This window comes from Hippoglossus hippoglossus, chromosome 8, assembly GCF_009819705.1.
Source record: "Hippoglossus hippoglossus isolate fHipHip1 chromosome 8, fHipHip1.pri, whole genome shotgun sequence".
NCBI classification, from domain to species: domain Eukaryota; kingdom Metazoa; phylum Chordata; class Actinopteri; order Pleuronectiformes; family Pleuronectidae; genus Hippoglossus; species Hippoglossus hippoglossus.
Window position 1 is genome coordinate 13,139,155 of NC_047158.1, and position 130,275 is coordinate 13,269,429.

Sequence of the window (130,275 nt, forward strand, 5' to 3'; positions counted from 1 at the left end):
TCTCAGTTATTTTAACACGTTTTTTTGAGTGAAGTCCTGCTTAGTCACTTTGCACAGTAATGACGATCAAGTGGTCCCTGAAGGTGCAACAGGTTTGAGGAGGAGTAGACCACATAGTCTGAACTGGAATTGTCCTACAGACTAATTCTCTTTGGAAATGTTCGGAGCAGACTTCTTTAACAATGCACTGAAAGTTCTGAAGACACAGCCAACATACTGCGGCTCAGCTGATCCCAACCCGAGTGTCCATCATGCATGAATATCATTAAGTGTGAGCCATGATGCACGGCAATTTTGCCCCTAATTCCTCCTCATCAAGAGACAAAGACAAATAAAACAAAACAAAACAGTGAGCAGGAGAAAGAATTTGGCCTCGTTGTTTCCCTCCTTTTGTACCGTTGGCTTTGAAGCCTACAGAAGTGGAAGCAAAAGTGATTGAGCTTGCTCACTGAGGCTTGTTGTACAGGACTGAGTCTCGCAAATCACGCCTCATGACCCATTAGTGTGTGTTTATTAACCACATGTACAGTACTTCCACACTTGCTAATGAGCGCCGAGGCCGGGGCATCAGCATCACCTTAGCCCCGGTGGAATGTGCTGACGGGCGGCGTTGGTTTTCAGCCTCTTGAAATGGAAAAGGTCTACGGATCTGTCCGATGGTCATAATGAGATGTATCATCGTGCAAGCGAGTAAAACTTTTAAGGTGTTTGAGGGAAATGGTCTACGACTATCCATCCATCTACTATCTATACCACTTATCCTTTGAGGGTCACAGGGGAAGCTGGAGCCAATCCAGCTGACCTTGCAACCTGGAGAGGTCGCCATGTATCACAGAGACAAACAAACCATTCACTTTCACATTCACACCTATGATCAATTCAGAGTCTCCAATCAAACTTAACCCCAATCTGCACGTCTTTGGACTGTGGGAGGAAGCCGGACTAACCAGAGAAAACGCAAACAGACACTGGGCGAACATGCCAAGCCCCCGGTTGAACCGGAACTCGATCTGGGAACCTTCTGGGACAGTGCTAACCACCGTACCGCCCATAGACTATGACTTCTCTTATGGATATCATTTACTCCTTCTGCAGAGTCCCAGAGGGTGGTCGCTGGCATGGTTTACTTTAAAAGGCGCATGCTTCCATTTGTCATTGTTGTGCTAAACACTGCTGTGGTATAGAGGAAATCGAATTAAGGAGCCGTCCAGCGGCAGTCTTGTCCTTATCATTTCCATCAGCCTGATCTGAAACACATTGCGCTCCCACCAACAGAGGGTCAGAAAGTCACGTAACCTTAGGCGGGCAGCCACTTCCTGAGCCCTCCATCATGGACAGCCTCTGTTGGCGTTCGGCAGTGATGTAACATGTAAATACTGAGCAATTTACCCGTGACATACAGCAGTAACACTGCTGAGAATCTACTGAATAACAACTGTATCCACACCACGATGGGAATTATAAGAAGAAGATTTTTAACTAATTGATTCGAATTTATAGTCGACATAGGAAATGATCCAGTTTGTCTACGACGGCAGCAGAGAGCATTTACAGCACAGCAAAAACACACAGTACACAGGCCCATGCTGATATATCATTTTAACAAATAATCTGATAAATAAATTAGTAATATGCGCTGGTTACAGGAGTATTTATGTATTATCCAATGATACAAAAAAACGCAGCCAAGCACACAAAGTCGACATCAATACTTTATTGTAAGAAATATATATTTTAACATCTTTTTTCAATGGATGCTCATCATTATTAAGTGTCAATGAAATCGAAATGAACAAATATCTGATTTCAACGGTGTTTTTGTTTTTATAATCTTTAAAGTCAGCAAATCTAAAAAGTGGAAGAAAGTGCAACGTTTACATGGCGACACAACATAACACGACAAGACAATGATACAAAGAACAAATGAAAATGACAACACAAAAAAACGTTGAATTAAGGGACGTGAAAAGATCGAGTGATTAAGTTTCCACATTTTGTACCTGAGTAGAATTCTGATTCTTTCCGCCTCATCGTGACAGACAAATTCACAGTACAAGTGTGTAAAGTGCAAGCAAAGACTTTAGGAATGAACAGAGTCTCTGTACATGTAGGAAAAAAAGAAAACAATAGAAAAGGAGAAAGTCCAAAAAGGAACAGTTGAAAGTTTCCTATAAGTGAGCATGTAAAATATACACATGTGGCACCATGAAGTTTAATATTAGTGCTCCTACTGAAAGGCACATCCCTGCATAAATGTGTGTAAGATACTGATTATATCACACAGTCATCTTCAAACCTGTGAGTTTGTCATGATGGTAAACGCTCGTCCGAGGGATTCAATGACAACTCAATTAAGAAGGCAGAAACCAAGTCAACCCACGTCACTGCCTCTGGCCAATCTCCTGCTTGAAGGCGACGATGAACTTCCAGGCTTCCACATAGTGGGAGAGGAGAATCTCGTCTGGGAAGAGCTCCTCCACTTCAGGGGGAATGTCCATGTCTTTCCGCTCCATGTAGGTCACCAGGGTCATCTTTAAGCTTTAACAGACAAACCATGACCTTAAAATCCGTGATCAGATAGTGATAATACAAATTACGATACACAAACACACACTAGTAACAAAATATAACAGCCTCAATGTTTAATGAAGAGACCTCTAGAGACTGAAGTTAAATATTGTACGTTTAAATTAATTAAAACATATATTGATTGAATGCCTGGCACCTTACGTTATTAACCGAGGTATAATGTTTCAACTCTGTGTCTTTATAGGTTCACAGGATAGAAATTATCTTTGTTATAAAGTCTAATCAAACAAAATACATTTGTATAAATTAGTATAATTATAAGTATAAAGTTTTAGCCTAAATTTGGGGGAAAAAAACACATCCATTTTGCAACTAGTTTCTCTAAATCTCAGACCTGAGCATCACTTTATCTGTAACTGAAAACGGGGTCAGTGGATTGCAACTAAATGAATAAGCAACATTTGGTTTTACCCCCAGTCAGGCCTGTAGGTGTCAGGTGCGTCAGGCTTTTTAAGAACCAGCACCAGGAACTCGTGCATCTCCAGCAGGAAAGTGTCAGCGCTGCTCTTAGAGAAGAAGCCAGTCAGAAGCCTGTGCTCGTCCTCGCCCAGAGCCTGTTTGTACTGTTCTGAGACTCCAACAAATGGATCCTGAAGAACACAGGGAAGGAAGAAATAAATAAGTATCCATTAAGCCACCCATATTGGCTAAAATGCATCATTAAGTCATAGATCTCTACTACTGCTACTATAAATATTATTATCATCTGTATCTGTATGTTGGCAGCAGTGTGATGCTTTACCCTCTTCAGCCGCAGCATATTTTCCGATTTGAGTGAAGCCAGCAGCTGCCACAGCGCCACACAGTGCTTCAGACAGCACACACTCAGGGCCTGCAGGCCAAACAGGGAGAGAAGTAAGTTGTTTGTTCAGTGCATAAAAAAGACCCACACAAATTAAGACCTTGTTGATTGACAAATAAAATACTCAGGGAGTAACAAAACTGTCCAGACTGGTTATTGTGTGGAAGCGAGAGGAAGATATGAAAGAGAAAAAAAAATGCCTCCGTTAGGCCGACCTTGAGGATGTGTGGGGCCAACTGGTTTCCCATCTGCAGAACGTCCTCCAGGTAGCAAGACAGCTGCATTTGCGGTTCTCCCCCAGTCATGGCAAGAAAGCCGAGGGCCACCTCCAGCTTGGACAAGGCCTCACACACCTCGCTGTAGGAGTGGAGCTCGCCAGCCACGGCGAACAGGGTGAGAGTCTGAAGAGAATCCTGTCGGCACACAGACACAGATTGTAGACACTCACGAGGGGCTAGCTCCAGCAACATGGGGTCATATGAGAGAAATGGCAGCTCCAGTGGGCTACTGGGAAATCCAGACTTACTTGCTTTACTTTGGTTTTTACATCCTTCAGGATAATCTCATAGTTGCGGTCATGTCTGTTCACCAGTGTTGGGATACCCTGTGGTAAAGGAGAAAAAAAAGGAAAATAGTGTCTTCACAAATTTTGCACGATTTTCGGGGGGGGGGGAAATGACACAGTACTTTACTTCTGCTTGTCATTTGCTCACATTGAGAGTGATGAGAGGTTTTCCCAGCAGGAAGCGGGACACAATCTGCTGCTGGATCTTGGGCAGGTCGTACTCATGAATCGTCTCCTGGCCTCTCTCGATGCTGTACTGGGTGTTGGAGAGAACCAGGGGCATCAGGTCTTTCTCCAGCTCATACCGAATCACATGCAGCTCCGTCAGATCTGCAGGGCTCACTTTGTAGCTGTGGAGGAGATACACACACCGGTCACCCAAGAGACAGTGTCTCCTTATTATAGTAAAGCTGCAAACTGACATGTTCTGTTCTTTCTTTCTTGCTATGCATTTAAAAATCCACAAATTATCTCACCCTCCTTTTAGCAATCTCAGTTAAACCAATACACTAATATTCCATCCAGGGAAGAAGTTCACAAGCTGTATTTCTACAGTCAAACATGTACAAGTGAGATAAATGTGGCATGAGCGCCCCCACCTGGTCTCCTCTCCAGTGTGTTTGTCCACACAGTACACCAGCTCATTGTGGAGGGCGATGAGGTAGCTGACAAGTGCCGTAGAGCACAGCCCCGGGCCCTGTCGCCGTGGTAACAGCACCTTAAAGTCACTGTTGAGGTCCAGGTCCTTCTCGCAGAACTCGGCCGGGATCTTAATCTCACCTGGACATTTTTAATCCAAGTTTCATTAGAGCCCAAAGCAGGACAGAGCAGTGTTTGTTGAACAGGAAGTGGCGTGTTGGTGTTTATATTTACCGTTGGTTGCCAAGGACACTCTGAGCTGATTCCAGGTCGTCAAGAAGATTTTGATGTGTTTGTCATACCAGGTTTTCAGCGCAACTGCACATATGAAGAAACTGTAAATGTCCTTCGAAATGTACACAGGTCAACTGACAGTAAAACATAAAGAAACAAACAAAGAGAAAACACAAGTTGTTCACTCGAGTGGCTCGCACGTGTGGAAGAGATCGCTCCTTCAAGACCACTCAATCACTGTCTCCTCCCAGGTTAAAACAACTCACTCCTTGGCAGGCGGCTCTTTAAGCCGTGTGTTGCCAGCTATTTTACTATGACATTTCCGAGAAAGCGGTAATTAGGAGTTGTGTGGAACTGTGCATCTCTTGTGTAAATGAGTCATACGGTTGAAAACGCTGAGAAGCACTGGTGCAGACAGTTAGTTTCATTACCTGCTTTCTGACTGTGGAGGAAATCGGCAATGGAGCCAAAAGTCAGCTCAGTGATGTTCTGAAACTTCTTGACCAGATCCCTCTGCAGCGTGAGGACGTCAGGAAGGTGTTTCACCAGCCGCAGCTCTGCTTCCTAAAGACAAAATAAAAGATAGTGGCTCGTTTAATGGTTGATCGCAAAAATGTGTTGTGTAACTGTGTTGTGCCGAAATAACTGAAGCCACAGAAATTTAACTGTATGATCCCAGTGGTTAGTTTTTTTATTTGTATTTGTTATTATTTAACACGAATTAAATATGTACGACAGAGGATAAGGGCCATATGGAAGAAAACTAATTATGAATTCATTCGTAATTTAATGGAAAAACTCATAATATTTTGAGAATAAAGTTTTAATTTAACAAGAAAAAGTTGTAATATGTTTCACAAATAAGCAGCAAGAGGAACCTGTGTTTCACCCCTGGATCCAAAATCTTGAACCAATCTCATTGTTTCTTGAGAAACTATGAAACCTCCTTGAGCATCGCGCAGATGGAACCAAACATAATCTCGCAGTCGACCACGACCAAACATTTCCTCCTCCACAAAAGAGGCAATTTCCACTCAGCCTGTGTGGTTCTTTCTTCAGAATAGTCATGTTTCCTCCTTAATCTTTTCAAAGTCCTGATACGGAAAATGTGACACTGCTGTGCCAAAAGATGAAGTATTTTGTGTATTAGTGAAACCTGTACTAAAGAATAACTCAACAAGATAAAATGATGACGATTATTCCTCAAAATCGCTGTATTTCTTTCCCCTTTAAGGGACTGTAATACTCCATTACAATTTACACACAATCTCCATTACTAAGCTAAACAAGTTTTTAGGTTTCTTTTAATAATGTACTAAATAATAATTATTTGAGTATATAATGTTTGACACTAGTCTTTTAATAAATCTTGATTTTACAAATTCTATAGCCATTATGCAATACATTACTATGCATCCTCTTCAAAATAAAGTATTTTATTCAGAATATAAACCACTTTTCTATCAGCAGGACACAGGATTCTTTTGCTGTCTTTTAAAAGTGGACGTGCATTTGGCCACTGTTTTCTTACCTTATGCAGAAATCTCCAGAGCACAGGCAGGGTGTCTTTGCCTTCGTTCTGCTCTACAATATAAGAGAGGGTGAGCAGAGACACTTTCTCCCTGCAGCTCCACACTGCGGAAACATGGATCAGAGAATTTGAGGGAAGTGAGGCCAGGAAGAGACGAGGATCGCCGAACATGAGCTTCATGACTGGATTGGCGGAGACGCGGGAGTCAGCCCGGATGAATTCGTTCACATCATTCAGCCGTTTAGCTAAGTCCTGAGGAGGAGATGACGACAGAGGAAAACAACATGTTATATGCAGATCTCTCACAAACAAGATGAATTATTTACTGATATTATCCTGTTTGCTTTATTTATTCCCTTTTAGAAGAAAAAAAAAAAACATTTCTACCTTCAGTTGAGGTATGATGATGGCATTGCTCACTTCCACCTCCCATCCATTTCTAGCCTCTTTGGTGGTGAGATGATTGTCGTAGGGAACAGGCCCTGAAACAGGAGACCAGCGGATTTTAACAGTGGAAAGTAATACTTTAAATCTGGACGTTACCAGAGTAGTAACATCACCATATCCGCTTGGATTATTTGCAAAACTACAAGTAACATTGCAAAGGACAACTGGGACCTAGAAATTCTACATTTGTTTACATGAATGACTTCAAATGACTTAAACGTTACACACTCTTGACATCTCCTGTTAGACTTGAATTACAAAATGGCCCCGTACAGTTTCTGATCACTAGAGGGCACACTTTCACTTGTCTCCTCTTCTGTCACTGTCCCACATGCAACAGTGAACAGAAGATATAATACACAGCAAGGAAAGGTCAACAGATCTTGGTATTTAGTTGCCTCTAGAGGGACCACATAGATTCAGATATCTTTATCTTGGTATGTTAGTAATAGTTTCATAGTGGTTTTATGATGTTGCAGCTTTCAGTTAAGTTGTTCTTTACATTTTTGCTGATGAGGTTCCAGGAGGCTGTCGATGAGCAGGTGAACAGTGCTGATCGTGTCGTCTGTCCCTTTGCCCAGAGATCTGATAAGATGATCCATGTCCTTCCGCAAGTGGGCGAGTAGAAAAGCTCCCGGGTCAGCGACTGTTGGCTTGATGATGGCAGAGATGGACTAGAAAAGCAAGCACAGTAACTAACTGGTCATACTCCCTCCTCTGAGCAGCATATCAACAACGCAATATGAGTAGAATGATGGGATTTGTATTGAGGACACACAAGTTAAAGTCTCCTACGAGTGTTCCTTTAAAACACTTGAGAAGATGCTGCGAGGTAGAATGATCTGCATTGAAACTGTACTTATTATTTACCTGTGGGTGGTTGCAGGCGCCAAGCAGCATGGCCATGTGAGTTAGCATGCGCACAATGTTGAAGGGAAAAGGGGAAATGCTCTTCGTGTCCAGCATATCTGGATTGTCCCTGCGACTTGGGTCACCAAGGATGTGGCCCGTCTGGGTACGGTCACCCCTGTCAGAAGAAAACGCATAAATAAATCCAAACAACAATAAAACAAGCTATAATCAATTGTCATCTTTATTACATTTTTCCTCTTAAATTGTTAACTTATCGGCCTCTTACTGAATTTGAGCAACTTGAAATCCTGGCGCATTGATGTGGTTGTTTCCTCCAATCACAGCATTGCAGTCCAAACAGCGACTTGTTTGCATGGGCCGGCCACACTAGAGAGGAATAAATAGGAGGAAAGTCAAATCAAAAGAAGAATGACAAATATACTGGGAAAACTCACAGACTTCTGAGTCAGACTGAACAGAACATACCTCTCCGATGGTGGAGGGGTGACCATTTGGACAATCTATGGTGAAAGTAAATAAAAAATGAGTGTTCGGCTGTAATAGCATTTTCAACTGACATATTTCACATGTTCAATGGTGTAATTCTTTTGTTTTTCACTTACAGTACCACTGCAGTGGTTCCGTTTGCAGAGCTTGTCGAGCCACTGCTAACATGTCCTCCGGCATGCTGGGCAAGAAGGCGGCCTGTATCCAACACACAACAAAAAAACATGCAACTCACTTCAGAGAAGGAAAAGTTGGCAACAGCGAAAGCAGCTTACATTATACATACCTGCATGTTGGCAGGTGTTGTGCTAAGTTGCTGGAGAGGGGCTAAGATCCCCTGGTTCCCACAGAGCAAGACAGCAGCCAGGTGAATGGTCAACTCCACCAGCACATACTGGATGCTAGAGGCCCGAGGACGAACAGTCAAGTGCCCGAGTTGGTTGTTCACCAGAGCCAAGGCAAACAGCTTCACCGCTGGGCTGCCAAGGAATTTGGAGGTCTGAATGTAGGACGCTAGGACTTCTAATAGCTGTGGTGACAAAGATGTAATAAAGTAATTGTCAGTTTCAGTAACTTTAAAACAGCATGTGGACATGGCAGCACTGTACAGAATGAGGAAATCAAATCAGTTCACACTTGTCTTTGGTTGGTTTTGGTCTAGTTACTCTCAGGAGAACAAATGTGTTTTGTGTTAAAAACAAACAAAACATGTCGGATCAGAGCCGCTCACTGGGTCTCAGTGTAGGGACCTACCTCAGGCTTCGGGTGGAAGCAAACATTGGCTTCTCCGTAGAGAGCGGTGACTTCTCTGTACAGCGCCAGCAGAAGATAAACTGTTTTCAACTGTGGCAAACATCTGCACCCCTAGGAAGACAACGCAAAAGAGAGTCTTGAGTCCCGAGATATGACTGTGAGTAAGTAATGAGAAAGTGATGCGACATTACCTCACAAGTCTCATCCAGTCCGGCCACTTTGCCCTCCATCAATCCCTTTGCAAGAGCATTTCTGATTGTCTTGTAGTCTTCTCCACACACAAGATACCGGTCTATCGCGGTGGCTTTTTCTCTCTGGTTGAAATGCAACAGTTGTTAATTACTATCGTTACATTTGGAAAATGATTCAGCCTTCAATGGGGCAGTAACACTGATGACTATATTGTGGATATCCAAACCTTTTGCAGAGCTTCCTCGGGGAAGAGCCAGTGCTGTTGATCCATTTGGAGGAGTTTCAGGACAAGCTCCACTCCGTGTTGGCTGCAGATCTTACGGATCAAGTAGATACGATACCAATCGTTTCTACTTCGCTTACACAGGTGCATCACACTGGTCAGGAAGGCTGTGGTGCCACTTTGATCAACGTTCTGGGACTCTGGGAAGTTTAAAATTAACAGAGAAAGAAGAGTAATTTAAACACAAACAAGCAAGTTGACACCTGACACGTTTACGTAGGAAACTACTCCTGACATTTCATCCCAGTGACACACCTTTGGATCTGAGCTTTTCTATGATGAGGCGGGCAGCCATATCCAGGTCCATACGCACTCTGGCCATCTGCTGCAGATACTCCACCGTGGCTGTTTCAGCAGACTGACCGTGTGCTTGCAGGTAGTCAGTCAGAAAGGCACTTTCATTTTGCAGACACACCTGCTGGTCTGCAATTGACCTGAACTGCAACCTCTCTAACATGGAATCCTGTAGAAAGGAAAGGGGTCAAAAGTAAACACAAGCTGTATCACCGTGTAACAAGCTGCAATACCAGAGTCAAATTGGAATTCTTGCATACCTCCAAGCAGTTCATGTACAAGCAGTAAAGTTCTGTTTTGTCCGTCTCCTCTAAGATGTTGCTCTGCTCAATCGCCATCAGATGCTGCTGCAGGTAACCTTTGACTTCATCAAAGCTTGAAAAACAGGGCAGCTCATTAAAAATCTTGAAAGCGCATACCTCCACAGTCCTCTTATGAAACCACATTTAAATTCACAAGAACCAGATCTTTATTTGGTTCCCACCCAAATTGCACAGACTCATAAATACTAGTCCGCAAAACAAAAAAAAGCCTTATTTCATAATGTTAAAGAAAGTGAAAAGAAAAATGACAAGTTCATCAAGTTTAGCATATTCCTGCTAACTAACAGATAAACAAACAAACAAACAACTCATAACCTCTGTGGCGGAGTTAAATATGAAATCTGTGCATAATGTGCAACCACAGCAACTTACCTGTATTTCAGGAGCAGTTTGAGCACCACTGATCGAACCACTGGATTTTTATCCACATAGTCATCAAAAGGAGAGAGCACCTTTGTCAGAATTTGGCGATTATCTGTCGAAAACAACAAACAAAGGATATTTAGGACCGAAGAATATTTAATAGCAGATACATAGTTGTATGTACATAAACATAGTGACCAGGTTTAGAAGAGTGACCTACCTCTGCTGCTTTTGAGAATGGGAACAGTGTTGCCTTCCACCATGAGAAAGGACAGCAAATGACGTATGACAGCAGAACAGGGGGGAGAGTTGTCCTTGAAGCACACAGTAGACACCAGGTCTACGAAGAAGGCGTTGCACTGCTTCCTGAATTGAGCACGTTGGTTGACGAGGATCCTACACAGAACATGAAATTATTTGTTTGAGCATGGAAACCCGATCATGAGTTTTTATGCTGTTTTATGAGGAACAAACCAAACAAGCATTATTTTATCCGTCTCTAATCCACATGCAATTACCAACCTTGTGGCCTCTGAAGGAATCATGGGAAAGTTGTCTTCGACGGGCTGCATGCAGAGGGGACAGTACATCTGACCAGGGCCCAGCCACTGTTTGATACAGGCTACACAATAGATGTGGTCACATGGGAGGCAGAGTGGATCGAGGGGGTGTCCCATACACACCGGGCACATTGGAAGACCAAACCTGAATACAACAGAAATAACAGATTGAAAGAAAGTACAGTAGAGGAGATTCTGATAAAGTGCAAAAGTTAGAAGAGTGAATTTCTACCTGAAGATGCGTTCACTGGCTCCATCTTTGCAGGATTTGAGCAAACCAATAACAGCCTCAAATGACTCCTGAGTTTTGAGGTCTGAATTTTTTTCCAGCATCTTGACAGAAGAGATAGATTTCATGATGGATGGAGGAATAATTGAGGTCATTGAGAAAGCAGTTTTTGGATAATTCACTGAATCAGTAGAGAGAAACAACCAACCTCGCCAAGCCTTCTTGTGTGCTCCAAAACTAGAGGTGTGAGCTTCTTCTCGACATCCTCGCTGCCAAACATGTGCTCCACAAATAGAGAGAGAGAAAATATCCGATTCCATCCGGCTCTGAGAAACACAAATAACCATCCAAGTCATTATAGCTACAAGCGTAACACCTCAACCTCAGCATACACAGCTAAAGCAATTTGGAAAATCTGGGAAGGTGTAGTAAGCATTACTCACTGGACTCTACATGCGATCGCTTTGCTCCTGTCTCCATAATGTCTTACACTCTCCTCGGAGCAGATTAACTCAATGGGAACCTGCCGTTTTTTGACCTGCCTGAGCCAGGCTTGTCTTTGGGCATCTGTGTCCAGGAGTCGAGGGTCCAGGTACTCGACACACGCAAAAGCAACATACACGTCGTGGACCTTGGTGACAAGAGGAATACGATCACTACACATTACAGGCAGCAGATATTTTATAAACATGGCCAAAAATAATTTAAACTCGAATTCATGAAATCATGCACACCAAATTCAAAAGTCTTTGAAAAAGCATAAAGACGAGGAAGACAAAAATATAGATAATAATCCTGATAAGAGGCTCACCAGTTCATCCCCATCTCTGCCATGAAGATTCCTTAGGAGTTCCTGGGTCACCTGGGGCTCGATGCAGATCATTCTCGAGAGGTTCTGCAGCCGGTTTTGGAACTCATGATAAGCAGCATGGACCCATGGAAGAGATGCCACTGTTTCGCTGTCACTGTTCTTTGATCGCAGCTCATTGACACAACAATTTAAGGCACAACACAGAAGCTGTAAAAATAGACAAGTGTGCATTATTAGAAACAGACAAATGCGGTTTTAAAATACGAACATAAATTTACAGAAAAACAACCTCCAGATCTGCCCGACAAGTCACGTTCATTGTCATGGAGATGAAATCTTGAAGGTAGCGTTGAAAAAACTCTGTTTGCATCTCCAAGTCCCCTTTCGCAATGTATCGTCCCAATGGTGTCTTCCAAAAGAACTCATCAAACTCTTTTTGAGTGTGGCCTAACATATGGAAATGATATATGAGCAAAAAGGCACACAAATGACAGTGGTGAAATATGGAAAGCACCTGAGAACAGTCAATTACCTTCGTGTTGAAGCGCATGAACCCAGAGCTCCTCAAGGTAGTCCTTGATCCTCCAGCTGAAGGGCATGCTACAGCTCATGTTCTGGTCTTGGGCAATGTAGTTCTGTACAAGGATGGTTCTCGTCTCAGAGCTGTGAAAAGAAACAATTTAAAGTTTATACATTTTGAGATATAAGAGTTATCCATTATCTTTTACAAGTTACAATATTACCACCACTTACTTGTGTTCTCTTGTTAGGTGTGGGATTTCCAGAAACTTATCATCTTCAAAGATATCTAACCACAGCCTCTTAACAGATTCACCACAGTTTCCATCTAGAAGGATGTCCAAGTTTAGGTCACGGTCAATGACTGAAACGAGTTGCGCCAGGAGAGGGGCGACCACAGCCTGAACACGCTTCCATAAGGTGTGCCTGTCATGACCCCAAAAAGGTTAATGGTGCTGTCCAAAAAGATATGAATATATCAATATCAGCAAATGTTGGCACATTTTGTATTGTATCACTCACCTGAAGGTGCCTCCTTCTTGCAAGGCATCGATGTTTGAGGCCTCCTTGATCACCCAGTTGCTTTTGATGGATGAAAATGTGCTGCCATCATAAACTGCCAGCAACGAGTGAATATGTCTTTTCACACTTTGAAGAAATTCACCTGACAAGAGTTCGATATCATGAAACATCACATCACAAAGAAAATGAATCAACAAAGAAAACCTCATAATGAAGTTATTATTTTTTACCATTTCTTTCGTCATTGTCACTGAGAAGAGTCAGTAGGATCTCAACTCTCCGAGTACTGCGGAGACCGCTCTCCACCTGGTCCCTCAGCATGCCCACTGCACTCTGAACACAACTCCGCAGCAATGCTGTCGTGTCCAGAACATTGTCCCAGCCCTGCAGCAGGAGGACACACAGGTCAACAACTAGCCCCTGACAACTGCTGCATATACTTCATGTCCAATAATATAAATGACTTTCAGTTTTTTTCAGTTTAAGAAAAACATTTATTGGAGATAAGATGCAAAGATTTGCAATTTATATACTCACATTTGTCTCTGCTTCCTCCTGCTCAATACCGCTGTACATATCATCCACTTCCATAGCTGTGCAGAAGAAATTTGTAATTTGAAATCATCAATTATTTTCAATTTGAAGACATTATATGTAGTGGATATTATTCCTATGAAATATTTATCAACCACTTACCCTCAGGCAGACTCAGCTTCGTTTCAAACATTTGGCTGATTGTCATTTTTTGCAAGACTTTGATGTCAGAAACGATGTCTTCTGATCGTCTGAGGTCATCGATGTGAACTGACCTCCAGGGTCCTGTATGTATCAGCATATGTCAGATTATCCTCTACTCACAAAACAATGTGATGAAAAAAACACGGATTTACAAAAAATTATTTTAGTCAGTTTTATTAGCTTTACCTCCATGGAAGCCGACATAGGAAGTCCCGCCTTCCATCCTTGGTAGTCTGGTGATGAAGTAGAAAAAGACCTTGCTTCCTGTGCTCTCCTGAGCTATTTTGTTGATTTCATTTATTGATGAATACCTAAAAATGAACAGGAAAAACTCAATATGGCAAAACCATAAATTGCTGCCTACCCAACAGAGGAGAAACGTTGGGCCTACTTTGCAGATGCAATGAGGTTGGCACTGTGGGAGGCTTCATCGAAATCACACTGGATGATGAGGATCTTGTTGCAGGGTCCAATGTCACTGCCTCCATTTTCAGCAGTGAGGAAGTTCCTGCAAGGAAACAAGGATTTGATCTTTAGACTGAGATCATGCCTTAGCAGACTAACCCCCCCCCCCCCCCCCCCCCCCCCCCCCCCCCCCCCGATAGTTATTGACTGTTGAGAATATTAACAAGTCACGATTAATGGGTCATGACTGCTATGAAGTGTAAAATAATACATTCTCCAATATATCAACAAACCTGATTTTCTTCAGGAAGGAGAGCTCTGTGTCAAACTGCTGAAGTGAGAGAAGCTCGACACTTAGAAACATTTGCTCCAGTGGTTCCAAGTCAGATGACGTCAAAAGTCTGGAGAATGTTGTCACCTATGATTAAAATGGCAATTAGTGAAAACAACTGTAGGATATATTTAACACTGGTATGGTATAATAACTTTAAAAGTTACCTCTGTGAAGCAGGAGCAGCCATGGACTTCCTGTCTTGTGTGAGCAAGTATGTAGTCAGCCAAACAACTGTTATTTTGCTCTTCAAAGTAGACCCCGGCCAGATGTTCACTCTCTACTTTGGGGAGCTCTGTGCAGTCCAACCGCACCACTGAGTCTGGTGTAGCACATTTGAGCAGTACGAGTTTAGCTTCTTCAAGAACTCGCCTCTCTGGATCGGAGATTTCTAAACTTTCCTTCTGCTTCTCCATCACTTGCAGAACCACAGAAGCACACGTGTCTGAGTGGTAGCCGATGAAGACGTCTGGGGGTTTGTACTTGTACGTAGGACCCAGGTTTTGACTGCTGAGGGACACAAAAACTCTCACCCATTTCTCCAATTCATCCACCGTCCTCCTCTGCTCAGCTTTGAGGACAGTGTGGATGTCCAGGTAGTGTTTCTCCAGCCTGTTGATGAGAGGTATCGGGAACTGTTTATACACCACCTCTTTTTCCTCAACGACAATTAGCCGAAAGTCTTTGTGCACCCGGCATTTCACACGGTGGGTTCCCAGTCCAAGGTCGACATACTTCTGTCCTCCCAAGCAGACGTAGTATTGGTTGAGAGCGTCATAGAGACTTTCATAGAGGTTCTGCAAGTTTAGGAGCACAACTATTTGACCTGTTTCCATGCAAATCTTTACTCTGTTGATGTTGCGGCAGATCTGGGTATACTCTTGGTCTTTTGGGAAGCTGGATCCAAAGATTATTTCGGGCTGAGAACTTTCTGAGAAGAAGGTCTGCTGCAGGATCTGTAGGGCTGCATAATTTTTTGTCAGCACCAGCAAGTACCGACACTCTTCTTCCTGTCCAACTGCCTGAATGTTTTCTCTCACAAACTCAATGGCACTGATGTTGTCCAGGCTGGGCGCCATCTGTAGTCTTTTGGTAAAGACAGCAACTGCATCCACATCATCCCTGCCACTGAAATTTCTCAGCACTGCTTTCACGGTTTCCTCTGCTGTTGGCTTCCGCTGAGAGGACTTGGCAGCAGCAAAAATCATCTTAATCAAGCTGTAATAGTCGCGTAGGCCAAAAAACCCTTTGCCTTGTTTGTGGCAGATCTTCAAGTAGGCTCTTGCAAAGGGTTGGAAGAAATCCCTGACCTTTTCCAAAACCATTGCATCAGATGAGCATATGCCTTTCGCACTTTCGATCAGTTCCTTCTCATCAGGGTCACCTCGGGAGACAAAAATGCCTCTGTTCATCTTTGCAGGGTCTAGAGCCCAGTTGGAGATACCGATAAAGCCCACCTTTTTGTGCGGGAGCGGCTCATCGTCAATGCATCCCTCTTCTAGCAGTGGGTGAAGGGTTTTCAGTGGCATCTTTGGAGAGTCCTCGGCCAGGCCAATCTCATCAAGAACCACAACTGAAATGTATTCACTCAGGTTCTTTCCTTCCTGAAAGCGTCCACATTGCTTGAATGTATTGATGATGCCTTCTGGTGTTGAGTGGGGGCTGCACTGGAAGGACACCAAGTGGACCTGTTTCAGCCTTTTGTAGAGGTCAGAGTGAGCAGCTTGACCTTGCATTGCATCGGCCACCAAGGTTTTAGACAGAGATTTTGAACTTCCAGGTTTTCCAACCAAGAAGAGAGGGATTCTTAACTCAATGCAGAGAACCATCATGAAGACGTTCTCTTTGAGAGCACTGTTTCTTGCAATAGTATCCCCCATAGGCACGCCACTTAAAAGTAGATCTTGCATGAGTGAAATTTCCTGCATTAATTTTGCTGGGCTGTATGCTGGTGGCAGGCTTTTACTGACTTTCTGTCTGTATTTATCCTTATGTTCTAGGCAGGCATGGTAGCACACTCCGATTGCCATGACTAGAGACCAGAAAACTGTGTCCCTAACCTCAGGCTGTCTCTGACGCCTTTCATTTTTATCAGAGTTTTGTTTACTCTCAAACGCTTCAAGCTCTGCAAACAACATGGCGTGGTTTTCATAGAACCAAACAAAAGCCTGCATGCAGCGTTCAACATCTCTCAAGCTGACAAAGCTGCATTCGTCGTTTCTTTTCCTCATATACTGCTGTGAGGCTGAAAGAACCTCAGCGATGCACTTGGTGTAACTTTCAGGGATTGTTTTACTTTCAACCACTCTTTGCACAATCTGCTGGATGTATATTTTTTCTGTGAGATCATTTAACTGGCCAAAGTCCCACACCAAAGGGATCATGCTGGGCGGCAATGCTTGCACTCTATACACCAACTGACGGAGAGGGATCGATCCAAGCTTTTCATCTGTCTCTTCAGATCTAACTCTGTAACCAAGACCAGCAGATTCTAGCCTCTGAATCATCTCGTCTGTGTGCTTTCGGTAAGGGTTGCATGCTGCGATTATCTGCAAACCGCTGTGGCGTGTCAACCTTTCTCCCTTGACTGTCCTGTCACAGAGGACCTCCTTAATACTGCTGATGGCCTCAGTAGTGTTGGCCTCATCAAAAAAGAGAACAGAGTCAAATCCATAGTCTTGCTTGTTGATTAAAGCAACGTCTTCGGCTTCTCTGACTTTGTTGTAAATCATCTCTGAAGATGTCCCTCCGTGGACCTTGACCAGCTTCATGTTCTCAGTGGCCACTCCACTCCTCCGCAGCTCACAGAGGAATTTGATGAGTCTCGTCTTGCCACACCCTGTCTCACCCATGATAATGACAGGGATGCCGCACCTGAACCGCATATGGATTGCCAGCATCTTCAGAATGTTGTCAGTTGTGAGCTCGTATGTTTCATCAGGGTCAAGAGGCCACTGGATACCGAGAACGTTGCAGAGTCGCTCTATTTTTTCCCCTCTTGGCAGGCTATCAAAGTTGATGTTGAAAGGGACTCTCTGTAGTTTTAAGCCGTCATACAATACCCTTGTCATGACATTCGACTTTATCACCCTTTTAGAGGTAGGGTCAATGGCATCGACAGAGTTTTGGTCATTGAGCTGAAGATGGAAACCAATGAAGGTCATGGACACATGGTCATCATTAAAGAAGATGTATGGATGTGGTTCTTTTTCCCATCTCTTTCTAATCATAAAAGGAGCCAAGTCTTCATCTCGGAGACCAGTGAGGTCCATCTGCTGTCTGCCAGGACTCTGGTCAGAGATACTGAGTGATGGCGTGGCAAAGTCCTTTGCCATCAGGATCATGAAGTCCACCACAAAGGTTTTGAATCCAGTAAGTGTGTCTCCAGTGATAGCAGCATCACAAAAAACAGATGTTTCACAGTCTTGCAGCTGAAAGTTAAGGAACCATGCAAAATTTCTCAGTTCTGCCCAGGATGGGTCCATAATGCCACAGTACATGAGAAGCATCTGAAGACATTCCACACGTGACCCTTCAACTCCCTGATACTTGAACCCGTCAAGATCAGTGTGGTTATGAAATCGTGTGAGATACTGATATGGCCGCTGAAAGGCTGCACTCCTGAATTCCTTATCATCCATCAATGGGTCATCACTGTTCACAACGTTAGGATAATCTTGCTTGCTCATCTCAATCATCAGCACCTCTTTGGGTGGTCGGCAGAAAATATTTGGGAACACGTCTACGAATGTGCTGTTCACAGTTTGAGCCTAAGCAGTAATAAAAAAAAAGAGATAAAAGCACAACCCAACGTCAGAAACGGTTTAAAGTCAGATAACAAATGTGCTGTTAGTGCCAAAACGCTTTAGAACTTACCGGCCGTGCAGCATTTCTGGTTGACTTAACAGACGGCTCTAAAATCTCCATGACATACAGCTGCTGGTCACTGCATTTCCACATCCTTCCCTCAGAATCCATCAGGTAGCGCAGAATCAAGAGTTTGAAAAGAAACTCATGGAGGCCTTTCTGCACCTTCACAGACAAAATACAGTCCATTAAGATTATATGCGATATGTTGAGGCCTATCTTATTGAAAAGGTTATACTACTCTAAGCTCCAAAATAATGTCAAACTCATTATTACCGATGATGTGATGTCGAAATGGAACATTGTGAGTTCTTTCCTCTTGGGGGTGTCCAACAGAGATTGAAGGACAACATTCTCATCCACCTTAGGTTCAATTAAGCGAATGCATTTCCTCATTGACGGCTTTTCGGTTGAGTGCTTCAGTTTCTCATACAGCCTCTTGATGTAGAGAGATTTACCTGCAATTTAAAGTATAGGTCATTATGGGTGGTATTGATAGTAATCGCAGTGAATAGTCATCATGTGAACAATCAATTCTCAATTTCAATCTGCCTATTTAATACATACGCACCAACGCCAGCCCTTTTGGATGAGACGACACCAACGCACAGTCGGTCTGTGAATGCAGCTGCAGCACTGCATTGATCTGCTGGGACGCTGTAGTGACTGTGGAGGTACCTCTGGATCCTTGCAAATGGCTCCTGGGGAACTATGTGCAATCTGTGCTGGCTGAAGGCTGAGGGAAGGTAGGCATGTTCTCTCTCTGAGCTGCAGATGATGACAAGTCTGTAGTCTTTCCTGCTCTGCATTTTCATTCGCTGAAAGAAGCTCTCAAGTTTAGAGCTCACGTCATAAGTGAGCAGATCTCCATACAGCAGAGAGTATATCTTGTCTCCTCTGTAGCCGGTGCTGAGACAGCGTCTGAGGAATAGCTCCACCTGTTCATATGGTGTTGAGGAGTTGCACAAGAGGACTTCATCATAGGTGGGAAGTGGCTCACATTCGCTACTCATGTAAATGGAGATGCAAGAAGTCAGGACCTCATCCTGTGGGCAAATGATCAAGTTAGGCTTTCCTGTGACCAAGCCTTTAGGTAGCTGCCTCCTGATGAAATTACCCATGTAATCATCAGTAATGTCTTCTTCACCCTCATCTTCTTCACTCTTGTCTTTTCTGTTAGCCAGTATCTCCAACAATTGCCCAAGACTGTTTGTACCAAGAACGTGCGGGAGAAAATTATTCATGTCTTTCATATAAGCATTCCATATCAGATCAAATTTTTGGGAACCATTCGTTTGTTCCAAAAGACTTGGTAGAGGATCCAGTTCGCTGATGAAGTCCGAGTCTCCCAGCTCACTTGGCACCATGACAAACGTCTGAAACTCAATGTCCTCATTTTGCTCTTGTGGTTTTGTGAGGATTTCATACCGGAGTGCATGCCACACATGCCTCAAGTCGAAGGATGTGCAATTTTGCTTGACAAAGGAGAGCATCATGAGAACTTGGTCCTCCACATTGGTCACATTTTGCTGAGTCAGCTTGCTGCACAGGTAGACGATCTGTTCGGCTGTGAAGTAGTTAAGATAGTAATGTTGGGACCTCTGCTTGTCCACAAAATCCCTCCAGTAGTCCAGGCATTTCTCCATTTTCCTGCAAAGTTCAGGGAGCTGCTCCTCGATGCAGCCCTCCACAATGACAGCACCGAGAACACTGCCCAGGTTAAAGTCCATCATTATGCTGGGTTCATTGCTGCTTAAACAGCAGTTGATTTGTGCTTCCCAGTGTCTGAACAGAGGATTCCCAGCAGTGTAGAGGGCAATAAATGCCTCAGCTAGTCTCTGAACACTGGCAAAAACCTGAAAGATAAAGAAGAAACTACAGTCAAATGCAGTTTATACATTTTTGTATGTACTGTATATTCTTTCAGTATATTCTTCAGCATAAGGTGGAAAACAGTTGTACTTATAAAACAACTAATCTTTTAATATAATGTAGCGACCAAATTTGCTAAATCTCTAACAATAGTAATACATGTTATATTCAAACCAGAATTAATATGTTCCATCAAATAAAATCTAGTTTACAGCTTTAAAAATGAATTGTATGCAGACAGATTATACAGTATCACAGTATGTGTGCTGTATCACTATAAACTATATGATAACCTCCATAGATATATACACAAAATATTACTCATGATTATTTCAAAATAAAAGTACAAGTACAAGTATTTCTATTATATATAATAGCATTCAAGCTTCCATGCTAAACAAAACGGCCTTAAATAAAAGTGCAACATTTCAGTTTACCTCTGCAAAGTGATCAACATCGTTCTGTCCTTGATCCGCTTTCCCAGACATCAGCATGAGTTTATTCTGCAGCTCCCTCAGGTCCTCAAGAGAGTACCAGCGCATCTGCTGACCCTCATCATGCTCCTCAGCAATCTGCAGCTTCAAGGCGGTGTCAAGACTCAACTAGATTGAGAAAAAACAGAAATACACTCTGATACATCATTTTGAAGGAACTCTGTTCTCGGAGTTAACATCTGTGCTGTACGACCAAAGGGATGCAATTAACTTTGATTTCGTTACTTACCGTTTTTACATTTTGTGCACTGATCAGGTAGACACCCTTTTTGTTGATTGCTGACGCCAAGGAGAGAGACGACAGCTCCACTGACCCGTGGCTGTCCTTCACAGTCTTCAGCCATTCCAAGTGTCGTGCACTGTCCCGCTACAAGAGATAAAATTCGTAAATACGGTGTTATTTTATATTTATGTTTAATGAGGTTAGCATTAACACAAGTAGCCAGTATGACATTAAAATTCATATGACTGTCAATTATCAATGTGTACTAGATATATTGATTGTAAATCATCTGCGGGATTTGTCCATCACAAAGTGTCTCCAAATGACTGGCATCACCAATAAGTCCTTCTTCAGGGTAGAAGTCATATCCAAGGTTTAATTTTAAAGCCAAAAATTCAAGTCCTGCTCTAGCTTATTAGTACAAATATTAGCAAGGCGTCTTCTTACCAGTTTTTTCGGTAGGTTGCCATCGTTCTCCAAAGCTTTCCAGAGCTTCTTCTGCACCTCCTTGAAGGCGGGAAAACCAGAGTCTGGTTTGAGCTCATAAAGCATCGGGGAGTAGCCAAGGACAGCATCATGGAAGCAAGCAACGCGATCCACGTCCATATCATTCTCTCCCGCAGAGATGGAAGCCAAGTCAACAAACACCTTCAACTCGTTGATATCTGATAAAAAATAACATTTATAAATAATTTGCTTGAATGAGAATTATACACAATTTTATTTTGCAACTAAAATTAAAAAAAAGGACTACTTTTTACCTTCAAGGGCATCCTTGACCCATTTTACAAAGTGTCCTCTGAGTCCCAGCTCCCGGAGGCACTGTCTGCGCGGCTCATCGATGTCCACCAGAACCTTCTTTGCCTGCATCAAGTCGTTGTCGATCCGATTGAGCTGCTCTTTCTGAAAGTCTGCGTGACTCTGAAATTAGGAAGACAAAATTTAAGATTCCTAAAATAGTTCTGAGTAAATCACACTCACTAATCACCTCAACATCATCAGCAGATTATTACCTGCGCCAAGGAGGTTATGTTTTCATTTACGTTTGTAAATTTGAAGGATTATATAAATCCAAATTGACAGATTAACATGAAACTTAACATTGCGAGGGTTATTCCACATTTTCATTGATTTCTCAAAGAATTCATGGATCTTGATAAAAAATATCAGCCATGTTCAGGGGACTGATATTTATGAGTGTGTGTAAATTGGTGCAGATCCAAATAAATATCTGGATCTAGTGAATTTAAATCTGGTTTCAGGGACTGTTGGGCCTCGGCGGAGGTATGCATTCTACTAATTGCTATTTAAATTTGTGTATGCATTATCTCTACACATACATCGTATTACACATGTGGTGTGCAGAAGGAGGTTTGTAGCCGACAAACGTTTTACACAAGAGTTTTGGGTGCAATATACAAAATTCAAATGTGGCCACTTACAACTTCAGTGAGAGTCTCGAGAACCCCGAAGTCCCCCTGCAGATGAAGCGTCTCTTTAACCATCATGATGATTTGAGCTGAAGCCACGGCGAGATGAAGCTCGTGATACTGCTCAATCTGTTGAACCCTGCTGTTGATCCACTTTTTGTCGGTTGATTTATCAACTCTGCACATGATGTCCATGTCCTGCGCAAGCTCTTCATACTTCCCCTTGTACGCTCCAAAGAGCTGGTTGACCTCCTCGAGCATTATGCTGCCTTTCTTCAGAGAAGTGTAGATGCCTTTGTAATTTTCATAGCAAGGCAGGAAAACTTCATCGTGCATCATTTCTGGTGTTGCCATAATGTCTGCTACTTGCTGTTCGTTGGGATCATCCAAAGTAACGTCTTTGGTGACCCAGAGTTTGGCTTGTTGCTCCCAGCACACTTTGAATATATAGCTGTCTCTGAAGGTGTACAGGGTCTCCGCCATTTCTTTGATTTCTTCACCCAGACTGAAGTAGGTGACAACGCCAGCCATCTCAGAGGGCAGTTCATCAAATGGATGAACCTCCATGAAAAGGTTCAGGGGCTTGACGTCAACGTTGACCCGTTGTGTCTCTTCCATGTCGGCAACATCGACTGTCGTGTGATTTGAAAAAGCAGGTGTTAAAGTTGTGGCAACATTAGGATCAAACCAAACTGACTGATTCACTCAATACCTGTCATGTGTTCCTCAAGTTTGTGGCTCATTGTTAAGAACATGTCCACAAGCTTCTTCTCGTGGTACACGGCTTTCACTTCGTTTTCTCTGCATTGCAACAGCCTCCTCATTTTGGCAGTATCTTTATATTGTTCATTCTCAGAGAGGCAATCTGTCAAAATCAAACCACACGCACAAATGTAAATATTTCTATTAGGCCAGTGCACAGGAACATAAGCGTGTTCAGGGGTTACTTTCATCAAATGCAAAACAAATGTCTGGAGAAATCTTTAAAACTTATTTAGACTTTTTACCGATTTTCAGCAGTTCTAGGAAGAAATCTCTCTTCTCCAGAATGATGTTGAGCAGACTGATCCGAATTTTTCCATGGACCAGTTGATCGTTGATGGCTGTGAAGGATGATATGGCAATAGCAAATCTATCCCTGGCATCCTGAGAGAGGGTCTCGATCAGCTTTTCTTCCGCCCCTGCAATGGCAGAAATTCCATGTCAGTGTTTTGTCTAAATCAACAGCAATGTCTTCTTTGCCTGACTGACTTTGAGATCACGACAGGCCATCACTCCCTTAACCATGTCTAAATCTTTTTTTCTTTAACGTGAGGAAATACCGTGTAGTTTGAAAACGTCTTTGGCTGCACTCCAGGAGAGAAGGTGCCTGAGGACCACTTCTTCATCTTCTTCATAGTTTCCTTGACGGTCCCTCGGCCATGATTTCTGGATGATGGCTGAGAGGAGTTTCCCAAACTTCCAGTTTATCTTGAGCCTCTCAAACAGTTTGCCCTCAGACTTGGTCTGCATAAGAAGTAAAACAGCAAAGAGGATTATGTGCATATTTTAGAGAGGTGCAATGGCCTTGTGACTTCCAGAAATTCAAATTCTTGAATACACGATAAAAGTGTTGTTAGGTATGACAAGAGGAAGAATGAGGAGTCTTCATACCTGGCACAAAGATGTAACCGCCTCAAGAGCACACCTCTCAATACTAGCAGAAATATGTGGATGGGAAACACTGAGTTCTTCTATTTTTGTGCAGTAGAATTCAATTTGATCCACAGCTTGTTCCTGAAACCACAAAAACATAAATTATGTTAAATATGTTAAATTGTTAAACTTTTACTGAAATTTACAAAACGTGCATGACGTACCTGTTTGTACTTGCCCTCAAAATCCCTTGTGAACTTCTGTCTCCACTCTTCTTTGCAATCTTCATCTTTGAAGTCGACGGCAATTATGTTGTTCCACATCTGTAAATCACGACCAACAAAAAAGGGACAATTTACCAGTATTCTCTGACAGAAATGCATTGTGAGCATATGTCTATATGTTTGGTTTTATTTTCAAAATATAACAAAACTGCTCACTTCCATCTCCGCTGTGACCTTTACTTGAAACAAGGATGTCACGGACGTGTTGAGCAAACCATATCTGAAGGAGCGATTGATCCAGTCTCTCATAATGGTTATCGCCTGAGAGATGAAGTCTTTTGCATATTGCTGCTCTGTCTCCTGAAAAGGAATTATAATCAGGCCAAGTATATTTGAGATCAGCAAAACTTAATTCTGGTTGAAAAGGTAATGGCTCGTTCACATTGACTTCACATACCTGTTGTTTTTTACAATGAACAAAGTCTGAAACTGATGCAACCAGATTCATGCAGGCTATGGGAATATTAGTGATGTCCGGGCCATATGATGCTGGTTTGACTGCTCTGCAGATCTTCTCTAACAGTTTCACTGCTGTCGCAAGACACTCTCTCCTGTAGGCCTCAGTAAAATAACTATGATGAGGAAAAAGAAGAATGCAAAATTGAAATGATCAACTTGGACAAACATGTCAACCCTTCATAGAGAAATGTACAGAAGAGTGTTAGGGCCAGGCATAAGGAATACAAGTGAGAAGATGAAGATTTAGTTTTTCCATTTTGTATTTCAAGTATTAAGTTTAAATGTTCAAGAAGTAAGTCGATATAAATCTCTTTTTTTTTTAATTTTGCATATGGAGAATAAATTTAAAAGTTCAAGATTAAAGTCGAACTTTTAAGAATATATCAAACTACTAACAACTGCAAAATGCCTTTTGGAGATGAATTGGTGAAATTAAACTTTCAACTGTCAGTTTTGGTGCCATGGAAATTATTAATTTTTTTAGCTCATAAACACAGTGTGGTGATCAGTATTAAAGCTTTGAAGATATTGTGCCTAAAACCATCTGTTCAGAGGGAGAAACCACACAAGTCTTTTTCATTTGCCTGGTCTTAACCCTCCTCTGTTAAATGTCATTTCATGGTCTACATAAAAAGCCATGCAAGAACACTGAACAACAAAATCACTTGTCTTAAAACGTGTGTTTAGACAATGACAGTTTACCGACAAACACAAATAATCAGTGACTTCATGCCTTTACAATTCAATAAAAAATAAATCAGCTAAATTTAGAAGAGCGAGTCACCTGTATTTTTCTTCAATTAGTTGCATTTGAATGTGCGAGAGAATGTCAGTCACTGCCTGTAAAACAGAAGCCCAAGATTAATTGAATTTAATGCACTCTAACCCCGAAATGTATTATTTACAAATGTTTCCACTTCACCTCGGAGGTACTGTAGCCAACATCCTGAGGAGCTTTATTAAAGAAAACAAGAAGTATGTCCAAAAGCTCAATGTCGATGTTGCCGATCCACTCCATCAGTTCATCAACTGGCAGCAGGAACAAGCAGGATCGTGTGAGAAGTGCATCCACCTCCATCAAGTGTCTGTGGCTCTTTATCAGGTTCACAAGTGCCCTAAAAACAGGAGCGGTAAAAAAAAAAGAGCAGAGTAACACCCACTTATCTGCAGATAAATGCACTGTGTAAGCTCAACTTTGGTAAAGTTAGGGGGACTCTTACGTTCTCTCTTCACTGTTCATGTGTGTCCCTGCACTAATTTCAAGGCCTTGCAAACCGGCCCAGGATGAGCCGTACTTCACGTTTCCAGAAGTCGGTATTTCGAAGGGCTTTGTGGTGCCTTTGAGGAGGTGGAGGAGCGGCAGCACCAGAATCCATCGGGGGTTTCCCGCTTTTCTCACCGCATTTATCAGAGACTCCAAATATGCTGGGAGACTATAACAAAAATTGTAAAATATGCAGTGATTTTCAGTTATTTACTGGAGAAGATGAATGACTGGGAAAGATTCTGTACTTACTTTTTGAGAATAATGACATCCTTTGAGAGATCTGCCCAGTACTGAAGGAAATCCTCTTTGCTTTGTTTGGGCAGGCAAAGCACGGTGCAGAGCTTATAAAGCTCAGATTCATTTAGACGGATACCATGCTTCTTACATACACATAGCATGATCACAGCCGCCCTCATGGGGTCGTGAATGTAGAGCATCTTCCCATCTCCATCCTTCAGCCACTGAGGAACCAGGCTCGTCAGCATGAACTCTTTCAGCATCTTCGTCACCTAAGAGGAGAAATCCACAGGTAATCAATCTACCTGGGTGTTTGTAAGCCATGTATAATTTTACTATGCCAAGATTATGAACTTACATCGTCTTTTCCATAATCTAAGGAGTACCACTTCTTATGTGTCTCCTCATAAACAAAGGGGTCCCCGTAAACCTCAAAGAACTGATTCAGTTGAATCAGAAAACTTTTCAGATTGATCTCACTCCAGCTACTGAGAAGATCAAATATGGTGGAAAGCATTATTTTCCCAGCGATCTCTCTGCCTTGAATCAGACTCATCCTTTGTTCCGGCCAAAAGGTTTCTTTAAAGCGTTTGAGAACATTCTTTGTTGGTTCGACACAGATGATGTCATCATACTGATGCCAGTCCCCTTTAACAAAAAAGACAGAAGACAGACATTTGAGGATGAGAATGAAAAATCCTGTATTCAAATCCTCGTTATAAATGGCCTCTGTCAATTATATATTTACCATCATTGAGGAGTCCGGACTTGACAAACAAACATCTGTTGGTCGTCTTCTGCACAGAATCGATTTTGTAAATGAACTCATACTCATATTTTCCCTTTTTTTTGTGGTAGACAACATATTTGTATGGTATCGACTTAGATGCAGCTTTATATTTGCTTGTCGTCAGACTGCCCTCAACAAGAAAACCATGGTCTCCGAGATGCCTGTGTGAGGAGGAGAAGAAAGTAAAATTTACTTGGTGATGAGTGCAGGTTGGGCACTGGACCCGATTCTACAGATGTTCTCCCGAGTTCATGTCTAAAAACGGCTTCAGCTGCAGGTGGCCACCATCTGAACTTCACCGACCATTTTAGAAAACATACCTGGTCACTTGCAGCTCAACTGCATTTTCCTCCCATGACCTCCCAATGGGAGACCCAGCCCTGATAAAGATCTGATCCTCATCCGGATCAAATTTGAAATCCTTCGAGAGAACGGCGTGGAAGTAAATCGTGAGTCTGTCGTGCGCTGCAATGGTCTGGTTCGTGGTCGGCCTAAAAGGCGAGAATAAATGAACACAAAAATACTGCAGTAAATATTACACACATCGGGATTAACCTGGCAAAAAAATTATCATAGTGTGCAGCCATCAAAGACAACGTCATCACCTTTTGGGCGGTGGGCCAGCGGGTGTGTTGGATTCTGTGTTGTCCGCACCGTCGTCCTCTGAGGTTTTGGCTGGAGTCGAGTCCTGCCCACTTCCAGACTGCTGCACCTCCATGGGCTCTACTTTCACCTCTGGGTCAACACTTGAGCCTGTAGTGACCACCTGTACAAGGATCGATAAATATGTATCCTAAATATATACCGTCATAGGGCTGTTGGTATGAACTTCAGGAGTCTGAGATTCTAATTCAAATATTAAAAAATACTATATGATTGCTGTAATTGTATTTTTATATATATATATATATATATATATATATATATATATATATAATATAATATACATAACAATGAATAACATTTTCACTGTGTTTAGTTGTGAGTTGCTTATTAATTGCATTTAAAATGTTCATTCAACATTTGAATTTAATTTGAATATTAAAATAATAAGAAATAAACATTGATTGCCAGCCCTACACCCTAAACACCTGCAAATCATGTAGACAGATTTAAATGTAGATTTCTACTTCTCAATAAGAATAATAACTTTGTTAATACGTTTCACTCAGCGTTACCTTTGATGACGTTCCATTGCCAAAAACCATCTTTTCTTTGGCTGCCACATTCTGCGTCTGTTTCTGGTCCTGCTGACTCTTTCCTTTATGTTTGGTTTGTCCCGTCTGCTTCACACTTGGTTCTACATTGGCGTTCTGGTCCAGTGAAGGCTGCTCAGTGACTACTGCATCTTTCTTTGATTTTTTTCCGTCAGCCTTTTGATCTTTAGGGTTAGCGGCCTTGGTCCTTTTACCAGTACCTGACTGAGGAGTCGTACCCTTGTCCTCTGACGTGGGGTGTTGAGTCGGAGTGTCGGCCACTGCTGTCTTGAGTGTCTGATCCTCATTCGATTTCTGTGCGTTGCTCTCTACCTCATTGGAGTGTGCTTGACTTTCCTCCAACTGCCTCGCTGTCGCAGCAGGATTTTCACTTTGGATGTCTTGTGCGTCTTCAGACAGGGCAGCAGGGCTGTTGGCTACTAAGGAACTGGGCTGGCTCTCCACCGAGGAGGCCTCATCTTGGAGTGAGGCTGGTGTTTCATCCACTGCTTTGTTTGAGCTTTCACTGTCAGAGGAGCCTCTTCTGCTCTGCGTCCCCTGGTTGTCTTCCAGGGAGACATGTGACAGGCTCTGCTCCGGGTCTGACACTATGTTGCCATCTTTCTTCTTTTTATTCTTCTTCTTTTTTTTCTATCATGACAAAAAGGTAGAGGATCAGTTTTAAAATCCACTTTACTGGTAATCCACAGATCATTACTTTCGTTGGCATCAATTAAATATCTAAGCTACTTTTAAAATGTATGTAAAATGATGTGTTGTATTATTAATATTTCACGCGTGAATGTCCTACGAGTAAAGTAGCGTTTCAGTTTACAAATATTTAAAGAGGTACCTTTTCGGTTGTGACTGTCAAACTAAGTAATACAAATTACTTCTATGTCATTCGTACATACAGAGTGTCCAGTTCATTGGGTTTCCAACAATGCAACAGTCCTAAAATGAAGCTTGTAATGTTCAGTTTTACAGAGATGCTAATTCAGCTTTATGGATCTTTTTGGAGGATACAGATTTCAGAAGATGTTTCTGTTGTTCAGCCTTCCCACACTGATTTAAATGGGATGGGCAGAACCTGTCAGTATAAAGCAATATGATTGAAATGCAAATCAGTGACAGTCATAATCACCTTCTTCTTCTGGTTGCCGGTGTTCTCTTCATTTTGTTGTTTGGGGGATTCCTTGGATTCCTTGCTGTCCACAGGTTGGACGTTTTTCTGTGGTACTGATTTCTCAGTTGTACCTTTCAAGTCTGCTTTCAAGGATTGGGGCTCACTTTCTGCAGCTGGAATGTCCTACGAGTAAAGTAGCGTTTCAGTTTACAAATATTTAAAGAGGTACCTTTTCGGTTGTGACTGTCAAACTAAGTAATACAAATTAGTTCTATGTCATTAGTACAGAGTTGCCAGTTCATTGGGTTTCCAACAATGCAACAGTCCTAAAATGAAGCTTGTAATGTTCAGGTTTACAGAGATGCTAATTCAACTTCATGGATCTTTTCGGAGGATACAGATTTCAAAATATGTTTCTGTTGTTCAGCCTTCCCACACTGATTTAAATGGGATGGGCAGAACCTGTCAGTATAAAGCAATATGATCTCTGAGCTTAAAAATTTAAATGCAAATCAGTGACAGTCATAATCACCTTCTTCTTCTGGTTGCCGGTGTTCTCTTCATTTTGTTGTTTGGGGGATTCCTTGGATTCCTTGCTGTCCACAGGTATGACGTTTTTCTGTGGTACAGATTTCTCAGTTGTACCTTCCAAGTCTGCTTTCAAGGATTGGGGCTCACTTTCTGCAGCTGGAATAAAGACACACGTTAAAACTAAATCGGACATCAAGTATTGGGACTTATCTACAGTTATTTACATATTTCTCGTCAGATCATGTTTGTTTTCTTGTTTGTGTGTTTGTTGATTAGCAGGATTATGCAAAACCTATGAGACAGATTACCATGAAACTGGAGGGGTGTGTTACGGGTCAGGGAAGAACAGACTAAATTTTGATGCAGATCCAGATCAGGGGGCTGATCTAGGAATTATTTTTTTCACTTTCTTGCCAGTTAAGTTGTTTTCCAACATTTTCCTTTATGTTAATGAATGAATGAATGAATGAAGGAAGGAAGGAAGGAAGGAATTAATGAACAACATCTAATGTGTGTGTGTATATTTCACACACACACATTAGATTTCTCATTGAGGCCTCTATGGAAAACTGGCAGCATTAATGTAGAGTAGACTCGTGTTCTCCAAATTAATTCTGTAAGGTGTATTAAGAAACATAAAAACAGTCTTTATAGAGACCCTGTGAATTAAATCGTGGAGAAAACTGTAAATCATCAACCACATTTCTACATGAAACTACTCACCCTGTGTGTTTGCAGGTTGGACAGTCAACTTCCAGCCACACTCACTGCAGAACTTGGCTGTCTTCTCCGAAACATTATGGCCACATTGTGGACACTTCATCTTTAGGCTTGAGTTGTTCTCTGCAAAAGGAGGGGAGGACACGTCTTCAATGAAAAGTGCCTTGTATTACACCATGCGGCAAGTTCCTTTCACTTTCCATTCTGCCAGTTTCTGCAAAACAATCATCCTGAACACACCCTTTCAAAGAAACTGACCTAGAAACATTTAGATAAGCGATGGAGGTGAAAATAACAGTGTAACGAGAAAACTGCAACATGATGCACCTACAGACTAGTTAATGATTTCAGCCTAAAGGCAGGGGGGAAACAGAAGGTCTCACTGGGCAATATAATAAAAAAAATAAAAGACTGCACCACCTTAAAGTTTAAGAAATAAAAACAGGTTAGACATCTAAAAGCCTGATAAGACAAATTACTCAGAGACACTCCTGGTTCAGCTGCGGTGGAAAACTAGTCAAACAGCATTCTAAAAAGAGACATCATGTAAATCATCAATGACCTAAAAAAGTCCAGGTAAATATAAGTAAAATAATGAATTATATATCTTTATATTTAGATATATGTTTTAAAGTAATGAATTAACAGTTGAATGTATTACCACTGAATTTTATGCAATTGCTTGAGCATTACTACATGTGCTCATCACTGATGCTGCTGTCTTTGTGGAATCCCTCCGGATTTCTGAATTTTCTGCCCAAAATCTGAGATTACAGTTACATTAAACCTACAGAAGGCAGTGTTGTGAATGAGAATCAATATTTTTAACAATTGTTTTTCTCAAGGAAATGTGTAAAATTATGCTTTCGTGTGTGGAAATCATAACATTGGTGCGCAAGAAACCCGGAAAAGAATAATAAGCAAACTAAAAGTATATAAACAAGACAGGGCAGTTAATTATGTCATATAAATCATATAAATGTGCGGAAGAGAGTAAATAAATAAATAAAAGCTGCAAGAGCTAGAGGGAATCCTCCTGTTCAGTAAAAGATCTTTGGCTCCGAGGCGAAGCCAATCACAGGCTGTGTTGCGGGAAGTCACTTCCTGTTTCGGTTCCTGCCTCTAACGTCATTTGGAAACAGCCAAAACGCTTCAGAAACAAACACAACGATGGCTGCGATCGTTCCTGCAGCTTCATTACACGTTTATTAACTGTATCCACGCAGCAGAGCCACTCTGAACAAGTGCCGTTGCTTCAACTAATAAAGAACCGACTGACTCCCTGCGTAGTGTGGCGACGAGCTACGTAGCTAGCGTTAGCCCTCTCAGTTTGATCCTGACTCACTTCACAGAACCGACAGCGACATTAAGAACATGTGTCAGGTGAAGAACATGTGAAGAACATGTGAAGAACATGTGTCAGGTGTATGCCGTGGTGTTTAAACATGATGGGACTCACCGGTGACACTGGTCCAGTAGCTGCTCCAGTTTGCAGAGGACTAGTTCACTTAGTTTAAAATTCAGATCTGCACGTTGTCGTCTGTAAAGCATTGAAACTGGTTTCCGCCATTAACCGAGTGCCTGCGTCTGACTTCTTTCTATTCTTCTTCCTCTTCTCTGCAAAACCACCAGAGCCACAGCTCATCTCGCCATGTAGAGCTCCGACGCACCGGGCGCAGAGTCACGTCTGGTCGGAGCTGTTGTCCACTCGTTTCCGTAAGTTCTCTAAGGTTTCGTTTTTTGGAAAATGGGCGTAAACAACTAACAGTTAAGTTTCTTTATGATTCAAACCAGTAAGTGTCTGGACAAAAAAGAACAAGAACAATCCCTCTGATCATAATGATTCATCAATTATGTAAATTAAAAGATTATTATTAATCATTGAGTGTCCTTTTAATAAGTTGGCTTCATGCAGAAACTTCCTGTTATCATAAATAATGTTTAATATTTTACTAATAATAAGCGTCATTTATACAGCACTTATTTTTAAATGTTACAAATTGCTTTACAATGAATAAACATAGATGAAAAAACCATAAATCAAGAGCAAAGAAAACAGAACAATAAACTAGATTAATTATATTCAGATTTTTTATATTTTCATTCTTATTCTATGTGACTATCGAAAATGAAGATGTATGATAACTGATTATAATGATTTTAAATAAAAATCAGTCAATAAATATAATCAATAATACTGAAGAGGGCTTGTACCATCCAGGTAAAAAAAAAGATATTTGGGTGCAAGCCATTTAAGGTCTTAAAAGTGACAGGCAGCCAACGTAGGGATACAAGCACAGAGGTGATGAGGTCCTGCTACTTTTTGATTTTAGAACCACATGGTACCTACTATGGCACTATAGAATATCATTCAAATCTGTTGTTATGCAAGCAAGCAGGCATTAAGAAACACAGTTTGGGGCACTAAAAGAAAAGTGATGATGCTTTCAAGAAAGAGTGGCACTTATTCATTGAGGAGAGTTGTGTTTTGCATGTGTCCCAGCAATGGAGGCTCAACACGAACTACACCCACATGAGGAGTGGTTTGCTCCTCAGTTGCCAACAGAGGGCAGAATAACCTGTGATGTGGACAAGTGGAGGTAATACTGTGCAGGAGTGGATACAGGGACTATTCTTTTATCTTCTCAACAAGACAACTGAGCCAAAATATTCTTACCGAGATCGCTTCACACTCCACTTTGGTGTCGTAACAATGGCTGGACTATTAGGTCAGGAGTGTGTCCCATTTGAGATTGTCACAACGAAAGTGTTTAGAACATGATGAGTTAAAAAGTGGCATGAAAGTAAGAGGAGCTGTCTGCATGGTGTGACACTCAGAGAACCACAATGCTTTGCAGAGTTATTTATTGTCTCAAATGCAATGTACAAGATGCAACAGGCTGCTACAAGGGCCTCTACCAAAAGACAGGAGCCTTACATGGTTATTAATGATGCATGTTTGCAGGTTAACAGCACATGTGTATCATTTCATTCACATCCATCTGACAGAGGCCCTGGACAACAAGCAGGCAGATGTGAGAATTACAGTGGGATCACACAGTGTTTTATATATAAAGACAGACCACGGTACCTTGATGAGAGTTGTGAGAAAAGTTGTGTCACATCACTTCACAAAGTAAACGTAAATTAATTTGTATTATGCCACAAAGCGTGAAACAAGAGCATCTTTGCACAAAAAAAAACCCCTTAACAACCAGTTGGTGCATCAACTGACGTTCGACGAGGGACAGAAATAAAAACATCTTTATTAAAATGAACATATCTTTGGCAGAGGCAGAGCTGAGAACGGACATCAAGTGAATATGTGGATTTCCCTCATTGCTGTTGTCAGGTATGGGCCAGTTGAGGTAGACTGTGTTCTAGATACAACCATATATAACACATGGCGTGATTAATGTGGAACAGTGTTCTTCTCATGGATTCGAAAAACGGCTTTTACATTTCTGAGCTTCAGCCACATCCACACCCACACGACAGAAACAACCTCTGCGGTCTCTCTGGGTTTAACTGTTTCTGACAACCTGCTTAACATATACACAGAACAACCTCAGTGCAACTCCTCCGACACCCTTAATGTGCAGGGTTCAGTATAAATGCTCACCGAGCACTTTATCAGGAACACCTCGTACAATTATTCAAACAGCCATTCATGTGGCACCAGTGCAGTGCATGGAATAATGCAGTTAGAGATCAGCAGCTTCAGTTATTGTTCACATTTGCCGTGATTGTTGGCACCAGATTGTTGGTTACGTGTTTCTGAAAGTGTTGATCTCTCAATTTACAAACAGTGTGGACAAAAACCCCAAAAACCATTCTATCGATAGAAACACACTGTTGATGAGAAAGGTCAGAGGAGTATGGTAATTTTGGTTGGAGCTGGCACAAAGGCAACGGTAACACCGATTTTTAAAAAAGCATCTGAGAATGAACCACACGTCGAACAGCAAGGCGCATGGAAACAGCAGCAGACGACCACATCAGGTTCCTCTCCTGTCAGTCATAAACAGGAACCTGTGCTTTGGACGCAAGTTTAACAACACTGAGCAGCTCAAGACTGGAAAAAGCGTATTTGTGCAATGAATCTGGGTTTCTACAGAGGCTGCAGGTGGTCGGGTCAGAATTTGCTGTCAATAGCACAATATAGTCAACAATCCAGGCTGCTGGTGGTGGAGATGTTTCCTTGCTGCACTTTCTGAATCCGATTAAAGCACAAATACCTCCGGGATTTCGTACAATGGTACATCAGCACGAATGTGGAGCTGACATGTGATGCAATTCTGTCAACATGGAGCAGAGAAGAGAGACCCTACTCTGTATTAACATGGTGTTCCTAATAAAGATCTTGATGGGTGTATGTCACTCAGCTCTAAATCAAACACAATAGAACCATAATAAACTTTAAAAAGTCAATATATGGATCGTGCCACCTGCTGGTCCCCCACATGATCAGCCTCTGGTTCCCTTGCCCTTTTTTCATTGAATCTGAAACACAGACTTTGTCACATCATCATGTGATCTTTATATATGCACAATAATGATCTACAGTAGTGACACAGTGTAAACTCACCTTCTGACGGCGATCACAACGGCAGCAACGATCAGAAGGGCAGCAGCAGCACTGGCAATAATACTTATATATGGAAAATGTGCTGCGATGAAAAAGACAGTTTGTAAGAGGACAGGTATTTTTCTTTTACCTCAAATCCAACTCAAAACATGCAACACAATCGAAATCAACTGTTCTTGTGATCATTTAAACTAAAAACTTTCATCAAAGCACATTTAGTGTCCACTTTATTAGGCACACCTAATCGGATAAAACTGTTCTGCAATACATGTTCTACTTTCATGGTTCTTATACAGTTTTTATTTGCTGGTGTCATAATCAAACTATATGTTCAGCACTGAGGTCTGGTGGTAATGAACTGGACTGCATGATATTCGGAGGACATAATGTTTTCCAGTACAACACCACTTTACCTGGGACATCAGTGAAAATAAATTCTGGAGGTGTACCTAATAAAGTGTCAACGATAAAACCTATCATCATGCAACTGTTGCAAGTGAACCCACTTACCTTTAACTTTTAAAGTCACCATTGTAGAGTTTTGACTTCCGTGTTTGTTGGTGGCGCTGCATAAGTACCGGCCACCAGCGGCAAGAGAAAATTCCCTAAAGTGCAGCTCAGACTTGTTTTCAACAATTATAACATCATCCTCATCAACTTTAAACCAAGAGTAATTCTCCACCGGGGGGTTTGCACGGCTGCTGCAGGTGAGAATAACGTTGCTGCCTACATCCACCTCCGTCGATGGTCGGACTGACACCGATGTGTTCTTAGGGCCGTCTGAAAAACAAAAGAGTTATTCAGCTGTCAGAGAACTCAGGGAAAATTTATTATTTTGAGATTTGTTGTGCAAACATCGATACACTTAATGCTTCGCTGAAGAATTCATTTTCATCGTCATACAGTTTTCATTTGTTCTTGTAAAGTCTCGATCTCGTGTCCAGAACTCACATTCAACGTTAATATTTACGACCCTTGATGTCGTCCCATTGTGAGCTTCGAGGGAACAAGTGTAATTTCCAGAGTTTGAGGGGGAAATGTCTCTCCAGTAAAGTGAAGGTCCTTCATGGATGGACACTCCGTTCTTAAGCCAGATGAAAGCAGATGAGACGTCACCGCCATCACAGCTATTTCTACAGGTCACATTCACAGAGTCACCTTCCTTTGTTGCTCCGTGTCCGCTCGTGTTTGTCACCGACGTTTTCAGATCTAGAGGAGCAAAGTGCTGCTTTACTTTCAAACTCAACAGATTCAAGTGCAGAGGATTCACAGTTTTATCATTTCTTGAAACGAAAAAGAACAGGAAACTTACCAACAATCTTTAATGTCGAGCCCCCTGTGCCGGTCCATTGGCCAGTTGGGGATTTGGTTATGAACCTGAATATATATTTATCTGCAATATTGTGCTCTACTGGGTTTATTTTTAAAGAACAATTTTGAAGTTTGTCCCCAATATACTGAAATCTTGAAGATTGATTATTTGAAGCACTATCAAAGATGAAATTCCCCTTGTAAATATCTTTGCTCTCTTGACCCCACTTGACCTCTTGTACTTTCTCTCCTTTGGGATAGTAAAATGAACATGGAATGACGACAGATGAGCCTTTCACTGCACAGACACTTGGTTGATATTCCACTTTCCACTCATTGCTGAGAACACCTGGGACAGATGTAATAAATGCATATTTAATTTAATGATCTTAACATTGCCTCCAATCAGATGTACCAAATGTGGTTCTTACCAGACAGAAGCAGGAGGCTCAGTATCCAGGTCAGGTTTCCGTGCTCAGTGTACATGCTGAAACTCTTCTCAGCGACAGACCAGCAATCCAAAAGCTCTTCATCAAGCTTGTGGTGTTTGCAAAAAGCTCTGCAGGCTGCATGTGCTTTCTACCCTCCTGCGCAGCTTCGTGCAGTAAAGTTTTAGACCATCCCCAAATCAGGTCACAGGCACCTCAGCCACCAGACTGAAATTTAAGTCTGGAATTGATATGAAACCCCCGCTAAGAGGAAATGCGTCACTCATCTATGGTGTGACTTTGTTGTGGTGAAAGAACAGGCAGATGCACGGCAACACAATCAGACAACACTGATGTCAGACAAATAAAAAACAACACAAGATGTATCATATGTATATAAGCAGTATGTAGTAATGTATGTTTTGAATCCATCTGATTGAAAGGTGAAGTTCAGGGTGGTAGATACATTTTAAAAAAGTTAAGGCCCCTAGAGTCGGCCAGAAATCTTCATCACAGAAGAGTGACGTACAGACACAGGGAATCATCATTTAAAGCAGATGCAATATGTGTGAGCCTGTGAACACATTCATCTTCGGATAAATAATTGATCCTGTGTCCAATACTCCCATTCAACATCAGATGAGAGGTCACAGCAGTTAATGGCAGGTCAGATTCGCCTTCCTTCGTTGTTCTGTTTCCAAAACGTTCAAATCTAGAAGAGGAAAGTGCAGCTATATGCCTTCATCCTTATGCTGTACTTGGTGCATTATTATTATTGTCTGTGCAGAAATCTTGTTTTCACTTTTGTTTAAACTTCTGGAAAAAGTAGAGAAAAAACCCTTGAGATGACGAGACTTGTTGATACTCCACTTTCCAGGTATCACAGAACACTCCTGAAAGAGATGGATTCCTTCATATCCCGTGAGATATTATCGTTTTATGGGGGGGGGGGATCAGGCATACTGTATTTAGGGGAGTGATGAGTATGTGCGAATTGGTGTAGCTGAGGGGATTGTTGTACGGCCATTCTTAGGAATAGAGATCTTTAGCGTTAGGGGCCGACGTTCTGAGGAAGGACGCCTTGTTCTTTGTGACAACCAACATTTAATAGCTTGGTGGTTTCCCAGCATAAAATCAAAAAGGCTGCAAAAGTATGCATGATGATACTTGTGGATTTTTAAATGTTTAATTGTCCAACTTTGTCTTAATTATCTAAATAAATAAAAAGTAAAAGTTACAGATTACACAATCATGTGTTCAGTGCAGTAATAGTCATAAACATCAAAAAGTATTCATCACAGGCCCACTGTTTCGATGTGACTCTGAGCAGGGACCAGGGCAGACATGAGACTGGAACCTCCCCCATGATGTGTTTAAGTGTGTGACTCAAGACGTCACTAAAAAGAACTAAGCAGCCAATGAAAAAAGAGTAGAAAATGAACACACAAAGAGGAGTGCTTCATACAGCAAGCGGTAACATGTCCGTAAGCATGTCACTGTGGCAAAAACAGGTTGGATTCAATGTCATTTTAAAGCTGCATGGATTCAATCATTAGAAAAACTGATGATTGTAGCTCTTGCGCGATGCTCTCTCTCTCTAGATCCAGCAAAAAAAAAAGAAAAAGGGATGTAGCCGACAGTATGAGCTATGTCGGTCACTCACAATATCCTGTCCTTTTCCTGTAAGCTCTCAGTAAAGGGCAACACGCACAGCAATGCGGGACGACCTTTCATCCTGTTTTGGTTCTCCACAGCTCTCACTTGACGCCCACTCATCCACTGAGGAGAGTTGTGTTTTGCATGTGTCCCAGCAATGGAGGCTCAACACGAACTACACCCACATGAGGAGTGGTTTGCTCCTCAGTTGCCAACAGAGGGCAGAATAACCTGTGATGTGGACAAGTGGAGGTAATACTGTGCAGGAGTGGATACAGGGACTATTCTTTTATCTTCTCAACAAGACAACTGAGCCAAAATATTCTTACCGAGATCGCTTCACACTCCACTTTGGTGTCATAACAATGGCTGGACTATTAGGTCAGGAGTGTGTCCCATTTGAGATTGTCACAACGAAAGTGTTTAGAACATGATGAGTTAAAAAGTGGCATGAAAGTAAGAGGAGCTGTCTGCATGGTGTGACACTCAGAGAACCACAATGCTTTAGAGTTATTTATTGTCTCAAATGCAATGTACAAGATGCAACAGGCTGCTACAAGGGCCTCTACCAAAAGACAGGAGCCTTACATGGTTATTAATGATGCATGTTTGCAGGTTAACAGCACATGTGTATCATTTCATTCACATCCATCTGACAGAGGCCCTGGACAACAAGCAGGCAGATGTGAGAATTACAGTGGGATCACACAGTGTTTTATATATAAAGACAGACCACGGTACCTTGATGAGAGTTGTGAGAAAAGTTGTGTCACATCACTTCACAAAGTAAACGTAAATTAATTTGTATTATGCCACAAAGCGTGAAACAAGAGCATCTTTGCGCAAAAAAAACCCCTTAACAACCAGTTGGTGCATCAACTGACGTTCGACGAGGGACAGAAATAAAAACATCTTTATTAAAATGAACATATCTTTGGCAGAGGCCGAGCTGAGAACGGACATCATGTGAATATGTGTCAATATTAAAGAGACGGATGCTGTGAATTTCCTCTTTGGATTCTTCTGCTACAACCTTTACGTAACATCCACCTGACTCTTATGTTGGTGACATTTCTCCATCTCTCAAGAATCTGTTGTTGATGGGCAATTTCTTTCCCCGTTTTAATAAAAGAAAATTATATTTTCACACACGGTTGCCTCTTCCTGTAACAGGCATTGTCAGCGTATGAAGGGTTCAAGAGTAGCTCCCTGGAAACTAAGGGAAAGAGAATGAAACTGTAGTTATGACAATCCTTACTTATTCAAAAGTGCAAGTATATGCTAATCTTTACCTGCAACATGCTGTAGATCGCACCTTCATCATTGCTATGAGAGTCCATCTGTTGCTGCCTGCAGTTGATATAGTTGATGAGTTCCTCTAATGTAACATTCATTTTGTGAAAGATAACTGCAGAAATAGCTCACATGTCTGACTTCCTCTTGGTGTTGAAGTCAATGTTTGTGTAGACCGTTTCTATTTGTTCTCCCTCGCATGGATTTCCCTCATTGCTGTTGTCAGGTATGGGCCAGTTGAGGTAGACTGTGTTCTAGATACAATCATATATAACACATGGCGTGATTAATGTGGAACAGTGTTCTTCTCATGGATTCGAAAAACCGCTTTTACATTTCTGAGCTTCAGCCACATCCACACCCACACGACAGAAACAACCTCTGCGGTCTCTCTGGGTTTAACTGTTTCTGACAACCTGCTTAACATATGCACAGAACAACCTCAGTGCAACTCCTCCGACACCCTTAATGTGCAGGGTTCAGTATAAACGCTCACCGAGCACTTTATCAGGAACACCTCGTACAATTATTCAAACAGCCATTCATGTGGCACCAGTGCAGTGCATGGAATAATGCAGTTAGAGATCAGCAGCTTCAGTTATTGTTCACATTTGCCGTGATTGTTGGCACCAGATTGTTGGTTACGTGTTTCTGAAAGTGTTGATCTCTCAATTTACAAACAGTGTGGACACAAAAAAAAAACATTCTATCGATAGAAACACACTGTTGATGAGAAAGGTCAGAGGAGTATAGTAATTTTGGTTGGAGCTGGCACAAAGGCAACGGTAACACCGATTTTTAAAAAAGCATCTGAGAATGAACCACACGTCGAACAGCAAGGCGCATGGAAACAGCAGCAGACGACCACATCAGGTTCCTCTCCTGTCAGTCATAAACAGGAACCTGTGCTTTGGACGCAAGTTTAACAACACTGAGCAGCTCAAGACTGGAAAAAGCGTATTTGTGCAATGAATCTGGGTTTCTACAGAGGCTGCAGGTGGTCGGGTCAGAATTTGCTGTCAATAGCACAATATAGTCAACAATCCAGGCTGCTGGTGGTGGAGATGTTTCCTTGCTGCACTTTCTGAATCCGATTAAAGCACAAATACCTCCGGGATTTCGTACAATGGTACATCAGCACGAATGTGCAGCTGACATGTGATGCAATTCTGTCAACATGGAGCAGAGAAGAGAGACCCTACTCTGTATTAACATGGTGTTCCTAATAAAGATCTTGATGGGTGTATGTCACTCAGCTCTAAATCAAACACAATAGAACCATAATAAACTTTAAAAAGTCAATATATGGATCGTGCCACCTGCTGGTCCCCCACATGATCAGCCTCTGGTTCCCTTGCCCTTTTTTCATTGAATCTGAAACACAGACTTTGTCACATCATCATGTGATCTTTATATATGCACAATAATGATCTACAGTAGTGACACAGTGTAAACTCACCTTCTGACGGCGATCACAACGGCAGCAACGATCAGAAGGGCAGCAGCAGCACTGGCAATAATACTTATATATGGAAAATGTGCTGCGATGAAAAAGACAGTTTGTAAGAGGACAGGTATTTTTCTTTTACCTCAAATCCAACTCAAAACATGCAACACAATCGAAATCAACTGTTCTTGTGATCATTTAAACTAAAAACTTTCATCAAAGCACATTTAGTGTCCACTTTATTAGGCACACCTAATCGGATAAAACTGTTCTGCAATACATGTTCTACTTTCATGGTTCTTATACAGTTTTTATTTGCTGGTGTCATAATCAAACTATATGTTCAGCACTGAGGTCTGGTGGTAATGAACTGGACTGCATGATATTCGGAGGACATAATGTTTTCCAGTACAACACCACTTTACCTGGGACATCAGTGAAAATAAATTCTGGAGGTGTACCTAATAAAGTGTCAACGATAAAACCTATCATCATGCAACTGTTGCAAGTGAACCCACTTACCTTTAACTTTTAAAGTCACCATTGTAGAGTTTTGACTTCCGTGTTTGTTGGTGGCGCTGCATAAGTACCGGCCACCAGCGGCAAGAGAAAATTCCCTAAAGTGCAGCTCAGACTTGTTTTCAACAATTATAACATCATCCTCATCAACTTTAAACCAAGAGTAATTCTCCACCGGGGGGTTTGCACGGCTGCTGCAGGTGAGAATAACGTTGCTGCCTACATCCACCTCCGTCGATGGTCGGACTGACACCGATGTGTTCTTAGGGCCGTCTGAAAAACAAAAGAGTTATTCAGCTGTCAGAGAACTCAGGGAAAATGTATTATTTTGAGATTTGTTGTGCAAACATCGATACACTTAATGCTTCGCTGAAGAATTCATTTTCATCGTCATACAGTTTTCATTTGTTCTTGTAAAGTCTCGATCTCGTGTCCAGAACTCACATTCAACGTTAATATTTACGACCCTTGATGTCGTCCCATTGTGAGCTTCGAGGGAACAAGTGTAATTTCCAGAGTTTGAGGGGGAAATGTCTCTCCAGTAAAGTGAAGGTCCTTTATGGATGGACTCTCCGTTCTTAAGCCAGATGAAAGCAGATGAGACGTCACCGCCATCACAGCTATTTCTACAGGTCACATTCACAGAGTCACCTTCCTTTGTCGCTCCGTGTCCGCTCGTGTTTGTCACCGACGTTTTCAGATCTAGAGGAGCAAAGTGCTGCTTTACTTTCAAACTCAACAGATTCAAGTGCAGAGGATTCACAGTTTTATCATTTCTTGAAACGAAAAAGAACAGGAAACTTACCAACAATCTTTAATGTCGAGCCCCCTGTGCCGGTCCATTGGCCAGTTGGGGATTTGGTTATGAACCTGAATATATATTTATCTGCAATATTGTGCTCTACTGGGTTTATTTTTAAAGAACAATTTTGAAGTTTGTCCCCAATATACTGAAATCTTGAAGATTGATTATTTGAAGCACTATCAAAGATGAAATGCCCCTTGTAAATATCTTTGCTCTCTTGACCCCACTTGACCTCTTGTACTTTCTCTCCTTTGGGATAGTAAAATGAACATGGAATGACGACAGATGAGCCTTTCACTGCACAGACACTTGGTTGATATTCCACTTTCCACTCATTGCTGAGAACACCTGGGACAGATGTAATAAATGCATATTTAATTTAATGATCTTAACATTGCCTCCAATCAGATGTACCAAATGTGGTTCTTACCAGACAGAAGCAGGAGGCTCAGTATCCAGGTCAGGTTTCCGTGCTCAGGGTACATGCTGAAACTCTTCTCAGCGACAGACCAGCAATCCAAAAGCTCTTCATCAAGCTTGTGGTGTTTGCAAAAAGCTCTGCAGGCTGCATGTGCTTTCTACCCTCCTGCGCAGCTTCGTGCAGTAAAGTTTTAGACCATCCCCAAATCAGGTCACAGGCACCTCAGCCACCAGACTGAAATTTGAAGTCTGGAATTGATATGAAACCCCCGCTAAGAGGAAATGCGTCAATCATCTATGATGTGACTTTGTTGTGGTGAAAGAACAGGCAGATGCACGACAACACAATAGTGTCCTATTCCTGATTGTTTCAGTAGCTTTACATGCAAAGTGGATGTGGTTAATCCATTTTAAGCTGATGGTTGATTTGAAGTCTGTCTGCAGGAATTTTACTTATGTTTTTGTATTACTTTACTTAGTCATCACTGAGGCTATGGAGGAAAACCAGGAGGAGGGAGATACAATAACATGCCTTGAAATGCAGACAAGTGTGAATATATGTCAGACAAATAAAAAACAACACAAGATGTATCATATGTATATAAGCAGTATGTAGTAATGTATGTTTTGTATCCATCTGATTGAAAGGTGAAGTTCAGGGTGGTAGATAAAAAAAAAAGAGGTAATCTTCATCCCAGACGAGTGACGTACAAACAGAGGGAATCATCATTTAAAGCAGATGCAATATGTGTGAGCCTGTGAACACCTTCAGCTTCGGTTAAATAATTGGTCCTGTGTCCAATACTCCCATTCAACATCAGCACTTAGGATTCCTGATTCCTGAAGTGAAGTTTCCAGAGTTTGTGGAGGTTGTTGTTCAAATACAGTTTATTTGAGGGTTCCCCGAAGATGAGAGGTCACAGCAGTTAATGGCAGGTCAGATTTGCCTTCCTTCGTTGTTCTGTTTCCAAAACGATCAAATCTAGAAGAGGAAAGTGCAGCTATATGCCTTCATCCTTATGCTGTACTTGGTGCATTATTATTATTGTCTGTGCAGAAATCTTGTTTTCACTTTTGTTTAAACCCTTGAGATGACGAGACTTGTTGATACTCCAATTTCCAGGTATCACAGAACCCTCCTGAAAGAGATGGATTCCTTCATATCCTGAGAGATATTATCATTTTAATAAAGCGTTGAGTAAATTGGGTAAAAGAGTGCTGCACTTTACCGGCCAGAAACAGCAGTGCCAATGTCCAGCTCGGGCTTGTGTGTGCAGTGGGAAACTCTTTCCAGTTACAGACAAATGATGTTATTACCTTTGTAGTATCAGGTTTCAAACGCGTGTAGGAAGCTCTGTAGGTCAACCGGAACAAAGCACTGGTTAAATACTTCCCTTCTTGCCTTTATCTGCATCCTCTACATACTTTAAACTCAAAAGAGGCTCAGCCCATGAAATCCGCTCACACACACGCAGCAAACTCAGTGCACCACTTCAGCTCGTTCTGTTTGAATGTGAGATGACTGCATGTTGAAGTTACTGCTGAATACTTTGAGGATTTTGTGTTTTCTGTTTCAATTATTTACATTCTAACTTTTTATATAGTGAGGATGAAACAAAGTTGGGAACGGTGAAATACTGTGGATTTAGTATTAGACATTTATTGTGTGGAAATTTGTCTTTGAATCAGAGCACTTGAATCAGAAGGACAAAACCAATAAGTGCATTTAAAAAAAAACAAGGGGTGAAAAGTATTTAACTAGATCTATTTGGTTTGTGTGTTACAGCTCCAGTATTATTTTTGTTCAGCTGATTCCAGGATAATAAATACAGTCTTATCAATCGTTTAAAAAAATGTTCGTCTCAAATGCAAAAGACAAACTTAATATTTCAAAGCTCCCCAGAAGCTGGAACTTTGTGGAGGTCTCTGTGGTGGGTGTTATCCGAGAATCGCCCACTCAGGAGCCGTTTGCGTTGACGAAACAGCGAGGAGCGTGACCACGGGGTCTCTATAAGTAGACTGAGGAAGGGTCGGTGAGCGGTGACAACGAGGAAGGACCAGTCCAGAGGAGCGCAGGACCCGAACCTCACTGCTCGACATGGAGATGCCCGCTAACCTCATCCTCCGCCTGGTGCTGATCTCCGCCCTGGTCGCCTGCAGTCCGACGGAGGCGTGGTACAAGCAGGTGGCCGGGCCGAGCTACTACTCGGTGGGCAGGGCGTCCGGCTTGCTGTCCGGCATCCGGAGGTCACCGTACGTCAGGAGAGCGGAGCTGGAGCCGTCAGACAGCGGAGAGTCTGCGGCCAACAGCCTGTTTTCTGAATTAACTTCGCGCAACTCCATCCTGAAGACAATGGTCAGTGATAAACCTTTTTAAATCAGCTCATCTGCCCGTTATTGTGGGTTGGATAGGATGGCCATTACGCATTACGCACGGCAAGGGCTCGGTGCGAGGGCGCAAAGGTGCATCCACGTTTCAAATCGTTTTTTATTGTTGAACCGGAAGACTTTCTTACTCAAAAATGACAGAACACCAACTATTGGTAATTTTTAACAGTGAGATTATGTAAGTTTAAACTCTTTAAATGTTCAGTAAGATTTTCTTCTCCACTATTGCACACTGGTGAGTTTAGAATGAGCTCCAGCAATAGTTTACAGTGTAGAAAAGACATTTTATATCATGACTGGACCAAAATAGACTTTCTTATATAATTCATGATATAATTTACCTTTTAATTTAATACATTATCTTTTAAAACAAATTCAGACTTCAGTCAGGAGCAGTTCAGTCTGAACATATCCACTACTAAGGACTAAACATTTTTTAAACATTTGTAACGGCAATACTATGGTGGTCTTGGGTTTGGTGTAGAAGTATTTGTATTCTTAAATAACTACAGCAACATAAATCTACTTTATTACAAGTGAATGCTCGATGTGCAGCAGAGAGGCCACTGTCAATTTCTATGATTATAGTTTGCATTCATCTTTAATTTCTTAGACACATTAAAACATTTTAATGAAGCTTGTGAACCACTTTCATTACCTTTAAAACTGACTTCATGATTTATGTATATGAAATTTTCTTTATCCACAAATGTACTCGTAGGTACAGTCGACACACATTTAGACAAGTGGGAGCAGAATTTACCTAAAGTACCTTAAAATTACTCACGTGTGAGCAAATGTACTTAGGGTTAGGGTAGGCAAGTACTACTGAGATGTCCTTGTTATTTATGATCAATTCTCTTCAGGAATATTTGTCAACCATCCCACTTTGATTTAAGTGTTCGGAATTGAAAGCACAACTTAATGGAACTGTGTGATTTATCCATTTCTCTCCTCGCAGCCTGTTTGCATCAAGGACATTACACCAAACCTGCAGAGCTGTGAATTGTTCCAGGAAGTCAAGGGTTCGTTCAAGTGTAAAGCGGACGTCTTCCTCTCTCTGGACTCCTCCGACTGTGCAGGGGACTGAGCAGTGAAGCCGACAACTGCTGCTGGAGGATGAAGCAAACTTCTTGAGGGCGCGACATTCTGAAAAACTGTATATTTTAATGTGAAGTTTAACAAAAGGTGTTGCTCCAAACGGAAGTTGAGCTACTTTTCATTTACCATGTACTCAATCTATTTATCGATTTTATGATTAAAATCGTCTTTAATCTTTAAACTGTAAAAGCAAAGCATTGATGTAAATACCTGATCCGAGTTGTCATTAATAAATGAATCATGTTGCATCCCCTGGCTGAAATTACTGAATAGAAAACAGATAAGTGTTTTTCTTCTTCATGAACACTGGAGGTAACCAAATCATTTAATACACTGTTTGACATTAAAAACCAATTAGACAGATATTTACTCTTACAAAAGATGAATTATTCAGTTAATGGTGATTTAGTGGCATTAAACAAGTCAAACAGACTTGAGGGGAAAAAACACTAAATATTGGTGTAATTATTTTTGCAACTGTGATGCATCTTCAGATTTGAGAGAGAAATCTTGTTCTATAAAAGGGGAAATAACCCTAAACAATAAAATATCCAGACATGCTTATCAATAAATATTTTATTTAAAATGTTTTAAAATAAGAATCTGAATTCACAGCTTAAAAGAAACTCATTGCTGTAAACTTATTAAATAACTTATCTGAAATGGTAAAACATTCGTACAGCTGTGATAGAACTTAAATTCCATTGCTGTGAATCAGATAATAAAATCTTTAGGAGACTTTTACAGCAGCTGCACGGCTGCGAGGTTCTCCCTGATAATCTGATCTATGACCATGTGGAAGACCACCTGGACATTGGTGGTGTCTGTGGCCGTGGTGAAGTGGTGGTACACGGGCTTGTCCGGACTGCTGCTGCACGCTGAAAACATGGCAGTTATGTGATGGGCTGCAGCATCCACGTCACCATCCGCTCCTGGATTGTCACAAAAGGAAAAAAAAAAAAAAGTACTAATCTAGAGACGTCCGGTCGTGTTCAGTAAAGAGATGTTTTAATCCCAAATCACGAAATATTGATAAAACGGGGGACAAGCTTCAGGAGAGAATCCTGAAATAAGTTTTCCTTTAACTCCCTGAACACGCACACACACACACAAATCCTGATGCACTGACATCAAGGGTCAATACAGCATGAAATATGTAGGAACTTGTGCTTTCCAGAATGATATACGCACAGGACTTTATGTGAATACTGTGACCATCTCTGGTCACAAGGAATTCTGATTATCTAAGGGACCTGGAGGATACAGTGATCCATCCAGCAAAACACTAAAGAGAAACTTCCCAATTCCTTGAGGGATTCAAGATCCTGAACCAATTCTTCGGAATGTAATCTCTTGAGATAGAAAACCTTGCTTTAGACACATTCTATGATAAGTTTGGGTTCAAGGCCTCAACACTGGAGATATAGATTTAAAAATTGTTATCATTTACCTGATTCTCAAACAAAAATACAAAATAAACCCAGACTCACACAAAAAAAACCACCTCCCTATATACACAAAACTATACAATTTACAGTGTACCTGTATAACCAGAGAGGTAACATCTCAAGTGTCTTCCACAATGAAGGATCTTCTTCTGGAAAAGATCAGTTTTGTTCATGAACAGAATCTGTGAGAGAGAAGACAACAGACATGTTGTAATTCAAATGTGGTCGATTTCGTTCAGTGGTGATTTTCACAATAAAAATTGTGACCAAGCAAGATTTTAAAAAAGGATCACACATTCCTTGTTTGGGGAGGTACTGTAAAGCTCTCCTAATAGGATCATTAGACCGTTAGCAACTCAAAATACTGCTGCTTAAATACAAATAAACACGAAGAAGACACCAAATCCACCCAAGTGAATTCCCTGGTCCACATAATTTGTCGAAATTCGAGAAATCTCCCACCAATATTCAATTCTTCCATCTCATACCACCTATAGAGAATCTCTTTGTACTTCCAGTAGGAAAACAAATGGCTGTTTTAAAATGATGCAAGTGGAACTGGCCATAGATTGAAGTGTAGATACAGTAAATGTTATCTACATCAATGGTATCAGACATTTTCAGTATAAAGCAAAACAAACCAACTACAGTGTTTAACAGTGCTCACAGTCAATTTACAAAACAGGCCACATGCAATTCAAGTTGGTTTGCTAATTATGCCTGTCAGGTGCAATCATAGCTCTTTGCTGCTGCCTGCAAAGCCACTCAGAGCTTCGGAGACTTAATTTAGATTTAAATGAGCTTTAAACAGAGTGTTTACCCAAATGATGCCTGATTGAATCCTAAACACGTTCATCTTTAAGTTAGTCGGCTGAAAATAAACTTACCAGTGATGTGCTGTTAAAGACCGTGTTGGTGCAGACTGATGTAAAGAGTTTAAGACTTTCCTGCAGCCGATTCTTTGAGGAAAAACATGCAAAAGTAGAAAAACAACGTTAGCTTCAAATTCAATGTCAGTTATGGTATTACACTTGATTTACTACGTGAGATTACAAGCCATCAGTGGTTTTCATACCCTTGAGGCGCTCTCCATCAGTGTCGAGTCATAGCTGCTGAGGGACACGACAAACAGCACAACCTGAATACAGTCAAAGCAACCGAGCCACTTCCTCCTCTCGCTCCGCTGGCCCCCGACATCATACAACCTGTCAACAAGCAAAGTAAATCACAACAAGAGAAATCACACGATTCATCGGGCAGGATTTTCACCATGTACCACTAAAGTGTCTGGAGTGCATATCAAGAACCCCTCCTCTTATCGTCATCACACTTGGCATGTGTATTGCTAATGGTAAGTGAAACTGCAGTGCCCAGTTTGGTGTGATTTGGAAACTTGATACGTTCAATATCAATAGAAGTTGAATAAACAGGTGACCAGCGCTCTGCAGCAGTCAGTGGGGGCGGGGCAGTGTTTGAAATGTCTTCTTCTCGAAGTAAGAAATAAAATCTTCATTACAGATAAACCAGGTAGGATTAACACAAACTTCACTCTGCACCAGAGACTGTTTATAAACGGCTGCGCACACAACATCGAACACCCAAATAAAATGAGTGAAGCCTCACTAGTGCCAAAGAATAATTCGGAAGTGGCCTCTGGAGCATTACCACAGGCCCATTCCAAACAGGCAGGTTTAAAAACAGGCAATGCAGTAGTACCTTGAATTATTCTAGTCCACAAAGACAGTCGCAGGTATTTCATATTAAATTAAAGGAACTGAGTAACCATGTTCAAGTACAATATTCCAAATATATTTCAAAGATAACTTCACTGATGACGGTCGTCTTGGGAAAACGCACCTCCATCCAGACCAACCTTTGAAAAATAGCTCAACTGTCTCACCCTGGCAAAAATTGGAGCAATCTATTTCAAAACCCAATCTGGCACTAAGTGAAGCCGAGGGTCTTGGTGACACAGGTAATGATTTGATTTGGGACAGAGTCTCCAGGTGCATGATTGCACGAGTCATGTCAGAGGCAACGAGGCGTTTACGCTCCAGGTCAAGAGTCAGTTCCAACAAGCTGGGGGACGATAAGTGGTAACTGTGGTATTTGACAGCCGTCGTTTCTGTGCCGCAGAATAGTCATCGCTCGTGAGCACAAGAAGGGTTCCAGTGTTTTTTTTCCCACTAGATATTAAGTGGAAGAGGAGGATCGGACCTATAAAATAAAGAACGAGAATTTTTTTTAAATTTAGCCATTTGGTGGAAACTGCGACACTGAGTTGCTCTGAAGTTCATCCCACAATATAAAATATACTAAACATTTAATTTAACTTTATATAAGTAGGGAAAAAAATTAGAACATCAAATTACAAGGGGATCATTATACCATTTTCATGTACATGGTCTTTAGTGCACAAATGTGATGAGTTCATTACTTTGTAGCATCTGTGTGACAATGTCTTGGCTGATTATCAAAAATACATGTATCTCTAAACTGTTTTATCTAAAACTTGGCTTCTTACGATGCACATTTGTTTCTAAATGCCTCTGTGCATCTAGATTACATTATTAAATGCAATATCATTTAAAAAATGTCCTTAAGTGAAAGAAAATATGTCTGCTGACAATATACTACAGTGTTCACCATAATAAATGTATGGCTATCAAATAATTCATTTTTCCACAGTCATACATGTAAAAGAGTGATGATAAACCAAAAGGGACAATATAGATATTTAGCGAGTACATGAATCTATTGACACTGAATGTTGTTTTATATCAGTAACTAACAGCTGAGTTAAATGTCATTTAATATGACCTGGATCCAAATAAGTGAAAGAAAATTGATAGATGCATTTAAAAAAAAAGTGAAATAAGTACGTGCTTAAATTGACACTTTTAAGATGAATTTTCTTCTAGCAGCAGCAGCGAGAGTTTCTGTAGAATCATTTTCATCAATTTCACTTTTAGTTCAGTGATGTTTCACGTTTCCCCACAGCATTCAACCAAGTAAAAGAAGAAGAATTACTTATGTTACTCTCTACAGAAGACAGGAGTTTAATGCATTTTAACGCCTTTGACTGAGGGAACATAGTTAAATGTGGTTTATGACTTTACGACCTGCAGACAGCCTGAAAAAAAGTGCAATAAAATTGAACATTTCGCAAAGTTAAGCATCGTGATTCTACCCTTTAAGAAGCGACAGTGTGTGTAATATTCATGAATTCCGTTTCCTATGACCCATGCAGTGAATGCCTTCATAGTGACACGACACAGGGAGCATCGTTGCTTATTCTGGAAACAAAAGTTAAAAAAGGGGGGAGGGGAGGAGGTGTTGGTGCGTCATTACTATGCTCCCTCCATATTTTACTCCTGGAATAACCAGGTGGAGTGACGCCATCAATATTTCATGTCAAAGTCAGCAGCCTCCCTCGGCTTAGAGGAGGTTAAGTCTCCAGGGGCGCCTGCGTCCTCAGAGAGCAGCGTGTTCAAGTGTGTATGACGACTCCATGGACAGTGAATACCATGGAAAAGACACCTCAATTCAAAATCTTAAGTCATAACTCTAGATCTAACACTGCAGGCACTCTGGAAGTTTTTTTAATAAGAGGAATAAACCTGAAGTCCCTCTTTAATATGCACTTTATCTAGTTGGTCGCAGCTGCTGTGTCTCATCAATACATTTCATATCTTGAGGTTTTATGTATTTTAAGGTTTTGGTTTTATTCTATTCTTTTTAAGGCCTTGGATTGTATTCATGCATTTCATTCTCTATCATGTATTTTGAGTGTGTATTTTTCTCCCTAACCCTCAATGTTTGACTAATTCCAATAAAATGCACTGATATGACAATAAAGTATTTAATCTCAAATTTGTATTCCCTGTCCTCATTTCCCCAGATAGAGTAAAACTATGTGAAGTGGCTACAAAGTTCAATTATAGCCTCTTTACTCCTCTGTCTATACGATGTCAATAGATAATCATAAAACAACTCATCTTATTTACGTGCAGTGCGATGACATACAGAACGGCTAAAAAAAATCCATTAACTCTTAACTGTTATTTACATTATAAAGTATTATCTGCGTCTTGTAAGGCTTCTCGAGTAACTTTGTTGCGCTTTGCTGTGTGAGCTACTGTCAGTACTTGTACATATTACAGTGTGTGTGCGGTCACGTCCCACTGGTGGAATTAAATGTTGTTAATCCAGATCTATATTCTTGATTTAAGTATTCTCATTTGTTATTGGCTAAATGACCATAACACATGAAAACACTGACTGTTCATGCAACGGTGCAAAATACAAAGTCCAATGATCCCACAAATAAAAATGTGAAATATTGTTTTAATATTAACTGTGCACTTTCAGGAGTTTAATTGTTCCACTAAAAGTAAATGTAAAATATGACGCCCATTTTTTCTGGTAACTCTCCATGAGTTCAATGTGAATCATCAAAGCCTTTACCCTTATGAACTTATTATAAAAACACTATGTTGGCAGTGCTGGTGCACGTTGTTCATTTTGTGGAGAGCACTGCACCGATGGGCAGGAACTGGTGTGCATCACCTTGCAACCACTGTCGGATTTAGTTTCATAAGTCTTACCGAAATATTGTTTCATTAACTTGAAACTGCGTCTCAATGATTCCACAGGTCCTCACTCTCACCCTCAGAACATCCGGCTCAGTGGGAACGTAGTTGGGAGCGATGATTCGACTCATGTTCTCAAAGAAACTGCAGAGGCAACAGGAGGAGAACAATGAATCTCATGAACTGATTAGGGCTGATTTCTAAAAACACAGGCTGCACATGGAAATTTCACTTTAGCGACATTAACAGTTCGATTCATGCCGAACCTAATGTCACAGAAGTCATTCTCAAACATCAAGGTGCCTGTAGGTGCAGGGGGAGTCGAGTGTGTCACGACTCAGTCTAATCCTATATTCCTGGAGGAACAAATCAATGTGGGGTCGGGCAGAGTGAGAACGCCGAAAAGAACTGGCTGAGTTTCATATCATCCTCCAGCTCCCAACCTTATCGAGTTCCGATAATGAAGCTGTCACATCTTCATCTTTCTCTGTCTGGCCGTGTTTTGACTCGGCAAACCTGCTCCCTGCTGCCCCCGAGATAAGGACTTCTTATCAGTCAATTTATTTCGAGTTCCTTCACAAAGAAAAGCGACTGAAAAAAAATATATATATCCCACCTTCACCTCCATTTTAAAGAGTTTACACAATTCCAGCAGCGGTGGCCACGGTTCATTGTGTGTTGCTGTTTGTAAGTGACGCATCGGCAGTTCATGGAAGGCATCTTTACCATGAGCGATGCAAGGAGGTGAGAACATTTACAGTAGATGAAGAAGAGTATGAAAGGAAGATTAATAAAAAGGTCTGATAACAGCAACTTAGAGATGTACAGTACAAACAGGGCTCATAGCTGCAGCATGTATTTGCTGTTGGTGCGAGATGCAATTAAGTCCCCTAAATGCCTCACAATGTTAAAGAAAGTGAAAATAAAATCCTGGATAAGCACCAAAATGTAATGGGTTCTTTCTTGGCTCACGTCTCATCCTTCTGCCACATTTAATGGAAATCTGTTTGAGAAATAAACCAACCAACAAACTAGATTTAAAAATCACTAGATCCGGATTGCTATTTGGATCCGCACCGAATTTCAAATAAATGTTTGGGATCTGAAAATGTTACTTGCATTTTTCCCTTGTACAAATTTGTCTGATACAACTGGGATGATTGAGATGCAGATTTGTGGCTCCACTGACATAACAGAGATACATATTATATCACTAGCTGTGTCAACTGGGAGAGGGGAAATAAACAAGCTCATAGTGGTCATGAAAATAGGAGCAATAAGCAGTGTGATGACATTTAGCTAAATGTGCTCCTCTTCAGTTAACAATCCACCCTTCAGCTGATGATTCAACCCCCTTTAAAACAAATGATCCACACAGAGTAGTGAGTTAGGATTTCATAACATTGTACAGGCTGCTTTTATAAGTAAACCAAATGATGTAATTGCACGGTTGAAGGACAGAAATTGGACAAATGCGTTCCGATCACATTCATATCAAAAGATGTCCTGCACAGAAACAAGGGAGCCAAACTCATCGTCTGTAATCCAACTTCTGTTCCATAATTTATGGACATGATTTGAAATGTGTTGTACAATCTTAGCATCATAAATCCCCAAATCTTCATCTTCAGTCCATTTCATCTGCTCCACCCTTATTCTCCATCTTCCTCTAATAACGGTGAACGGTGCTTTTTAAATTTTGCCCCAATTAAGCCTCCGATTCCACAAATGTCACAGGATTCCTTTCCTGAAGATGACTTATTCTCAGCACTGGCTTTACAGTTGCTTTGTATCAACAAGATGTGACAGACGTGCTTCTCACTGAGCGACTTGCTTTGACATTTCCACCGTCAGCCATCATCAGGCCGTGTTACCGTGCAGCGTTGATCACCTGAAGTTATTGTACTCACTAGAGTGCAGAGTCGTTCAGCTCAAACTCGTAGCCTCTGGCCGCGGCTGCTCGCACGCCTTGGTCGGCCCAGAGCACGCACAAGGCGTGGGCCACGAAGGGAAGCAGCTCCTGGTCGTCCCCCAAACACTGGCTGCAGGACAGGATGGAGCGAGCGTGCACCTGGATGAGGCAAAATATCACAATTACACACATCTCCGTTGATAAAACACTGACATCTGGTGTGATAAAGTGGGTGTTGCAATTAAATGATAAAACTTGGAAAAGCCGATTTGATTAAAGTGCATTTTTAAAGTCTGTATGACGTCACCTTGTTCTTCTTGTTGGCGAGGTTTATCCTCAGCACCCCCATTCCTCGAAGGACGAACTTCATAGAGGTCAGGAGGTTGTCGAGCACTGAAGCCTGTCAAAAGAGACGCGTTATCGGCAATCATCAATAATAATAATAATAAAGCTCCATTTGCATCACGATTGCCTGATTGGCCTTTACCTGAAAACTGATGAGCTCCTGCTTGGAGAAGCCGTGACTGTGGATGATCTTTATCTGCTTGATCAGCGTGCTCTTCCCGCTCTCCGCAGCTCCTGATGCACAAAACCACACAGTCAATACCTCAGCACAACATGCGGAAAATACAGTAAATGCCTGTAACTCACCAAGCATGAGGATTTTCACCACGTTCATCTCAGTCCTGGCATGTTCACAAAGGTCCTGTTCTATTTTGGAGCTCTGGAGTTTGGCCTTTTTACCCTCTTCTGTGACATCCTGGTGGAGGCACATTCCCATGCAGATCTACAGAGACACCGGGAATATGTACCGTTATTTATGTACCTCGTTATTCCTTTAGAAACAATGAGGACACCCAACTTATTCAAATAATCATTATTGGGATTCTGAAATAGCTTTATAGCCTTTTTTTTTTTAAACTGCCAACCTGGAGAAGTATGACCTATGGATGTGGCCTGTGTGTCTTCTCCTTTATTAATGAGTTCATTCCATCTTACATTTCAAATATCCAATTATTCTACTTGTAAAAACAATGAAGTTAAAGAAAAACATCAGTTGTGAGACACCACACTGATAATTAGTTGCTACTTTGGTCTTTTTTTTTAACCGTGACTTAAAATAATTAATCCATGAACTGAAAAAAAAGTTTGCTGCAACATTTTCCAGCCAGACATGAGAAGACTCTTTTTTGTCAATCTCAGGTTCTAGGCCACATACTTGCTGGACTGAAGTAGGTGTAGGTGTAATTGAACTTATAGTACTTGTACCTGCAGTGGTGCTGGCAGGGATTTTAGACAACACAGCATGGTTGGCGTCGCTCCTCTCTCCGGTGAGTCGTCGCTGTTTCCAGATCCAAAGTGTTTGTGTTTCACAGAGAAAAGTGATCAGCTCCTTGATAAAGCTTCATTAGAGACACATGTGCAAGGCCCAGTCTTTCAAAGGGCAGAGACGCGTTCAGGTCGGCCAGGACAAAACGGACTTCGTTCAAAAAACTTTAAACTTAACACTTTTGACCTAACTCAGGTGAGGCGACGTCGAAATACATGTTGATGATGAATATAAAAAATAAAAATAAAACCCCTTTATGGAAACTCTGAGTGTGAGGATTCTTTCGATGGAGAAATTAAGCCAATAACCTACATTTTTTCAAGTACATTTGAGATAGGCCGCATTTATTATTTATTAAAAAATTTTAGGAAAACTAATAGAAAGAATAAAATAAAAAAGAATGGCATGAAGAATCATATATTCTATTTGACATATAGCCCAGTGACTAGTTACTTTTTTTAATTATTCACATCAATTTCATAGATAGATAGATAGATAGATAGATAAAGAGTTGTATGTTGTTTACATGTATATGTTTGTGAATCAGTTCTTATATAACACTAATATAAAATAAATATAATTCTGACTGGGGCCATTTTGCTTGGTAATTTACTTTTGATGGTTTGCAGGTACAGTCATACTTAAGATTGTTTTACCACTACTTTCACAAAATTCTATACCATCATTGCTTGCTTGACACAGTGTGCGTGGCCAAAAATTCATAACGCAACTTTACCAAATGTCTCCTAAAGCACAGCATGACCACATATTGGTGAATTTGTCAATAAATTACATGTTTAATCATCTGCACATGCACCTAAAGGTCTGTGTCACTTACAGTCAGGGGACTTCATGCTTCCAGTTTAAACACATTCCCCGTACATATCCCATTAACCTTTGCTGTAGTATAAATAAGCTCACAGAACTTTGCTGGGTACCAGTCTGCTGCTAAGATAATCGGATCTTAATGGCCTGACATTTAAAGAACTCTGTGTGAGTCACATGTTGCAAAATTCAAGATCATCTTTTCTGATCAAAGGTCAAATTCTGCGTCCAAAACACAAAGTTGCCTTTCATGATGTGCAGCCTGCTCATTCACCCTATCACTGAGGGAATGAAGTAGACATGACAGTCCCCATAGACATTCTCTCTTTTAAAACAAGACGACAAACAGCTCTTCAGATTAAATTCTTATTACCATCAACAATAATATACTGTAGTACCATCAGATTTATTTGTCAACTGGGAGTTGTCAATAACATTTATTATAGCCGACATTGAATTACATTCCAACTTGACACACAGATATATTACTTTGCTTTTTTAAACAATGTGAATCTATACATCGGTTAATGAGGAGGAGGTGAGTAAAATATACATCTACAAAAAAATATATTATTTAATCCTGTTTCATATCGAGACAGGATGACTTGTTCAGGGCTCCAAAAATGACAGGAAGTGGTTTATTTTACGTCATAGTTCTGTAACTAAAACTAAAGGTTAAAATCAGACTGTACCTTTCTCTATATTAGAATAAAGTGTTGGTTTAAAAAAAAGAAGAGAAATAACAAGTGCACTCAGAAGGCAAGGCGTGCAGGTCTCAACACTGTGCATTTTCTTTTAGTTACAAACCTGCTCTTAAAACTAAATCCAAACAGTTCATGTGGTTTATGAGAGGTCAGTGCAGTCTGGAGCCGGATCTGTTATATACATGAGGTCCGAGAAGAGATTTCTCGACACCTTCTCACTTCCAAGCGGGAGAAGCTGATGCTGTAGTGGTTTCATCATCCTCCAGACCACCTGCAATCACTTTATAATACATACGTACAGTACATACAGTATATACAAGGATAAATCAGTTGTGGGCCTGAGCCCGTTGTTGGGAACCAACGAGTGAAATCTCTCCTTCTTGCTGTAGTTCAATGCCTGACCAGCATCTCAGGACCCTGCACTTGCTTTTAAGATGCCCAAATCCATAGTATAATATTTAAAAATGTCTTATTTCTTAAATCAAAAAATAAAACTGGTACAGCAGTTTAAAAATGTTCCCCAAAACATAGAATAGACAGTTGAAGACATGGTGATAACCTCCTTTTTCTAACGTTTCTTTTCGATTGTATTGTCCAATCCTCAGCAGATCCATAATTCTGTGTGTGACTGACTGACATGAACATGGAGTTGCATATGTAGAGTATATTAATATACACAAACACACATGGTATACCTGATGAGCCCAGACAGCAGCCACTCTGGCCTCAAACAGGCTGCTGTTCTGAGCCCGGGTCGGGTTTGGAGCTTATAAAAGTGTTGATTTGAACTGTACATGAGATTAGATTCATTGAACTTGTCAGTGTTGTAATGACACTTAATTTGTCAGTGCCTTTTTTGGGGGGGGGCTCCCCTACACCACAGCCTGGGCTCTTTCTTTGGTCTTCTCCTCCTCTTTCCGCTTCATGGCCTGGATCACAGCGATTTCTTTGGCCTCCTTCTTCTGGTTCCTCGCTTCAAACAGCAACCTGAATCAAATCACATCACACAAAAAGTCTATGGGCTGTATATGAAGATGGACAACATGACGGCAGTACAGGGCATGAATCCCCCCTCCTCCATGTTAATGGTGGGATATGGACCAACAAAAGTACTGTTTTCTGTTATTTCAGGTATTTCATTTTTCCAGTAGGTTTGGTTTTATTGAGTTATTTAAGTATTATATAGTATTTGATAGGTTGAGAGCATGTATCAACAGGACTTTTGCCCCTAATTGATAGTACGTTATTGAACACAATCAATCTGTCATTATCCTCAGGATATGTGCCACAGTCCTTTAAAATAGCTGTAATCAAACCCCTTCTCAAAAAACCCACCCTAGATCCAGAGGTTTTAGCCAATTACAGACCGATATCCAACCTCCTCTTCCTGTCTAAAATCCTTGAAAAAGTTATAGCCAATCAGCTGTGCGAGTTTCTCCAGGAAAGTAATATATATGAAGACTTTCAGTCTGGGTTTAGAGCTAATCATAGCACAGAGACAGCCTTGGCAAAAGTCACTAATGACCTTCTAATAGCTTCAGATCAGGGATTTGTGTCTGTCCTCGTTCTGTTAGATCTTAGTGCAGCATTCAACACAATTGACCATCAAATTTTATTACAGAGACTAGAACAGTTAATAAGCATTAAAGGAACTGCCCTAAACTGGTTTAAATCATATTTTTCAGATCGATTCCAATTCGTGCAAATTAATGATGAGTCATCTGTGCGCACCAAAGCCCTGCGCACCATCCTCAAAAAGTTAGTGTTCCACAGGGCTCTGTGCTTGGCCCAATTTTATTCTCATTATATATGCTTCCACTAGGAAACATTATCAGGACACACTCGGTAAATTTCCACTGCTATGCGGATGACACCCAGTTATACTTGTCAATAAAACCTGAACAATGTAATCAATTAACTAAACTCCAAGCATGTCTCAAGGACATAAAAACCTGGATGAATATAATAAAATTTTCTCTTATTAAACTCAGATAAAACAGAGGTTCTAATACTTGGCCCTAAACACCTTAGAGATACATTAGCACTGCGCTCCCAGAATTCAGGCTTACTTCTCGTCCCTAAAGTCTCTAAAAGTAGAGTAGGAGCCAGAGCTTTCAGCTATCAACCCCGTCTCCTATGGAATCATCTCCCACTTTCAGTTCGGGAGGCAGACACCATCTGTACGTTTAAGAGTAGGCTTAAAACCTTCCTTTTTGATAAAGCTTATAGTTAGAGCTGGTACAGGCTTGTCTTAGACCTGCTCTTAGTTATGCTGCTATAGGTCTAGAAGGTCGGGGGACACATGACACCCGGAGCTTCTCTTTCCAGCTTCTCCTTCCTCTTCTCAATCGTTATCACATCAAAGAAATCCATATCTCAATACATGTTACTGACTTGACTTCTTCCCCGGAGTCCCTTTGCCTTATCGTCTGCAGATCCAGGGCCGCAGCTGTGGCCACATCGTGGATTATGATCTGTGGATCGCGTATCAGAGTTCGTAATGGTGGATCCAGTATGGCGGATTCTGTATCGTGCTGGCTGATCGTGATAATAATGGCGGATCCTTTATCGTGTTGGCATCTGATAATGGTGGTGGACCACGATCGAGGTGGCAGCTGATGATGGATCCTAATGGCGGCAGTGAACAATGACTGTGGACTATAGTGGCATCCGATCTTGATGGTGGATCATGATCTTGCTGGCTGCTGACCATAGACTATGATTGCAGCAGGACTGCTTGATATATAGTATTTCTCCTCAGATACTTGACCATTACTGACAATAATCCATCAATTCATTGACCTTCAGTTATGCTTAAAAATGTTTACCCTTATCAATGCTGCTAAAACCTTTATCTTGATGATGTTCTCCTTTACACTTGACATCTATTGCACTTCTGTCCGTCCTGGGAGAGGGATCCCTCACATGTGGCTCTCTCTGAGGTTTCTACGTTCTTTTTACCCTGTTAAAAGGGTTTTTTAGTAGTTTTTCCTTACTCTTGCTGAGGGTTAAGGACAGAGGATGTCACACCCTGTTAAAGCCCTATGAGACAAATTGTGATTTGTGAATATGGGCTATACAAATTAAATTTGATTGATGATTGATTGATTGACTTTGCTACCGCGGCTCCATCCCCCAAACGCTACTGAGCAGACTCTGCCACTAAATGCACAAGATGGCGGCGTTTGTTTCTGGATAGTGGGAGGAAGTGGAGACACATCGTCCATCTTTATTTACAGTATATGGTTTTAACTTCAAAATCAATAGTTTTGCCCAGTAGATATTATACCTGTTTTTGATTATCCTCTGCACGATGGCATCTGTAGTGAGGATGTTCCCACTGTCGACAGTGCGCAGGATTCCTATCCTCCTTGGCTCCTGGGTATGAAGATAAAAAAATGTTTTCCCAAAAATCTGATGCACCATCAATGTGGATTATTTAACATTTCTAAAAATGTCCATATGATGTGGCAGTGTTTATGTTCTTACAGCATAAGGGTCAGATCCATCTTTGTCAGGGTATATTTCAGTCTTTCCGTGGCAAACGAGATCCACCTATGGACACAGAGCCATGTTAAAGTGTTTTTACCACCAAAGGAAAACTTTATAATCTAGTGGTGAAAGTTAAATATACCTTGAAATGTTCCAGCAAATCTTTTGTGACTGCAAAGGGTGCACCAATCACCACCTCTGACACATACTGTGAAAACAAAAAGCACACAAAATTAATGATTTGTATTTATGTGTAAAATATATAAAGTGTGTGCAGTGCCTTGTGTTGATGGAGGGCGAGCACGAACGCACTCTACAAGCCAGGACGCTGAGCGTTCTCTCGTGGACATTCATGATGGGGTAGTTTTTTCCTTTGTAACGATTCACCTCCTGGAAAAATGAACACAATCGAAATGTTTAGAAAATGCCAAGACTGGACACTGGGGGGCAGTGAAAGTCTCATAAAAATAGGCAGACGCTCACCTGATCAAAGTGCAACCCGACTATGATGTACGGCTTGTCAGCGAGCTTATGCACTGCTTCAAGGCAATCTACGTGGCCAATGTCTGACAGGGAGACCGGTCAAGGGTGACAGCAAATTATTTCAGAACAATTCACAAGATAAAGATAAATACATTGGAAGATAAATTGTATTTGGATTATTAAAAGTAATTTTTTTCAGGTCTGGTCATTAAAAAGATACGGAAGAGGTCAAAGGCTCCAGCCACATAGATGATAGTGTCCCCAGGCTGAGGCTCCTGGCCTGAGGCAAACTGGATGATCTTCTGTGACGTCTGCAGGAACTGAGAGACCCCCGTCCAGGGACTGTGGCCCCTCTGAGCATGCAACCCCCGTAATCCAGAAACAGGCATAATGAGTACAAATGAGTATAGCAGGAACACCCATAAACTCTGGTATATATCATCACTGCAGAGCGCTGAGCAGTTCATACTAGAATAAGTGTGGTGCGTCATCGCCACCCAGTGGTGTGAGTTGGGATAGTCACATTTGGTCGGTGGCTTAACTCAAACGCAGTCTCACAAATAAATCCCCAGTGCATTATTCAGCCCTCGCCAAACTCACAGCATTACTCTTCCTGAAATCTTAAATGCTCAGATGTGAAGAGACCATCTATGGCTTTCACAACCATTAAAAACCACAGCTTGGTGACTTTAAGTTACTTTCCCCATGCAGGAACAGAGTGGCCATTCACTGTTTACTGGCAAAGGCCCACTACTTGATTGTTGTGGCTCCACAGTGAACCGTTGTGTGGTAATAGTTGACATCCTGCCCACATGGCAACTTTAATTCAATTACAAAAGATGTTGTTTGGTAGTAAGCTGGGGATTTGAAATTGACAAAGTGAAATAATAATAATAATAATAATAATAATAATAATAAGCTTGAAATATGTTTGGTACCTACCTTTCCAAAGTTGTCCGTGTGCTGCTGATAGTCTGAACTATCCTAAAGAGAACACAGGGTAGAATTAGACTTGTACTGTGGGATAAAATCACTGAGAGGCAATAAAGCTGCACTCACAATGTTGCTGTGGTGTGCTTTGGTCATCAGCAGCATCCTGCCGACCAGATCTGTGGTGGAAACTCCCTGGGTTCTCTTACACTCCCTGAGACGACATAACACGCAGTGTAACAACTAATGAAACACGCACACAACATCCCGTCCCGACTGTTGTTATCACCTCCGCCAAGGACGTGATGTTTTCACCCCTGTTGGTTGGTTCTTTTGTTTGTGAGCAAGATTAAATGATAAGTTCTGAGCATATTTTAACGAAACTTGCTGGAAGGATGCGGTATGTGTCAGGGAAGAAACAATTCAAGTTTGGTTCGGATCCGGATCACGGGGTGGATCCAGGACTTTTTTTTTTCACTTTCTTTAACATTGTGTGTTTGTTGACATTTAACCTAGATACAAATTTATGGATTTTGATAAAAGAAAAAAGATTAGGCACATTTAGAAAAATAATATCGATGACATTTTGTGCAGCTTGATTGAATTTAAAGGGACTGGTGGGCCTTACTGCCATAGTCTAGTTATTATAAGTATCTGGTGCATATTTGAAAAAGGAGGGCTCACCTGTAGCGTCCTGACTTCTTCACCTCTTCGTACGTATCCTTACCATCCACTGTTAGAGTTATATCATCTGAAATGACAGCATCTGTGAGACGCCGCTAGTATAAATCAATGAAATCCTTTTACATACATCAATATCTGCTCCAAAATCAGGGATCCAGCTTCGCATTTGGAGCTGGATCGGCATCGTTTGTGACTACCAATCAATTAGAGTGTCTAAGTGAAGGCATCATGTAGTGACGTTCTGTACCTCCGTGCACACAGAAGTCACAGTTGTACTTGTCGAGGGTCTCGAGGGTGGTGACGTAAGGCGCTCCTTCCACGACCTCATCCACCCATTTAATGGCCCGCACCATCTTGTATCTCTCTGCCTGAGTGAAGACTGGCGGACCCTTGTGCTTTGCGATCTCACCTTGAAATCAAAAACAAACAGAGAGACAGAAATCTCTGAAATGCACTTTTAGACAAATTGAATGCATCATCGCCCTCGTTGCTGGTATCTGCGCTGACCCTGACCGGGGGAGTAATTCTGGGTAATCAAAATGTCAGAATGCTGCCGGTGTGCCACAGGAGGGCGAGACACATTCGCTGAGTCGCAACAGCCTCTCATGTGTGTACAGGACTCAGCTGGTGCCTGGCTGGTAATGATGGAACTGAGAAAAATATCCAGAGGCGACAGGTGCCATGGCTCCCCAGGTAAAGGCGAGAGAAAGATCAGAACTGGGCGAAATGTCAGGTATGAGATAGACTTAGCAAAGTAGCCAAGTAGCTTTAAAGATGTAGGTATGATAGTGACAATGATTAAACTGTAAGGATTCTTCTTCCTTACTATCTGTGTGCACTCCAACGATGAGGTAATCTCCCATGGCCTTGGCCTGCCGAAGCTGATTGGAGTGGCCATAATGCACCATGTCATAGCTGGTGGGGGGGTGGAAACACAAGAAGAAAGACCATAATTAATCACACATTTAATTTAACATTTAATCTGGCAGAAAATCACTGAAAAAATAACTAATATAAAGCATCATGTGAATTTTTTGCATGACAGTAACAAGGTTTGGTTTCATCAAAAGAAAAACACCTCATATCACGATACTGGAGAATATGTAGTGAATAAAGAATAAAGACGTTTTAATTAACACTATTCTCAAAGTTAGACATGGCAGCCACTCTTCATCATCTCTAACTAACAAGGAAGTGTTTTCCCACCTGGAGGTAACATATGAAATGTTGATCAAAGAAGGTAAAATGAAGGAAATGATAAGATTTTTACTCCATGAGCTAAAACGTGCAAATCACCGGTATGATACTTGTGTATTTACAGTGTCACTGACATAACAACCCACCGGTGTAACACACATATGATCATATCAAAAGAAGAGCAAAAGCGGCAGTGAGCTCCTCCCTCCCTCTTCTCCCTGCTCGGGCCACTGATAGCATCTGTGGATAATTAGATTAGCACAGATCGGAGACTGAGATTGTAACATGGTAATCTAGCACAGTAATAGAGACCAGACGGGCATTAGCCTTCCATCACTGTCACTATACGACCGAGGGATGACATCAGTCTGATCATTTTTCTTTTCTTTCCACTTTCAACATGATATAGACATGATATAATACAGCCGGCATACAATAAACAGAAGAATGTGCTCTGACTGATGAAAGTAAATCTTCACCTCCGCAAAAACGACTGGACGGATTACCACGAAACTTAGTGGAAGAATGTGGCTCAGGGAAGATTTTGGGGCCAATCCAGTTCAGGGGGCAGCTACAGGAATTATTTTTCTTCACTTTCTTAAACATTGTGAGAGATCACTGATTTAGAATAATGGTAAATGGTCTGTATTTACATATTAGATTGGTGACCACTTCAAGTTCAGTAGTACAGTTTTTGCCATTCGCCCATTCCCACAGTGCATCTATGTGCAGCCGTCAGGGGTAATTCAGGGTTGAGTATCTTGACCCAAAGACACTTCGGCATTGTGAATTGGGAAGACTGGGATCAAACCGCCGACCTTCTGATAAGGGGACGACCCGTTCTCCCCCTGAGCCACAGCCACCGCTGATAAGACTGTTGGGCCTTGGCGGAGGTATGTGCTCTACTGAGTGACATTCCAGTTTGTTCATTGTTTTTTGTGTTGGTATTTTTTCCTTTGTAAGCGAGATTACACAAAAACAACTGAGCAGATTAACATGAAATTTAGTGGAAGCATGCCCATTACATTTTGGTGTGGATCCAGATCAGGGGGCAGATCCAGGAAAAACATATCCCCACTCTCCTTATCATTATGAGATGCGTGTTTTTTAACATTTTCCCTAAGGAATAATTCACGGATCTTTGGGTACCTAATATCTGAGTGGGTGAAAAAGCAGCTTGATTGAATTTAAGGGGACTGTTGGGCCTTGGAGGGGGAAATGTGCTCTATATTAAATGATGTGTTTGATTTATTAGGACAATAACCAATAGAAATGCTGAATAAACAATTAACCTAGAAAGTCATGATGTCGACTTAATGACTACTCAATGTTCAAGCAGGAAAAAAAGCCTATACATTTGGTATCTGAGTCGTCTTTAGTGCATTAGATTACATATCAGCACTCCCAGGAGTAAAAAGCTATACAACACTATGAATAGCATCCTCAAAAATCGATAAAAGAAACGGATGAGAGCTGCCAACTCTACAGTTTGTGCAGGGCCACAACAGTAACAGAATCCCGTGGGTTTTTTTTCACCCTGGGTGATTCTAATGAGAAACAGCAGCTGTGCCTTGCTGCATTGTCACTTTACACAGGCTGGACCGGGCGACTTGGTATTTGGAGGTGAATGAAAAGAGAAGGAAACTGTGAGACCCAGACAGAGTTAGATAACACCAGGACAGAGGCTGCTTTTGGGGTGTTATTCGAGCCAGATGCCCCAACATGTCACCGTATAGTCCTGTTGTATTTTTCAGCTGCTGGGTGGATCTTGGCAGTGACCACGGTGGGGGGATGAAATATTAATGCAGTTCAGCCTGTTAGTGGACACCCAAACAACACCTGTACGCTTCTCAAGAACAAACCCAGGCAGACGTGATGTGTACACAGTGAGCAGATATTCTTTCTGATGATGGAGTATTATGGCCACTGGGATGAAGCAACAAGCTAGATAAGTATTTAACAACTAGATAAGTTGCCCAATTACACTTTTGCAATAAAAATGTGGATATGGGTTCTCGCCCTGATTAAAATTCAATAGTGTCACGAGCCTTGATGAGTGACTAATGCACCGTTGCTTCACTGAGGCTGTAAATAGCATTTTTAATAGACTCGTATGTACACACCACCTCAGCATATCCACAGTGGACGTGGACTTTGACCGCACACTTGATGATGCTTCTCTTACAGCTGATCTTTAGCCCCTGTCATCTCATTCCAGGGCGACAAATAAGAACACAGAGCTCCTGTGTGCGGAGGGCAAGGGGCAGGGTCAAATCCCAGCAGATGAGGTTGACTGCGCTCTCCTTGGAATTTTCCTCTCATACCGCTGACGGTGCATGGATGTCAGTAAGAGCGTGGCGATGACCATTGGGGCTTCAGGGAACAATGTGCTCAGTGACGGGCACTGCAGCAGTCATACAGCAGGTGTGGGCTGGAGGGGTTAGAGAGGTTAATGACATGGGCGCTGTTGCCATTGGCTTTCTTTGGGTGCTCACCCCAGCGGTTAATATTCCGGCATCCCAAATATTCTGCAACTTGCCATCAAACCATGGATGGGCAGCCCCACCTACATGGCAGGAATTCTACAAGAGAAAGCCTCCATAATCCTGTCCACTTCACAAAAATTCAAAACATTCATTTTGCCGCTGCACCATGAAGCCACAAACGCTCTGTGTTTCCACCAGGGGAGGCAGTCCGGCATCTTAAAGGGCTAATTGTAGGGATATGCAATTAACAGAAAAACAATGACAATGACAACAAAAGTCCAAAAGTCATTCCTGTTGCCTTCATTTAAAATATCAAATGCTCACATTTGGGAAACTGGAACCATTGAAGATACTGCTTATAAAATGACAGAGACAATTTTTAAATTTTCATTTCATCAGCAAATAAATTAATAGGTGCAGCTCTTCTTCGTTTTCTCGATTCACTCAGATCTACTGCAGAAAATTCCATTACCAACTCAATACGTTTGAGGGAAGAATTTCATTTTCAGCTGGGTTTTCTTTTGATAAGCCAAAGACTTTCATTATTGTCTACGTTCTGCAGAAAATACTGCCTGATGAGAAACAGTTCACGGCGAGGTCTGTGGCTGTGGTTGATATGTCCTGTGCCACTACCACGAGCATGACAAACAAAATTCCATCCACATCCATTGTTGTGCAAAAGTCCGACCACGAGATGTGCCAATGCTTCTCAGTTAAAATCAAAACCTCCTGCATGCCAAAATATTAAAGAGATAGTTCACCCAAAATTGAAAATTCACTCATTATCTACTCACCACTATGCCGATGGAGGGGTGGGTGAAGTTTTTGAGTCCACATAACACTTTTGGAGTCTCAGGGTTGGTAAAACACTGTTGCAGCCAAATCCAATACAGTTGAAGTTGATGGTGACCGATTCTTCAAATGTAAAAAAACAACAGAAAAAAACCCCAAAATGCCTCCATACTGCTCCTGTGGTTTCATCCAAGGGATCAAAGTGTTTAATGGACTCAAACACTTCACCCACCCCTCCATTGGCAGAGTGGTGAGTAGATAATGAGTGAACTATCATTTTTAGGTGAACTATCACTTTAATCAGGATAAACTGGAAAATATTGTATGTAAATATTAGTATATTTGTAGTATCTAGTAACTTGGATGAAATTACTCTTTCAAAATTAAGCAGCAGAGAAATTCTGTGAATCTGATACATTTTAGGTAAGAGCTCAGCTTCAGAGAGGACTGAAAGAGCCAAGGTGAGTGAAATATCAGAGTGCTGACACAGCTCGTATAACGTATCTGAGACGACACTGTAGAAGGTTTTTGATGCCACCAATCACTCTAAAAATAAAGTGTGACCTCACCCAGACCAGTCTGTTAAACCTGTTAAGTGTCTTCATCTGGCTTACTTGTCAATGACGAGGGGTATTTTCTGAGTCATCCTTAGTTGTAAGAGTTAAAAGGGTTTTGAATACAAACAGCAACAAGCACAACTCAGCACACATTTGTTCTGCGGTGACTCATTATTTCCTCAGACAAGGATGTTTTCACTGCTCTTTGTCTGTTAGCAAGAAAAATCTACAGAAGCGATTTTCTTGAAACCTGGTGGAAGGATGGAACATGGGCCAAGAAACAACCTGCTACACTTTGGCGCAGATCTGGAGCAAGTTGTTGATCCAGGATTGATTTTAAAATCCCTTTGTTTAACATTTTTGCAGATTTCCTACGGTATGACTCATGGATCTTACTGGAAAAAAAGTTGTCATGTTTAGGGAACCGGTATGAGTGTGGGAAATCTGGTGCAGCTTGACTTGATTTAAGGGAACTGCTGGGACTTGTACTCTATTTTGTGCCATTGTAGTTATTATTATCTAAAATGTTATATCATACATGAATGTGCTTATAGCATTTTTGATTGAACATGAACATTTATTGTTTTACATTTGACCTGAGGACGAGTGCTTATTTTGACCCTGCTCTTCCCACAGTGTTCACATTGATCTATCACCTGTGTGTTTTATAACTCTAGTAACTCTTCACCACATTACATCAAGCTGAGAGAAGATAAGAGTTGTAGAGGTGTCACTGTGTTTACCATCCTAGTAAACAGATTGCATTGTGCATGTGCTTAATGGCGACTGGACGTTAAAACGTACAGTGGGATTTTGTGGAGGTAAATGTGTAACATATTAGGTGTTGCAAAGAAAAGGGGCACAAGGGAGAACGCAACCAAGGAGACATGGTGTTTCTGCACCTTCTATCATGGCAAAAAGGACGAAAGCAATGTAGGAGGTTGCACAGAAAACGTATCACAATTAAACTTCTCTATGAAAACTTTTATTCAAATTCATGTTTTACATTTTATAGATAGACAGCGTGGAATCGTTTACTGATCTGTTTGATAGTGTTCGTCTTCTTTAAGGATGGAAATGCAGCAGAATTCTGAGATATTATTGAAAATGGACACGGTGGCATACATTACAAATACTTAAGTGTCACTTGTCTCTGCCTAGAGGATATTAAACATTACTGAAGCACTTTTTTGTTGTGCCTGAAGTAGTGCAGGCTTTATCGATCATACTAGTTTTGATACAGTAACACCACTATTTTAAATCAGGAATTTCTTGAGATCACAAGATTCTAAGTTAAGAGGCTGACAAAGGTCCGGTCACTGAGAGATTTTGAGGAGAACATATGTGTGGGAATTGAATATTTGTGTATTGTTTCACAAAAAAATGGTTTCCTGAGTGTGTACATTTTGTGAAGTGGTCTTACTATTAGTCGAACATGGAAAATAATCTGTGCTGACCTGTACCTTAATTAAAACCCTGCATAAAGTACAGGTCAGTATATATAATAATAATATATAATACAATAATATATGAATATGTAATGTCACTCTCACCATGGTTAGTGGGTGTTATGATGATTTACGGCACCTAATATTCACACACAGTACATCTATTGTGATGGTTATTATGTAATAAGTGACCACTGAGGAGGAACCCTGAGGCATGCTCCAGTGATAAGATCAACTCAAAAAGCATTGTGCTGAATGATCTGTCATCCTGGTAGATCACATTGAATTCAAAGTTTACTAATGAAGCAGCTGCAGCCCTGTAACCGGCTGCAGGCCTGTCCCGCTGCGAGGCTCACACGTTCATCCGAACAGCGCAAGGGCTCCATGCAGACGACAGAGAAGACGTCGTTGCATCTTCATCACACCACCAGTCATCCGTCAAGTCACTCACCAACCATCGCACCACACCCGGATTCTTCGCCTCCTCTTCTCGGGACTGCACGCTGCAGGTCCGGGGTTCGTCCCTGCGTCTTTCCCGGGTGCTGCTGCTGCAGCTGCGCTCCCTTGGTGGCGGTGATGTCCGTTCTTGATCATTTTGACGCTGCTGAGTAAAATCTCTAGAAGCGAATTGCTTGAGCTGCAGGGATGGCTCTGAGGGGACAGTGGGGGGATGAAGGGAACGTGACGGTTGTCTCTCCCCGGCTTTCAGCGCAGGACAGCCGGTTCCTCCTCAGCAGCAGCAGCGGTTGTGGTGCGATGCGCAAACGCCTCCTCTGCCGGCGACGCAGCGACGCACGACGCACGGTGCGTCAAGTGTGCGGGAGAAAGCAGAGGAACCGAGAGGAAACAGGGAAATCTACATGGCACCACCACACGACAGCATTGTGTGTATTTTATTTTGAAAAGGTCTACCTTGAAGCTCGGTGGTGAGTAGCGCAGACTTGCCGGAGGTTGGATCGTACGATGAGGTGCCGGCGAACGCAGCCGACATGTTGTTACATAACAACGACGTTTTATTCCTCCGTCACGTGACACATCGGCTCTGCCGGACTCTCACAGAAACAACCTGCCACTGTGAGATCTGCACATTCACCTCGGTGTTCTGCCAGATGTCCCTGTACAACAACATCAAGACGTTTATTCTATTAAATAATCCTTTTAAAATATCAAATAAAAACCATCATATTATTAAGTATTGGACATTTACAATATATGACAAGGGGTGATGATGATGATGATGATGTGATGATGATGATGATGATGATGATGTGATGATGATGATGATGATGATGTGATGATGTGATGATGATGATGTGATGATGTGACGATGTGATGATGATGATGATGTGATGATGATCATGATGTGATGAGGATGATGATGAGGATGATGTGATGATGATGATGATGATGATGTGATGATGATGTGATGATAATGTGATGGTGATGATGATGGTGATGAAGTGATGATGATTTTATGATGTCACGATGATGATGATGATGATGATGATGGTGGTGATGATGATGTGATGATGATGTGATGACGATGATGATGGTGGTGATGATGATGTGATGATGATGATGATGATGTCATGATAATGTGATGGTGATGGTGATGAAGTGATGATGATTTTATGATGTGACAATGATGATGATGATGATGATGGTGGTGGTGATGATGATGTGATGATGATGTGATGACGATGATGATGATGATGATGATGATGATGGTGGTGATGATGATGTGATGATGATGATGATGATGTCATGATAATGTGATGGTGATGAAGTGATGATGATTTTATGATGTGACGATGATGATGATGATGATGATGGTGGTGGTGATGATGATGTGATGATGATGTGATGACGATGGTGATGATGATCAAGATGGTGAAGATTATGATTATGATGATGATGATGGTGATATGACCTTACTAATATAAACCAAAAGATTTACCATGAATGCTATAAGATATATATATATATATATATAATCATATATACATATGTAAATATTCATATATGTTATATTCCAGTGTTGTTACTTTTTGTTGTTAATTTCTAAGTTTAATATTACCCATCAACTCAGAAAAACCTTAGTGTGACTTCTTGTCAGTTGTAAATAAGTACAGCACTACAGCTCACTCTTTAACTGCTGCTGAAAGTTGTTTTGGCATATTGCATCATATTTTGCAATTTGTCACAGTAACAGACTTGCATGGTAAAATCGATGTCTTTGCTGTCTGCTAAAAGTGATACAGTGTTGGGGAATCCTTGTGTTGAGAGAAAATGCATCATCTTGTGGAAAAGCCCCGTTAAAACCACACACAGTCGTGACACCAAAGTGCCAGCAGGGGGAGCCGCAGGCCCACACATTGCAAAGCAAGTACAGAGTAACCTCCTGTCGAGCAGTAGTATTGCAAATACTGGCATCTCGTGCCATGTCTCCCTGGCTGTCTGGGATCTTTTATCAGATCCGTTACTGCTGGAAAAAAACACCTGGTGTTTGACGTGAGGATCTATGTTGTTGCTCTCTCATGTGCACCATCGCACCTCGTAACAGTTTTACAGCCACAACAGCATCAAGTGATTTTAAATAACTGCTGATGCAAACAGGAAGATATACACCCCAGTATATATCTCTGATAAGCAGGCCCGTCCTCTGCAGTGGGGACATTTGCAGGAGTGGAGCCCCCGTGCGAAGCTTTTGGCAGGGCAGGCGTGGTAAATGAGCGGCCCTCACTGATGGGGATGGCAACATTAATTGTGGAGCAGGCTGTGGGTCTGAGAACTGGGGCAGACACCTGCTGCAGAAGTGGGTGAAGATGAAGAATGCTGCCCTAGATTGCCCACCAGCTCACCTAAACCCAACTCGCCAAATTAATCAACTCTTCAGAGGCCATCCGGTTGTCTGGGGCAGGCATCCGAGGGAGGGAGGGGGGCACAGGTCACACAGACCTGTAGGAGCCTCCTCAGTGTAAGAGAGAGAGAGGAGGAACAATACCAGGCTGCAATGGTGCAGAGGCACTGGGATTTACACTTGCCCTGCAGCGTGGAGTGGTAAGATGTAGCACGTCTTCAGCCATCTGCCTCTTTGTCTCTGCATGTTCTCTCCTGAGAGGTGTTTTGAATGTGGTGGGGTTGAGATGCTGCTGAGGAGGGTGATGTTTGATGAGGTGCGCTGAGACAGAGGGGGTGTTTGGGAGCCCCACGGGGAGCAGAGATGACTAACTCACTACTCCTCCTAATCTAGGACAAGCACACCTAGACATCCTTCATGACTCTAATGTTTTACTCGTGTCGGGCCAAAAATATGTCCACTGAGGTTAGCCAAAGTGGGTCGCCCAGCGGCTTTTTTTGGATCACAGAAAAAGAAATTGTGCCATCTAAATGATCGCTGTCTTCTAAAACCCACCCTGGATGGCAAAAAAAAAAAATCAGTCCCCGCCAGTTTATTTTTACAAGTATCAAACTGGGTCAATGACACCACAGAATACGACCAAACCCAATTTAAACAGTGTTTAAAAGGCATCAAAAAAGCAATGTAGCAACACTTAAAATCCTTTTTCAAAACATTTTATTGGTCTTATAGAAAATAAAGTAAGCTGTATCAACAAACATACAATATATACATCAATAACTTAGACACCTCGGAGAACCACGTTTAAATCCACAGTTGTTACTGTATATATGAATACATAGTACTTATCTACAGATTGCAAAAAGTACAATAATTTAATTTATAAATAGTTACAATTAACTATTGTCTGTTTTCATACAAAGTACTACAATATTTTATTACAACCCATACAGAAAAATAACAAAACAGATTATTTACTTTGTATTACTCGCTTTAGTCAGATTTTTATACCTTTGAAACACAGACCCGCTCCATGGAGTAAGAGGGGGACGAACCTGCACAGTCAACTGTTTACAAAGCATAAATTCATGTAAAAACAAAAGCCAATGTCTGGAGAGCTCTTAAGTTCAACCACCCCACAAGTGCTGTTATTTATCCTCTCTAACAGGTCGCTTGTGAAAACAAGAAACTAACAAACAAACAAACAAAAAAAAAGAAATAGCCACAACCGATTAAAATGTAAATCTGCAGAACAAATTACAGTGTTAAGATCAATTCCAAATACACACTCAACATGTAATGAGAACAGAAACGCTGCGAGTGGTGCTACAGCAAACGACAAGCATTAATGACTGGTGTAGCAGCAGAGGAACCTCAATCACACAAACACACACACACATAGACTCACAAAACCTGGCATACCAAAGGGAAATAAAATAACCCAAAACAGATATTACAAGTGGCCCTTGTGACAGAATCTATTGTTGCATCCATTTCACTCAGTGCACAAAACCTAAGACACTGTATATTACAGCAATATCTTTCAGTCAGATATCCGAGTCCGATTTATGGATCTGCAATTCAGTTAATTTAAGACCAGAGTAATGAGGGAGTAAGGCTCGAGTGCAACCCCATGGTTCCTTTAAATAAACAGTATACACTGTTACACTGTTAGCTACTATAAACAAGGGCCAGGGATGCAAAGTCTGAGGGCAAAATAAATCTTTATACAAACTAAAAACTACAAAACAGCAAGGTTTATTAAATAACAGACCATAGTCACTTTGACAATATTGATTACTCTTACATCTACTCTTTCACACCTTTTCCACTGAGTTGCATATTAAGGGTCACTTTTCACAATGGTGATTAATACCTACTGTAGCTACATACTATACAACCGTATGTGTGAGAAGGAGAGAGTCGTCATCTCTGGCGGAGATTGAGATATTGGTCGACGGTGCCGCTCGAACACCTTAAAAGACACTTGACACGAAAAAGATTCACTCCACAAGACAGCCACAGCAATTAACGACGCCAACATCAATACTGGGCTAAGTCAAGAGTCGGATACATATTTTTCCCACAGTTAACCAGTCAATGTAGACAGCTAAGCATGTTGACGAGATGAGGATAGCGTAGGCAACTGGCGCACAGACGATATAACCAGCGCCCAGGTCTCCGGGAGGGAGTTTTGCTGAGGCGCAGTTTTGAGAGTGACTGTAGATTAACACCTCGCCGACACTGTACGACGTTCTGACCAGCAGGAGTGAGAGTGAGACGTGGATGAAGTGCATTCTGTTAATGTCATTACACAACTACTTTCACCTTGAGGTGTAAAACTGCTTCACTGTTAAATTCCTTTTAGAGGACCAGGAGAGCGACGCAACACTTGGCACAGAGGGAGCGCTGCTGGCAGCTGTTGTTGATTGTAATTCTACGGGTCCGTGCTGTGTCTCTTTCTGAGTGAGGATTGAAGCCCTTTATGACATGTTTATTATTATTATCAAAAAAAATAAAATGAACAGAGCTGCCATCCCCACTTTTCATCTAGAATGGTTTGTTCATTTTTAGAGTAACCTGTTTTGTCCTGAGCAAAACAAGCAGGAGCTTAGTGCATACAAAACCTCAGCCAAACTCCACCGCTTTTAATCGGACAATCTGAAGACCAGTGGGTAAATTTAAACAAGAGATGCTGCGCCGTTTGGCGACTTATCCTTTGAGTTCACTGATGCAATTTTATAGTTATAGTCTTGAGGAATTGCACGGTTTAAAAACAAACACAGGTAAACAATAAAACCGGTTGTTAACTTCATATTGCCTTTAGTCTGTGGGAAGGTAAATTTGATTGGTTACTTGTTCTATTTCTGGGATCTAATTCAGACTAATTAAATGGCTGAAGTAAATACAACAATTAAATTTGCCCTTTAATGGAGTCATTTCCTTTCAGGTTGCAGACGATGTATTTAGAGGGCATCCAGCACCAGGTGCAACCATTATTCAGATTCTGTAATGACAGGTTCACTTTGAGCTTCAGGTAAAAGCCTTTGAATTAATGTCCACTAATGCCATTTCACCCAGTTCTGTCTCACATGGGTCAACGTGGTAAACTCTTAATGACAATATGATTTGTAACTAACACCGAGGAAGCAGAGGATATCACAGATGCCAATACGCACAAAGACAATTGACCTTGTTTACACCACCTAGTTTAGCTCTACAGATTTGTATTTGTTTTAAATAGCACAGCATTGACATCTATACAGTGAACGACACTGCCAACTTGTCACTTACACATCACATCACGCGCTACCCCACAGTACGCGCCTAGTCACTAGAAAAAGCTATCAGACTTCAATAGTAAGCCACTTTCGGTACAATTGCAAAAAAGATGTCACAGGATTTTTTTTTTTTACGTTTTCTTTTTCTGTATTTCTATAAACAATGGAAGGTTATCTACCAAGTAATAAAAATCAAGAACCCAACATTAGACAAAGTTTTCTACACCTTAACAATTCAAACAGTAAAGCTTGTGTAAAGATTTTTTTTCTTTTTGGAAATATCTGAGGGCCCTGTCGACAAGTAATTACAAAAAAATGCAATATATATCTGTTAAACAAAAACGACTCCAACAGATTTTCTTTATGAGCAAAAATTATGTTTCAAAAATGTTTGTGGATTTCACTGTCCCCACAACACATGAGGATATTACTGTGATAACATTCAGATTTTCAGATATTGTAGAAGAATCTTGTCATATTGAGATGGCACTCGGGCTTTGAAGCAAAATCATTACGAACCGCTGATCCGCTTTAACGTTTCCACTTAACCATAAATATGCAAGACCTCTTTGTATTTTCAGTGCATACGTATATTATTGCATCTACCAGTCATATTGATAATGACAAGTTCATTAAAGCCTGTCACAGATGAATAAACAGAAATGAATGCTAGATTTGAGAGCATTATTTCACGCTTATATTATTGACAGACGACCAACAAAATCACAAATAGGATTCATTTACTAGTTTTGGGTTAGTCAGGCTGTTTTGAAGACATCTGTAGCATCCACACCACGATCCATTTGTTATTAACCTAATTGAAGTCAGTGCATAATAACAAGCAAAAGGGTTTTAAAGGAGACATATTATGCTTTTTCAATTTTTCCCCTTCCTCTAGTGTGTTATGTAGGTTTTTTGTGTATATAAAAAGGTCTGCAAAGTTAAAAGCCCAAAGTCTGTGGCAAGGGAAGCTCTTCTCCTGAAGCCAGTAGTCCGACCGATACTTCAGCATCGCGTTTGCATAATGGACACCTAGTGGCTAGTCTGGCATGCACCCTAACAAAGCTAGGTAGGTCGAGAGTGGCAATCGGGAAGAGTTTAATAGCTGCATCATCTTGCAGTGGAGACACTGAACCCTTAAGTGCACGAAAGCAAGTTCTCTCTGTCTTCACTTCCAAAAGATGATGGGTTGAAGAGCCAGGGGTTGAAATGTATTTTCAATACTCGTCCTTGACAATACATCCCCAACCTTCTCTTGTTCCAGTCATTTCATTTCATGCTTCCTGGTTGTCGCTAAGCTGTAGCTCAATTGTAGGCCTCGGCCAACTTGCTAGCCAACATTGTTATGAAATGTTTTTTGGAGCTGCGAGTCCACTTTTAACTAAAACTGTTAAAGAAGTAAGGTTATTGTTTATCAATCTTAACATGTTTAACAGTGTTTAAAGTTCGCGACCGCTAGCTTAAGGCATTGTTGCTGCTGCTCTGTTTACTTACAAGTCACATTTTATTTAGATTTTCGATTTTGGACATTGAATTAACTGCTGCGTGGACCACGACAACGATTTTAGAACATGGACTTGAAAGAGGGATGCCAATTACCTAAGCCAAGTTAGCCTAGCCGTTTACTGACCTTGTTTCAAGCCCATTGCTATTGCTAGCATGGCTGTGTGGGACATTTTTACACCAAGGCCAAATAGTTATTGTATTTTACAGTGTAGAATTTCCCCAGTCAGCATTTTCGTTTACAGGGAGGGGGAACTTTTAAAATTGACAGGAGCTTCAGACAGAGGGTGAGAGGAAGAGATCCGCCAATGGACAGTGATGTGTTTTCTTAATATTAGAGCATGTAAACCTTTTCAAATAACAACCCACAATAAAATGTTGACCTAATTATGAGTATAAGATGTCTCCTTTAGGTAAGACAAACACTGGCTCTTTCTGTTGTTTATGTTGCACAATTTCCAATTCTTAGGACGGAAAAGTCTGAAGAGCTAAGTCTTACAGTAAACTGACAAATCATAGAGTATCTTACCAAAAATCAACAGCCCATTAACAGTCTGAAAATCGATGCCACCCAATATTGCCTTCTTGAATACTTCACTATTTTAAGTGAAATGTGTTAGTATTGCCAATACATCACAATTTTTAATACCCAACTGTCAAATCCTGAAATGTACAATTTGATTGTGTCATCTTAAAGCACAACATGTCTGTTGACAAGTGCAGACTGCTGAGTCGTACTTTAAGAGTGACATTGGGAAGCATATTTTTAGGGTTAGTGCCAAGGGGTAAAACTGAGAACTTACACAGGTGATCCTGTGCCATGTTACAATGCACTGACTAATCTTGAAAATCTTCCTCCCGCTCTTTCTGCTACTACGACCTAGCCTGCGTTTTGGATTTTACGATGGTGATGACACTGGTTGCAGCTACTTTACCAGGGATGAGGGGACCTATGACAGATGCCATTGGTCCCCTGGCTGAGGTGACAGGGTTGCGGGCCACAGTCCTGGCAAAGCTCTGGAGAGCCTCATACTTTGAACGCAGAGCATCCAGCTCCACCTTCATGCTGGCATTCTCCGTGGCCAGCTTGTCCACTTCCTGCTGCAGTTGAGCCTTTTGCTTCTCCAGCTCCTCTTTCTGGGTGACACGCTTTACTCGGCAGCTGGCAGCATAGCCCCGGTTCTTAAGGGTGCGCCGCCGCTGTTTCAGCTGCAGGATCTCATCCTTCGTCAGCCCCCGTAGATGCTGGTTCAGCTCCCGCACTGACATGGTCACCAGTTCGTCATCCGTCAGGCTGGTGCCATTTTCCCCTGGCTCCCGTTTCACCTGTGCATAGGGGTTAGATAGTGTTATAAATAAAATTATTCACACTGACAGTGTTACTTTTGTGTCATGCAAGCTATTTACCTTCAAGGCCTTGTTTCCCTTGTTTGGGGTAGTCATGCCACGAGTCCACCTGTAGTGCTGGTTGTTCTGCAGGTAAGAAAATACTATAAGTATAATACCACTAGAAAAACTAGGAGGAAGCAAATTTCTTTGAAATATCAAGAGTGTATTAAAGTGCAATGGAGCTACAGCGTGACTCAGTCCTTGCACAAAGGGGGTCAAGGACTCCCTGTAAGTGTTGCCAAGTCTGTTGAGCGAATCCTACCTGGACTATTACTGCCACTAAGGACAAATAACTTGCTGGCATATGCACGTCCCTCTCCAACATAGGTCAGTTTGAGTAGGACGAGGCCGAACAAGTCCTTAAAGATTTCTCACTTGAATCCTGCATTGCATTAAAGTGGGGTAGTGGGGTGAGTCACAAGCAGAGTGACATTTTATTCAGCTGGCAGCAGTTCACAACGATTTCTTGGAAAACAAAACTCAAGATTTTCTATTAAGTGCAGCCTTTCAGGGAACAAGGAGCCATGGATATGAATGGACTGAAAAAGACTGAAGTTTTTCTTTTTCTTCAGAACATACATCATTACCTAAAACACATTCATAAAAAGGGACACAGGGCAGAGTTTCACAGTACAAGCCATCCAGCCTACACAGTCACACCTGCCTAGATTTATGTGGGACTATAATCCCATAAATCAATGAAATAAAGGGATATGCTCAAACCACTGCAGAGCTTCAAATACCATCCAGAATAAAAGCACTGCACTGCAGTTTATTCTGCAATGTCAGTACTGAGGGAGCACCAGGAGAAGAAGCTGGGCTGGAAAGAAATCTAACCCACTGGTGTTAAGACAGACAGAAGGTTGGGTGCCTTTCACCGTGTGAGCTCTGTCACCAGATAAGTAGACGCTCACATCTACACACACACACACACACACACACACACACACACACACACACACTCATGGCCCTGGGTGCTTTACAGTACACACAGTAAATGCTGTGTCGGTGACACAGGCACCCACCACAGTCAGCCCAGCCAGCACATTGCCTTAGTAAGCTGATTTACACAGCCCATCAGTGTGTGTTTGTACAGAGCACATAAACAAATGCATGTGGGCTCTTACAACTGCATCAAAAGAGGAGACAAAGAATCCCAAAAGGAAGTACTGTCTGCGAACAATGTTTTTGTAGCCTACATGCCCACTAAGCCAGTCATCATGTGCATGTGTGATCTGTGCGGAGAAGCTCTGTGAGGGAAGGAAAAGAAAAAAGAAGCACGTGAGTCGCAGCTCTGCAGTGCACTAAGATGGCCAGGATATTTCCATGGCAACAATAGTGTGCTACAGGTGGACCGGTCACCTGAGCCAAACAGGGAGAGACAGGCGCTTGTTAAAAATGACCTGAATACGACACTATCACACAGGCTGGGGACATAACATGAGGTCAGATTGTGACTTGGATTCTTGATGCTTTCCCTTCAAAGAGTCCTCTGGCTGTGCATAAAATGGCAATGTTTCTCCGTGCTGCGGATGCCCATTTAAAAAGCCTTTCAGGATCTGCAAAGGACTTTTTAAATGTGATACTTTTCATCTCTGTTGGGATGCCTATGAATAGCGGACTGATAGTAACACCTACGTTTCACTGGCCTTTGTGGTGACTCATTTCCAGTAAGCATTTGGACCACAGATGCAAAACATAATGGGATAATGGTCTGCCTGATGATGCACAGATAATGGACAAATAGACAGGGAAGTACTCCACTAATAGCTACTGGGATGAGAGTGGGAGGGGGGAAAGGCTGCATCTTCCAAATTTCAAACTGAACCCATATTCCCCTCAGCAGCTTGGAACCAACATTGTTCGAAAAACAAGTTGGAGTCTTGAAAATGCAGGGAGATGGGACATTGTCCAGGTCGAGGAGTCGCACTCTGTCACACAGCTGTGTAGGGTAACATAGTAGGCATGGCTTGGCGCGTTGAAAGCTCACCATATGACACCGTGGAAGGACTGTGCCCAGGCTGCAACCCTCCAGCACAGGCTGCTGCCAACAGACGGCTACCAGTGACAGGGCATGGCAGCACAACACAGACAAGGTCCAATGCACAGCTGCTCCCTTCCACTACAAGGCATTTCTTACCTCGCGGAGACACACACACACACACACACACACACACACACACACACACACACACACACACAGAGGCAAAGAAAGGAAAAACACACTCATAACCCCCCCCCCCCTAATTGCAAAAGAATGCCTTTGGATTTGACAAGTTCACTTTCTCTATGGTCGCAATCAAGTACATGTATTTTCTCCTCTAGTAATTTCAGGTGTTGTGTGTGTGCGACTAATAAAAAGGAGCAGGAGGTGAAAGCTGCAGCTTGGAGCAGGGGTCAGCGCAGGTAGGGAGCAAGAGTGGGGGACACAAGACATCTTTTGTCGGGGCTTGCTGAATTTTTATGAATCGCCTGGAAGAATGCTGACAAATCAGAGCTGATTGCTTGTGGAGGAGAGACATCACACCCACAGGAAATAGAAAATGCTGAGTGTGGTCACCCAGAGAAAGAGAAGGAGGGGATAGAGAGAGACAGAGAGAGAGAGAGAGAGAGAGAGAGAGAGAGAGAGAGAGAGAGAGAGAGTGAGAAAAAAAAGAGAGAGAGCAAACAGCCTTGTGAAAAATGCATGCTCGACACATTTAGAGGAGCTTGAGAAGAACAGGTTGAGAGAGAGAGAGGAAAAAAAAAATACTGATCTCAGCAAGGACCAAAACCAAGGTGCCAATTAAGAAGTTGTGAAGTTGAACTAACACGATGAGAGCAACCCAGCCAACCTTCAAACGCTGTCTGTGTTCATCTAAATCTATGGAGGGTAGCTCACGAAGGTGGGGTCGACTTAGGTTGAGACTCAAGTGGGGGCAAAAAAAAAAAAAAAAGAAAGTCTGGTGGGATAAATGCTGATGTGACATGATAGGTCCGGCCTTGAGCCCGTGTCATGTTTTAATGATCTCATCCCCTCCACAGACTCTCTCCAGGGGGGCTGCCAAGGATGGACACCATTAGCTAGGGGACCCTTTGTTGAGGGGGAACCGAGGCTACAGCATCCAGGCACTGCATCCCCTGATGAATATTTATCACTGTCGTTCACTGCCTAAGGTGGGGGTAGGAGACAGAGGCGGGGGTGGGAGGCTGAATAAAGATGCTCAGGAGGTGATTCCTCAAGGATACATCCAAGGCTCGTCCATCAACGGTTGTCTCTAAAATGGCGGTAGGCTGGTGGGGGCGGCGAGGGGGGAGGGGGGAGAGGTGGGGGTGGTGGTGGATTTCTGGTACTGAAGGTGGCGAGGATGGTGGCTGAGGGCTGCAGGGAGAGCCAGCTCCACTTGACAGCGGTGTAACAAGATTATCAGGGCCATAAGTGCAAACAAAAACCCCAGCAACCTGCCTCAGAACCCAGATTACGACAGCGCCCGCTCTCTGAATACTAAACATGGCTGGGGAGGACTAATGGGGTGCTAGCTTCACGGAGACATGACAGCGGATTGCACATCACGTAACTGATCGCATGCGCACGCGTCCACACAGAGACAGATTACCAAAACCACACAAGCACATATAAATTCAACTTGTCATGATCAATTCTTGAAATGAGGCGTCCGAGCACTTGGCACTGGCAGCTTGCTAATGAAGTGAATGAAACTAGACAGTGGACGTGCATGCTGATGAAAGACTGTTTTCAGGAAAGCACGGGCAGCATCCAACAACGGCAACTCAGTTCTGTGAAACTAACAGCTGAATATCATCTCACAGCAAACAATACATTTCACTCCAAAAGAGAGGAGACACAATGTGGCTCATTTTGCTTATAAAACAGATTTCTTCTGCTACAACCAAACTTGTAAAGAAGGTCTGTACATCTATAGATCTATGGCCCAGATGTAAATAAGGCCCTATAGGAGACAGAATGGTTTAGCACCACTTTTAACTCAGTCTTCGCAAAAACCTGCATCTACATCTCAAGTCGATTAACACGACACAAAAGAAGAGAGCTGGATGTGAAGTTGGTACGATCACCTATTCAGTTTCCCCCGATCAATAATGTATGAGGGTTGTAGTCTCTCACCCCTTTATCATGGACTTTCCACAGGAAACAGTATGATGATAACCACAAAGATACCGAAAAAGCACGAGTGAAAATTACGGGAAATGTCAGCAGCTGTCTCATCACGCTTAGGCTCATTAATTTATACTCTGTGCTTATCTGTTGTACCGTCCACTTGCTCTTTCAGGGTTGAGATTCTTAATGCAGCCAGCCAACATGCATGCCATAAATAGTCATTCTCAACACTTCATGCCTGATCAGAGTCACTACTTTTACTCCCTCCCTTCTAATTCAGAGTTGAAAAGATCGCTTAGATATTCAGATCTAATCATTCCTCCCTTCAGCTGAGTGAAGTCAATTATCAAGCGAGCTCCATGTGTCGGGCGCCATTTAACTGCAAATTAAAAACCAGACTCCTCTGATAGCTCGGGAAGAGTTACTGGAAGACTGGTGTAAACTTGTGTATGGAGACAACAGTGTGTAAAGCGTGTCTGTGTGAGAGAGAAGGGTACGACTGGAAGAGGGGAGGGAAGCTATTAACTACTAAGTATTCAGAGCGTGAAATAAGAGTGACAAAAAGGGGGAGAGGGGAAATCATTCAGCAGCTTTCAGAGGGAAATGTGATACGCTTGTGGTAGAGGGGAAATACTGAGCCAATACTTTTGATTTGGGTTTAGGGCAATATCAAAATAGCAAGTAACGAAAATCATATCTTAACTGTTCAAAAGCCTGACTCTTGAAATAAATACAATAGTGCTCTTAGCAACAATCTGTTCATCATCCTGAGTACAATGGATATATTCTGAAAAAAAATTGGGATTTGATGTTTTATCCAAAGATGTAGATGCTTGCTGCATATAAAAAGTAATCGACTGAGGAGCGAGTATAAACGGCACATGCTTTGGATATTCGCAGAAAATTCATTCCAATTCCTTTGAATAAAAATCCGTCCACAGGTTGTTAGAGGCAATTGGGAAAGTCAGGAAGGTGTAATTTTTCAAGTTATCTTGTTTACACATTGGTAATAAAGACTGATTAATGCATTTAAATGGCTTCTTTCTTATACAGCCTAGTGCTTTTGAAGCAGAAAAATGCTAAATAGGTACCATCAGTGCTAAACTAAGATTAGCCTTTATGGATAAAGACAAATGGTTTTAGACAAATAATTAATTATACAGTCTCATTTGCTCCAATCAGTCTAAAATATTTAAGTTGTTATAAGATAGAGATAAACAGTGAGTGAAAGAAGCAGAGAACATTAAAGATCTTTAAATATTGTGCAACTTCATGTCGTTTCCTAGCACACAATATCCATATTTGTTTCTACAAAAGGTTTACGTACACAACTAATACTAATTATGTGTCACTATTTAAAAATAGACACCATAAAAAGATGCACTGTGATAGACGCTGGCTTTGAAAAAGCCCCATATGGATTCTAGTGGGTTGTACCATGCAGAAGAGCATGTGGCACATTTATGTCTGAAATTTGCATCTAGTTCATGTGGTTTAAAGTGAAAACATGAATCACTTCCCTCAGGGGATTTTTTATTTTCTGAAGTCACTGATAATGTGAGGGTTATTTAAAGGGACTCGGGCTGCGCTGGTTTGCATTAACCAATGTTTCGATATTTACAGAATCCATTTCCAAGCTCAGCAGATGCTGTTTACTCTTGAAGCTGCTCTGTTAGTATAAGCAGCAGGACAAGAGGAGAGACTTCATTGGTCTTCCACATTATCTGCCTGGAGGACCTGATTAAACAGGAAGAGAATAGCTCTTGATACTTCGGCCTTGCACTGGCAGAGGAAGGAAGGATTGCAGGCGACCCACACACTGGCAAAATATCCAGGAGCTTTACTACACTGGTTGCATACATATGAAATGCATATCGCTTCCATATAATAGCTACAACACAGCCTCTGCAGCACAAAAGGCTAAACTACTGCAGTTCTGCCAGTTTTATTGCAATTTCAAGTGAAATAATACAGAAATAATTCACGTTTTATGATTAGTGCCGCTGCACAGCTATGATCTGAGGAGGATTCTCTTCAAGTGAAACATCCCTTAGGCTATCAAATAAACAGAGCTCAGCAGCAGCAACAAATAACAAAAAACAAGCAAGAAAACTAATTTATCATCACATTTTCATTTTCCTGGGGAGAGATTTGATTCTGATAGTCCGCTGGCAGTTATCACCTGAAAACAACAAAGATGCTAATTTCTATTAATAACATTGTCAGCCACCATTCAGTTCAAATTATGACAAGTGATTGATGATGTCTGCCTACGAGACATTTGATGAAGCCTCAAACTCAATGCGATTGTCCCCAAAAATTACAGAATACAGTCAGAATTAATAATTCAGTACTAATATCAAGCGCTCAAGAATTTTAACTTAAGTCTACCTCAACTGATCACTGCAATGTGCGGATGCAATCTCCTCACATATTTTAGTCTGAACTAAAGCTCAAAGTCCTGGAATAGATTACAATCCTCATCCCATATCATAGAAACGTTCAGCATTTGAGTTTGGGATTTTGAAAGGTTGCAGGTTTGATTCCCACAGCAACTAGTATGTTCACCAACAATGTTGGAATGTTCTGTCTGAGCAAGAGACTGAAGTACAAGCTGCTCACCCTGTGTACGGCAGCTAAATAATAAATAATGCCCAGAGGATGGTTTTACTGATTAAATGTTCGTCACATTGCTTTAATGAATTAAGAATATTTTTCTATTTAAAAAAACACCTCACATTTATTAATAGATTGTCATTTCGTCTAATGGTGCTAGTGAAACGATGGTGACTGGACAGAGGAGGTAATACAAATATTAATGCTGGATCCTGCAGCATATAAAGCACAATTTAAACAGGTAGTGTACAAACTCAGAAAGCTCTAATTTGTTTAAAGAGAATCTGAATTTGACTAAGTACTGATGTCATTCATAATGATCTGAGGATCACTCCAATGTGGGTTATACACTGCTCATGTGAAGACACGTTTTCACTATCTTTAAATTTCTTAAGCCAAGAACATGGGTTCAAGAGTCTTATTTTGTCTGATTAAATGCTACAAGGAACAAGGAAACCAGCAGCTTCTTCCCTGTGTGATTCACTAGTTTAATTTTTACTTTGCCTCAAGTATTGGTACGGTTAAATAAGTTGTTTTTTAATGTCAGTTTACCACCGATGTGTCCAGCACATAAATCAGGCAAGATAAAAGTAGGTTACATGAAAAAAACAGCCACCAGTGGACCGCTCTGCTCTTACACTCCCCATGTTCTGTCCGATATTGGCTAATGTAAATTATGAACACACAGAGGGCAGTAATGAACATGCAAGTCTAACTCAAACAGAAAATCATCAAACGCACTCGCTACTCTGGATGAAAGTAGTACTTTGAAAAGTGGAGCGGGTATATCGCAATGCTAAGCAATCCTAATCTGCATTGCACTTGCAAGAGGTTTCATCACCAGGATTCGCTCCCTGTTGCAAAATAAGGGGGAAAAAAACTATATTGATCTTTTTCTCCTTTCCTTCCAGGCATTCCCATTTCCCCGTGCAGCTTAAGCAGCACTTTTGTGGACAAATCCCACATTTGTGTTCCTTTCTTGAGGCTATTAATGGTGCTGAATAGGCGTAACCACTCCCAAGGCACAGCTGTGTTGGCCAGACAGAGGAGTTGGTGGACACACTGTACACTAAAGTCTTGCCTTGTGTTTCATCAACCTCACATATCCTCTTCCACCTCCTCCTACCACCACAACCTGCCCGTTCCGAGCATCGCCACTGGGTATGAGTTGTGCGCTGGATTCACCTCTGTGGCATCCAGCCTTATTTCATCTTCGCTACCACAATGCAAGAGGTGATAAATCTCAGAGCTGATCTCCGCCACTCCCTGCCTCCATCCTCACACCACCGCCATCCCCATTGGGCTCTTATATGGGCCCTCATCTGTTCTTGTTACCTGCAGAGAAAGGCAGAGATGGGCATTACGCTTTATTGAGAAGCCAAGCTTCTGATGTGGGGCTGGCCTGTCTGCTAAAACACACTTCAGTGCCCTGCTCGCATGAGGAGAGATGATGAAATAAGTTGAATATCGGCGCAAGCGTGGGGAACTTCTATCTGTTAAGCCCTGCCTGTGTACGCTCAACAGCTTCCAAGGTGACTTTTCCAATTGCACAGAGATTCTCTGTGGGTAATTCATTACCTGCCCTCCATAAGCGTGCACTCTAATAGGCGGTAAATTTCATCAGGGAAACAAGAGCATCTGCCAGCCCCACAATACAAGAAGAGAAGTGTTCCATTGTATTAAATAATGTCATAAGGAAGCTGCTTATCTATAGGATGAGAAAAATACAATCTTACGACAACATTTAATCTCAAACACCACAAAAATGAGGTGGTGTTTTCAACTTGCCATAATCCCACAATTACACATGACCCAATTTAAACAAGTCACCCGTTGCAGGGCTCCATTATAAACAGCGCAGGCTTAATATATTGCTTATCATGCATTTTGTACATGGATTTGACATCGTACTTGACACCTAAGCACTTAGTCTAAATGTACTCACACCCTGTTTGTTGGTGCACATCATGACAGCGTGGCAATAAAGCGCACATTCCCGGCTGCATGTAGATGAGAGACTATTGATAAATGCATGATGGTGATCATGACTTGATGACTGACTCGCGGGGACAGATCAGCACCGCTTCGATCCATCTCCTCGGTGATAAACATCGACCCTTATCCACCGAGCAGACCTTTGTCCGGTGGTGCCATATTTCGGGGTGGATTCTGCTCCCGTCTTAAATACATCATTGTGATGATTCAGCATGATGAGATAAAAAAAAATAAAAAACCCACCGCCGCTTGTTGCTCGGCTCTGATGATAAGATAACCCTGCGCGTAATTGCCTGGTTGTGATATTAAAAGCCAAGGACGGCGGGGGTTGGTTTGCCATTGTTGCAGTTTAACCATGAATTGTCACTTCAGGTGAAGCAGTTCAGGAGGAAACGATGGGTTTGATGCATTTCCTAAACTGCTTTTTGATTTTTGCATGCGTTGTGAAGCTGCACAAAAAAAAAAGAAGCACAACCCGTTGCTCCAGCTTTGATGATAAAATTTTTGAAAATACATGTTGCAACCAACCTGATCTCGGCTAAAGCGCAGCCTCTCGCTCCCTTTTCCCAACGAGGTGATGAAGCAGCAGGTTTAAACGGCGGGAGGCGCATGAGTTGACGGACCCGCGGAGAGGAGCCGTGACACCGCGCGGACGCGAGACGAGACGCCCGGGCTCCGGCACAAAGGCGACCCGCGGTCACACAGCCGGTGACATTCCGCGACTCTTCCGTGTCTTCTTCTCCTCCGCCACCACGACCACGACCACCACCACCACCGCCGCCCCTCCGCCTGGTGAGAGTGGCAAAACAACTCCCCGCCTACAACAACAAGCAAGCGAGGAAATCCCCGTGCTCAGCCGTCCTCACTACACCGCGGGTGACTCCTCAAACCGGGGAACCGCGCGTCACGGCGGGCCACCCCTCCACAACAAACACCCCCCAAAATAACCTCAATGACACCTTATTTTATTTCTATAATGATTAGCGGGAGTGTGTACAGGAGATTAGCTGCCATCTCAGCACTGGAGGAGCCCGAGCTTTTGTCAGCTCTCACCGACCACACGAGTGTTTCCGCTTACAAAATAAACCCCCTACTCCCCCGCTAACCGCTCGGCTCTCTTATTTTGAAAAGCAAGCCCTTGACACGACCGCGCTAGCTTGACGCGCGAGGAGCTAGGTATGCTAGCCTCGCGGAGCTAGCAGTCGCGGCCAGCTTGTCAGCGGCGAGGCGAAGGCATGCACACTCAGCACAACAGCAGCCCCGCTGTGTTTGGCTGTAAAGACCCACCTGACTGACAAACGACGCTCTTCCGGAGTTGTAGCCGTAGCGGTGCTCCTCTCACAGCGGCATGCCGGCGACCAAGACCCACGGAGCCGCAGCCGAATCGTCGGTTTCTCTGACAGGAGCGCTGCCGACGCGCCAGCTCGTGCTCTCCTTGTTGATTCCCTTTCTCTTGTATCGAAGCCAGACGTCATCGTGTTTGGCCACGTGACTTCATTCATGCAGGCTCTTCTTTTCTGAAACACGAAACATTTCTCACCAAAAAAACAAAAAGTACAACAAAAAAAACCCACTCTACACGTTGTTACGGTTTAACAACCTCAAATCTGTCAGGTGACAGGAAAACAGTGGTTACTATAAATGAAAAAACCAACAAAACAAATCACACCTACAAGGTTTTCTTTTTCATATTTATTAATAAAAGTAAATATGAAAACACCCAGCTTCATTACATCATAAAATGTAACGGTTCACATTTTGCTTATAAAATATTTAAGTAGCATTTCATAATCTATTTTGATATAGCATAATTTTGAAAATGCATAAAAACACACCTCCACAACAGAGGCACTTTGATTAGCTAATGTCCCACCATGATCTACCAACTGTTATACCTGAATATATGCACATGCATGCAGCGGTCCACACCAATAATATGAGGTACATTGGTGTCAGTATAAAGTTTCTACTGCAAATCAAAAATCTGTTTTCTCCTGATCAAGTCAATGAGCTCATAATTATCATACTTTGTTTTATACCAATATGTATGGCTTTGTATAGGCCTACTGCATATTTCGGTATCACCTTAAACTTGTGATTTTTAATAGCTAAGGAGTTGAAGCAATTTCTCGTGAATTTGATTTACAAGATAATCAAAAGTATCATCAGAGGTAAGATGCAGTGGAAGTATGAGATTTATAGAATGTGTTGTTTCTTAGTTGTGATGTTCACAAACAGAATGAGGCATAAACCCCAAAATGAAAACAACAACATGTCCCAACCATCATGTAACATATTGGGTGGGACACAGCAACAAACGCTTAACTGCCTAACAAGGACTGCATGGTTACGGCCGCGGTGACACATACACAGATGAAGCAGTGGGGATCCTTCACTTCCAATCTGTGCATACGAGGAGGTGAATAACACATCTGCTTCCTGTGGCAAAGTAAATCCTCGGTGTGGCTTGGCGTGGAGTTCAACTCTGGTCAACATGACCTACGATACTTGCTTCGCATTCACGTATGTGTGACCTTGCCCTAACTAGTAAACCTACTTTTCCCAACTACCACAGAAAAAATACCAAGTGGCAGAAATTTGGAAAACATTAACGCCCACAGATATTGAAATATAATATATCTCAAAGTCCATTAACTCACCAAGGGAAGTAATTTGATATCACAGGAACTGAAACTTAAATGGGGAGGGAATCAATGAACAATACAAAACATTACAAAGGAAATGCATTTCATTACAAAAATATAAACATGCATCAGGTATCATCACAAATTCAGATGATTTTTTTTTATCTAGACAACATTTCATTAGTTTAGCTTATGTTTCAGAGACCATCTGCCAGTGATGGTGTATTAACAGCATTTACTGACAGCTTATCCTGGATTGTCAGTGATGTGACAAATCAAATGAAATGCTGCAGATTCAGTTCTTCTTGATCCTGGGGTTACTGCTGTTAAAGAAACTGATTGCACGGGGTTTGATTCCTGCAGCTTCTACGTTCACTCCGGGCTGCTGAAGCACTTTGTCCAGAGTTGTTTTCTTTATGGCAGCTGGAGAGATATTCTCCTGGTCAGCCAATAACTGAAGTTTCCTTTTCAAAAGAAGGGCAGTAACACAGAGACTTTTACAAAGTAGCATGCAACTCACATATTTAGCACAACACAGTTAATGGCATAATAATAACCTCATCACTAGGTAATTAGTAGCCAGCTGACATTATTAAAATGATTGGCACATGGCTCCATCTACTGTCTGAATTATGAACTTCAAAAGACCCTTTGGCAACTTGAGTGTGACAATTAACTTAAAAGCATTTCTCATGCAACGCTATGACAGGGAATATGATTTGTTGCTTTGTTTGTCTCACATTCTTTCATATCAACCTACCGAGTCCTAACACAGGAGGCCTCCACAGCATTAATCAGGAGGCTGCGGAATCCACCACTCTCCATAACATGCAGGGCATGGATGGTGGCGCCCCCTGGTGAACACACATTGTCCTTGAGCTGCCCAGGGTGCTCGTCTGAGTCCAACAGCATTCGAGCTGCCCCCTTTAACAGAAACACAAAGGAAGATCCACATCAGCCCAACTTAGCACATATGATGTGATAAACAAAGTATTTTTATTCAACTGGAGTTCATCTCACAGAATAGCGTTAGGATGTATTTATTTGTCAGTGGCAGAGCAAATTAACATTAGAATTAAAATGTGTGAGTGAGAAAGGAGTGACTAATTTTGGTCTCCATATCAACACCAGATGGTTAAACTGGTTCTGTCTGAAATGAAACCTATTTTAAACTAGAATACCAATCAGAAGAGCGACTACCTCTACCCTACAGTCCCCTAAAATTCAATCTAGCCACACCAAATTGTACAAACACTTGATCCATGTATTTTCCCTGAGAAATTGGTAAGAACGCTCAAAACCCCCGATCTAGCAATGTCAAAGAAAGTGAATAAAAATCCTTGATATGCCCCCTGATGCAGATCAACACCAAAATTTAATAGGTTCTTCCTTGGTTCATGCCCCACGCCTCCACACAAAATCATGGAAATTGTTTGAGTAGTCTTTGCGTAATCCTGCTAAAAAACAAACAAACTAGAATGGCACTCAGTACAGCGAATACCTCTGCAGAGACAGCCGTCTTATGAAACCACATTTAAACTTTCAAGATCCAGAATTGCTCACACTCATGAATATCAGTCCCAACATTTTTATCTGAGAAATCAAAGAAAATGTTGAAAACTCTTTATCCTGCAATGTTGAAGAAAACCCTGGATCCCCCTTGATCAAGATCTGCAGCAAAATTGTATTAGTTTTTCCATGGGTCATGTCCCACCCCTCCACAACATTTCATGGAAATCTGTTGGGTACATTTTGTGTAATCCTCCTAGCTAACAAACAAATGAAAACAAATCAAACTCAACAAAACAAGGAAACCTGCATTTAAACTACCAGCACAACTGGACAAACTAACAATCACCAGACCAAAGCTAGAAAACAAATCCATGTAACACACATATATTTGTTAAAAAAATGAAGGCCTAACCAGCATGGCCTGGGCTCCGAGGCGTACAGCCAGTCTCCTGGGGAGGCCCATTTTCACTCCACCATCAGCTAGAGCATCCACCGCTGTGAAAGCCTGCAAAGCCACAAGCAACACAAACAATACATTGGGCAATTTTTTCACATTTACTTTAGGTAATTCATTATTCCCAAACACACTGGATACTTGTATAATTAACTCACGTAAGCAGGGCCACTGCCACTGAGACCCGTTACAGCGTCAATCAGATCCTCTTCCACCTCAGTGCAGTATCCTACACTGGCCATCAGCTGCTCCAGAAGCTTCCCATCCTCCACCTCTGCATGGGTGCCCGTGGCGTACACAGTGGCTCCTTCACGCACCACCACTGGAGTGTTGGTCATGCAACGCATCACCTTCGGAGCAGGGCGATACTGCAGCAGCTTCTGCAAGGGGGAACGATGCACTATTTCATGGACTGCCTTGAGATTACAAGGCAGAGAAATTTGAAATCACTTGTTTATAAATTTAAGGGATAATTAATGACATTTTAAGTCTGTCCGAAAACTAGAGTCACAAGCCCAGAATTCCTTCTCAAAGTTTTCTTAAATATATGTTGGAGGTCCTTCCCCCTCCGCTTCAAAGCCAAGACAGCAACAACTGACTGCTTTGAGTGCACCACCATGAACTTGTAGTGCAGTGCATGTTGCCGTACTTGTCAGTAGCCCTGTTATTAACATCAGTCCTGAGAGATCCGATCACAAGTGCTCAGCTCCAACTAGTCTGTACACACGATGCGCGATCATGATCGAATCTTACCTCTGCCCTCTTTATGCAAATAATCACATACATGATTTGTGTGACAAACTCAGATAACTGAAAACTCACATAAACTCAAGATAAATTTGGGAAAATATTTTAGCACCGAGCAATGACTGTGGCTTAAATCTATTACATTGGATGTAGTTTGGAAGGGATATTTACTATGATCATTACGAAGAGGAGGAACGATTACAGCAATCAAAAGCTTATTAAATATACATATTAACATGCAAGTATTGTTTAAAGAGAGACTTGAACATATATGCCTTTAAAAGGCTAACATGCATCACACATTTATATAATGAATACTCTAGAAGTCATTGCTTTTGTGAGATTAAACAACATATCTGTTTATCTAGGTTTTCAATAAATGGAAGTGTTTCAAATGCAAGCAGCAAACATGTGACTATTTTGCCGGAGGCTCTGCTGAGATAAGGCCACAAAAACACAGAGAGAGCTTTGTGTTACAAATTGTGTGGCAGTGAGTGTGTTCCTAATATCTAGAGGCTGAAGTTGCTTAATAAAAAGGCATGAATTTTTACCCGCATTATACATCATCAAGAGCTGGGAGAGTCATATCAATGTGATGTTGATGTGAAACTAGAAATCATCAGGGATTTCAATTATCATAATGTGGGGCAACACTTCAGTTTAAATAATGTGTTTTCCTGGTTTAACAGCAGGGTTTTTATTTCACTTTTACAATGAACAAAAACAACGAGCAACTACCTGCTGGATGTGAAATCCACATTACTCACTTTTACGTACCTGTAGGCTAAAAAACGTGAATGCATGTACACTGATTACGTTACAAGCTATAATTGACCTTCTAGTTTGTCAAGTCTTTCAGTTGGTCATCAGTAATGCAGGAGACAGAGGGATGTGACTTGCCTTCTCTATGGAGCTGATGGTGACACCCGCCGCACACGACACAATAAGGTGACGATCTTCGATGTCCGGTCCGATCTCATCCAGAACAAACGGAATGATGTGGGGCTTAACGGCCAGGAAGAGTACGTCGCAATTTTTCACCGTCTCTTTGTTGCTGGTGGTGAAATTCACACCCAGTTTCTGTGAAAATTACGTGTATTTAAGTATTTCATAGTAAGGACAGGGAATCATCTTGTGCAGGCACAGCAAAGCTTTATTCACGATGCAAAATCTCACCCTGAATTAAAACAGAATTACTTTTGGAACAAACATCAACACTCATCCCCTTATTTGTCTATACCAACCCTCAGTCCCTGCACTGTGGGGAGATCTGTGTCTGGGGAGCTGGCTGTGATTCTGTGGGTGGCAATCACGCCTTAAAGGAGAAAAATACAAAATAAAACAGATCACTGACTGATTGCAATCAACATACATCAACAACACAAATCCAATCTGAATAATCCCAGATATCATACGGCTGTGGTCCACTTCAGGACACTTTTTTTCTGGTCTTCTTGCTGCACAGACAAAATGGACGTGAGCCTGACGTTGCCTAAATATCCTAAAATGAAAGTGGACCTCTTATGGAAAACACGTTGTGCTCTGGGCAAGGTCTAATTCGGATGTGAACCTAAAGTGGCCCATGTGATAAATGGTGAATATGGGCTAAATAACACAAACATATTCGGGCCACCTTTGGTTGACATGCAGTATTGCTGTGGCTTACTTGTGGCCCAGAACAAGGTTGTGCCCAGGCAAACAGGAGCGGACAGTGACAGTGTGGGCCAAATCTGGGCCCCAACTATTTAGTAATGTGGGATTCGAACATGGTGCAGTCTGACTTAAAGCTCACCTGCAGCTGCGAAGCCTCTCACCAGAGCGTGGGCCAGCTGGCCTGCTCCTATGAACCCCACACTCATTCTACCTGAGGGGAAATCACACAGATTAGACATGACACATTCATTTCCCCTCAATTTGAGATAATGGTGGCTTTGCCCAGTCTAACAATAGACATATCTTTCCCCCCTCTTGATCTGTGGTCGTAAACAAACTAACTTCCGCATTAAGCGGAGGGACTTTTCTGAACACACGGCGGCAGCAGCCATGTTAATATTGACAGTGAATGTTTTCACAAAGAAAAATAAACTTACTAATCTATGGAGGCGTCCCTGAGGTCACAGAATAACCAGGAAACGCAGCGACGGCTCCACAAACTCACCTGAGTTTACTACAACTGTCAACGTGGACCCGGCTGCTGTCGCTTTACTGGACCCCGGAGAGAAACCTGACTGACAGGACGAGAGAGCCAATGAGCGCGCGTGTTTGGCGGGACACGTGATATATTTGACCAATGGAAAAGAATATCCCCGAGGGGCGGGGTTTGCAAATCCGAAAAGGCCAGTTGCATCAGGTAAGAGCCGCGGGGCAGAGACGTTCAGGATGGCGGGACTCTGCTAACATCTGCTGGAGAAAAGCTTGAACGACACGGGGAAGACATGGAGACGCGTTATCACGAGCCACGAAGCGAATGGTGAGTGGAGTGTGTCCAAGTTAGAGAACAGAAGTAAGTAACCGACCTGTTTCCCCCACAGTCCTGCTCCATATCCTGCTAGCTTGTTCATTAACGTGAGCATTGACATCTACAAGTAGAGTTAATAAAGTATTCACCTTCAAGACTCTGGTGAAGGAAGCTCAGGGGTGACTTCCTTCATCCAACTCACAATATAAAGAAAAGCCTTTACAATGACTCTAGCACAATATACATATAATGATAATGACATTTTTATTGAGGAGCTTCGACACGTAATTGATTGACCTCAGATTTGTAAAATGTTTCGCTGTTTATCAATTTATCAACAGTTTAAAACCACAACCTTCACTCAGGAGCAAAGATCTGTCTTCTAACTTAACAGAAATAATTATGTGATATTTATAGTGATAATTATTCATAATGACTTATTATTTTTATTTTTTATATTGACATAACCTTTTTGGTCATATGGCCCAGCCCCCATGCACCATGTATGCATTTAATTTAGTATTTTATTTTTATGTTTAATCCTTTTTGTATTTAAACTTATGTCAATGGAGGACTGGCAATGTAAGAATTTCATGTAATGGTGCAACGACCAATTTATATGACAGTAAAGAATCTTGAATCTTAACCATCGAAATCACCAATTTCAAACTTTTGCCAATGTACAAAGGATATACCTGGTTTGTTTGTCCAACACAAGTCTCCTGTTTCCTGAAAGTAGAAACTAAAAGTTCACACATGAATTAAGAAGCACTTTGTGTAAAGAAATGAACAAAAATACACAAACAAAATATTAGATATTTAATTAAACGTAGGACACATTAGAAATGTAGCAAAAGACAAAATATTACACATCATGATCATTCTTATCACAAATAATCAATTTGATACTGTCTTTAAACCTGCTCTCAAAAACCTCCATGTATTTGATACATTGAAAATTCAGTGGATAACTGGAAAAGCCTAATAAATGTGAAATTTGACATTCCATATATTAGGAACATTACTGAAAAAATCAACAACAGCAAACAACCAAATGTCCGTAAAGCCAAAAACCAACAGCTACATTCAGTGCACACTGCAGACTTAACATTTACTATGCTTCTCTATGAGACATATTTTCATTCATTTATTTGTTTAAATACAATTAAATACATTTCTGAGTCTTTGTAAGGCTGAGGGTGTCTATCTGACATAGCACTGCTCTGATACTCTAAACATTATCTTACACTCGCATAGGTCTGTCTTGTATGAGACCACCAAAGGAAGTTGGAGCGGAGGGATGTATTTGGTGCTGAGATGGACGCATTTCCCAGAGTCCTTGGTGCAAGAAATTGCTAACATCAGCTAAACGGTGCACCTGGCATGCTCTCCCTGGTAGGTCATTACACAACTGGGCAAAAGCCCTTTCTCGCAAATACTGTATCATGGGCAATACTGTCAGTTTTGACTGCTGAGCAAAGAGGCTCAATACTAGAATGCTGAATACTGATAATAAAAATTGTTACACAGAAATAACACCATACATTTTTGGATTCAAGGGAATGAGTCCGTCAATGAGACCTGACTGTGGACGGCATGTTGGATGCTTAAACCTGTCCACTTGTCTCAGAGGATTAATAGTCTTGAAGGGGTAACATTTAGACAGCAGATCTGGAGACAAAGCGGATCCTCTGGGAGTAAATCAGATCAACAAAATACAAGATTAGGTTGACACTGGTGAACACTGCCACCACCAGCTTACTGTCCCAGGGACATTCTCCACGTGGGCAGTCCTCAGGACGGTCGGTGGTGCCGTATTTCCTATCAAAACTGAAGATGGGCCAGATAAGTGCAGTACTGAGGTAGAGAATCACAGCAAAGAAGGTGTAGACAACTACGAATCGGTCAAAGGGGAACCGCAGTGCTGATGTCCTTCCAGAGACTGTCACGATGACCACTATCACAGTCACAGAGAAGCACAGGCTGTACACCACTACACAGTACTGGGTAGCAATGTAGTTGTTGTATTCACTGTCATTGGCTAGAGCCCCGAAAATTATGCAGGCCACAAAACCCTGGACAACCTTGAGTAGACCGGACACCGTGGCCATGTAACCCACCACAGCCCCTGGTTTGGCTCGAGTTAGGAACACCTCAACTCCGTAGGGGAAACAGCAGACACTGGAGCAGACAGTGACAGCAATTTGGTAGATTTGGATCTCGCAGCTTTCATCTGGGCACTCTGTCTGGAGAAAGTAAACAGGGTAGACCACAGAGGCAGTGATGTACATGAGAGTTGCCAACATGGCAAAGGCCACGGTGAAGTTATCCCAGGAAATGGGCATGCATGCGTGGAGCCGGGTGATGTCCAAGGTGAACACGACCAGTGTCACAGCGAAGCAGAAACCCCACACAAACATGCAGAAGGTTCCATAGGTGGCGCTGTAGCCTGCACTGTGGGACACAAGGGCCAATATGGTGCAGCCGAGGAGCATCTGGCACATTCGGGCTGCACCTAAAGGTGACAACACAGCGTCTTTGTTGAGGTAGTGTCCTCCATGAGAATCCATGGTGTGCTGTTTTTCTTGGTTAGGTTCTCGACGGCCTGTTCTCTGTCCTGGTGTCCTTGCGGTCTCCTCTGTCGATGTAGACCTCACCCTTTCTTCTGTTGCCTTTTATAGTTGGTCTTTAATTACAAACGTCTGTCAGTTTACCCTGAGCTTACTTTGTAATTACAGCCCTGTGTTTAAGTTACATTCATACACTCTTTTGTCGACGTTTTTATGGTAGTTTGCAATAGTAAATGACTTTATTTAATTTAGTTAGACCCAAGTGGTAAAATATCCTTGTTGATTGGGAAGTTGTTTAGGAAGGAAATGGCACAGCTTCGTTGCACAAGTCTATGAAACATGCATATAGAAACTACTTCATACAAATACAAATACAACAGTCCTTTTTATATTGTCTTTAAGGGTAAGGGTTTGATCCCAGTCTTACTCGAAGCTGTGGTGTATGTCCTCTGAAACCTTGGTTTTCCTTTGCTTGCTCTCTTCAATCCTCAAGCTGTCCAGTGTGTTACAAGTTCAAAATAAAGAAAGAGCTTGTCCAATAAGCTCCCATCTGTAAGTCGTATGCCGAGATCAGTCTTCCAACAGTAGCCCTCGCTGCCGAACAGGTGGAGTACTTTGTTGTCTTGTCTGTCAAGTCCCGTTACTCCATGATCCCTTGTAATTTCTTCACTACAGGCCCTTAACCGCCAGTGAAAATCACTCAAACTGTTGGCTCTGTCTCCTGCACTTTGTCTCACTGTTTCTGTTTCCCTTTGCTTCTTGGATTTGGTCTCCCACTCTTTCTTTCTCACAAAAACACACACCCTCTCCCTCCTGAATGTCCTGTGAGTGAGTGTGTCTGTGTGTGTGTGTGTCAGTCTGTACTCGGTGGACTGCAAGGGGTGGCCGTTTAAAGTTTGTGTTTGTGCCGAGGACAGGGTTACAGGCCTCGCCAGCTCTATAAATAGGGGGTCTATATTCCACAGAGGGGTGGGAGGCTACATGTGGCAGGCAGTATGGGATTCGTATTTCGAGGGTGCACCCAGAGAGGCTGAGTCAGAGCTGCCTTAGTAAGAAACTGGCATTTATACGCAGTGTAATGACAGGGAGGCAGGCTAAGACTCCCATTAGAGACAGAAATTACATACAGGTCCAGAGGGATGATTATACACATGTGATGACAGATTTGAGCTATGTATGTGAGAAGGAAGTGGAAACGGATTAGCAGTTACTTAAAATACTCTAACCTGTGATATTAGCACACTGTGATTTTTGATTTGTAGTGTGCAAGGTGATTCTTACAGAAAACTACCAACTAAAACGGTCGCACTCCATACAACAATGTATATTTTTGAATCCCATGCATTGAATTTTTATAAATATATTATTATAAAAGAGAGAATTAGGAAAAGGTATATGAGAAATGTTAAATTAATATATATTTGTTTCATAAGAATTATTATAGTCAGGCACTGTCTGTATTTTTAAACGTAGGGGGTAAAGAAATGCTCAATAGATTTTACATATCAAAGTCTGCTTGAGTCTCTTGATATGTTGAAAGTTATGTAATAGAAAAATCTATATTTTGTAGCAAGAGATGACAATTTAGAAAATTTTAAATCTTGGGGTTTAGATTCAGAAAGAAAACCTATGAGGCTGCTTCTGATCTCTGTGTGAGGCGAGTTGTATGAGGCTACAGAAACTGCTATTAACATGACACACCCAACTCCCAACCCAAGTTGTACTGTGGTCAATGTGTAACAAGGAAGCACAATGCATGTAAGGATTAAGAATAGAATATATGGTCTCTTTTCATCCACATTGTAGTTCACTTGCTTTGAAGCTGTCCCAACAGTGTCTGATTTCCTGGGTATAAGGTTTTGATCTGTGAGACACTAGAGGGACTGCATTTGTGTAGCGCTTGTAGTCACATGCAAATACTCTTTACAAGTCACCTTCACCCATTCACACACATTCAAATCAAACCATTGACCTTGAGGTTGGCAGACGACTCACTCTACCTCCTGAGCTCCACAGCTGCTTCACAAACAATCAATACATTCAAATCAGTTTTTTTTTCTGATGGATCATTTTATAGAGAGGTTGCCAAATTGGCCCAAACTGAGATGGTGAAATACTTGGATCTGTTGGTTAGGGTGTGTAAATATGGCTGTGGCTCAGCGGGTTGAGCAAAGTTAGGGGGTTCAATATTTGGCTCTTCCTGAGCATAAGTCGGAATATCCTGGAGCAGGAAACTCTGCTCAAATTGGTCAAATTGATCTTGATGGTTTGGACAGTGTCTTGTTTCGATGTGTGAGTGCATAGTATGTATTGTGTTGATAGGTTATCGAAAGGCAAATTGATTTAGCTTCTCTTTGTTGCTGCAGAACGGAGAAATGTATTGTGAAAATAAATGGATCTTAGATTTGTTTTTAAATTATCAGTTCACGTTCCCGTTGTGGGACGAATAAAGGATTATCTTATTTCATCTTCCTTCAAGTTATAGTTCATTTTGAATTTATTGAAAACTCAAATATTACACGATTTACTGTGCATTATTCAAAACTATTTTCCATTTTTAAGGGATTATACGTTTCTTAAGATTTAACAGAAACAGTTATATGAAAGTTTTTTTTTTTTTAATGTTTGTGCTGTCACTCTAAGTGCACTGAGCCTCATATCTATTATCAATCTGTTCGGTGGCTGAGGGAGCTGTTGACCTTACCGCCTGCTAAAGGGATTTTTACTATGAGTGTAACATAGGAATTGTGTAACAACGAATAGTACTAGTAATAACATTAGTAATAAGCATCATCAGAACAGCAATTACAAGACCACACAGCAATATTTACCTTGTAGTTTATGTAATGTGACGTTACTTTCAGGTCTGATACAAAGACATGCAATCAACACAAAGAGAAAAAAAAAACAGCAATGTATTTACAATTTACAAAGAATCACTTCTCTGTGAAAATAGCACTTATAAATATGATTTACATAACAAAATAAATATGTAAATTACCAATGTAGCTTGAGTTTTTTTTATCTGTTAAAAAATATGTTACAGAATAAAATTACAATTTGTAATACCTTTCCTTCTCTGGTGTGATGCGAAATAGAGGTCTTTTAAAAAAACATCATATATAAAGACATCATTACATACAACACTGTCATTATATTAAAAAGTGATCTCTATTATGAAATATAATAAGGGAGTTGCAATAGTGAACACTTGAAAGAACCTATACAAATACTCCCAAAAATATACAATACACGGTATTTGTCTCCCTTTAAATGTTCATTGCATTGATCTGAGGATTGCTGAGCTACTGAGGTGACCTAACATGAATGTGTTGCCTTCGATTGGGTCTGGACCATCGTATTGTGGTGATGCAGCCTGTGAGAAAGAGGTATAGACTAGATGTAATGGCACTGTGGTGTGTGTACGTACAGCTTCTGACAGACCTGCTAAGTGTTTCTAGGTCCACTTTAGCACCGCAATGAGTTTCACAATATGACTGGACCGGACACCGTGGCGTCTTTCACAGCTGTCGAAAATATGCCACTCCGATTTAAACACGGTCAAGAGGGTTTTCAACAATATTGATAGTTATTGCAATATAATTTTCATGAATAGGAATATAACAACGGTTCAATATATATATCGATATATTGCTTGTGGAGGCACATTGAAGAGGTTTAACATATATTTGATGTACCTCAGATTTGTAAATTTGTTACTGTTTAGCATTTTTCTCATTCTCTGCTCATAAAGAAAGAGTTTAAAACCACAACCATCACTCAGGAGCAACAATCAATCTTTAATTTAAATGAAAATTGTAATGTGGGATTTATTGTTATAAGTATCAATATAGACTGCAGCCCTAGACTGCAGCCTAACTATGTAGAGTGTGAGAAGTTGATCAAAGGCATTACTAGTGTTATTAGGTTGTTTCTCTCTATCGTAGAGGTAAATATGAAATTTCCTTTCTGATCCAGTGCTTTTCTAAACTTATCATATGTCCCCGTTAATGAGACTTTAGTTGTTTTGTGTACAAGAACCCAACTATAAAACAGTTTGAACAAAATTATACCCTTATATAATCTATAGTTTTTAATTAACAGCATCCTTACATCATTGAGACATTTTCTTTCTTTAAAGATCCAGTGTGTAAGATTTAGGTGAAAGGGATTTATTGGCAGAAAAGGAATATAAAATAATCTTAGTGATATTTTCACCCGTGTGTAATCACCTAAATTGTACAAATTGTTGTTTTTCTTTACCCTAGAATGAGCCATTTATTTTTAAATACTTTATATTTACATCAGGAGTGAGTCTTCTCTATGGAGGCCCCCATGTTTTTTACAGTAACCCAGTCAGGACAAACTAAACACCTTTTGAGTTTTTATGACAACCGAAGGCCACCACGGGTTCTCTTTCGGAGGGTGAGGTGAGGGATATTCAGCTGCAACATGCAACTTCACCACTAGATGTCACTAAATCCTACACACTCAACCTTTAACAATGACTTAATATAGTCTATATGGAAGGATGGAAATAATATTTAAAAAAAACAGAACATCAATGAGCATCCTTAAAACTGGATTACATTTGTGATTATTTCTTTTCTTTTACAAAGCAAAAGATAATTTAAATGGAGAGTAGCAGAGAGTTGTGCCTTGTCATGGTGGCGTGTTGGCCCTGTACCCAGTCGTTGATGGAAAGGATTGTGTGTCAAAATGTAAGCCCCTTTGTATGACCATGAGGTTTGGACTAAAGTAAACAGAAGGTCAGAGGGGAATAGAACATAGGTATCCTGGGTTGTGATGGTGGATGGGTACTTGGAGGTATTTGGCATGGGACACTGGCCAGAGAGAGCAGACAGCCCTGCTCGGACTTATAGCTTGGAGATACTGAATGTGTGTGTGTGTGTGTGTGTGTGTGTGTGTGTGTGTGTGTGTGTGTGTGTGTGTGTGTGTGTGTGTGTGTGTGTGTGTGTGTGTGTGTGTGTGTGTGTGTGTGTGTGTGTGTGTGTGTGTGTGTGTGTGTGTGTGTCCCTTTAGCTGCCGCTGCTGAGCATGCCCAATAGCTTGCTGGGGTCCATGCCCTGCTGCTGAGCCATCTTCTGCACATCGAAGCCCATGTGCATGAGGAACTGAATGACGTTCATCTCTTGTCCCGTGAACTGGTCTCGGATGGTCGGGCAGGTGGGGTTGCAGTGTGGCCACGGGCAGCTGTCAATCAAATGCACCGGGCAGCCTTTGGGCGGGGCTTTGTTGTTCCTGTTGTCGTTGAGGCTCCGGTCCCAACAGTGCAGCGCTCGAGGCAAGGAGGTGCCTTTAACCTGCACGTCAATCCAGTAGCTAGAAGACAACACATGGGGGCAGTGTCAGCTCACACGTAGAACAGCCTGAGTGCACGGTTTCAAATTCCCTCTGTCAGTTACACACTTGAAAGGGAGGTGTGAAAAACAAATCATACTCACTTTCTGGTGATAACTTCATGAGATAGGCATGCTGGAGCAAACATAGCCCTGAAAAAGGATAAAAAAAACATAAATCAATCGGAACACATGCTATAGACCTAATTTGGATTCTACAATTAAAATGCAGAAACTTACGGGACATCTTTCAGAGTGTTTCTCAGCTCTATGCCCAGATTTTGGATGTAGCGCCACTGGCCTTCCTGCACAGGTTGTCCGGTTAGCTGGATGTTGTCCACTGTAAGCTGGGCCTCATCAAAGAGCCACTGGACCACAAACACAGGGCCTGAACAGGGCGAACAGAAGATTAATATAAGACTAGACTTGGACCTTGCTGTGGATACATACATAGGTAGTACAGAATAAGACTCACTTTTTATTGACGGGAATACTCTGTAGCCAAAGAAACAGTTCCACTCTTCTCCTTGATGTGTCTGCTGGCACCTCTCTGGCACCACTCCTCCCCAGTACCTGACCGGGCAGGTCAAAAGTACAGATGAGACATGATGTCTGTACAAAGCACCTGAGGATCTCATCAACTCGAATACTACTACGACTATTTTGGCGACTAGTGCTACCATCTTACAAAATCTTGACTTCTAATATTTTATGATAACAGTAATTGTCTCCCTTACTTTATGCCTCTTTTGATGGTCTCAGTGGGTGAACAGTTGACAGCGTCCACACAGTCTGTGCAGTGGTACTGTTTGTTGTCCAGGAACCAGCCAGAATCAGACAGACCTCGCACTTGTATCCCAGTGTGTCCAAGTCCCTCCAGTGTTTCCGCCACACGGTCTACGTTCAGCAGGACCCCAGTGCCACCCGCGCTGCACATCGAAACATGACTTAATCACACTGGTACCTACACAGGAATGTGAATGAGATGTGGAAGGGTGCTCTCACGTGTACACACCTGCTTCCTGCTAAGAGGAGGACCTTTGCGTTGTCCAGACCTTTGTTCAGCAGATCCTTCACTACCTCCTGGATAATCAGTGAGCCCATGAAGGCATAGCCACCTTTATATAAGACAAAGAAAGTAACACTGTAAATCAGCTCTAATGATATGTACAGTATGTTATGGTTTTTTATGACTTTTGTCATTTCTTACTTTGCTCCGTTTTGGCCGTAGCGCCACTCCACACGTCGCTGGAGCAGTACGGGATGAACCTGCAAAACCAACGTAAGGTTAAAGTTGCCACCTATGATTACAAAGCTGAGTGTCACTAAGCACAAAAACAAGAGTCAACTTACACCATGTTGGCATTCCACCAGTGAGGGTTTTCCTCCGGCAGTGGAGACAGGATCCCTGTTCCTGCAGAGACAGATCAACATGTGTCATTAACCGTCCTGGCACTCCCAGGCAACATCCTCTTCTTCCTCATCATCATTACCACATTGATTACAGTTATTACGCTGCAATGAGAGAGGGAGGCATCTCGGTTCCGACAGCAGTGGGCGCCAGGTGGCAGGGTGTTCGTCTCAAAAACACTAAAGATGAGCACTGATCCTTTTTAATTTCTGAGACACAGTGGGATCTAAGCACTTTTTTCCACTGTGTGAGGGGGGTCAGGCCAGAGTCGTACACAGCAGTGTGAATAGTGAAACATTTATGACTTGCTGAAGCTGACCTGTTTTAGTTTGGGCCCACTTGGATGAGCTCATCAATCTCCTCATGGTCTCGTATCGGCTGTCGCAGTTCTCCTTGTTGAAACAGTACCAGCCACCTGGAAGCAGAAACACAGCAGATTTAATTTCTCACACAAATCAACTACAGTTATTATTGATTATGAATTTGAGGATGAAATCAAATTGTTAAGATGCATCGTTAATACTGACCCTCTAAGAATATCAGCCACCGTCTGCTGCCTCGTGATTCTTTCAGATAGTACCTACAAGACACAAAAAACATAAAATCCACACATTATAGCAGGCGTATAAGTTCCGCAAATATTGAAAATATGTAAATAAGATTATAAAGTCCTCAACGTTTATTTGACACTGCCACTGTAGCAATAAAAACATGATAAACATCAAACAGAAACAGACACATTCCACAAGTTCAATATGATGCACTGGAGAGAGAAAGATGAAACGCTGAAAAGTATTACCCTCAGTGTTTCCACCAACAAACATGGTATCCAGGCATGAAACAAAAACAAACATGACCTCATCGTTTCTATCTAAACAAGGATGTCCTGTTTTGGATCGTTATCTTAAAAAAGGTGACACAAAACAGCCGAAATGTAATGCTGCCAACATAAAATCAGGGAGAGGAACAATGAGTGACGTGTGTATGTTCTGCACTTAGGGAACTGATCTAGTGATTAAGCAGAAGATAAACAGCCTTCCTTCCCCTATCCCTTTTATGCCTGTAGATGGTATTCCTTATGTTTAATGTAGCAAGAATTGGTAATGTACCATCATAATCTCTTCACTGTGAGCTCATCATTCCTCAGCTGTTGTCATCACACGCAGTATAGATATAATCAAGGCTCCTGTCCACAGTAATGATACGATAAGGGACATAACTTAATTTGGTGTGTGGCTGTGTCAACACACACGTACGATGTCTGCTGTGTTTAGGACGCATTACACGCTCATGATAATGTCCTTAAATGCACCATGGGTAAGATAAGTGTGAAGGAAACATTTTGTTACGTGCTGTATGTTGTCAGCCCAGAAGACGCCTTGATTCTCCTGATCATCATCTATTTTTCAACATAATGATGGATAAGAGAGCATTTCTGTTCTGCAGAGTAGCTTTAGCCACAGAGATGAGTTCTTCCAAATGTAGTTCTTTGAGGCTGAGGGGTGTTTAATTCTACAAATATTCACCCAACTTTGCCAGTGACTAAACTCCTAAAGAGCAAAAGAAAACTGACTTGGCTGAAGCTCTGAGCTGTTTTCTCAGACACCGAATCACATTTTGGCTAAAGCTGATGTCTTGTACTATTATTTCGAGCCACAGTCAGTGATGTAGGCTGAGGACCGTGCACTCTACTTACTACTTCCAAACAACAAAGTGAAGGCGGGTTTGGCAAGCGAAACAAGCCAAGAAGCGAAGGCGCTGCTGCATCAACCCACTCGCTCTAACAAGTGCAACTCCAAAAGATGAATCACACAGTTCCACCATCAGTGAATGTTTTATTTATTTATTTTTAAACCTTTTATCCTCACTTGTCTGTTAACTGTAACAATACCTCTCTGGAAAATACTGCTAGCAACTGATGGATTAGTATTTCAGCCACCGCACGTGTAGTGAATGAAACGGCCATCTGCCAGTAACTGTCCCCTGCGCTCGTCCTCATGCTGCGTCTCTAAAGAGCGCAAAGAGCTTTACCGCGCTGGGGGGACAGCTCTCCCTACCAGGCACTCTGGGGTTTAACAAGAATTAAGACAGGATAGTAAATCCATAAAGACACATGTACTGTATACATCAAAACATATCTCAGTCAAGTCGGCACTGAACTGGTCCCAGATAAGTTCCTTTTCATGATGGCATCAAAGTCTCATGTGGCCACGCAATTTAAATGCTGTTCTCTCATTGTGGCACAAACCTTTATTATAATAATGTAGAATACGTATGTAGAATAAGTTGTGTGCACTATCCTTAGGACATGGCTCACATAGAAAATGATGTAAAGATGTGTATGAATATGAAAAATGACATGTTTTAAACCGCCCCTCTTATCTGAGTCATCCCCACCTGCCATAACTCAGTCAACAGTATTATTTGTATAAGAATCGGTTTAACCCACTGTTTCACTCTCTGCTTTACCAAATGGCACATAACACAGTGCCTATAGGACCGAGAGGTGTTTATGTGTTATACAATAGAAGAGACAGAGGCTCTGTCTGATGTTAATGTGCTTTTAGTGTCATGGCTTATCCCCCTTTAGAAGAGAAACCATGCAGGCTTTTCTTACAGCCAAATGGATTTTTGCTTAACGACAGAGTCAGGAGTGGATGTCAAAGTAGCCATCCATTGTTCACCCCATTAAGCAAACAGAGAAATAACAAGTAGAGAAAACCTACTGTTAAAACTACCGTACAATCACAATAAGTCAACAGTGTGCGCACTGGATGCAACCTAAAGAGAGAGACGGAGAGGGAGGCAGAGGAGAGAGAAAGAGAGATAGGGGCGGGGGTCTGAAAACTTAAATCTAAACTTTCTGCAGAGCAAATCCTGCATACTAATTTGAAGCAAAGGAAATGAAGCATGGGCCATGTGGCTGTCGGCAAATTTCACGCTTCGCTGACACAAAGCAGCTGTCTGTCTTATCCCGACTGGACCTTTGTACTTTCCCGGAAAATTATTTTTTCAAAATGTTCCTATTTCATATAATTTTAAACCAGATTGGGAAACTTCTGCGCGCAGTCTACTAACATGTTTATTGAGATGAGCACCGGTGTCCTGAGGCCAGATACATGTGGGTTTACTTCGGGTAGCAGGATGTCCTGCAGGATGAGGTGCGCCCTGCTGAAGTACCCTTTACGCAAAATAACAATTCCTACTGTAGCTCCAGGGCGCACTGCTGCACAGCTGCCCTTGCTTTGACCTGTCGGTGATCCAGTCTCATGGAAATCACGGATCTGTTACACTGTAATGCGTCTCTCAGTTGGTACATACCCCGCAGGACTTCCGTCGTTGCAGGTGACTGATGTATTCTCCAAAAGGTTCAGCTTCATGTCGTAGTCGAGCTTCTGCGCCGAGCACGGGTACAGGGACTGCGCGAGGTTCTTGACTTGTGTCATGAAGTTATCCATGTTCTCCTCCACGGCGGTGAAATCCAGAGGGAAGCTCTCCGTGGTCTCGCCCCGGTCGGCCCGGTACGTTGGAGGAGGTGGTGCGCGTCGCGGTTGTGGGTTGCGGCCACCCCGGAACCTCCGTGCGCAAAGCGCTCCGGACTGCATCAGCACCAGCAGCAGCACTGATGAAACCATTCTGATCGCTGTCATCGTATCCACGGGGTTAGATGCCCTTCCTTCAAAATGCAGCGTCTCGTCACGGAGACACAACAGTTTTCACAAACGGAGCGGAGAAATTAAACGACTATTACGCACCAAAAAAAAGACGCCACAATCTCGCCGGCGGTTCCGAGAAACGCATACGTTTTAATGTCACTTAAAAGAACAAGTCCTCAGACCAGTCACAGTCATCTGTCAAATTCGCTCAGTATTTGAAACTTTCAAGAAGTGCGCCTATAACTCTTTGCCCATATATCCAGGAGAACTGCTGGACAAGCGCGCAAGCTTGAACGACAACACTCGTGCCATGCTCTTGTATTTTATTCAAACTTTCCCCCCTTGTGTGTCAGTCCAGCCAATCGCAGGAGCGGGGCAGGACTCGGGGCATGATCAAGCGTGGCAGACTACCCCCCTTTTTAATTTATAGAGGGGAAAAAAATGCCCATGCGTTGGTTCCTTTGATCCGCGATGTTTCATTTGATGTGGTGGCTTTTATTGGCCTTAAAATGCACATTTCCCATTCCACCACAAATTTATGAAGTGAGAATACCCATCTTATTACACACTTGCCTGAGAGTCAAGTGGGAACAAAAAACGAAAACAAATCTTCAACAGATCAAAATTCCTGTCGATAATGTTTGACCAGGGAAAAATAAAACAAAGAGCGTTAATATTTCACTTGTTATTTCTTAAGATAAGCAAAAGTATACTATTGTTAAGAGAGTATCATCATCTTTTTAAGAATCACTTGAGTACTTGACTTCCTCGCGTTCTCTTAAGGTTTAGAAAAAGGGACTTGGACACTTGTCTTTTCTTTTCTTTCTTTCTTTCTTTTTTTTTTGTAAATCCAGACAGGCCTCCGAAGATCAAAGCGACCATCAGTCTTTCTCCCCCTGAGTCTCGCCTCCTCCCTCCCTCTTCAGTCTCTTCCAAACTTTCCTGGTCTACTGTATATTTTAAGTCAAGCAGAGCATCCCGATGTGAAGCCAGCTTTTTAACACAGGAATGCCTCGTTATGGTCGAGGTAGGCTTCCCTTGAAAAACCTCTCATTTAAGTTACATGGAGCCCACACAACAGAAGTGATTACTCATCAAGGTATACTCTCCATGGTGGTGTTTTTAGTGACAGTTGTCTCAGACTGAGCTCCTTCGGGACACGACAGGAAAACTGATTCTGTAAATCAGTTTAGATTTTAAAGGAATGGACATTGCCAGGATTCCTAAAGTTAAATCCACATTAAATAGTGGTTATACATACTTTTATGTCAATTGCTGTTCTTTTTGCATTTTTATGAAAAGTCACTGTTACGTCATTATTATATATATATATATATATATATAAAATCATCCTATTTTGATATTTTTATAGCTGATATTTCACGCTTTTTCATTTACTTTATCATCTCAATTTGTGTGTGTGACCTAATTATTCAGGCTAGCTCTACACAAGATTGCATCTATCTGTACGGTGACAATAATGTCTTGAATGTCTACAGCGCAGATGTGAACCACAGCTTATTGATTAATGCTGTAGTTATGTGGCAGCGAGATTCCAGTGGACTGCCAGCATGCCTGGTGTTATGGCACTTAACCGAGCCATGTGCCCTCAGACATTGGTGTAGTTTTTGAAGGAATCACGACAGCTGGGACCAACTGTAGAAGTCTAAATTTAGTTTGACACATTTCTAAGACACATGGGGAGTGTGACTTTTTTATGACTTGAACTATGAATATATTGATAGAAACTCAGTAAAAATGTATAATTTAATGTAGCCCCTGTGGTTAATAAATGTAATGTAATAACGATGTTGAACTGTTCTGAGCCAGGTAAGATGCATATGAAGTCACCAGCAGGACTGATGGTATTCATTGGGAACTTCAAACAGATGCGTGTATAGATTAAAACATGTGGTATGGCCCAGGAGGAGAGGCTCTGTCACAGATTGAGTCTAGTCACTTTGACCGATACCTCCCTGTTTTATCACACGTCATCCCAAAAAATGTAACCCTTAAATCACTCACAGATGGACGCTGGCCTCTGACACACTCATCAACATGAAGAGATGCCCCAGTGGTGTGTCAAAACATCCTCTGACCCGATTGAGTGAGAGGTGTGAGCGTCAGATGATCGCGCTTCGAGGGATCTAAATGTGATGGTTCAGAGAGAGACCACTAGGGATTCTGTGTTGAAACGATCTAACCGTGTGAGACTGGAGACAGAGATAGAAGCACTGGTTTACTTTGCTACTGTTGGCGCACAGTGGTTTGTTCTCTCCTGTGCACCTTGTTTGAACTCAGAGTGCTAAGCCTTTCTGGCTTTCACTGGTAATTCTCCCTCTTTTTCTTTGCCTCCCATCAACTGTGTGTAGCGTAGTCGCAAATTTAACCATGCACGTCCCAATGGATTAATCCTAGAATTAGGTCATTTGAAAATGACCCAGCTGTTGTGATGGCCGTCCCTCAGAAGTGCCCCTATAGCCCCCACCCCAACTCCAGGCCTCCTGTGAAAGTCAAAGCCTGTCTTTCATCTCCGATCAGTTGCATGTGCCCTCACAGATCCACAGGTTTTACTGCTTAAGTCTGGGCTGGCAGCATCGATCATGTGACCGTTGCCTGCCTTGCGTTTGGACACATCATAGCTCTGCGAGCGCTCACTGACTACGCCGGCCTTCCAGTTCTGCTCACACATCCCCATTGTCCGTCTCTCCATGCCTGTTAGTTTTGATTTGCACATGCTGTTGTCGAGGATCCATCCGTGATCATCAAATCCTGCTAGTTGGAACTGTTAGGTCAGGTTACATCAAAGAGATCAGGAGGGATCAGCCTCTTGAAAGGGACAGGCTCTGGCTCACATCATCAGAAACAGGTGGAGGTCCTCACTGGAAGAACAAAGGAGAGATCACCATCTATAAAACTTTTATATTTTATTGAAGAGTTTCCTTAAATTCCTTTGAATTGTCACCCTCTCCTAAACAGTAGACTCCACAGCACCAGGATAAAACATATATCAGGTCAGGGATTGTGGGACCACACTATAAATCCCTTAAAGGTTGCAACACCCAAGCATGACACTTAGTGGTATTAAGCCACAAAGTGTTTAAGTGTGAAAATCTGCTAAAAGCCAGGACGAAAAAGGCAACTGGAGATGAAGTAAAACTCAGCTGTTACAAATTAGTTAAAAAGTTGCTTCAGAGGTTTGGTGTATATTGCAGTAATGACTCCTAATTTCTCCTCTGGCCAACAATTCTCTGCTGATTTTTCAAAAAGGCCCATAGAAGAGTTTGATATTTAGTTTATTGCTTGTCATAAAGGAGTCACAGTGCTGCATTAAAAAAAAGAATGAATCTATCATTTGAGACGTTTGAGGCTACCTCCAATGTGAAAACATTTTCAGCCTCAGCTTCTGTTCTGTGTCAATTTGAGGCAAACCTCCGGAAACAGGTCCCCTTAATTTCATGTCGGAGCTATTGTTTAAAACCCAAAACAAACATGTACAGAGGTTCTGGGTGTTAACACACTGTGGAGTTGCTTTCATGTGCCTTCACCACATGTCCCTGATATTACCCAGAGAATCAGTAAACAACCTTGATCCTTACTTAAGTCAAGAGGTGCCATCTTAGATGTGGATGTAAACGGGTAGAAAGAGAGAGTGCAGGAGACATCTGTCGAGCAGGCTCTCATTTCGTAAGAGCGGGGCCGTCTATTGGTTACAGATGATGCCCTGTCTGATAAAAATGAACTCTTTCAAGATAGGACAGCATGCATGAGGGGTCTCTCGGGCAACGAGGGGTAACCAAATAGTTCAGCTAACACGTCAGCTGTTTGTTGTTGATCATTCATTTGAATGGTGGTCACAACATAGATGCTGTGGCGTGTAAACAGTTTTTTTTCTCTCACATCATTCATAATAAGCAGGATGGATGTTTGTGTCTGTCAGGATGTGGGTACATGCATGTTATGCATGTGCAGGAATGTGTCGGTTCACAGTAGGATGAGTGCGCCGGACCTGGCTGTCTTAGAGTTACCCATGTGTGTGTGCGCCGCTTTGGAGTTTTCCATTCATACCTTGCGCCTGAATCACCCTTTGCAATGCCCTCCTTTAGGTAGCGACAGAGGAGGGAGCGTAGACCAATTACTATCCGAGACCTGCTATTATTATCATCAGAGAGGCGGCAGCCCTCCTTCCTACTGCGCCCACTCTCATCTCCACACAGACGGAAGAAGAATCAAGTCTTTTTGTCTCGGAAATGTTTATTTATGCCACAGATTTGCCAAAAGACATTGAAAACTCCTTATTACAGGTCATGACAGTGGAACCACAACACATTATTCATTTTCTGTCCTTTAACCTGGAAGTCTCTATGGGGAAATTCTTTTGAAGTCCACACCCTGCTGTAAAACATGGTCATTATTCAATTACGAGAGAGAGCTGTATTTGAAACTGTTCTCGAGAGCGTAGACTTTAAAGAAGGGATGTAGGTAGAGTTGAGAATTTATTTTTAATTTAATTTAATTTTAGTATTATTGTGGTTTTATAAAGGACAATAACATGAAGGAGAAAGAGATTTTTATTTCAAACCTTTTGTGCTATACAGGGATTAAAACTAGTCCTAGACTCAAGGCAGAAATATCCACTTCATAGTCTTGGACTAGATTTAATCCATGTCCGGGACATCGGCCCTCACTGTTGTGAGTACACGGTATGTGCTTCAATCCGCTGAGCCACTGGGACACCATAAGCGCATGGTATGTGCCTCATTATTTTTGACACTCTCTTAACACCAAGCAGCCGTTTTCTTTTATCCTCTCAGCAAGAAGATGAGGCTACTGTAATCGAAGAAGACAATGATCAGTGCCAGCCTCTTATCCTGGCCTGGTACCTGCTTTGATGTCATATTTTGGTGTATAGCAGGCTGTTGCCCATGCCAAAGAGCACCCATAGTCGCCAACTGTCTGACAGGCCGCCTTTCATCAGAGTGACATCAGTGTGCTACTTGATTACTTTCCACAGGCTGATCCAGGCCTGGGAATTTTCTCCCAGGAATCTGAAAGCATCATCTCTGCCTTTACACCCTTCGCCTCGAAATAAAAGAAACACACATTTGAAACACACATTAGGTTGTGCGTCACACATACAGTATTTGTATTAAAAGCTAACAGTAGCTTTTAATACTACACAGGACTCACTAACTGTTAGTCCTGTGAGGTATTTGCCTTTCTGAAGCCGAGTTCCGTTTTCATGATTCTCTAATACAGTGTACTTTGCGATGCTTTTGAAACCAGATGGAGCTCAACAAATATTAATATGCAACATGATGAGACAAAGTGAAACATGGAAAATAAAAGCAAATGTGCACACTGCAATCTTTCAAGTCAAATTTTCCCTTCCCTTGATTTTCCCTCCGCGGGGGAGAGAGCGCAGTGATAAATTACAAGGCAGAATCTGAAGTGTTTGCTTTTGGAGGAAACTGAGGAAAGTGTCGTGTGAGGCCGATATTTATAACCAACCTCTTTGGCTGGCAGCACTGCCTCTCTGCAGAGCGCCGGCTTCACAGGACCGCCGTCTGTCTTTACCTGTAGGTCAGGAGCTCAGACGGGCTCTCCTTCCCACATCATACAGACTCTCCCGTAGATGCCCTGAGGATCAAGAGGTGTCTGGGGCCCCCCCTGACCATCCTCTGACTGGAAACTAGACTTTAGGATTCTCAAAAGAAAAAAAAACTTTTCAAAGGATTAGAGAGTGTGTTTGTTTATTCTCAGCTGAGAGGATGTAGAGAATGACTGCATATCATCAAGAGGCTGAAGTGGGATTGACAGTACATAACTCATGTGGCTGCCAAGTCCGCATGGCTCTTTGATGTATTCCGATGCACACAGCACATATCCTCTTACAAACACTGATAGGTATAATTATAATCGTGTGATCTAATTAGAAACACGTCTGAGATGAATTGAAGCCAGTTTAATCGAGGTGGAGTACCACTTCCTACAAAGCCACCTAAGCCATTGAAATCTGGGTGTCTTCCCGCAAAGATCTCATCTTTACTTTTGAGGTCACTTGTGGTCAGCCAGTGGAAACATTTATTCAAAACAAGGTAACATATCCGTTTGAGAACGTACTGCACCCACTTCCCTTTCTTCTGTGTCAGGAAGAAGGTGGTCATTTGCGGGAAGAAGAAAGTGTTACTCAGAGTTTACTCACAAAGAGTGCTAGAAGGTCCGTCATCGGGACTCATCATCTTGTTTTTGCGATGACTAATGAGCACATTGTTGCCAGCACCTTTTGTTCATTGCTATCTGGTTTTGATCTCTTAATAATGCACATTCCTTGAATCAGAAAAATAATTACAGCATAAAAGTAATTTTTCTCTTTACCGTAGGTCCGTAGAATTTAATACTGGGTACTACCACCAACTAGTCATTCTGCTAAAAGTGAGGAGTGCAAACACAATTATGATGGAAAGTAAAACAGAATTCCACCAAAGTGAATGGCCTCACATCTGGAGGACAGGTGTAGTCCCAATTCTCACGTGTCAGAACTTTCTCCCTAATTTACTTGTTTAAGAGTCAAATGCGAGAGGGAACCAGTTGTGTACCTCTGAATTCGATACGGGAGACGATTCTTAGGGAAACCAAGAGGTTTGGTTATCCCTCCAAAATGAAAGCATAGCGGGCAGGTACAGGACAACTGTAACGTGTCTGAAGCGTAACCTGTTCTCTGGCCCTTGCTTTGAAACCAGATGAAGATCGGCTGCAGCCCTGAAGTCATTACACCTTCAAAGGTAATTAACACATGGCTTTTGTTTAGGCCCGATGAGCCCCAGATTATGTAGGTACAGATGGTCAGGGGGGCGGACGACAGATACCAAGAGCAAGGTGTGCTTGGATGTGCTTTCATGTCTGCAGGAAGTGCTTGACCCCTGGCCCTCTCTTGACCTCAAATCTAGGCTGTCAACGCCACTTCCTTGAGTGCCCTGTAAAGATTAACATGTGGACAGAGACAAGAGGCCTTCGTACCCCTGCGTGATGAACAGGAGAACCCAGCTGGCATCTCTGCCCAACACCTTTTGCCAGTTATCCTAATGTAAGGTTATATAAGATAAAAGGCTTGTTTTATCTCTTTTTTATCACTAAAGCCGAGTGAATGAGAGCGTTACAGTTTGTGTACACCGCAAGAGCATGGGAGCTGGAAATCAAAAAAGTGTTTACAAAAGCTCGTCCCCATCAGCAGGTTTGTTTGTGCTCTGCTTTCATGTTTTGGGTTTGTGTTTCACTATGTGCAAAAAAAAAAACACCACCTGGTCTATTTCTCAAGGTGGTAAATAGCAGCACTTCCTCCTTTTGCCATCAAAGGGAAAGAGGTCTTGCCTTGACCTTGAAGCCACACAAAGCTCCATATTGCACACGGGTGTGCCTACATTTGAAGACAACTCAGATGAGCCATTTTACCCTTCAACCCCTCTGATCTCTCTCCCAGTACAGATACCACAGAGGCCATGTGTAGAAAGGTATTTTAAATTGTCAAGGTAATACCATACCATAGTATTCATCTGCTATCAATTCTGTTTTATTAGTTGATCTTAAAAGGAGAAGTTTGACATATTTGTATTACAAGATACAACTTGTTAATTAGCAAGCTACAAGTGTTCTGGTTAGCAGATTTAGTCTCCAGGCTGTTTCCAGCCTTTGGGCTAAGCTAAGTTCACCAGCTGCTCGCTGTAGCATATTACTTCCTGCTTACATGAGAATGATGTCAATCTTCTAACTATTGGCAAGACAGCAAATAGCGCCTTTCCCAAAATGTGAAACTATTTGTTTGAGTTTACATTTACTCCAAAGCATCTTTTACAGAAGATTGTGAAATATTAGTGTGCTCTGATTGTTGTGAATGGTATCGTTTCTGCGCTAGAGTATGGATACTTGACCCAAGGCTGTTGGGACCCATTGAGTTGGGCTTGATTATTGGGGGAAAAAAATTGGAATGATATTCGGTTGGGGTCGGGTTCTGTTTTGGCTGGGCTATCTATTTGATTCTTTATTATGCTGCTCGTGGCTGTAATCGGGGAAAACAAATCAGGTTTAGGTCTGGTTCAGACACAAAAAACTAAATACCTGTCGGGCTTGGCTATTTTTCTCTCGGGCTCGATCAGTTTTGGACAAACAATTGCGGCCCCAACCACACTTCATTCACCACATGCTGATTAGTATTGATGTAATGATCTGCCTGTGGTTTGTTTTTTGACTGAATCAATTTATAAACATTCAGGATGATTCAAATTGAGTAATGCTCAACTTAGAGGAGACACATTTTTTGCACACATGGATACACTATGATGCTGAAACCACATCATAATAGAGATTATGTCATCAAGCAAAAGCATTACAGGGTGGTATGATTCATATAGCAGTGTAGTAAACTCTACTCCACATGTTGTCAGTCACAAGTCTAGATCCACAACATCTTTGTCCCTGCAAGCATCAAACAAACACACATATACAGAGACACAGTGATCCCTACAGTTTAATATGAATTATCACAAGCAGACACTTGGATCTGTGGGTCAGCAGTCAGTCCCAGGAGAGCGTTTGATGATGGAGTTTTATTGTTCCAGAAGGTCAAGATCTTCAAAGCTCTTCTTCTGTTCTCTACAGGGCACCCAGGCAGCAGCTGTCAGAATACACTCGGCTTTGTATTTTTATACGGGAGAGGAGGTAGGTCAAGCCCACTCTCACAGAAATGTTTTTACTGGGGGGTAGGCACTCAGTGGACACCATAATATTGTTGTTCTGTCCCTTTGTGCTGGAGAGCGGGGAGCGTATGAATCCTGTTGGATGGGACGTCACTTCTCCCGGGTTTGACGCGAGTCAAATAGCCTTTTTGGCATGATTCAGCACTATGTCTATGCATGTGAATGGATGTGGATGTGTGTGAGTTGTTACAGACTAAACAGACCACCTCTTGGGCTTTAGATCAAATGTCTTCTCTCTTGTGCTTCTGTAATGCATTGTGTAAGACTGTTTACACTAAGGTAACACCAAAGTCTTATGCAGTCAATGTTATTTTCACAGGTTTATCCAGCAGATGATCTGATGTGACTTGTTGATCTTGTTAGAACATACCAAAATTTCTCTTGTCAGGTTGTTTGCTCCTATAAAGCATTCCGAGTGTCTGTCGTATAGACTGCTCCCAAGATTACATTTAATTGGAGGCCAATTTTTTAATTGCTCATTGCAAAAAGCAATATTAAAAAAATGGCGTTGATGCACCTTGACGGCAATAAACCAAACAAAGAAGACGAAGAAGTACAATTACTTTCACGCAGTGATAATGGTGGACACTCGCAAGGTCATTTAGAGTGAATAGGGGTCTATGGAGCTGCAGCCCCCAATTATTTGTGGGATAAAAAAATCCTGCCAATTTTCTTTATCTTTTTGATATAAGTGATAGCAACAATAAATATAGTTTGATTAGAATAGATTTCTTTATTTTCAATCAAAGTGAAAATACCTTCTAAGTATTTTTTCGATGTCACACACCATGAGCCACTTTAAGCAATTTGCGTGCAATATATTCATTAATGCCACCATGACTAATTATAAGCTACTACATTAGCCAGATTTACATTTGGCTTCAAACATGACAATCCCAGTGGTCCTTCCTTATACTTTCCTTTCCACTCAGCGTGCCATTGAGGAAGGTTGTCCTGTCACAATCAGTTGTAATTCAATTGCCCTCCCTGTAAGAAAAACTATTATTTTTTTATATAATTTATACTTTATTTGGCAAAATTAAAATAAAATGTGGACCTTCTTGTCTAGATGCATGTGTAAATAATAATTTTAGCCGTTAAACTCCACTTACTCCAATTGATTTAGGGCCACCTCGTGACTGGCCTCTTGGTGAATTGCAGCCAATTTTGGTGAAACAGCATTAATTGGAAGTGGACAGGCTCTCTGTAGACAGTCTTCCTGTTGTATGAAGTGGTACCCTGTTAGCAGACAAGTGAGTATCTGTAAATGCAGATAACACACAGTAGATCTAAAAGAAACACAGTCGTAGGTGCACGATTTTGTTTTCTCAGAGCCCTTTCAATAGGCCCCATATTTTCCTCATCACATTTTCCAGGGCAGAAAACAGTCAAAGAGAGTAAAAGTCTGCAAGTTCAGGGAGACTGAACTTGATTATATTTTGGCTTTTAAGCTTTCCTCTTCCTCTAATCCAGTGACAATGCAGAATTATGAGAGCAATGTGTCAGTAGCTCAGACTTGTCATTTAGGGGTGATGACCCCCCACACACACTCCAGTTAGGAAACTCGAAGCCAACAGGGATGCACTGACCAGATGAGATGGTGTGGCCTGGTGTAGAATAGTTCACACACTGTCTCTGACCTCCTGCACCCATTCCCGCTGACCACCCTGAAACGCTGACTTTTCTTGCGTTTGCTGTGATGCTGCTCCACCCGCACCCTTGGCTCTTGACAGGATGTCCGTGAAAGATTCTGTCTTGCCCCCCTCCACCTGTTTTCACACCCAGCAACATGAAGAGGCTCCTTTTCATACTGTTTCGTGCATTTGAAGTGTCTAGTTGCTGAAGTCATGGACTTAAGTCGGCCTGTGGTTTGCGCCTTTGATAGCTGCTATTTTGGATTTACTCACATAGCTTTGGGTCAAAATGCACCAACTTTCTTTTCCAGCTTTGCAGACATTGGAATAAGAGTGGCTCTGTAGCGATGTGCATCTCATCCACATTAAACCTGCTGAAATAGCAATTTGTTTCCACTTGGTGTTTATTCATCCAATTTTGCCTCATTGCGACTCAAATCGAGGCAGTGAAAGTAGCAGTCACCCACTCTGCTCCATAGTTTATCAGTGGATTGTCACAACTATCAGAAATAGATGAAGTTTTAGCTGAATAGAACCTAATGAAGTAGTGTGGATAATTCCTACTCTACAGTAACTGTTGTTTATAAGAGCTGTTATGTTCCCTCTGAGAGCCACAACATCGAAGACAGTCAGCAGACTCAGTCCTGGATTGCTTTTTCCAACATAACATTTTTTACTAAGTTAAGAAATAACAAATCACAATTCACATTTAAATATGACAAGAAAGACTCTGTTCATAAGTCAGCCTTCTTTCAAGCATCAATATAGATGGTAAAATACAAACTACTGCAAACCAGACTTTTGTCATTTCATCAGATCTGTAGCGAAGCAACATCAGGGAGCAGAACACAGTAGCAGGAAGGGGTTAGTGCTCCAACGAAATGCTGCCACTTTGATCATTTTCTACTGGTCTTTGATCTTGGCGCTCTTGAAAGGCCCGATAATCATGTTTAATTGATTATGTAGAATGAACAAGTTTGGTTTTGCTCTTATATCATTCATTCCACCCCCCTTTTTTGTGTGCTCTCTACAAAAAACGATCGCTTGCATGCCATATCGCCCCTTCCCTTTCTTCTTCTAAAACAAATAAAGACGTCAAACATCAAAGCTGTTCTTGGTTAATAAAAGAAGACCTCAAATATTTTCCATTATGTTTGACATGGTTTTGGGTTTCGCCTACCAGAGGAATAACAACAGGACAGAACAAAATTACGTTTTTTTCTTGTTTCTCCGTTTCTGTTACAAAGGTTAAGCAGACCAAACTTGAGCCTGTTCTTTGATTCTAATTATTCAAAGGTAGTCTTTCAATCTTCTTCTTCTCCTCAGAGACACCCCCCCGCCCTCCGCCCATCACGACAACACACTCCACATCTCTCTCTCCTTACTGTCCCTTCCCACCATCCTGATTATGATATCCAGAGCTAAAACAACAGTCTTTCAGAGGATCGCTTTCCTTTGAAGTCCACGTCAGTCAGTTGTGTTTCTGTCTTGGGCCAGAGCACTGACCCCTGACCTGCGGTGATTACTTCCGTGGCGCAGGCAAGCAGAGATAACTGTAAATGCAGGCCTTTGATATCCACTTGAGAGCAGAAGGTTGAGCCTGAAGGGAAATATAATGATGCTTAGGCATCTTAGTGTGTGTATGTGCACATGCTCACACACAGATAGACAGACAAGGGACCATATGGCAGAGGTCAAGGGTATGACTTCATGATCAAAGCTGTAAAACAATGATATTTGAACTTCTCTGAAGACTTGTGAATGTCTGTTAATTAGGTCTCCATCATCAGTCTGCCTCCTGGCGTCACATTTTTTTTTCATTTTGTTGATTCAAAAGAACACTTAATTAGACACCAACCTGATGAATATGACCTCAGATAGTTAAAGGTGTCATTTGACAATTTTACCTACACCAATGAGTGTATCAGCAGGATTGCTCAAAAACTACCAAACCCATTTCCATGAAACTTTTTGGAGGGATGACAAACAATGCATTACATTTTGGAGCAGATGCGGGTGAAACGGGCGGACTCAGGAATTATTTTTCACTTTCTTTAACATGGTGAGATTGGGTGTACCTTAGCCTTAGCAGAGGTTTGCACTCTTCAAATGTCCCTCTAGTTTACAATAATATTATGAGCTTTCTAGCATATTCTAGCAAATTGATAGTAGCACCATTAAAAATGCAACATCAGCCTTGTGCTTAGCTTAGCTTAGCACAAACACTGGAAACAGGGAAATCTATCTAACAACACCCCTAAAGCTCCAAACCAATTACCTTAAAAGATTAATTTGCAATATTTTCAAATCCAAGAGTTTCTAATTTTCCAGAGTTTCATTTTATCGTTCAAGTAGAATCCTATATTTAACTATTATCACTATCACAGTCCCTTGATTATCTTTTATAACAACGGATATTAAACTATTAATATCAGTTATGGTGATTCCACTGACTCCTGGTTTTGCGACACAGTCCAAGAGACAGAGAACGAAAGAGAGATTACTTTTCCTGCAGGATGACGTTGACATTAATTAGAAAAACTGTGGAATAAATCGAAGAGGAGTCTAAATGGAGAATTTTGGTTTTGTTATTCAGTAAATTTTTTCCCCTGAATACTTTGAAATAAGTATTTAGTCAACATGACAGTCCATTTTCATCTATGTCCAGATGGCAGACCCCGATAAACATCCACAAGAATGCACAGATAATATCCATTCTCACAGGCATTTGGATGTAAATAATTGTAAATATTCAGGCTGCATACAGCTCATGAGCCAAAAACGCTTTCCCAGCTGATTAACTCTTTGAGAATGGTGTTACAAAGCTCACGTTTTCTTTAAATCCAGCCCAAGTGGATTTGTATTGGGCAGAGAACGGCATTAAGGGTCCAACACTCTGACATCAGCATATTTAGTCATTACTGGAATGACAGTTGACATGTTCTGCTAAACAAGTCCAGAGTCGGCCGCGTTCTCATGAGAGGGACAAATGAAGATGAGCAGATGAGAGTTCCCGATGGGGACTCACTCTCCCTCTTCATTCTCAGCTATAATTATGGCCTTCCTATTTTTTCACTCTGTACTTCCACTCGGCTGCGGTATTTTCTTTTCTTTTTTCTTTTAACTTTCTTTCTTTTTCCTGAAGATAAGAAAAAAAAAGCCGAAAGACTAGCATGCCGCTGAACAGAATGTCATGTCGGAGCTCAGAATAGTAAACACAAAGCCTTGTAATTTGCAGAATGCTTTTGTCATCTTTACCTCTAATTTCTCTTTCAGCGCAGCGTGAGCGCCACATATGACGAGCGCGTATCAAAGGAAGCCGTGGAATGCGCCTGGGTAAAAATGAACGCAAAAATGAATGATGGTCGGTCAGACCGCTTCTTACTATATGCGTTGTTGCTCTTCATTTTACACCCAAATTATACTCTGTTTAAATCATTTTATAATAATGTTGTCCCATGTGGTTAGATTGATCTACATTCGACTAAAAGGCAGTACAAAACATAAAGGTAGTGACGGGCTTTGAAGTTTGCATTGTGGTGTCAAAAATACAACTTCTTTTGCACAAGACCTAACAGTGTGTTGAGTAAATCTATTTTCGGTTGTCTTAGCCACAAGTGAATATCAAATGGAAAAGGGTGAAGCATGAGCAGAACCTGTCTTTATGATCGTAATGGTCTGATTGACAGCACTGTTTACAGGTTGCTCCTGTGTTTGATAGTTCAGTTGTAAAACTAAGAAATATATATATAAACTGATTCAATTTAATATATTCATCATTTTGCTATAAATATCACATGAGACACAGAATTAATGCAGATTAACCCTTATTAATGTCATGTTTAGTTTAGTTTGGTTCTTGATGAATATAGACACTATTGATGCAGGTCCAAGCGGCTAGGCGAAATCACACTGAATCCCTTCAATTTATATAATATAATATAATCACATGGTACCAGCTACCTGGTGGAAAATGATGCAACCAGTTGTTGTTGGGTTGTTTTCATTCTAAAACTGCAATCTGGTTTCTGAATGCTTGGTTTTAAAGATATGTTATTCACTACACCAGTATATAAAACAAACTATAATCAGTGAAGTTACTTGGAGTTTGTTGTAAGAATGACACAACGACACATCTCCACAACATCCTCCAATGACAGGTTGTGCACATTCATGACATTTTTAATGTTCAAGCCTAATCCTAAGTGCTCAGGTAACTGAAGGAGGGAATGAACACATCTGTAGCAAAGTTCTGCAGCCCTTTCTTTCAAATATACTCTTCTGTTGTCTCTTATAAGTCCTTCACAATTATATATTTTTTGTCATATTTCTGAACCTTACTGAGAACGTGTGAAGCAGCAATGCTGTTTCAAACAGCCACCTCAGGAGGGAGCTGCAACTGCTCAAGATTCAGCTGTAATTTCACTCACAGCTCTCGACTGCAGGCTCTGTCAGCTGTCACCTTCTCGACCTGCCCCTGTCTCCTGTGCCACCATTCTCCCTCTCATGGAGCAGCTCTGTTTGTAAAGTAACATAACCTGGTCTCTGAAACTAACATGACAGCATGTATGTTAGTGTTTCCGTCCCTACATGTCTCTTCTGTCAGTGATCTGACCTCTTAGAATACTTTTCATGTCAGTTTGACAACCTGCTGGTCAACTTCCTCCAGGTGACGAATGATGATCTGAAAGTTTTCCAGTTTTTTCTTTTCTTTTGTTGTTCTGTTCACATTGTGTGTAATTCTATACCTCTATTGGCATTTTTTTTGTTTTCATGTTTATCCTGTCGGAGTAAGTGAAGAGTTGATATAATGCACTCGTTTAGTTAACAGGGCAGGGCACCTCTTTCATGTCCGGTCTGTAATTACTTCAATTAGTCATGTGGGGGAGGAGGGTTTCAGCTCTGTCTCTGGGATGTAATTTACTCCCTTGCCAAGATCAACTCCGCTGGTTTCCATGGCATATTTATCATTTTAACTTCTGTCATTTTAGTCCAGGGGTAACAGGATGAAAGCCACCAAAGGTTCAACCCCATCATGCATAGACATTATATTGAGTCAAGTGATTTGTGAGTAGCACCATTTTAAAATTAAGGCCTGCTATTTCTCTCGTTCTTACATTAAACAGCAGCGTGTTGTCCTCTGTCTTTGAAATGTAAATAATTTGGCAGCTCCCATGGTAACACCTCCCATGTAAACAGCCGCAGCGCCACCAGTCCATCACTGATATGAACTTTGTTTAGGGGTAGAGTTGGGGCAGAGAGAGGGGGACTACTCGAGGAGACGTAACTTTGAAATTCCCTTTCATGTCAATGGAAAAGTGATGAACCTCTGTTGCAGTTTATTGCCGGTGTGATTTTTAAAAGCATCCCTCAGGCTCTTTGAAGTGAGCACAGGTCTGTTTTTCCTCTGCGGTGGTGTCACCGTGTCACTGCTCATCTGTTTCTTGTCTCTGATTGGATCGGATGGAATTCTTGTTCACTGTCCAAACCGGTCCGACTGACCAAAAAACTGGTTACATGAGCAGTTCTGTCGTAACAAATCTGGTGACTTGACATGATTGTAATTACAATGCATTTGTAATTATGTAAGACAAGAAGACTGATATCGCTCTTGACTGTTCTCATGACTATTGGGTAAATGTAAAGCTAGTGATAGCAGCAAATCAGCTAAGTGTAGCATACAGCAAACAATTTGTTAATTAGCGAGAGTACATCCACACGAAGCTAAGTTTTTAGTTGTAAAACGCATCACTTTTGCTACTTATACAACTGCTGTTAACACCACTTCTGAGATTTTGAAACAGAGACCTTTGGAAACACTGACACAGTCAACTGCATTCACCTCCTGACTGGGTCTTGTGTACTAGCAAGGAATGTAAAACATTGTTACCACATAGGTTGTTTTCAGACATGCACTGCACCCCTGCCTGAACGTGAAGAGATTTCCATGTTGTTGCAGAGAATCTCCTGCTGCGTTCTTCATATGTGAAAGACAAACTACGGAGAAAGACCGGACCCAATTGTGCTGAAATTCATCGGAGTTCATGATTTAAAGCGACTTTACTGTCAGTCACAGTTGACCTCATTGCCGGTCCAAGAAATAATCCCTGGTCTTACTTTTCACTTTTGTCGACATTGTCATTATGACGATTGCGCCAACACTAAGCATCAGGCAGGCCCAACATCAAGCATTGAAGCAATGCATACACGTGACAGAGGCTAGCTATCCAATTTTTTCAATTCTTTATACTAAGCTAACCAGCTGCTGACTGTAGCTTCACTTCTACCGAACTGAAGTTAGTGGTATCAATCTTCTCATCTTAATTTTGGCAAGAAAGTGAATAAGGTCCTGTTTTTAATGTCATATTTTTCCATTAACCGAGAGTAGAACTAGGCTTTAGTGAATGATTGGACTTAAGAAGATTGAATGGTCCCTCCTTCAATGTTAACCGACCGAACCATTATCCAAGTATCTTTCCTCACTTTTCACTGAGTTTTCCCATGCATGCCTTCATGCTGCTGAAGCCAGTGCCTCATTATGCATTTATGGTCTATTCCAGTCAAACCCGCGGTGCTGCAGTTCCACACGTATTGTTCTGCTGACAGCTGCCTGTGCCTTTATAATAGCTACTTGAAACAGAGCAGGGCTTTATTTTTTTTTCTTCCAAGCATTATTTTTACTGATTCGTGTGTCTTTTTATGGTGTTATTTCAGCTCAGAGTGGGTTTAAAAATAGCCCCCAAAGTGCTATTCCCAAGCATTTATATACCTAACATATAAACATTTTTATTGCTTGAATGTAATTTTGTGGGCAGAAATAAGAAGGAAGACAAAAAAGACAAGCATATTTTGATTTCCTTCCAATAAATGTTTGGAATTGTAATAACCTCTGGGATAGACAGCCTGTTACTGTCTCATGTGGCTAGAGGATCCGGGTTGCTCGCTCTCCCTGTGGTATGCGTATCCAAGGGCTTGTTACTCTTTGAGGTCTTGGTTTGTTTAATGAAGTGGTAATCTGTCTACACAGAGGATCACCCTCAAATCTTAAGTTCACTGTGTCAAGTGGCTCTGTTTATAAACTTCTTAGCGTCTCTAATAAAAATGGTTCTTACCAACGCCCCCCCGTCCCAATACACACACAGTCACACACTTGAGAATGGTATGTCGTATATAATGATGTAGTTTGGCCGCGTAGACTGTTCTTTCTCCTCAGTGACGCTACCACCTCTGGGTTTGTATACTGTATGTCCAACCCGTTGCTGACATTGAAACCTATGCTTGTGGCTCCACTGTGCTGAGGGCCAAATGTAAATTGTATCCTTGCGGGAGGCTGGCAGTGAAGTCCATGCAATCCAAAGGAGGTTGTGTTCGGCCTGACTCGGTTGTGTTTGCGCACCATTTTTCTTTTAAAGGGTGCTGAGGACTTTCCAGCCAGGGCCGTGCAGTTTGCCCCAGGACCGTCAGAAAAACAACATCAGCGTCCTAGCTACAGGGAGGGGGACTGAAAACATGATCCACTCCGCAGTGTGTTTGAAATGTTAACTAAAGAAAACAAGCTGGCTAATGGTTTTGTATTTATATATTTTCTTTGGAGGCTTTGAAGTCAGAGCCCATGTTGCATGTCAGCCCCAGGCAACTCTCGAGAGCAGCCTAACTGTGAATGTAAAGACACCAGAAAAGAAAGCTTGATTTCACCTCTGACTCTGAGGACATGCAGATTTTGCTAAAACTTTTCCTCCATTCCCAGAAAGAGTCTTTCAGACTAACAAGCATTCAATTATCAATATTCGTTCGTACTGCTTTTAACTCTCTCTAAGCCAAATCAATTGTTTTATAGAGGGACTTATGTGATGATGGAGAGAATTCAGTTAATCAACTTTCCATATTATTTTCCATATTGTTCAATATAAAACTTACAATCACTACAATTATTTAAGCATATTTATAGCTTGTACCATCTCATACATACTAAACAACGTTATTTTACATTCACCCAATCTTTTGTGTAATCTCACTGATGCCTCTTAACCCCACAGTTATTTATAACCATATTATAGTACCATGTAATTGATTAATTAATAATGCATGATTAATTTATAATTTATAATACCTTGCACTGTTGTCATTTTACGTGACATTTATTGTGTAATTACCCCATAAATACAGCTTCGACTTTTGTGCTGTTTTTAAACCAAATAACAATCTTTATGCATTATAGTTAAACCAGACGATGATTTCTTTTTCTACATCTTTCACAAGAAATGTTCCCTCTTTGTATTTTATCTTAAATAATGACAGGATAATTTACCAGTGAGTCTGAATCTGCTTTCTAATGTGGAAATGTCTCTGAAAACTATGAAAATTTGACGCTGTCCCCGTAAATATTATTATGGATTTTTTTTTAATGTAATTTTCCAGCTGTGCAAACAAAATTCTATTCACCACCACCGTTGGATGCAAAACTCTCAGTTATGCTCATCTGAAACTTACATGAGAAAATCAGGTTTTTTCACCATGTTTAAAGCCACAGTTAATGTTGTGAAGAAGATTCAGCCCAGCTGAGTAGACCGCTGTGTGTGTTTTTGTGTGTGTGTGTGTGTGTGTGTGTGTGTGTGTGTGTGTGTGTGTGTGTGTGGGCTGGGGGGTTATTACTGCTTCTCGTTGGTTGCGGTGCAGTCCTGTCTGTTCTGTGGGACATCTGTGGGTTGCGTGATGGGCTTTGTGGAACGGTGTTCTGTTAGTGGAGTTAAACAGGCGCAGTCACGAGCTCTAGCAGACGCCATAGGCACAAGTGGCCTTGTCTCTCTGAGGCTTCACACACACACACGCACACATGCTGACTTACTACAACCAAGAAACACAAAAACAACACTCATACACAAATACAAAGCACATTCTTTTATTACCACGGGCACAGTTTTCTTACTTAATTCCACGGAAAATGTTTCAGTGGAGATCCTGTAATGTTAATGCTGTCTCATCCTGCCAAAGCTGGCCAAATGTCAAAGGGCTGTGAATGAGTTGTCCTGCAGCTGCCAGTATTCCTGATCTTTATTGGCCTACCAGCACATGTTTGATATATCCTGACCATAGCAGCATCCCACCATCCATTTATCAGTTTGGTGTGCGGCCCGCACCATTTCTGAAAAGCCTTTGCACAGCAGCCAAAGTCCCAATTTTATTCCTAATGTGCAGCGATCCAACACTTTAATTGCTGCTTTTATGGTTATCGATTTATTTTATTGTAAGCATTGTTTGTCCCTCTTGCCCATTCATCAAAAAGCAAGCCATAACCTCCCCCGGAGGTTAAGAGGAGAACATCCATTTCAGCCACCATTGTTCAAAGAGACGCCAGATCCCACATATGATGTGTAATTTGGTAGGAGATAAAGTGATATTGGCTGGTAAATGTTGTGTATCTGAGGGGTCACTGCAGAGTTAATAAGGTGCTGAAAGGCTGTATTCTCCCTTTGCATGTCAGACCCTGATAGATTTTAAATTATTTTAAGGGCAGAGGAGGATAATGAAGACCAGAGTGTAAACGGGCCAGAGAAATGTTAAAAAGAGAGGCAAAACTTGGGGAGATCAAACAGCGAGTCTATTGACTTTGATGTTTGTTTCTTCTTCGTTCTGAGTTGCGGCAGTTTTGGACATTTTACTAGTTTTCCACAAAGATGTGTCATCTCTTCTTACCACCTATTTTTCATACAGAGGTTTTATGTTTTACTGGAACTAAATGGCACATTTGCCGATAATATTTACTCAATGTAGAGTTCTCAAGCCTTTGTTCACCAAAGACCTAGTTTCATGATGTCTTGAAGCAGCGTGGGATCACAGGAGTATCACCATTACTGATGAAAATCTACTTGAAGCAACGCACAGGCATATCATGTTCACAGATGAGGTAACATATTTAAGTTTTATTCATGTTAGGTAGCAGAGTGCAATGAATAATCATGATTGATTACAAGTGACAAATACAAACATTGGAAGAAAAAAACTGTTAATTGGCTAGCAATTTGTTTTCCCTTCGTCATATGTTGTTTGCCCTGGTGGTTACCACCGAGACGTGGACCATGGGTAATGCGGATATGATGCAATTAAAAGGCAACCAAAATGTATTTTCCCGTAACCTTCAATAAAATAGGAGATTTCTCTGGGTTTGATGTGGGTAATGTAAGTTCACAAGTCGACAACATATAAAATAGGTCTAATCGTTTCTAGTGATTCTAATTAAGTGTTGCATATAATAATAAGAAGAAGAAGAAGAAGATGAACAAGAATCTACAGTATACACTGTCCAATTCATTTGAAACAAGACCATGGACATTACTTGGCTCCATCTCAGTGATGTGGATAATGAAAAAAGGTAGTACAACTAATGTGTTGCACACTGACGTAAGGATGCTCTTCACGCTGTCGTTAAATCTTGTGCTTTCCTCCGAGCGCTGAGTTTTGGAACAAACCATCGGACCCACACACACTGAGGTGCCAGCATAGGAGGCCTGACTGACTTGGCAGGCGAGTTCAGTCCATCAGAGCGGTCTGCCTTTTATGAGATTACATGAAAGCGCGGGAAATAACGACAAGTGTTTGATCATGGGAGACCAAGCTGATTTACTGCCGAACCCAACACCTCAGCATAGACCTGGCAGAACATCCACTATGCCTGCCTAAGAGAAAGATGAGAGTGAAACACGGCCCCCAATACATGCACCTCTTTCACTTTCCTGCGGTTTACTACGTTGGCTTCAGGTGGAGATTTGGATCTTTATGGGGAGAAACTAATGAGCTAATACAGAGGAAATCTTTAACTTGTATCAGACATCCACGTACAACAGAAAGGAATTAACAGCATCCTTATCAAACAAAATGTCTGTTGATGTCTGTTTTTCATTTACAGCCATTATGTCATGGGATTGCACTGCACTTTTGAGGTTGTTCTAAGTGCGGTGAGATTATTTCCCACATGTTTGTGTTGATTAAACAGTTGATGGATGATCGTGTTCTTTCTTTTGGCAGCTGGCAACTTGGAACGGTTTTGGAAGGAGCACCTGGCTCATTTGTAGCACCAGTTGTGGCTGCTTAAGTACAGCACCGCAGTGCAACAACTTCAGTCAACAAAAGGCAATAAAAATATTATTGCACAATTTGCCTCCACAACAAATGCGGTGTCTTAATACTTCCCCTCTGAGACTTACTGTATTTATTTGATAGCAAGTTCTTTTCGATGATTAATACGCTGCAAAAGCAATGGCTTTGATGTTGTTTGATTATTTTGTGTAACATCTTTGAATGCAAATCTGCGACTGGTAATTGATAATGTAAAAAATGTGTTAAAAATCAACACATTAACTGGGCTTTCAAGTATTTTTGCCCTCTAGTGTTTGTCCAATAGTGAGCCTTTGATGAGCAGATGCCTGACAAAGATGGAGACAGACGAGAAAAGACAGAGAGCCACTAGAAACCACAGTAGTCAATGGCATGCTTTACAAGAGACAAAGCATTGAACAAAAGAAAAAAAATAGGATAAAGGATGTATTTGCTTCAAAGGTCTTACTGTAAGTGTAATTTTCAAAGGGGCTGGGTTGCCCCCATTCTATAATTAAGTTCTTCACATTGGGTTTGTCTGGAATTAAAAGGACTATTGCCACTTTTCAACATGGATGTTTTTATATGTCTATGTTTGTCTGTGGTGAGGGATGAAAGAGACATGCCTTCCCCTGTCTCCTGAAAAGTCTTTACACTAGTGGAAAGTAGACGAGAGAGAGACTCTCTCAGTGTTTGAACTTGCATCTCGTGCCTTCCGCATCTTCAACCAATTCAACGGAGGTGGTTTTGTTTTTATTGTGTGCTCG

General features: G+C 41.6%; 10 protein-coding genes across 20 annotated transcripts; 1 reads left to right on the top strand and 9 right to left on the bottom strand.

Annotated features, from left to right (window-relative positions):
- Positions 1–1,696: 1,696 nt before the first annotated feature.
- On the bottom strand, positions 1,697–32,350 carry rnf213a (ring finger protein 213a). 6 transcript variants are annotated; one of them, XM_034592313.1, is made up of 67 exons: positions 32,133–32,350; positions 30,624–30,743; positions 29,902–30,056; positions 28,226–28,894; positions 27,653–27,813; positions 27,368–27,538; positions 27,006–27,208; positions 26,616–26,905; positions 26,271–26,529; positions 25,974–26,190; positions 25,676–25,868; positions 25,538–25,593; positions 24,692–24,866; positions 24,451–24,594; positions 24,235–24,333; positions 24,029–24,151; positions 23,698–23,881; positions 23,383–23,556; positions 23,088–23,240; positions 22,388–23,007; positions 21,707–21,866; positions 21,393–21,610; positions 20,952–21,089; positions 20,666–20,830; positions 18,928–20,212; positions 18,633–18,814; positions 18,366–18,521; positions 14,657–18,259; positions 14,452–14,576; positions 14,145–14,261; positions 13,940–14,064; positions 13,712–13,834; positions 13,553–13,608; positions 13,246–13,399; positions 13,016–13,157; positions 12,728–12,919; positions 12,507–12,637; positions 12,264–12,421; positions 11,975–12,181; positions 11,607–11,794; positions 11,372–11,489; positions 11,167–11,267; positions 10,897–11,079; positions 10,595–10,770; positions 10,384–10,486; positions 9,949–10,063; positions 9,650–9,857; positions 9,338–9,534; positions 9,111–9,233; positions 8,920–9,030; positions 8,453–8,695; positions 8,283–8,364; positions 8,146–8,180; positions 7,946–8,046; positions 7,678–7,834; positions 7,310–7,481; positions 6,748–6,842; positions 6,361–6,612; positions 5,261–5,393; positions 4,830–4,913; positions 4,556–4,736; positions 4,105–4,306; positions 3,918–3,995; positions 3,607–3,804; positions 3,332–3,421; positions 3,001–3,179; positions 1,697–2,538 (listed from the first exon to the last, which is right to left on the bottom strand). In XM_034592313.1, the coding sequence occupies exons 2-67, from the start codon at positions 30,721–30,723 to the stop codon at positions 2,382–2,384; spliced, it is 15,645 nt and encodes a 5,214-aa protein (XP_034448204.1). In that variant the 5' UTR covers positions 30,724–30,743; positions 32,133–32,350; the 3' UTR covers positions 1,697–2,381. The 6 variants fall into 6 exon arrangements, with proteins under 6 accessions (XP_034448204.1, XP_034448202.1, XP_034448206.1 ...); XM_034592311.1 differs by lacking the exon at positions 29,902–30,056 and adding an exon at positions 29,388–29,542 and having other exon boundaries at positions 32,080–32,350; XM_034592315.1 differs by lacking the exon at positions 29,902–30,056 and adding an exon at positions 29,388–29,542 and having other exon boundaries at positions 25,974–26,186; positions 26,270–26,529; positions 32,080–32,350.
- A 1,262-nt stretch (positions 32,351–33,612) lies between these two features.
- Positions 33,613–36,558, bottom strand: LOC117766077 (B-cell receptor CD22-like). The gene is made up of 7 exons (XM_034592788.1): positions 36,525–36,558; positions 36,160–36,417; positions 35,719–35,988; positions 35,209–35,290; positions 35,069–35,123; positions 33,933–34,000; positions 33,613–33,634 (listed from the first exon to the last, which is right to left on the bottom strand). The coding sequence occupies exons 1-7, from the start codon at positions 36,556–36,558 to the stop codon at positions 33,613–33,615; spliced, it is 789 nt and encodes a 262-aa protein (XP_034448679.1).
- A 3,186-nt stretch (positions 36,559–39,744) lies between these two features.
- Positions 39,745–43,245, bottom strand: LOC117765806 (B-cell receptor CD22-like). Of its 2 annotated transcripts, none has more exons than XM_034592317.1 (9): positions 43,098–43,245; positions 42,668–43,015; positions 42,307–42,564; positions 41,866–42,135; positions 41,356–41,437; positions 41,216–41,282; positions 40,029–40,150; positions 39,896–39,953; positions 39,745–39,819 (listed from the first exon to the last, which is right to left on the bottom strand). In XM_034592317.1, the coding sequence occupies exons 1-9, from the start codon at positions 43,150–43,152 to the stop codon at positions 39,799–39,801; spliced, it is 1,281 nt and encodes a 426-aa protein (XP_034448208.1). In that variant the 5' UTR covers positions 43,153–43,245; the 3' UTR covers positions 39,745–39,798. The 2 variants fall into 2 exon arrangements, with proteins under 2 accessions (XP_034448208.1, XP_034448209.1); XM_034592318.1 differs by having other exon boundaries at positions 41,216–41,270; positions 43,098–43,243.
- A 1,780-nt stretch (positions 43,246–45,025) lies between these two features.
- On the top strand, positions 45,026–46,624 carry LOC117766196 (neuropeptide B-like). The gene is made up of 2 exons (XM_034592989.1): positions 45,026–45,443; positions 46,437–46,624. The coding sequence occupies exons 1-2, from the start codon at positions 45,186–45,188 to the stop codon at positions 46,563–46,565; spliced, it is 387 nt and encodes a 128-aa protein (XP_034448880.1). The 5' UTR covers positions 45,026–45,185; the 3' UTR covers positions 46,566–46,624.
- A 510-nt stretch (positions 46,625–47,134) lies between these two features.
- LOC117766192 (guanine nucleotide-binding protein G(o) subunit alpha-like) lies at positions 47,135–55,961 on the bottom strand. Its single transcript, XM_034592983.1, has 10 exons — positions 55,798–55,961; positions 55,180–55,315; positions 55,016–55,107; positions 54,836–54,928; positions 54,527–54,687; positions 52,632–52,760; positions 49,100–49,229; positions 48,912–48,983; positions 48,119–48,206; positions 47,135–47,508 (listed from the first exon to the last, which is right to left on the bottom strand). The coding sequence occupies exons 1-10, from the start codon at positions 55,834–55,836 to the stop codon at positions 47,318–47,320; spliced, it is 1,131 nt and encodes a 376-aa protein (XP_034448874.1). The 5' UTR covers positions 55,837–55,961; the 3' UTR covers positions 47,135–47,317.
- Positions 55,962–57,090: 1,129 nt separating this feature from the next.
- On the bottom strand, positions 57,091–70,297 carry LOC117766576 (ethanolamine-phosphate cytidylyltransferase-like). 2 transcript variants are annotated; one of them, XM_034593737.1, is made up of 13 exons: positions 69,908–70,297; positions 63,803–63,891; positions 63,224–63,385; positions 62,977–63,043; positions 62,422–62,506; positions 62,305–62,346; positions 61,583–61,715; positions 61,363–61,445; positions 61,192–61,269; positions 61,022–61,087; positions 60,877–60,942; positions 60,677–60,765; positions 57,091–58,374 (listed from the first exon to the last, which is right to left on the bottom strand). In XM_034593737.1, the coding sequence occupies exons 1-13, from the start codon at positions 70,048–70,050 to the stop codon at positions 58,260–58,262; spliced, it is 1,218 nt and encodes a 405-aa protein (XP_034449628.1). In that variant the 5' UTR covers positions 70,051–70,297; the 3' UTR covers positions 57,091–58,259. The 2 variants fall into 2 exon arrangements, with proteins under 2 accessions (XP_034449628.1, XP_034449627.1); XM_034593736.1 differs by having other exon boundaries at positions 61,583–61,730; positions 69,908–70,290.
- A 7,455-nt stretch (positions 70,298–77,752) lies between these two features.
- On the bottom strand, positions 77,753–88,778 carry LOC117766441 (transcription factor MafG). 2 transcript variants are annotated; one of them, XM_034593452.1, is made up of 3 exons: positions 88,505–88,778; positions 78,508–78,573; positions 77,753–78,426 (listed from the first exon to the last, which is right to left on the bottom strand). In XM_034593452.1, the coding sequence occupies exons 2-3, from the start codon at positions 78,541–78,543 to the stop codon at positions 77,974–77,976; spliced, it is 489 nt and encodes a 162-aa protein (XP_034449343.1). In that variant the 5' UTR covers positions 78,544–78,573; positions 88,505–88,778; the 3' UTR covers positions 77,753–77,973. The 2 variants fall into 2 exon arrangements, with proteins under 2 accessions (XP_034449343.1, XP_034449344.1); XM_034593453.1 differs by lacking the exon at positions 88,505–88,778 and adding an exon at positions 87,746–88,480.
- A 1,238-nt stretch (positions 88,779–90,016) lies between these two features.
- Positions 90,017–94,818, bottom strand: pycr1a (pyrroline-5-carboxylate reductase 1a). 2 transcript variants are annotated; one of them, XM_034593662.1, is made up of 8 exons: positions 94,666–94,818; positions 94,368–94,439; positions 93,820–93,890; positions 93,476–93,655; positions 91,987–92,208; positions 91,787–91,879; positions 90,623–90,786; positions 90,017–90,326 (listed from the first exon to the last, which is right to left on the bottom strand). In XM_034593662.1, exons 2-8 carry the CDS (start codon positions 94,432–94,434, stop codon positions 90,158–90,160), a joined length of 966 nt encoding a protein of 321 aa, XP_034449553.1. In that variant the 5' UTR covers positions 94,435–94,439; positions 94,666–94,818; the 3' UTR covers positions 90,017–90,157. The 2 variants fall into 2 exon arrangements, with proteins under 2 accessions (XP_034449553.1, XP_034449554.1); XM_034593663.1 differs by having other exon boundaries at positions 94,368–94,444; positions 94,750–94,807.
- Positions 94,819–95,292: 474 nt separating this feature from the next.
- On the bottom strand, positions 95,293–98,459 carry LOC117766547 (myeloid-associated differentiation marker-like protein 2). The gene is made up of 2 exons (XM_034593664.1): positions 98,031–98,459; positions 95,293–97,719 (listed from the first exon to the last, which is right to left on the bottom strand). The coding sequence occupies exon 2, from the start codon at positions 97,601–97,603 to the stop codon at positions 96,692–96,694; it is 912 nt and encodes a 303-aa protein (XP_034449555.1). The 5' UTR covers positions 97,604–97,719; positions 98,031–98,459; the 3' UTR covers positions 95,293–96,691.
- A 1,974-nt stretch (positions 98,460–100,433) lies between these two features.
- notum1a (notum, palmitoleoyl-protein carboxylesterase a) lies at positions 100,434–108,310 on the bottom strand. Of its 2 annotated transcripts, XM_034593926.1 has the most exons (12): positions 107,696–108,310; positions 104,902–104,954; positions 104,694–104,789; positions 104,317–104,377; positions 104,174–104,232; positions 103,979–104,081; positions 103,701–103,892; positions 103,439–103,536; positions 103,204–103,351; positions 103,069–103,116; positions 102,608–102,946; positions 100,434–102,550 (listed from the first exon to the last, which is right to left on the bottom strand). In XM_034593926.1, the coding sequence occupies exons 1-11, from the start codon at positions 108,022–108,024 to the stop codon at positions 102,643–102,645; spliced, it is 1,491 nt and encodes a 496-aa protein (XP_034449817.1). In that variant the 5' UTR covers positions 108,025–108,310; the 3' UTR covers positions 100,434–102,550; positions 102,608–102,642. The 2 variants fall into 2 exon arrangements, with proteins under 2 accessions (XP_034449817.1, XP_034449816.1); XM_034593925.1 differs by having other exon boundaries at positions 100,434–102,946.
- Between the last annotated feature and the right edge of the window lie 21,965 nt (positions 108,311–130,275).

Coding starts and splice junctions, on each gene's coding strand:
- rnf213a (XM_034592313.1), bottom strand. CDS start 30,723: ATGAAGTGTCCACAATGTGGCCATAATGTTTCGGAGAAGACAGCCAAG. Junction 18,260..18,365: donor CCAGAAATGCTGCACGGCCG/GTAAGTTCTAAA, acceptor ATTACTGCTTAG/GCTCAAACTGTGAACAGCAC. Junction 4,307..4,555: donor CACACTGGAGAGGAGACCAG/GTGGGGGCGCTC, acceptor TCTCCTCCACAG/CTACAAAGTGAGCCCTGCAG.
- LOC117766077 (XM_034592788.1), bottom strand. CDS start 36,558: ATGGACCGGCACAGGGGGCTCGACATTAAAGATT. Junction 35,989..36,159: donor CGTAAATATTAACGTTGAAT/GTGAGTTCTGGA, acceptor TTTGTTTTTCAG/ACGGCCCTAAGAACACATCG. Junction 33,635..33,932: donor AATCCACATATTCACTTGAT/GTCCGTTCTCAG, acceptor CTTGTTGTCCAG/GGCCTCTGTCAGATGGATGT.
- LOC117765806 (XM_034592317.1), bottom strand. CDS start 43,152: ATGTACCCTGAGCACGGAAACCTGACCTGGATACTGAGCCTCCTGCTT. Junction 42,136..42,306: donor CGTAAATATTAACGTTGAAT/GTGAGTTCTGGA, acceptor TTTGTTTTTCAG/ACGGCCCTAAGAACACATCG. Junction 40,151..41,215: donor ATCATGTGGGGGACCAGCAG/GTGGCACGATCC, acceptor GATTGTATCTAG/AACACAGTCTACCTCAACTG.
- LOC117766196 (XM_034592989.1), top strand. CDS start 45,186: ATGGAGATGCCCGCTAACCTCATCCTCCGCCTGGTGCTGATCTCCGCC. Junction 45,444..46,436: donor ACTCCATCCTGAAGACAATG/GTCAGTGATAAA, acceptor CTCTCCTCGCAG/CCTGTTTGCATCAAGGACAT.
- LOC117766192 (XM_034592983.1), bottom strand. CDS start 55,836: ATGCTGTGTTGTCTAAAATCCCTGCCAGCACCACTGCAG. Junction 54,688..54,835: donor TCGCCAACAAGAAGAACAAG/GTGACGTCATAC, acceptor TGCCTCATCCAG/GTGCACGCTCGCTCCATCCT. Junction 48,207..48,911: donor TCTTTAACAGCACATCACTG/GTAAGTTTATTT, acceptor TCTCTCTCACAG/ATTCTGTTCATGAACAAAAC.
- LOC117766576 (XM_034593736.1), bottom strand. CDS start 70,050: ATGATCAAGAACGGACATCACCGCCACCAAGGGAGCGCAGCTGCAGCA. Junction 63,386..63,802: donor CGTTGGAGTGCACACAGATA/GTAAGGAAGAAG, acceptor TTTGATTTCAAG/GTGAGATCGCAAAGCACAAG. Junction 62,347..62,421: donor AAGCACACCACAGCAACATT/GTGAGTGCAGCT, acceptor TGTTCTCTTTAG/GATAGTTCAGACTATCAGCA.
- LOC117766441 (XM_034593452.1), bottom strand. CDS start 78,543: ATGACTACCCCAAACAAGGGAAACAAGGCCTTGAAG. Junction 78,427..78,507: donor AGGGAAACAAGGCCTTGAAG/GTAAATAGCTTG, acceptor CCCTATGCACAG/GTGAAACGGGAGCCAGGGGA.
- pycr1a (XM_034593662.1), bottom strand. CDS start 94,434: ATGAGTGTGGGGTTCATAGGAGCAGGCCAGCTGGCCCACGCTCTGGTG. Junction 92,209..93,475: donor CCATCAGCTCCATAGAGAAG/GCAAGTCACATC, acceptor TCCCCCTTGCAG/AAGCTGCTGCAGTATCGCCC. Junction 90,787..91,786: donor TCGGAGCCCAGGCCATGCTG/GTTAGGCCTTCA, acceptor TTTCTGTTAAAG/GGGGCAGCTCGAATGCTGTT.
- LOC117766547 (XM_034593664.1), bottom strand. CDS start 97,603: ATGGATTCTCATGGAGGACACTACCTCAACAAAGACGCTGTGTTGTCA.
- notum1a (XM_034593926.1), bottom strand. CDS start 108,024: ATGACAGCGATCAGAATGGTTTCATCAGTGCTGCTGCTGGTGCTGATG. Junction 103,352..103,438: donor AGTATTCCCGTCAATAAAAA/GTGAGTCTTATT, acceptor CGCCCTGTTCAG/GCCCTGTGTTTGTGGTCCAG. Junction 103,117..103,203: donor AACACTCTGAAAGATGTCCC/GTAAGTTTCTGC, acceptor ATCCTTTTTCAG/GGCTATGTTTGCTCCAGCAT.